Consider the following 139,683-nt stretch of genomic DNA (forward strand, 5'->3'; position numbering starts at 1 on the left):
GCATCAGGCGCGCCGGACGTGCCAGGGCCCCGGGCCCGGCTGCGGAAGAGCGGAGGGGAGTTAGGGCGCCCCCGTCCCCCTCCCTTAGCGGGGTCGGCCGGCGCCGGGGAGGGGCCTGGGCGTACGCCGAACCTCGGCGCCTTCCGCAGCTGGTTTCCATCAGCAGTTCTGGCCCGGGCAGCCCCCGAGGAGGAAACGCAGCTTAGAGCGGGGAAAGACAGGGTGACAACTCAGTCTCCCCTCCCTCCCTCCGACAGCAGCCAGAGGCTGGGGGCGGGGGAGACGGACAGGGGGACACTAACTGAACGGAGCGTAACCTCCACTTCTCTTCCCAGTTGCGGACCTTTCCACCCTACGCATAACCTTAGTTTCCAGATGTGCAATCCTGCCCTGTGTTGCCCAGGAATGTCCCAGCCTCATGACAATGGTATTACTGGCCCCATTTTCTGGAGGGAGAAACTGAGACCCTGGATTCGGATTCAGTTCTGACTTTAATTTTTCAAGAAACATGCAGTGGGACTTCCCTGGCCGTCCAGTGGTTAAGACCCAGCGCTTCCAGCGCAGGGGGCACGGGTTCGATCCCTGGTCGGGGAACTAGGATCCCCCACGCTGCCTGGCACTGCCAAAACAATATATTAAAAAAAAAAGAAAAGAAAAGAAAGAAACGTGCAGTGAACACCAACACTAATTCTAGTGTCAAATACCCAATCCCTATTGAACACTGTCACCCAGATGTCTAGAGTATCTCAAATTCAGTGGTCCAAAACTGAGCTCCTAATTCCACCCGCCAAACTCCTACCACAGTCTTACCCATCTCAGTTGATAGTAAATCTTTGGGGTCAATCTTGACTCCCCTCCTCTTCTCACACCCCACAACTGATCTAGCAACAGATCCAATTAACTCCATCTTCAAAGTCTGTCCACAATCCAGTCACTTCTCACCTCCTCTGCTGCCCCCACTCTGGTCCAGGCATCATGCCCTCCAGCTTGGACTATTATAGTCGCTGCTCACTGGGTTTCCAGCTTCTAACTCTGTCTCCCTCAGCCTGTTCCTCACAGAGCAGCCAGAGGGACTCTAACAAAGTCCCCAGGTAATAATAGCAAGGGTTAGTGAGAATGGCGAAACTGGAACCCTCATACGTTGCTGGTGGGAATGTAAAATGAAGCTGCTATTTTAGAAAACAGTCTGGCAGTTCCTCAAAAGATTACAGAGTTACCAGATGACCCAGCAATTCCATTCTTAGGTATCTACCTAAGAGAAATGAAAGCATATGTTCACACACAAACTTGTACATGAATGTTCATAGCAGCATTATTCACAATAGCCCCAAAGTGGAAACAACCCAAATATGCATCAACTGATGAATGGATAAACTAAATGTGGTACATCCAAACAGTGGACTATCATTTGACAATAAAAAGAAATGAAGTACTGACACATGCTACAACATGCATGAACTTTGAAAACATTATGCTAAGTGAAAGACGCAGTTACAAAAGACTGCATATTGCAGGATTCCATTTCTATGTCCAGAACAGGCAACTCTACAGAGACAAAAGTAGATTAGTGGTTGCCAGGGGCTGGGGAGACTGGAGGTTGACAAGTAAGGGAGACAGAGTTTCTACTTGGGATGATGGAAATTTTCTGAAATTTACTGTGGTGATAGTATAGTCACAGCACAACTCTGTGACTAGAATAAAAGCCATTGATAAGACATTGATAAAAGACATTGAAGAAGACATAAATAAATGGAAAGACATCCCGTGTTCATGGATTGGAAGAATTAATATTGTTAAAATGTCCATACTACCCAAAGCAATCTACAGATTCGATGCAATCTCTATCAAATTTCCAATGGCATTTTTCACAGAAATAGAACAAACAATTCTAAAATGTGTATGAAATCACAAAAGACCCTGAATAGCCAAAGCAATCTTGAGAAAGAAATACAAAGCTGGAGGCATCATGTACCCTAGTTTCAAACTATATTACAAAGGTATAGTAATTAAAACAATATGGACCCAGCAAGCCCACTGCTGGGCATATATCCAGAGAAAACCATAATTCAAAAAGACTCATGCGCCCCAATGTTCATTGCAGCACTATTTACAATAGACAGGACACGGAAACAACCTAAGTGTTCATCAACAGAGGCATGGATAAAGAAGACATGGTACATATATACAATGGAATATTACTCAGCCATAAAAAGGAACGAAATTGGGTCATTTGTAGAGACATGGATGGACCTAGAGACTGTCATATAGAGTGAAGTAAGTCAGAAAGAGAAAAACAAATACCGTATATTAACGCATATATGTGGAATCTGTAAAAATATTGGTATAGACGATCTTATTTACAAAGCAGAAACAGAGACACAGATGTAGAGAACAAATGTATGGATACCAAGGGGGAAAAGGGGGGATGGGATGAATTGGGAGATTGGAATTGACATATATACACTATGGATACCATGTATAAAATAGATAATTAATGAGAACCTACTGTGTAGCACAGGGAACTCTACTCGATACTCTGTGGTGACCTAAATGGGAAGGAAATCCAAAAAAGAGGGGATATATGTATATGTATAGCTGATTCACTTTGTTGTACAGTAGAAACTAACACAACATTGTAAAGCAACTATACGCCAATAAAATTTTTTTTTAAAAACCCCAATATGGTACTGGTACAAAAACAGAAACATAGATCAATAGACCAGAATAGAGAGCCCAGAAATAAACCCATGCATACATGGGCAATTAATTTACAACAAAGGAGCCAAGAATATACAATAGAGAAAAGATAGTCTCTTCAGTAAATGGTGTTCTGAAAACTGAACAGCTACATGCAGAAGAATCACAAAAAGTAACTCAAATGGATTAAATACTTGAAACTAAGACCTGAAACCACAAAAGTCCTAGAAGAAAACATAGGCGGTAAGCTCCTTGACATCAGTCTTGGAGATGATTTTTTGGATTTGACACGAAAAGCAAAGGCAACAAAAGCAAAAATAAACAAGTGGGACTACATCAAATTAAAAGCTTCTGCACAGCAAAGGAAGTCATCAACAAAATGAAAGGGCAACCTACAGAAAGGGAGAAAATATTTGCAAACCATGCACAGGATAACGGATTAATATCCAAAATATATAAAGAACTCATACAACTCAATAGAAAAAAAAATCTGATTTAAAAATGGGCAGAGGATCTGAATAGACATTTTTCCAAAGGAGACATACAGATGGCCAACAGGTACATGAAAAGGTACTCAACATCACTAATCACCAGGGAAATGCAAATCAAAGCCACAATGAGATATCACCTCACCCCTATCAGAACGCCATCATCAAAAAGACAAGCCATAACCAATGTTTTCGAGGATGCGGAGAAAAAGGAACCCTCCTGCATTATTGTTAGGAATGTAAATTGGTGCAGCCACTATGGAAATCAGTATGGAGTTTCCTCAAAAAATTAAAAATAGAACTACTGTATGATCCAGCAATTCCACTCTGAGTATTTATCTGAAGAAAATGAAAACACTAATTTGAAAGGATATATGCACCCCTGTGTTCATTGCAGCATTTCTTACAATAGCCAAGATTATAGAAGCGACCTAAGCGTTCATCGATAGGTGCCTGAATAAAGAAAATTTGAATATAATGCAATATTATTCAGCCATAAAAAAGAAGGAAATCATGCCACTTGCGACAACATGGATGGACAAGTGACATAAGTCAGACAGAGAAAGACAAATATCACATGGTCTCCTTATATATGGAATCTAAAAAAAACAGGCACAACATTGTAAATCAACTATACTTCAATAAAAACTAAAATTAAAAATAATTAAATAAAATACAGTCCTTCAGCAAAATAAATAAATAAATAAAAACAAAACCAAGTTCATAGGTACAGAGAACAGACTGAGAGTTGTCAGAGGGGTGGGGGGGATGGGCAAAATGGGCGAAGGGGATCAAAAGCAAATTTCCAGTTATAAAATAAATGTCATGGGATGTAATGTACAACATGGTGACTATAGTTGATAATCCTGTACTGAACATTTGAAAGTTGCTAAGAGTCAATCTTAAAGGCTCTCATCACAAGGAAAGGAAAATAAAGAAACAAAAGCCATTGAGCTCTATATTTTACATGGGTGAATTTTATGGTAGTGAATTATGTTTCCATAGAACTGTTAACCCCTCTTCCCCTCCAAACACCTAAGTCCCTCTTCTGCTCTGAGTTCTCCCATGGCTCCCATCTCCGGAGGAGTAAAAACCAAGTTCCTCACCATGGCCCACGAGGCCCCACGGGATGCAGTGGTCCCAATCATTCTTTGCCCTCGCCTCCCCCTCTTCTCCCCCTCACTCACCGCTCCAGACACGCTGGATTCCTGGTTATTTTGCCAACATACTAGGCACTGTTTTGGCTTCAGCAGTGGCTGACCCCTCTGCCTGGGAGGCTCTTCCCCAAGAGATCCACAAGCCTAACTCCCCCACTTCCTTCAGGTCTCTGTTCAAATGCCACCCTCTCAATTAGACACCTCTGATCACTCTACTTAAAATTACAAACTCCTCTCTTCCCCCATCCCTCCCAATTCCATCATATCTCTGCTCAGTTTCCCCCCACAGTCCTTAACACCTTTAAAAATTATAGAAGTTATATATTTATTATGTCAACATCCCCTCCTGCCCCCCCCCAGCCCCTATCCCTGTGAGCAGTTCCTTGTGTATCCATCTAGAGATGATCCATATAGAAATAGGCTTATAGGGCAATGGCTAACAGCATGGACTCTTAGGCAGTCTGAACTTAAATTCTGGCTTTGCTACTTATTGATTTCAGGTAAGTTACTCAAGAGATCTGTGCCTCGGTTTCTCCATCTGTAAAACGGGCATAATAATCATATCTACCTCCATGAAATTGTGAGGATTAAATGAGTCAGAGAATGGAGTCTGGCATATAAAATAAGTGCTCATTGAGTGTCAGCTGTTACTTTTTATGATTAAGCACTAAAATTTTAAAAAGGAAGAAAGGTCAGCCATCTGTACTTCAACCATGTTGACCACTGTGTGGCCTGTGTATCCTTAGACAAGTCCCTTCCCCTTTTGGCTTTAGTTGCCCCTTTTATGAAACAGAGATGGGGCAAATACTCCCAAGGGCTTGAGAAGCAATGACTTTTCCCGCAAACTTTAAAAAATAACTTTGGGAGTTCCTTGGCAGTCCAGTGGTTAGGACACAGCACTTTCACTGCAGTGGCCCCTGTTCAATCCCCGGTCGGGGAACTAAGATTCTGCAAACCGCGACTAAGAGGCCGTATGCTGCAACTAAGAAGCCCCCATGTCGCAGCTAAGAAGCCTGCATGCCTCAACTAAGAAGCCCGCGGGCCACAACTAAGTCCACATGCTACAACTGAGACACAGCACAGCCCAAATAAATGAATAAATAAATATAAAAAAAAGAAAGTAGGGAGACATGCTAATTAAAACAGAACACCATTCCGCCCCCCCCCCAAGATTGGCAAAATGAAAATGATTAATAGCATCTCTTGTTTGGTGAAGGAGTGGAAAAATGGGCATCTCAGGGGTTGCTGTTGGAAATGTCAACTGAGGGCAGTCTCAGTGGAAGGAAGTGTGACCAAGTCAATTAAAAATTTTTAAATGATGGTATTGTAATGACCAAGCCAGTCTATTTCTAGGAGTGGATCCTACAGAAATATATATATGTAAAAAAGAGGCATGTACAAGGACATAACTGCAGTAAGGTCCAAAATAGCAAAGGAACTGAGGAGCTGACAACAGGGTTAGATTATGGGTATCCCCGACCCCATGGAATCGTATGCAGCTACTACAGTGATAGGAAAATACGTCATCTAAATTTAGATGAAATGAACAAATCCCTAGAATACAACTTAGTAAAACTGACATAAGAAGAAATAGAAAAGCATAAACAAATAAAATAAAATAGAAAAGCTAAACAGTACTAAACCCTCAGAGATTCAATTAATTAAAATCCTTCCCATATAGAAATCTCCAGGCACAGATAACAAAAAAAATTGATAAACAATGCATACATATGGCTCAATTTATGTAAGTATATAGTTTTACCTATATAGAGTATAACTATATGTATATGCATATATATAGTTACATATATTTATATAGCTACAAGATTCATATATGTATGCAAACACATAAAGGAAAACATACAAGGATGCACATCAAACTGATTATGATGACTTCTGAGAGAAGGCGTTTGGGGCTGTCCCTTTACCTACATTATTTCCATTTAAAAAATTTTTGTTTTTTATTTCTTTATTATTTCCATTTTTATGAAACCATATTTATGACCAAACAAAACTCAACCAAAGGTCAGAGTCATTGAAGTAAAATATTCAATGGTAAGAAAATGCTATTGAGACCTACCCTGGGATCTGCCATCTGGTTCTGGACACTACATACCCAGAGCAAACCGTAGTTGCTCAATAAATATTAGTCCAAAGGAAAAGCCCATTTAGCCACAGAAGGAGAGTCCACCACCACGTATGTAACACTGTGCATTTATTTACAAAGAGGTTAGAGAAACACACAGATTCTGGCCCCCCTGTGCACTGGGGAGTCACCATCGTCATAATAAATACAGTAAGTTTAAAAAAAGAAAAAAAATACTGGATCGGAACAACGGAGGGTCATCCTGGACTCCCCCCACTCCCTCTCACAGAGGGTGCCACGAGATAGAAGCCATCTTCCTTCCCCTCTTCTACCCTCCAATCCTCCATATCTGTCCGGGGAGGGAGGTGAAAGAGTCTTTCTTTCTAGGTGTTACCAACTCCTACTTGACCCTCAAAACCCCAAAGTCAGTGCTCCTTCCCTTCCCAGGGCACTCTGCAGGCACCGTCTGGGTCAGACACAGAGTCTCTGACCAGGGTGCTAAGGGGGTATCCTAAGGGTCCAGGGACATGGAGGGGGGCACTTTGTGAATGAGGGGGGCCATATCTGGGCATGGAAAGGAGGAATAAGAAGGCTCAGTGAGAGAAATGAAGGGGAACAAACGGACTAAGTGTCTAAACTAAAATGGGGAAATTCAAACTGAATTACCCCTGCTGCATACCATAGTACACCCATAGTACAGATGAAGAAAGTGAGGCCCACAGAAAGGGAACTTTCTTGCCCAAGGGCTGCAGAGCCAGCAGCTGAACTGGGTCAAACAGGGCTCCTCCCCCATTCCTCCCTGTGGTGGAGGGGGAGCCTTTTCAACCAAGACTGCAGTGGATGGGGCAGTGAGGAAGGGTCTTTGGAAGCAGAGAAAATGGTGGTCTTTGGAAGGGAGGTGTAGAAGGGTCAGTGATTGGGGGTGTGATGGTGCAGAGGCCATGAAGGGGGAGCCCAAGCAAACCTCTAAACTCACACTGTAGTCATGACCTTGAGAGAACCCGAACGGAAACGCAATATCTTCTTCTTGAGCGCGTGGGAAGCCTTGATCTTCACAAAGACTTTGGCGGGGCCCGCGGGCGCCCCTACACCTGCACCAGCCCCTGGCCCGGAGGCCGCGGTGGCTGCCACCAACTGCTGCGGCCACACGAGGCCACCGCTGCCATCGGAGTCGCTGGATGCGGAGCTGAAGGCAGGCGACTCTCCCTCGCTGACGCTAGATTCACTCTCCCCGTAGCCGACGCCGACGCCGCCTGTCGGGCCCCGGCGTCCGAGGGGCCCCAGGCGCCCGGCCGAGCACTCCGAGTCGCTGCCCGCGCAGCCATAGAGCAAACGGCGCTGAGGAGCTGACGGGGATGGGCCAGGACCCGGGCCTCGGGCGGCGGGACCGCGGGGCCGGCCTCGGCGCCCATCGGCAGCGTCGATCTCGGCCGTGGAGCGCCAGCGGCGGCAGGACCCCGCGGCCTGAGCCGCGAGAGTGGGCGCTGGACCACGGCGGGGCCGTGGCGGCCGAGGCTCTTCTCTTTCGGCTGTAGGGTACTTGGGGGGGCCCGGAGGAACCGCGGCGGCGCGGCCCAAAAGGCTGGTCTCGGACTGGGAGCGAGCGGCCTTGCGAGCCCTGGGCGAGCCCCGGCGGCCCGAAGCCTCGGTCATGCGTCCGCGGCGGCCCGCGGCCCGGGGACGCTCCCGGGGTGGGGACTGCTCCACGCTGCGGCCGCGGGTTAGTGGGGGCGCTTTGCGGCGCGCCGCGCGGCCGGGGAGGCCGCGGGTGGCGGCCTGCGCGCCTGGGATGTACTGTGCCTTCACCAGGCGGCCCTCGGCCGGGCTGTCGGGGGGCGAGGGGGCAGCGGGCGGTGCGGCGGGCTCGGGGGCCGCCTCCGACTCCCATGGCGAAGCCCAGCCGCGGCCCAAGGGGGCCGGGCTGGCGGGACGGCCCACCGCGCGCTCCACCGGGGGCTCCGGCGCGGATCGCGCGCCTCCGGGGGGCGGGGACGCGTCGGGCGGCCGCTGGCGCACGCTGTTCTGGCGCCGCGGGCCCCCGTCCGCGCCCCCGGGACTGGTCCGGGGCTGGCCCGCCCCCCGGCGGCGGCGCCTGCGCAAGAGCGCCGAGATGTAGCCGTCCAGGGGCCGCCCGGAGCCCGCGGCGTCTGGCGAGTCCGGGGGAGGACGGCTGCACGGCCGCGGGCTGCGCAGCGCCACGGCGTGCAGGGGGCTGGGCGTCAGGAAGGGCCCCGCGCGGGCTCGTCGCTCCGCGGAGGAGCAGGCCTCCGGGACCGCAGCCGTCGGGTAGGGCGCCGAGAAGGACCGGGGCACGGCTGCCCGGGCGCCCACCGCCTCGTGTGCACTGGGACTGGCGTCTCCTAGGGGAGGGCGGCAAAAAAGGAAGAGAGGCTCTCAAAGCCCTTTCCCAATGAGCCTAGGAGGGGCAAATTGCCCACCGCCTCTCCTACTCTCCCACTCCCATTAAAAACAAAACACACACACACACACAACCTGCTCTCACCCCTTCTCGCACACTAGGTTGATAACAAAATCTTCACAGTGGCCTATAAGACCTTGAATGGTCCGTCCTGCATCTGTGTCTCTGACCTCCAACTCCTCTACATTTATAGGTTTTCAGCTACACTGGCCTGGATGAAGGGGCCAGTCACGCTCCAGCCTCAGGGCCTTTGTACTTGCTGTTCCTGCTGCCTGAACTACTCCTCCCTCAGGGTATCTGCTTGGCCCACTCCCTCACTTACTTTAGGGCGCCACTCAAATGTCACAGTCTCAGTGACCTCCTCTCCGGCCATATTTTCTAAAATTGGAGTTCCCTCCCCAACTCCAAGGGACACGCTGTCGTCCCCTTCCCTAATTTTCTTTTCATGGTACATGTCAATATCTAATATCCCAGATATTTTTCTTATTTAGCTTGTATATTATCTATTTCTCCCACTAGAATGTCAGCTTCATGAAGACAGTGGTTTTACTGCTGTATCCCTCACCCCTAGGATATGTGCTAGGAATGCACATAGTAGGGACTCAGAAACTTACTTGAATAAATGAACAGCAATTTTTGTTTACCTAATGGCTACCATGTGCCAAGTTCAATGTCTTAGGGCAGAGGCTCACTGAATAGTCAAAACTTCCCTATGAAGTAGGTGCTGTCATTAATCCCATTTTAACAGATGGAGAAACAGAGGGCCAGAAAGAAGCAACATGCTCAAAATCACACAAAAAGGGACTGTCACAGCCAGAATTCGAATCCAGGTTGGTCTGACTCAGACGCTTGTGTTTAAAAGCATCCTCTTATTGTCCATTCCCTGGCTCTCGGGGGCCCAACCCCACCCACCTTACCTAGGGACTTGGGCCTCTCGCTGGCATAGATGCCCCGGGGTTCAGAGGGACCCAGGCGTCCATAGGAGCCAGATCCAGAGAAGCCACTGTCCCCACAAAAGGTCGAGGGTGGTGAGTCCGGACCTCCTGTGGAGCTGGGGTCTTCATAGAAGCCTGGATTCCAAAAAGAAGGGGAGAGACAATCAGGGGGGCCTGAAAGGGGAAACCAGGGGTGGGGAGGAAAGGAGGAGATCAAGAGGCATAGAGTGGGGAGCCTGAGAAACAGGAGACAGTGGGGTGGGGTGTCCCAGGCAGACCCCACTACCTCTAGCCATGCTTACCCGAGCTGCGCCCACTCTCCTGTTCCAGGCCCCCAGACTCCAGGCTCAGGTCTCCCAGCTGCTGGCCCAGGTCCCAGATGAGCCCGGGCAAGGCTTCCTGAGGAGGTGGGAAAAGCAAGATGGTCAGAAGTACCCCCGAGCCCTCTGCCAACTGGTCCCCTATTCTAGGAGCTCATGGGCAGGGTTTCACTTTGACAGGGAGGCTGTGATTTCAAAAAGGTAAAAGAGTACCCAAGTTCCAGGATCCCCCTCAAGATCTCTGTCCCTTCATCCCATTAGAAAGTCCTCTGGCTGTCTAACTCTAGTCCCTCATGCTGCAGTCACCTCGTTCCCTCTTAAGTGTGAGTGATAAGTCTTCAGAAGTCCCCATCCCTTGTCCCCTCCCTATCAGCTCTTCCCTCTATCTGGTGCTCATGGTCCCTTAACCTTATTAGAATGTTCCTCTTTGAGTGTAACTTCAGGTCTTCTTGCTGTAAGGGCAGTTCGCTGCTAAAAGTTGGTGTTGAGGACCTAGCACATCTCTTAGCCATCCATTCGTCTGCCTTCTCCCAGACTTTGACTCTCCTTTCTCAGATGCTCCTATCTTCCCCCACTGCTCCTTATAACCAATGGAAGGTCCTTCTGCAAGTCTTCCTTAAGTCCTTCCTGCTGCAGATTTTTAAAAAAATAAATTTATTTATTTTTGGCTGAGTTGGGTCTTTGTTGCTGTGCGCGGGCTTTCTCTAGTTGTGGCGAGTGGGGTCTTCTCATTGCAGAGCATAGGGTCTAGGCGCACAGGCTTCAGCAGTTGTGGCACGTAAGCTCTAGAGCATAGGCTCAGTAGTTGTGGCTCAAGGGCTTAGTTGCTCCGCAGCTTGTGGGATCTTCCTGGACCAGGGCTCAAACACCGTGTCCCCTGCATTGGCAGGCGGATTCTTAACCACTGCACCACCAGGGAAGTCCCCTGCTGCAGACTGACTCTTTCCCTCATTTGGATGACATAGGCTGACCATGACTCATAAAACTTTGCTTCTCCTCTCAGAAAGAATCCCCCCCATGCCTACTGGAAAGTCCTTCTGTGAATCTAGCCTTAGTGGTATTGTACTACAGCGGTGAACCCCAGCGGGTTCCTTTGTCCCCAGCAGGGACCACATCCTCCTCCTGCCCTTGCTCCATTCCCACCCAGAAGCCCCCATTGTCTGCTGCAGCTCCACATCCCCATGGGAAATTTCGATGGAGTCTACCCTGGATCCTTGCTGCAGGAAAAGACCATTTCCTATCAGATGTGGATAAATGAAGGTGAAAACCCTTTAAAAGGGGAGTGACTATGACGCGGTGGGGGTAGGGGCTGAAGCAACACAGATGGGGTCTCCAAGACACTAGGACTTAACCCTATTTTGGAAAACAGGGCCAGAGCCAGGAAGAGTCTCACGCGGATCTGGGTGAGGCCAGAGGTGGTGGCAGCCTCAGGCAGACGGTTGACCCTCAGACAAAAGCGGCTTGTCTGGACGGCAGGCGGCAGGAGGGAGGGAAGGAGGGAGGAGGGGCTGAGAGGGCAGACGCCCAGCCTTGCCTATTTAGGGCAGAAAGACTGGCCGGCTCCCCCGCAGACAACGCCCCCCCCCCACCCCCGCCCCGCAGCTTCCTACTCCTTCGGCTGCTCTCCTGGGCCCCAGTCCCCACCCCTCCCCCCTAGAACAGAAGCCCCCATCTGGGCTTGTTTATGGGAGGAAAGTCAACAAATCGTTCCACTTTGGGCTCCTGCCCTGCGTGTAAAGAGATGCTCGGGGTGGTGTCATCTTTGAGCAGAAGCCAGGAATGCAGCCGAATTGTGCAGCCTCAGGGGTGGCTAAAAAACATCAAGGACCTCCCCTATACCCCATAACCTGTCCCCCACTAATCATGCCCTTGCTCACGCTGCTGGAGCCACACTGGCCTCCTCGCTGTTCCCTGAACATATCACACATGCTCCTACCTCGGTGGGATGTGTTTCCCCAGCATACCCTCCTGGCTCTCTCCCTTGCTTCATTGAGATTGTTACATGCTCCCTTCTCTGACCACTCTTTCCAAAATAGCTCCTGATCATTCTGCACCTGGGTTGCCCTGCCTTTTTTCCACCATAGCAGTAATGACCTCCTGACTTAAAGTGACATATCAGGCTATTTGTTTATTGTCCTTCTCCCTAGATTGTCAGCCCCAGCCCCAGGAGGGCAGAGATTTTTGTCTGTTTTGTATACTGCTGTGCCTTCCCCCACCTCCACACGCACCCCCCCAACCCGCCCCAGTGTCTAGAACAGCTCCTGGCACAAAGTAGGTGCAGGAAATATTTGGGGAAGGAATGAATGAATACCACAGAATACTATACAGCTGTTAAAATGGAATGAGGCAATTTCTACATAGAACCATCTCCAAGACCTATCATGGAGTGGAAAAAGAAAAATGCAGAATGTATAGTATAAGGGTGAGTCAGAACTACCGGGGAGTCGTGTTAAAACCTAAATTACTGGGTCTGACCTACAGAGCTTCTGATTCCAGGCAGAAGCCTGAGAATTTGCATTTTGAACAAGTTCCCCAGTGACGCTGCTAGTGGTCCAGCGGGCCACACTTTGAGAACCACTGTCCATAGTGTCTGACACCTCACCCAAGAAACTGGAATTTGAAAAAAAGCAAAGCGAACTCTACGTATCTTGGTATGTAAGCTGTTTCTGCGCATAGATGCAGAACTCACGCCAGGGTGACAGTGGTGGTGATCACAGGGGAGAGGGTGCATTTACGGGGTCAAGGGAGGGATGAGGGGACTGGATGGTAGGATGAAGTGTTTATGGAGGCATGGCTGGGAGCCAGATTGCCAGGGTTCAAATTCAGCTCTGCCACTTCCCAGCTGTGTGACCTTAAGCAGGTTACTTCACCTCTCTGGGCCTTAGTTTCCTCATCTGTAACATGGGCATCATTCGACTCCCTCTCCTATGAGGTTGTTGTGAGGATTAAATGAGTTTAAACAGCAGTTCCTTTTAGGCACTTAATAAATGCTGGATTTTATTATTACATGAAAGCTATGAATTTATAACAAGGAAAATATAAAATCACGTTTTACTTGTGTAGTTAGAAATAAGAGAAAAAAGATTTTTTTTTTTCGGTAAGTTCTGCAGGTCTAATTTCAGTTCTCCCACTGCAGGGAAGAGTAGGAGTTTGGAAGATAAACAGCAGAGGCCTCCTCTTCCCCTGTGCCTGGACCCCCCAGCACCCCCGTAGTCTACACACCCCACCCCATTTGTAAGTCTGACCTCATTTCTTCCAGCTGCAAAGGGACAAATCTTTAAAAGACCAGAAGGTCCTTGGCCTGAATCTGGCTCCCTGCCTACCCACAATGCCCCTCACCCTTTTTTTGCAAGCCCTTCAGCAAGTGGGCCTGAGGCTCTCCAGCTCAGGCAGGTTTAACATGAATGTGGTTCGGACCCCTGGAGACCCCTTTGCCCAAACTTTCCCAGACCTTGGCTGCCCCCACTCACATGCCCCCAATCTGTGTCCAATTCCCTTTATCTCTGTTAGGAAGTCCTTCTGCAAGTCTAACTTTAATCCTTCTTGCTGGAAGGGGACCACTTTCCTTGGTGGGAGAGAACAGAACTCCTGCCCCCATTCAGGATTCTTGCCTCTTTTCTCTGAGATACCCCTAATCTTTCCCTTCATTCTCATCATTCCTATTAGAAACGAACCAACTCTGGCTTCCATCTTTCTTGCTTCAAAGGGAGTGTACTCCTGGGAGGGGGGTGGAGGAGTGGGAGGGGTAAGCTTCATAAAACAGAGACTCAGGGACCAGAGGAGGCTCCCACCCCCTCTTTGGAAGGACCCAGGAACCCCCAACACCAGAGGAGTTTATATTTAGCGCTTCTCTGCTCCTCCCTCAGTGGCGCTGTCTCCTTCCCGTTGCCTGCCACCGCCTCCTCCCTGACGCTGGGACGGAGCTTTGCCTGGAGATTGTGGGGGGAAGAGGCCCCTCCACTACCACTTCGTGGGGGAGATACTGAGGGCTGGGGGGTAGACAGAGGGGCAGAGAAGGGGGAGACTGAGGCAGAGAGAGGCAGAGGATGAGGGACAGGGAGGCAGGACACAGCTGGCCCATCCGCATGCCTTCTCCCTTTCCTTGGAGGGGTGGGAGGTACCTTCCCAAGCCCAGCCAGCTCAGGGTGGGGTGAGCTGCTGAAGGCCCCTACAACGCGTCTCTAACTTTGGGAGGGGGTGAGGCCTCCCACAGCTGTTTCTGTTTCCAGAGAAGAATGTGCAGGGTCCCTCTCCCCACCGGGGGTGGGGGGGGCTGGGGGGGGAGGGACTGGGCTTGCAGCCCCAGAGTCTGGCTTCAGTATTCCTCCCCATTCTCCATCTGGGGAGGGGGCAGTCGAGGTCAGTAGCAGGGAGAGCCCCCTCCCCCCACTACCTCGGCTCAGGTTTCCCCAAACGGGAAGCTCTGACCACACACAGGCTTGGGGATGGGATCAGCAAGTGAAGCCCGGGTCTGGGGCCTGGCGGGCTGGGGGGAGGGGAAGAGAGAGAGGGACAAGGATGTGGGGCAGGAAGAGAGAGAGGTGCAGAAATGCGAGAAGGGAAGGCCAGGGAGACAGAGATAGAGAGACAGAGGATTGAGAAAGACGGAGAAAGAGACACAAAGTCACAGAGATGGGGCAGTTGGGAAAAGAGTGCAAGAAACACAGGAAGAGGTCAGGAGAATTAAGAAATGGCATAGAGACGGAAAGAGGGGTGATGCTCCTTAAGTAATTCTGGAGAACTCTGGCTCATCTTCCACTATCAGAGCACCCAGCGAATCTAGAAGTCAGACACCCACGCTGCCTCAATCTACCGCCTCTTGGCTTAACCAGGGCTGTGGCCAGGTAGGAAAGGAGGGAAAGTGTCACAGAGGGTCAAGATCACCGTGGGATCCTAAGGGACTGTGAACTTCCTCTCAGCAGCAATCCCTCCCTCAGGAGGCCCGAGGATCCCCTCCCCCCCTCCCCGCCCCCTCCGGAGATCTCCAAGCACACCAGGACTTAGGGAAGTCGGGGCCCGGTATGGAGGCCGGGAGAGAGGCATGTTTGGATCCTGCCGTGTGACCTTGGGTGAGTCGTTTGCCTTCTCTGAGACTCAGGGTTTTTTTCTCTGTGAAGTGGGAACTATCACCCCCTGCCCCCCAAGCTGCAAGAAGACAACGCTCGCCAAATACTCAGCCTGGGCTTGACACATACTTGGTGCCCAGATGGATTTTCTTTGGGGAAGGGGTGTAGGGAATGGGCCTGAGGGTCCGGCGGAGGCAATGCAGCCCCCTTCCCCAGTTTGGGGGCGGGGAGGCCTGATCCCGCCCGCCGCCCCGACCCTCCAGCCCCACCCCCCTCTCCTTTCCCCCTCCTCCCTCCCCCACCCGGACGGGTGTCTGAGCATCCAGCCGAGACAGGCGGACAGACAGACACAGACGGGGGCAGAGGGACGGACGGACAGGCGGCCCCTCACCAGCTGCTCTTCCAGGGCCGCTGCGGCCCGGCGCGCCGCCGCCGCATCTTCGTCCTCGTCGGCGTCCTCCTCGTCCTCGGCCTCGGCGCCCCCCATTCCGGGCTGGGCCAGCCGCAGCGCCTGCTGCACGCGGTACTCCTGCCTCTCCCGGAGCCAGTGTAACTCGCAGAGCCCGGCCAGGCTGCCCTCCAGCCAGCCCCGCAGCCGACCCCTCTCGGGGCTCACCGGGAAGGAGAAGGCCCGGATCATGGCTGCGGCCCCCCGCCCCAGCCCGGCCGGGCCCCGCGGCCACCCCTCTCCCTGTCCCACCTCCCCGCCCCAAGAGCCCGCCTGCCCGCCCGCCCGCTGGCCCGGCTGTCACCGTCTCATCTGCATAGGCGCCCGCCCATTGGGCCGCCCACCCGCGCCTTATCTGCATGGCCACGCCCCCGGCGACAGAGCAACCATCGCTTATTGGCTGGTACCCTTCCTTACGAAGATGCTCTGCTGTGCACCCGCGCCCCCCAACGCGACGCATGCTCGCAGCTGCCTACTCGCTCTGCTTACTGGCCTCTTCGCCACGCCCCCCTTCTCGCCTCCCTTTGGGCCGTGGCCATGCCCCCACGCGTCACAATGAAACAAGTCTGCCCCTTGCCCCGATGTCATTGGTCCTTGTCTCCCCTACAGCTGGTTCCGCCCCCTTGCAGGAGAGGTCTGGCTACCATTGGACTGTCCCGCGAGAGGGGCAGGGGTGATCTATAAATAGAGAATCTGTCCCCGTGACATTTTGGCAGCTGCTTCTCTCCCCCCACCCCTCGTAACCTTCAGCTTCTGAGGCTAAGCGGGGGGTCGGAAAGGGTTTGAGAGTCGAGTGCTGATTTTGCCTGCTCTTCCAGGAAGCCTTCCCAGACATTCAGCTGTAAAAGTAAAGGGCCAAACCACTAAAAATTGGTAATCCTCCCATAAAATTGTGCTTCTGAGCGAGACCGGCTTCACGGGCATACAACCGGCTTAGAAGGGCCCCGAGCTTGGTTTAATATTCTGCTGTTACTGTCTTGAAATTCTTATTTTTTTGAAAACGGGCCTAGCATTTTCATTTTGCACTGAGCCTTTCAAATTCGGTAGCCAGTCTTACGTCTAAGAGTTTAAGATCGGTCATGTCCCAAATTCTGGACTTATAAGACCCTGGCTGTAAGATTCTATGATTCCACCCTAACAGAATCTAAGCGTCTTTTGTCTCCCAGATGCTGTGAGGCTTTGCGCTCACCATTCTACGATTCCAGGGGCCTTTGTTCTACGTTCTAAGAGGCTTTGTTCTCAGCCTTCTAAGATGCTCTGTTCTCAACGTTCTGTGGTTCATAAGTCTGAGCCTGACGTTCGTTTCCAAGGTTCCCTCCTCCCTCCCCTGGCTCCGCGAGCGGGGCTGGCGCCCCCTCAGGCGGCCAGCCAGTGTCACTACACCGAGTGTGCGTCCCTACAACCTTCAAGATTTAGCTTCAAAATTCATACCCATTTCTCAGACAGACCTTCACGCCCTAAAAGCCAGGGCCCAGAAGATCATGTAAGACCCTCCCTCTTTTATGATCCCAGGTTACCTTCTGGTCCTGAACTGGAGAGACAATGTTGGTGACTGAGAGCAAAGACTCCAGAACCAGACTGCCTAGGGTGAGCCCTAGCTCTGCCACTTTCTAGCTGTGTGACCTTGGGAAACATGCTTAACCTCTCTGTGCCTCAATTTCCTTAGCTGTATAATCGGAGTTGTAACACTGTCTACCTCATAGAGTTGTTATGAGGATTAAGGGAGATGTTTGTCAAGTGCTTGGAGTAGTGCCTTCCATGTATAAAGAGCCACAGAAGGGCCTGATAAATAAGTTAAAAATAATCTAGTGAGTCCCAAGGAGAAAAAATGAGTCTGGGTTTTAGTAGAGATAAACTTTATTTAATCCCCCTCTTGTTTTATTATTATTATTATTTACTTACTTATTTTGGCTGTGCTGGGTCTTAGTTGCCGCACGCGGGATCTTAGTCGTGGCATGCATGCGGGATCTAGTTCCTTGGCCAGGGATCGAACCCGGGCCCCCTGCATCAGGAGCATGGAGTCTTACCCACTGGACCACCAGGGAAGTCCCCCCTGCCTCTTGTTTAAGACAGATGTAGACTGTCCTTACATTACCTAAATTTACCAACAATGGGGAGATGATCAGGCTGATGAAAGGGGATATGGAAAACTCTCTCTCAAACAAGATTTTCTTAGTAGTAAGGATCTGGGGTGATGTCAGGATTGGTCTTCATCTCTGCTGTTTGTGCAAGACCAGTTGAACCATTTGCTGTGTAAAATGTTGGATCTGGAGCTGACTTAGGGGTTCTGGCCATTTGAAGATGGGTATTCCTAGGAAGACAAATAAAAAGAGAATTATTCATGGTTGAATAAGGGAGTAAAACCAAGATTTGAGACCAGAGGGCAGCCATTTAAGAGGGTTCCAAGAAGGAGGTGAAGAGAGATCCTTGGTTGGTGGAGTCAGAACAGCGGTAGCAATTTTGTGGATTTCCTTGTTGGCCTTTTCATGTTGATGACGATGATGTCTGCAGAGTTCCTGGGGATGAACCTGGAACTTCCTGGTTCCAGGAAGTTCCTGGGGTTACTTCCAACCGCAGCACACAAGTCCCTGCCCTGGAAACCCCTGAAGAGTTGTCCAAACATGGTCAGAGGCCAGATGAAATCCTTGGAGTTTACTCCCAAGCATTTGGTTTCTTATCCCAAGGTTTCTTTGGGTCCTGATGAAAAAGGAGATTACAGACATCCTGGATCTGCATGATTTCAGCCTCCACAGGATTTGGCGGATCTCTCACGTTTGTGAGGAGTTGGGTGTTTGACAGGAGAAAGAATGAATTCTGAGGTATTGACAGAATGAAGGGAAATTGAAACGCTGATAAGGGCTGCGAAGTCGCCACGAGTAAATTATGAATCACTGGGGGGCAATCCAAGACTCGTGGAAATAATTGCCTTATTTATTTGAGTGGTCAGAAAACAAATGTCGATTAAAGGTGGAAAACCAAGGAGAAGGTGCAGGGACAGGACTGGGACCATGAGATGAGTCACAAGAGGCGCGATGCCACTGACACCAAGAGACATTGTCAGTGACATCAGTTGACTCGGGATTAGTAATATTGTGATAGCTGGAAAACCCAGGTGAGTTCAATGAGGAGGTGGTTCCTGCCATTATGGTTTTATGGCATCATTTAAAGTTCAGTGATTACAGAAACTGAGTCCCGTGAAGGGGCCATTAGGGAAGTTGTATTGAATAAAAGGAGGACATGAATCCTGATTCATAGATGGTGCAGGCAGGGAGAACTTCCTGTAACAATCGAGCACTGAGTTGGGAGGGGTCTTGGAAGGGAGTATGTGGGACAATGCTCAATCCATCTGCAACGATCCTATTTTCCAAATCAGGTCACATTCTCAGATACTGGGGGATAAGGCTTTCACATATATTTGGGGGGACACAATTCAACCCGTAACAGACCCAGAAACCACTGGAGTTGCATTTTCAGTCTTGGGTGAAGATGAAATTAATGATGGGATAAATGCGTTCTGTGGATAAGGTCTTACCTTCAGGTGCAAGGACATGTACTAAATAGTATACTTGTGGCTTACATAGTTGTAATTTGTCCCCAGATATCTTGCGTCCCTATGGGCAAGGGCACGGGGTAGATATTGAGTGGCAGTGAGTGAGCTGTTGAAATGAACAGAACAGACGAGAAGATGATCCACGTTTTGGATTAGAGAGGAACTGCAAGGGAAAACCAAATCCTTCAAATTTATACTCAGCGTCTGAGAAAAGTAAGTAGGAACTTCAGTGAGTCCTTGAGACCTACCTGTCCGTGTATATTGTTGATGTTCCCAGGTGAAAACAAAGAGAGACTGTGAATTGGGGGGTGTTGGAAGGAATAGAGGCTGGCCAGGAAGGTGTATGGATCAGGAGCTCTCGGGAACCAAGCTTTGACTATTTTATTTATAGCCTAGAGGTCTTGGACTAGCCAGTATCCCAGTGGAAACACTGGGGTTCTTCTTGGTTCCCTGACCAGGGATTGAACCCAGGCCCTCGGCAGTAAAAACGCAGAGTCCTAACCACTGGACCGCGAGGGAATTTCCAACATTGGGGTTCTTGACAGTCAAGATGGGAGTGTTGCAGGGGCTGGAGGTGGGTATGAGGAGGCCTTGAATGATGGGTTGAGTGTGTCAGAGCATGTGAAGGTGGTTTCAGGAGGGACATGAAAAAGATCTATTTCCACTTTAACAGGCTCAGCCTCTGAGATGCATCCTATGTTTGCTGAGTTGGAGGCCCAAAGAGAATCACGGGTTGGGGTCAGCATATCTTGACTCTGTGGGCCTCAGGGAGAGGTTGATGGGTTTTTTTCTGGGGGGTGAGGGAGATTAGTGATCTAAGATGGACAGTGGCAGTCAGGGACTGGGAAAAATAGGCTCTCTTGTGAACATGAAATGTTAATGTTCCCAAATGATAAAATATCCCTTCCTGAAAGACTTATTGGAATAATCTGAGTAAGAAACTGTGCTGGGTAGTAAGGGGCCTAACAAGACGGACGGAGAGTGGCTTAGACACGGTGTGGCAAATTGTGGCATCTCATGGCAATCATTGCTGGGCAGGGGGCTTCTCTGGTGGCGCAGTGGTTAAGCATCTGCCTGCCAATGCAGGGAACACGGGTTCGAGCCCTGGTCTGGGAAGATCCCACATGCTGCGAAGCAGTTAAGCCCATGCGCCACAACTACTGAAGCCCACGCGCCTAGCGCCCGTGCTCCGCAACAAGAGAAGCCACTGCAGTGAGAAGCCCGTGCACCGCAACGGAGAGTAGCCCGCAAGAAGCAAGCCACTAAGAAGCAACGAAGACCCAACGCAGCCATGAATAAATAAATCAAATAAATCAATTTAAAAATCATTGCTGGGCACCAAGGGAGGGTAAGGGGTTGGGGGGACTGTGAGATACTTAAGGGGGTGGGGTGGCCCCTGTATCTACAAAGCCGGGGCTAGCACGTCCATTAATGAGAACGGTCATTTCCCTCTGTGGGTTGAAGGGTGTTTATGGACACAGAGGAAAAAATCTGCTGGGAGTCCCTGAGGAGACTGAATCCAATTCCGTTTTGTATTTTAAAGCTGGACAGTCTCAAATCCAACGTCCCTTTTCTTTACAGTACCTATAGCTGTCTCTGTCAAGATTTGGTTTAGTGTTTTGTGATGGCCCTGATAGGATGGACCTTTTTTTTCTTTTCCTCTCCCGTTGTTTAAGTAGCAGGTCTTAAACTGGATTGTGTGAATTTTTTTTTTCCTGCATCCTCTTGTTGGGCTCTCTTGGAGTTCTGGAATCAAGGCATTTCTCCAGCTAACATGGTGTTTTTCATCATGTCTCTAATTTTTGGTCTCAGAATGTTGACAAAACTCGTGGCCACGATAGAAGCGGTGTGACTGTCAAGGACCAGGCCTTTCCATACATTTCCTGGACTGGCTGTATCATTGCAGATGGATTTGGGTCTCTGTTGTCTACACTCCTGGATTTTAGACCAGTCAGTTTTAGGAGAAGCATTCAGGATGGAGTCTAAGAGACATTTATTCCCCCATAGTATTGGCTTGGATTCTGCCTCGGAGGTGTTCTGGCTCATTTGGAGATCCTCATTGACTGAAGTTCATTTAGCTTTTTCAAACTAAAGAGGTGCAACTCCGGAACCGACCAGCAGATGGACTAATGGATATAAATTGGAAAGACTTGGAGCGTAAGCTCTGGGTACTAGCCTAAATTGGCTGCTAAATACCGCCCTGTTTTTATGGGGCTCGGGAAAATCTCTAACTATGGCGTGTAACTCCAAGCGTGACCAAGGTGTAAAGAGAACTTGTCTAAGTGCATGCTCTGATTGCTTGCCTTCAGCTGTAGGGCCAACAATCTGAGTGAACAACGGGGAGCTAGGGAGCTGAAGGGCAGGGGTCAAAGGAAGAGAGAGGTTCCCTCTGCCTACAACCTCAGGGCCAAGGTGAACCTTAAGAAGTCAGCTCAGGGACTTCGCTGGTGGCCCAGTGGTTAAGACTCCACGCTCCCCATGCAGGGGGCACAGGTTCGATCCTTGGTCAGGGAACTAGATCCCGCATGCCGCAACTAAAGATCGGCATACCGCAATGAAGATCGCGCATAACGCAACTAACACCTGGTGCAGCCAAATATTAAAAAAAAAAAAAAAAGTCAGCTCAGAAGAGCTGCCCCACAGACCCCCAGGCTCCCTCTAGGCTGCCCCGCCCTCTTGGGCTCTCCCATTCCAGCCCTCCCCACTCTGGGTCATCACTCACAGGGAACAGGTCTGTCTCCCCCACGGGATGGTGAACCCCCCGAAGGCAGGACCTGGGCTCAGTTACCACCGTGTCCCCAGCATCATCCAGCACGGTGTGAGAAATGGATGAACCAACGAATGAGCACATTCAGTGTGTAGACAAGTCATCGCATCAATTTAAAAGAAAATACCAGCTATTGTGTATCAGCTTTCTACCGTGGACCAGACTTGTGCTAACTGCATTGTTATTAATAGTTGTGATTAGTAGCAATAAGACCAAATAAAAAATTAAACCGTTAAGCCATGAGATTACTTGCTTTTCTATAAATCCTTCCCCCCTCCGATCACATTCCTTCCATCTCTCCTCCATTACTCTTCCCTCTCCTATGCTCCTCCACACTGTTCCCCTCTAGTCCTCCCTCCTGGCAGTGCTCCCTCTGTATATATATATATATTTTTTTTTAATTAATTAATTAATTTTTGCCTGCGTTGGGTCTTTGTTGCTGTGTGCAGGCTTTCTCTAGTTGCGGCGAGCCGGGACTACTCTTCGTTGAGGCACGCGGGCTTCTCATTGCAGTGGCTTCTCTTGTTGCGGATCATGGGCTCTAGGCGCGCGGGCTTCAGTAGTTGTAGCCCGTGGGCTCAGTAGTTGTGGCTCGCGCGGGCTCTAGAGCGCAGGCTCAGTAGTTGTGGTGCACGGGCTTAGTTGCTCTGCAGCCTGTGGGATCTTCCCGGACCGGGGCTGGAACCCCTGACCCCTGCATTGGCAGGCGGAGTCTCAACCACTGCGCCACCAGGGAAGCCCCCTCTGTATATTTTTTACCCCAGTTAGTTCTCCTTCCAAAACTTCTCTCCCTTCAGTGCTCCTCCCCCATCCCTCCTCCATCCCATCTTCTTTCCAGGTGAACTCCATCTGGGTGAACAACAAACTAATGATAGGAGAGTGCGGTGTGGCCAAAAGATCAAGGCCATTGGGCCAGGGATGAGTCCGTTTTAATTGCTGGGGAATTAGCTTTGTAAATAACCCCGGCCCCTGTCCCCAGCCCCGCCATGCCCCTCCCCCGGGGCGTGTCCAGTTTGGGCTGGAAGCTGCTTTCCCTAGAACAGTTCATCGCTGGGAAGGCGTGGAGGGCCCCTCTCCGAAGACAGGAGGAGAGCATCACGAGGCAGCCAGGGCGGGAGCACGAGGCCTCAGAGGACACTGATGCGCTCGGCCAGCCCCTGCATCTCGTGGTCCCGGGGTGGGAGGCTCCCGCCGAGCTCTCCGTCGGCTGGCAGCCCCGACCCGGGCAGCGGGTGCTCTGCCACGAACTGCTCCCAGCGCGCATCATCACTCTCGTGCGTAATGTACCGTTCGCCCATCTTCCCCTCCAGCTCTCGGAGGTCCAGCCACGTCTGGTACTCCTGGGCGGAGGAGAACAGGGGTTAGTTTGGGCGCTGCACCAAGGGCAGGCAATAGCGGCCAGAGCTTCGCCCCCATATGATCTGCCCTGCCAGTGAGAAGCCGGGTACGAGGGAAGGTGAAGGCACACCCTTCACAACCTGCCCAGCCAATTAGCTCCATCCCCTTCTACAGCCCAGCCAATGGGAGGCTCAGCCACGTTCCACGTCCATGAAAAATGTACCTACCTCCTTCACTACCTTAGCAGCCAGTAAGATATGGCTCCACCCCTTCCTCTAACCCGGCCAATGGGCCAGCCCCTCCCACTTCGCTCTCAGCCCCGCCCCTGCATCACCTGTAACCAGGGGTGGCTGAGAGACTTGTCCACGCTGTAGCGCTTGCGCATCTTCACCTGCAGTAGGTTGTTGATGAGGTCGATGGCTGCACCGGAAGGAGAGAGACGGCTCAAGCCCTGCGGGGTGTGGGGCCGTCCCTCCTCCAACAGGAATCCCAGCCTACTAGCCTGCCATCCAGGCCTTCCTTCTTCACTGGCATGAAAGCGTCACCTGCACTAATCACTCACCCACCCATTTCCTCATTAAATTACACATTTACCCCCACCCCTCACGAGGCACACACACTAGATCCTCCATCTCTTCTCCAAGTCTCTACCTCAGTTTCCCCATTCCTATGTCACCTTCATAAGTTTTGTCATACACAAGTACATACAGGATCTTGGCTTGCAGGATCTCAGTTCCCCGACCAGGGATAGAGCCTGGGCCACAGCAGTGAAAGCGCGGAGTCCTAACCTCTAGACCAGCAGGGAGCTCCCAAATGATTGTCTTAACTAACCTCCCTCCCACACTTCCTGTCCTCCTGAGCTTCTGGCTTCAGGACCTGCCCCTTGTTCTAACTTATCTAAGGCTTCTTGATGCACCCCAGTATCTTAGCCCTGCCCTTAGCTCACCCTCATACTTGGCTTTGCCCCAGAGCCACGGCCTCAGGACTTAATTTTCCCAGGCCCATCTTGAAGTCGGCAAGGCGCATCACACTACCAGGTCACAACGCCACAGCCCCTATATGCAGAGATCCCAAGATCTGCCTCCATCCTGGCCCCCAACCCCTGCCACCATATGCTTCTCTGACCTCCACCTGCTCCCAGGTTCCAGGTGTGACTTTGGTCTCAGGGCCGGTCAGTCCTTCTCCTGGACAGCTTCAGAAATCCTCCATGGCCCTGCCCCTCCTCTAGCCATGCCCCTAAACCAGCTCCCTCCATCACTGGATCCAACACCATGGCCCCAGGCCCATCTCCATCCCAGTCACAGACCCAATACCCGGCAAATTAGCCAAGCCCGTGTTTCTTAACCTTGCCCCATGGTCCCACCGCTTCTGCAGGACTAACCCTTTTGGGGTCATAACCCCAAAGACTCCAGGCCCCAGCCAGTGCCTTGGGAGGATCTGTTCCCTCTCTTGGCCACCCCAGCCCATTGGCTTTCTCAGGTCTAGTCCCTCTCCTGGTCCCACCCTAGACAAGCCAAGTCTTAGCCCCCAAGGCGGCAAGGGTCTGTCTTAGCGCTGCTAGGACACTTCCTTTCCAAATCACATGACCTAGTCTAGGCCTGAGTCTAGGGACCCTGGTTCCATACACCCTCTTGAGTCCCTAGCCCAACGTCCCAGGTCCTGGTGCCTCCCTGTTTAAAAGACGGCCCTCCCCATGCCCTTGCCCCATCACTAGGCTCCACCCTCATGACACCAGGCTGTTTTTTAGGGCCCAACCCTCCTGCGGCCCCGCCCATTCTTCCCACCATGCCCCCACCAGGGGGCCTCGGCCCTCGCCTCGGCCCAGGGGTCAGGTGAGTCCCACACCTCCCGCGGAGATGCAGCTCCAAGGGCAGGCTGGGTACATGAAGGCAGCGTTCTGAATCTGGTCTTTGATGTCCTCGTCCTCGTTGAAGGGAAACGTGCCACTGAGGCTGACGTACATGATCACGCCCACTGACCACATGTCCAGCGAGCGGTTGTAGCCCTGGTTGAGCAGCACCTCGGGCGCCAGGTAGGCCGGCGTGCCCACCACCGAGCGCCGGAACGACTTCTCGCCGATGATACGCGCGAAGCCGAAGTCACACAGCTTCACCTGCGGAGGCGAAGGGTAGAGGGTCTGAGGGTGTGTGGAGGTCGTGCTTCCCGCCCCTCCGCAAGTGTACCCCACCGCGGTATTCCAGACAAACTCGAACGCTGTTTCGAATCCAGCTTCCTCTGTTCACTAGCTGGGTGACCCTGGGCAAGTGACTTCCTCTCTCTGTGCCTCAGTTTCCTCATCTGTACGAGGAGGAGGAGGAGGACGAGGGGGAGCGTACCAACGCCTGTATCAGACGGCGGCCGTGAGGATTCCCTGAGTTGATCCATCTAAAACTCACAGGACAATAAATGCCCGGCGTGCAGTGAGGGGTCCATAAAGGCTCCCTGCCACTTGACCTCTGTCACATCGAGCAGGTCTCAACCTCCTCGTGCCTCTGCTTCCTCTTTTGCACAGTGGAGATGCTAACAGTTCCTACTTAAAGGGTAGGGTGTATGAACTGAAATATATGGAAGATGTTAGGAGCAGCGGCAGGCATAGAGCGAGCCTCGGTGACCTCAGCGGAGGGACCTAACTTCTCCCAGCACGGGTTTTGTCTTCTGGATTGGGAACGTTAACAGCAGCTGCTGCTCAGGCTTCCCTGGGGATTAAATGGGACCGAACATGTAAATCGCTGACGATGGTATCCAGACGGTAACAGGTGAGAACTTACCTTGCCCTTGTTGGGGGCAGTCTAGGGTCATGGACAGGCTTTAGAGCCAGCAATATCTGGGTTCAAGGTCCTGTCTGCTGCTTACCAGTCCATGGGCAGCTGCTACCTCTATTCACATACTGTTCCTCCCCTACACAAAACCCTTCTCTGGCTGACTATTGCCCTGAGCCTCTGTTGCCTTCAAAAACAGCCACACCCCAACCCCTGACCCAAATCTCAGTGTGACAACCAAACCACCCTTTCCGAAGATCCTTCGCCCTTTTGACAGACCTTATAATCTTTTCCTTTTCTAAGATCCACGCTTTTCTACCTATCTTACAATGGAATATTATATGGCCATAAAAAGAAGTGAGGTGCTGACACATGCTACAACCTAAAGGAACCCTGAAAACATTGACTAAGTGAAAGAAGCCAGTCACAAGGACCACATATTATATTATTGTATATTCCATACATTTAATTCCATGTATATGCAATGCTCAGAACACACAAATCCATGGAAAGCAGATCGGTGGTTGTGGGTTGGGGGCATGATGGGACTGGAGGATGTTGGCTAAGAGGTATGAGGTTTCTTTTGTGGTGGTGAAAATATTCCAAAATTGATCGTGGTGATGGTTGCACAACTCTGAATACATTAAAAGCCACTGAATTGTATACTTGAAATCGGTGAATTGTATAGTATATGCATTATATCTCAATAAAGCTGTTAAAAAAACAAAAGTACAGATCTTTCCACCACAGGGCCTTTGCACAGGCTGTTCCAGCTGCCTAGAACACTTGTCCCCCCAGAAAACTACTCCTTCTTCAGATAGGTTTTCTCTGACTCTCCACTGGGCTATACAGTTACGTGAGCTCATAGAACTGTGTCACGGAACTCATCACAGATATAATTACATTTTGGGGACAATTTGATCAACATTTGCTCTTCCCTCTATGATCTTTGCTGTCCAATATGGTGGCCACTGGCCACATGTGGCTGCTGAGCACATGAATGTGGCAAGTACAACTGAGGAACTACTTTCTATTTAATTTTAATTAATTTATATTTAAAAAGGGATCCTAGGGACTTCCCTGGCAGTCCAGTGGTTAAGAATCCGCACTTCCACTGCAGGGGGCATGGGTCTGATCCCTGGCTGGGGAACTAGGATCCCACGTGCCGTGCGGTACGGTCAAAAATAAAAAATAAAATAAAAATAAAAAGGGATTCTAGATTTTGTTATTGGAAAACTTTTAAATACGCTTGGAACAACTTGGGTGTGTCAATCTACTTTCCCAACGGTTAATTTTATGAAATCTAAGTACAAAACCGAGTATTTCTGATAGAAATTTAATATCTGAATTGAGATGTGCTGTAAGTGTAAAATACACACCGGATTTGGAACACAGTATGAAAAGAAAGAATATTTCATTAATAATGTTTATGCTGGGACTTCCCTGGTGGTCCAGTGGCTAAGACTCCATGCACCCAGTGCAGGGGGCATAGGTTCGATCCCTGGTCAGGGAACTAGATCCCACATGCTGCAGCTGAGAGTTCACATGCTGCAACTAAAGATACTGCATGTTGCAACTAAGATCCGGCGCAGCCAAACAAACCAATAAATAAATATACTTTTTTTAATTAAAAAAAACTCAATAATGTTTATGCTGATTGCATGTTGAAATTGTCATATTTAGATATACTAAATAATTATTAAAGTTAATTTCACCAGTTTCTTTTCACTGTTTAAAATGTGCCTACTAGAAAATGTAAAATTACACATATGGTTCACATTATATTTCTAGTAGATATTACTGCTCGAAGTTAGAGTTTCTCATTCACTGCACTATTGACATTAGGGAAAGATAATCCTTTGTTATGGGGCTGTCCTGTGCACTGTAGGGTGTTTAGATGCCCGTAGCAACTGCCCCCCCCCAAACAGTTGTGACAACCAAAAATGTCTCCAACATTGTCAAATGTCCCCCGGGGGGCAAAATCACCCCCCCACCCCCGCTGTAAACCAGTGGGCATAGAGATGGGGATGTCTCTACTTACCACAGTTCCTAATGCCCCAGCATGGAGCCTGGCACAAAGCAGGCACACAGTAATTTTTAGTTGGTGACCAAAATGAACTTTTAAAATGAAACGAAATAATCACAAAACAGATAATAAAGCAAAAACTTCACAGGGATGTGGAAGGGCTAAATGAGAACCTGTAACTAAAGGCCCGTGAACACAGTAGGCACACAATCAACTGTAGCTGTTATAATCATCACTCTTGCTTAATCTGGTTCTGCCCCAAGGGGGTTCTCATCGACTAGTCAGAGGCTCATCAAAACTGTTTTCCTAAGAGACCCACAGAAGAAATTACCAGTGGCCCCCCTCTGTTATCTGTTCTCTGCTTCTCCCCTTCATAAAAATCCTGAATTTTTAATAAGCCACATGGTCACCCAGAATGAAAACTACATTTCCCAGTTCCCTTTGCAGCCAGCCATGACCACGTGATAAAGTTCCAGTCAATGGGATGTGAGAAGTGCCCCATGCAACTTCAAAGTATTGCCTTAGGGAAGGTAAGGGGTGTATCCATTTCTTCTACCCCGTTTCTTTCCTCCCTTCCTCCCACCCCCATTATCTTTTCACAGTTGGGGGCGCGGCAGCAGCACATCATGGACCATGAAGACCAGGCAACACCATAGAGAGGCCAGCACAAGACAGCAGGAGCTGTGGTCCCAACACCATGGAACTGATTTTTCACCCTCAAAATGCTTATGCTGGACCCTACACGAGTGAGAGACAAGCCTCTATCTCATTTAGGCCATTATCTTGGGTCTCTGTGTCTGATTAATTATCTTGATTAATACAATCCCCACCCACCACCAGTACTGGATGGACTTCCCCAAATCAGGAGGAGACATGTCTGACCTGAGGAAATGGGTCGGCTGACGCCAGCAACACATTTTCCGGTTTCAAGTCACAGTGGACGATATTCTTGAAGTGAAGGTGTCTCAAAGCCACCAGGATCTGAGGGGAGGCAATGGAGCCAGTAAGAAAGTTAGAAAGGTCCCTGCCCCAAGATTCTGCCCTCAGCAGCCAGCCCTCCACACCCCATCCATGCCCCACTCTGTACCCCTAAAGATGCCCCCCAGCACTAGGGGAGGCACTGGAGCACCAACGAAGAATTTCAAAACCCCAGAACCATTTCCATCAGAGATAGGAGTTGGACATACAATTCTAGGAAGGCTGAACTGGAGCAGAGATTTGGGAAGCTCCTGAGACAACTTGGCATGTGGATCATGATGAAAAAATGCTATGAATAAAGCAGTGGCTTTCAAGGAGGTACTATTGTGTGATTCCATTTTTTAAAAAATATTTTTCAGCCATTAAAAAAATGGAAACAATACAAACAATACCAACATGACATGTCATAAATTAAATGTAACACCTTTAAGAGGTGGGGGGATTGTAGAGCCAGCCTACTAAGGTAGCAAACCTGGCTCCACACTTACTAGCCTGTTGCCTAGGGCAAGTCTCTTAACCTCTCCAGGTCTCAGTTTTCTCACCTGTAAAATGGGGGTAATAGCAGTACCCATCCTCATGGGTTGCTGTGAGCTTTAAGTGAGTTGAGGCATATAGAGTGCTTAGGGCAGTGTCTGGCACAGAGCAAGCACTCCATGTGAGCTATTATTATTGTTGCTGTTTTTAGTTATTATTCTTGTGGTGGTCTGTTAGCAGACATATTCTTGTGAGTGTTTCAAATAAAACTTTTCCTGCTGTATCTATTAATTTAAGAGTATTCTATGATGGCAAGGTGAGCTGACTTAAAAAAAAACAAAAACAAAAAACTGTTACCATCTGTTACCACTAATCTACGGGAGCCATGATTTTCCTTGATTCTAGGTAACCCAAACAAAATGCCAAATACACCGGAAGTACAGAGTGATATAAGCATGAAGTTGTAATCTATATGTTAGAACTGAAGTATTTGTACTTTCTCATTGTTTTTGCTGGATGATTTTCGAGTACGGAAATGCTATTTGAAAGCTACTGCTGAGGTCCAAGCTCCTCATTCTACAGACAGGGAGACTGAGATCCAAAGACGTATATGGACATCCTCTTCTACAGATCTTCAGTTTTTTTATTTTTCCAACCCCTAGTAAATGTGGTGAACAGAAAGGGCAGATTGGAAGCTAGACAGACCCAGGTTCAAACCTTGGCCAGACAGCTACCTAGCGATGTGACCTTGTAGCTGTGTGACCCTGGGCAAGACCTAGGAACCTCCCTCCACCTCAGTTTCCTCATCTGTAAGATGTGGATTATAGTAATACCTACCTCAAAGGTGGTTGTGAAGCCTATAAGTTCATGAGGTATAGGGCTTAGCACAGGACTTGGGGTGGGGCAGGCAAGAGGCAAAAAGCAGAAATCTGCAAAGGGAAAGAGAAAGAGAGAGAAGAGCACAGGCAAAAAGAGAGGAAGAGATGAAAGACCAGAAAGAGAAACTGCCTCAGTTGCTGAAGGCAGGCAGTTTCCTCTCCCCACCTGAAGTCTGGATGAGCCTGCCTCAGTGGGTTTCTAACCCCACCCTGCAAGTCAGCCTGACAAAGGCACACAGCTTGGGAGAGCAAGGGTGCTGGGCCTGGAGAAAGGAAGCCAGCACAGGGGACTTTGCAACCAACAGAGAACATGTCCCAGAATCAGGTGTGGAACCAGCCAGGTGGGAAGATCTTTCTAGGAAGGCTGTGAAACCCAGAAAATGAAAGTAAACCATGAACAAAATAAAGAGGAAAAGAAATACTGGGATTAGAGATGGGTACAACACAAGCAGCAAAGATCCAGGGTCCTTCATATACAAAGAGCTCTTATAATTCAATAAGAATAATCCAATTGAAAAATGGGCAAAGAGTGCATAAAGCACAGGCCAATAAACATGTGAAAATATGCTCAACTTCACCCATAATTTTTAAACCAGCAAATGAAGCCACATGTAGTATTATTTTTCCACCTTTAAAACTGGTGATTGGGCTTCCCTGGTGGCACAGTGGTTATGAGTCTGCCTGCCAATGCAGGGGACATGGGTTCGAGCCCTGATCCAGGAAGATCCCACATGCCGCAGAGCAACTAAGCCAGTGCACCACAACTACTGGGCCTGCACTCTAGAGCCCACGAGCCACAACTACTGAGCTCACGTGCCACAACAACTGACGCCTGCATACCTAGAGCCCGTGCTCAGCAACAAGAGAAGCTACTGCAATGATAAGCCCACGTACCACCAGGAAGAGTAGCCCCCACTCGCCACAACTAGAGAAAGCCCACCCGCGGCAATGAAGTCCCAATGCAGCCAAAAATAAATAAATAACATTAAAAAAAAAAAAAGACTGGTGATTATATTGGGAATTCCCTGGCTGTCCAGTGGTTAGGACTAGGTGTTTTTACTGCTGTGCCCTGGGTTCAATCCCTGGTTGGGGAACTAAGATCCTGCAAGCCATGCAGCATGGCAAACAAACAAACAAAAAGCCTGGTGATTATATTATCCAGAGTTAGTCAGGAGTGAGAAAATAGACACCCTCAAACTTTGTTGGTGAGAACAAAGATTGAAGGAGGTTTTAGAGGACTTCCCTGGTGGCACAGTTGTTAAGAATCTGCCTGCCAATGCAGGGGACGTGGGTTCGATCCCTGGTCCAGGAAGATCCTACATGCCACGGTGCAACTAAGCCCATTTGCCACAACTACTGAAGCCCGTGCGCCTAGAGCCAGAGCTCCGCAGCAGGAGAAGCCACCGCAATGAGAAGCCTGCGGGCAGCAATGAAGACCCAACGCAGCCAAAAATAAATAAATTTATTAAAAAAAAAGAAAGAGGTTTTAGAGAATAACCGGGCAACATCTTTTTTAAAAATTTAAAGCACATTTCCCTGGGCTCGGGAGTCTACTCTTCGAAATGTATTCTATTGAAATTCTGCCACCAGAACCTGTCGATGTTTGTAGACAAATGTTCACAGGATGCTGTTTGCAGTAGTGGAATAGTGAAACCAACTACATGCTCAGCAACTGGGGAATTTGGTGATATCCGTCATGGGGCGCAATTAAGAAAAAGAGACAGTCCTGCTAACTACACACTGAAATAGAACAGTCTTCCAGAAGCACTGTTAAAGTGAAAGTAAGAAGCAGAACAACGTAGCGTTATATACGTGAAATCAATTAAAATGCATGCACTTGTGCACGTGCACACACACACACACACAAATAACACAAATTAGTTTGACTTTACTCAGTAAAAGCACAGCTCCCAGGTTTAAATCCCACCAGCTGTGTGACCCTGGGCAAGTTACTTATAAGGTCCCTGAGCCTCAGTAAAATAGGAGTAATAATAACCACTACCACATAGGTTGCTATGAAGATTAAATGAACTAAAACAGTGCCTGGCATAGAGTAAGTGCTCAATAAAGTTTAGTGACCACATTATTTATCATCCTCATTATCAGCATCCCCCGTCCCAGCCCCGCCCACTCTGGGGGATCACTGTCCAGGGCTGGGGCTATTTTGGTCACCGCTGTGTCCTCACACTGCCCAGTATGGCCAGGCACAGTGGTTCAGGCAGTGTTTGTTGAACCATTAAATAAATGAATGAATGAATGAGCTCCTCAGAGAAAGGCCTCTCTCCCCTTCCTTGTTTCTTCATGAATAAAGTCAGGCCCAGTGAACTTGACTCATTATATAAAGTAATAAAAAATATAAAATGATAATCATTTATTATTTTTCTATAATAAGTTATTATTACTACTCTATTATTTTCTACTTATTATCCTATTATGTTTCTATTGTTATTACTCTATTATTATTCTATTAACTGTTCTATTATAATCTATTATAATTTAAAAAGTATCACTCTATTACTTTTTCTATGATTGTTATTATTACTCTATTATACGTTTTCTATTACTCGCTATTATGACTCCCACCCAAGGTCTGCCTGCCCTTCGGGGGCACACGGCACATGCGCGTCTTGCAGGGCAGGTGGGGAGCCTGGGCGGGGAGGCTGGCGTTGGGCGGGGCAGTGGGCGGGGCAGGCGCACCTGGGTGATGAGGAACTTGGTGAGGCGCTCAGGCAGCCGGCCCTTCTCGCTGGAGAGGATCATCTCCAGCATGTCCCCGTGCAGCTTCTCCATCACCACAAATACCTTCTCCGGGGTCTCGAACATACACTCCAGGTTGACAATCCCCGGGTGCCGCAGACTCTGGGGTGGGTGGGGTGGGAGGGGGGGCAGGGGTCAGAACCCAGGTCACCCGCAAACTTGAGACCCTAGAGGGCAAGCCATAGGAGCAGGCAGACGACAAACAAGATAGATATCCCCGGAGGGTCGGCTGTTCTTTCCCTGGGGGTGCCATTGGGGGAGGGGAAAGGGCTTCCACAGCCCCAGACAGAACCACCCCTCCAGCGCCACCAAGTGTCCGGAAGGATCTTTACATCATGAAATTCTGGTGAAGGTCCAGGGTTGTGGGAACAAGAGAAGGGGAGCGTGGAGAAATGGGAAGGAGCTTTGTACATCTGTATCTTTTAAATCCCTGCCCTCCTTCCCTTCCCCAGCCCTTGCCTAGCTGAACCCCATCTCTCCCACCCAGGTCCCCACCCAGCCTCCTCCCTGGGGTCCAGGTTCCAGCCCCACACCTTTTCCCCCTACCCTCCAATAGCAGCCAGAGGGATCTTTCGAAAGTTCACATCTGACCCCGTCCCTTCCTTGCTCAAAATCCTTCCATGGCTCCCCAGCACCCTCAGGAGAAAGCCCATAGGGTGTGACCCCCAGCCTCCCCCCTAGCCTCACCACCCACCACCTTTCTTCACATAAACCATCTAGTAACCTTGAACTCCTTCTAGTTCCTAGAAGACTTCGTGTTCCCTCTCACCTCTGGACCTTTGCACGGGTTGGTCCCTCTGCTCAGAGTACCTTCTCTACCCCTTCAGTCTCAACATGCATGGTGCCTCCGCTAGGAAGCCTTCCCTGACTATCCCCAGACTGGAGGAAGTGGCAAGGGGGCAAAGGAGGAAGTGGGAAGGGAAGGCCCTTCCTGGGTGGGGAGGGGGGCAGAGTTGGACCACAGATCTCAGGGGTCACCTGCAGGATGGCTACTTCGTTCCGGAGTTGGCTCTCCTGCTTGGTGGGGAAACGCAGTTTGTCGATGACCTTTACTGCCACGTCCCGGCCTGTCTTCCGGTGCTTTCCTGGGCAGGGGGTAGGGGAGATGGGGGATGAGGGGAGCAGGACCTTCCAGTCCTGGCAAGAGGAAGGCCCCACCAGTGGGACACAGCCGGAATTGGGCAGAGGTGGATGAAAGGCCATCATGGGGGCTCTGAGGGGTCCCCAGGAGAGATGCGAGGGGTGGGGGGCCCTGGGAATAAGGGTGGAAAGTAAAGACAGAGCTCCGAGGAGGGGAATCTATAACATGGGAAACTAGATATATAACCAATCAGAATCTAGCATCTAGCTCTGTGGCCAATCAGCATAGAATTTACCTTCCCTGTTAATAACGGGAGAAAAGTCATTGGCCTTTCCCAGTGAGAAAAGGCGAGCCTGCAACCATCTGCCCCCAGGATCTAGCTTTCTAATCAGCTAGAAAAAGTGGTGAGCATGCAGGCAATCACAGGGAAGGTCTGGGCTCAAGACCCCTTTCTGGGTCAGCTCTTGAAGCATCCTTACCGCCATAGACCACTCCAAACTGGCCCGAGCCCAGCACCTCATCCGGGAAGATCTGGTAGACAGTGGCAATGTCCTGCAGGGTGGGGACAGGGAGGGTCAGGGGTGCAAATGGAGATGGGGAGGTCAAGGAGACTAGGAGGGTGGGAGAGCTTGGAGGCTGTTTGGGAGCGGGAGGGGGAACACATCCTCGGGGCTGTGGGATGCGGGCAGGGTCTCACCACATTCTCTTGGATCTGGCTGTTAGACACAGAGATGCTCAGAGAAGCTTGTCCTGGGGAGAGGGGGAGGCGGAGGTGAGGGGACCCCAGGCTCAAGGTCACGTTCACCCATAACTCCACCCTCTGGAGCCAATAGTCAGGCTACTGACTGACTTGTCCACTAAGAACCTCAGTTTCCTCCTCTGGAAGAATGGAAACCATAAAAAGACCTCTCTCCTAGGGCCAGTGAGAGGAGGAAATGAGACAGGAGCTCAAAAAGTGAGGCCATGAATGAGTTCACGGAGCATTTCACTCTGTGATCTCAGCACCAAGCGATGATCCCATTTTACAGAGGAGGAAACTGAGGCTCAGCGGGAAACTCCAAACTGACTCCGGCCTCTTCCCCTGCATTTGCCCCACTACTAATCCAACCAAGGTCCGACATTTCCAAAGTCTTGATCCTTCTGCCATTTGAACATCTGTCCCCTCCCTGAGGAACATCCGGCCCTCGCCCCTCAGCCTCCTCCCTGGTCTCCCTGCCCCGTTCCGCCCTCTCCTATTCGCCCTCCATAAGGAAGCCAGAGGGATCTTGCTGAAGCACAAACCTGACTCCATCCTTCCCCTGCTCAAAACCCTGCCATGGCCGCCCAGTGCCCTGAGGAGGAAGGCCGAGGCCCTTAAACAAGCAGAGTTTGTGTGTATTCCCGACATGCTGGCCTCCTTGCTGGGCCTCCGATACAGCAAGTTCTCTCCTATCTCTGGGCCTTTGCATTTGCTGTTTCCTCTGCCAGGAATGCTCTTTCCCTCATTGTGGACTTAGTTAAACCCTCCTCATCTCTCAGTCTCAGCTCAAATGTTACTCCTGGGGCCATGTCAGATTCCTTTAGCACATGTTCTACGTCACACTTGTCTTTCATCCAGGATGACCTGATGAATGTCTGTTACTCACCCTCGACTATGAGCTCCATAAGGCGGGAACCTGGGACTCCCTGATCATCCTTTGCCTCTGCGTGAAAGGATTTCCCACTTCCTTTCCCTTCATTTCACCCCTCTTCAACTTCCAGGTCTTAGCTCAGATGTTGCCTCCTTCAGGAAGCCCTCCGGGACACCCAGGCTGGGTTAGTCACCCCCTCTGAGCTCCCACAGCCCTCTGGCTCCCCTATCCCAGCCCTGCCCACTCTGAGTCATCACTGTCTGGGACCAGGTCTGTCTTCCCTACTGGACCAGGAAGGCAGGTCCTGAGCTGTCTTGGTCATAGCGGTGGCCCCAGCATTACCCAGCACAGGTCAGGCACAAAGGAGCACGAATCAAAAAGTCTGAACTCACAGTTTGGCGGAGTTGGCACCCCTGGGAAAAGACTCAGAAAGGGAAAGTAACATGCCCAAGACTGTACGTTAGGTCTAGGGCTTAATGATTTAGACCCAGGCCTGCTGAGTCCAGAAGCCACATTCTCCACTCTGACATTCCCTGGCTCTTCCCTTCTCCAGGATCCCACCCAAGCCCTCCAAGACCCATCCTCCCAGGGACCCAGGGTGGGGGACTTACTGTGGGGCGCATGGCCTGGGGCACTGGGTGCATCCTGGAGGATGACAGGCATCAGGGCCTGGCGGATGGCTGTTTCCCAGCCCCGGGCAGTCTCGGCCCCCTGCCCGCTGGGCCCCCCTGGGGCCCCGCCAGGGGTTTCGCCCACAAAGTAGGTGGTGTTGGCAGTGACAATCTCGAAGCAGTGTGGGTTGGTGCCTGGTGGCACAAGGCTGAAGTTCTGGGCAGGCTCCACGGCGAGGATTTCAGACAGTGGAATTTCCTGGCAGGACACAGAGCCAGCACCCGTGAGGGCTCCAGGCTGACCCTGGGGCTCTCCACTTACTCAGATGAGCACACAGAACCCAGTGTCATTGCAGAAGGGGCTGGTTTGCATGGAGGGGTCAGGAAAGGCCTCCTGGTGGAAGTTACATTGAAGCAGAGATCGGAAAGGTAAGAAGAGGCCAGCTGGTGGAGGAGTGGGTGGAGCATGTGCAAAGGCCCTGAGGTAGAAAAGGCTTGTGTTCAAGGAACATGTCGTATCCCCATTACATGGATAGTGCCTGGCACACAGTAGGCATGCCATGTTTGATGAACTAATAAAGGATAAAAATAAAATAAATTAATTAATGAAATCAGGCTAGGCCCAGGCCTCATGGGCCTCATGGGCCACAGGGAGGAGCCTGAGCTTTGTCTCCAGGGCCTTGGGGAGCCACAGAAGGGTTTAGTGCAAGGTGGGGAGTAGTTCTCTCTGGCTGTGTGTGGAGGGTGGATGGGAGAGGATGGGACTGACATAGGAGACCAGGAAGGAGGCAGAGGGGACCCTGGGAGGAGAGAGGGTGCGGTGTCTATGGGGAGGAAAAAGAGTGTGCTTTGAAAAGTGTTGAAAGACAAAGGAAGGGAGGAAGAAAAGAAGGAAAGAGTGAGAAAGAGAGACAGACTTATGTAGCCAGTAAAACCAGGAGACAGAGACGTTGTGGTGGGGATGGTATTTTAGATAAAGTGGCTTGAGGAAGACGGGAAGGATAAGAAGGAAGCAGCCATGGGAAAGGTAAGGAAGATGCTCCAGGGCAGGTAAACAGCGAGGTGTCTGGGTTTTATTCCAAGGGCAGTGGGAGCCACTGGAAGCTTGTGATGGTTTTAATGGACTCCTCTGGCTGCTGCGTGGGAAAAGGCTGAGGACAAGGGCAGAAGAAGGACCGTGGAGGAGACTGGCTGGAATGCAGCACTGGCATGGGAGGCGGTGATGAATGAATACAAAGAAAGAATTCAATAAATTAATTATAAAGTCATAATGATAACACGCTTATAGTTACTGGGAGTTTAACGGAGCTTAACATACGCCTGGCCCTAAACTAATTGCTCCACGTAGATTCTCTCTTTGAATTCTGGCATCAGCCCTGAGGCGAGGACTATTCTTTGAGGCCTTTTACAGGTGAGACACGTAGGGTGCAGAGAGGTGAGGTAACTTGCTTGGATCCCCCGGCTGGAAAGTGATGGAGCTGAGATCAAACACGGGGAAGGGCATCCAGGTGGGCGACACTTGCTGATGGGATGGAAGCGGGCAAGCGGAGGTGGGCAGAGAGTGTGATTCGCAGGTGTTTGCCTGAAGCAACTGGGAGAGGAGGGGAGAAGATAGTGGACAGAGAGGAGAGGTCTGGGGGATCTGGGAGCCAGAAGGCCCACCTTGTAGTATCTGTTGGTTGTGTTGTTCTGGAAGAGCGTGATGCACTTGCAATCCAGGCGCCAGTAGTGCCGCTTCCTCTGTTGGGAGAGGTGCTTGAGAGACTGAGGTTGTCTGCCCCACATGCTGCTAGGGCTCTGACTCTAATCCCAGCCAACCCCCGCCCCTAATTCTAGCCCCGCCCCGCCCCTGACCTTGCCTTAGTCCCGCCCCTCCCCTAAATCCTGTCCCTCCCCCTTCATCCCTATAGCCACCCCTCTAATTCTACCTCAGCCTTCAGCATGACCCCGCCCACTCCAAACCCCAACCGGCTCCGCCCCCTCAAACTCCGGTCTCCCCAACTCTAGCCCCACCCACCTGACCGCGCCCCACCCACTCACCAGCGTGTCCTTGTTGCTGTAATGAACCACCCAACCCTCACGTAACGTCGTGCTGGATTTCCGTGTTGTGTGTCGCACTGACTGCACCACCCTCATTAGGGGGATGTACCCCAGGGAGCTGAGGGTTGGGGAGAGGAAGGGGTGAGAGGTTACAAGCAGAAAATAGCAGTAGTGCCTGGGGCCGCGGCGGGTGGTGGTAGAGGCCTGTTCGGGGCCGGGGGTGGGGGGGTGGATCTCTGGGCAGCCAGGGATTTTTATGGCCACACTTTTTTCCTTTGTGGTTTCCAGATTTCCCATAATGAGGAAGGGGACTCTTGAGAGGCCCACATTAAGAAGCTGCGTTCCGAAGCCAGGCTGCCTGGCAAATTACCTAACCACTTCGTGCCTCAGTTTCTCCACCCAAAGGGGTTGCTGTGAGAAGTGAAGCCTTTCTTAGGAGTTTAGCATAGTACTTGGCACACAGTGGGCCTCCAATAAGTGCTAATTAGTACTGAGCCCATTGATTGTGGAGCCAGCTGTGTGACGTTGGGCAAGGGACTCAACCTCTCTGTGCCTCATTTCTCTCATCTGTGCACGTGCTATTATGACAGTGAGGAAATGAAGGCTGAGAGAAATTAAGTGACTTGCCCAACTTCAGAACCAACATCCTCTTGATCCCTGCGCTAGACCTGGACTTGAGAGGCCTTGGCCACTTCTCTTTGCCTCTCTGAGACTCGGTTTCCTCATCTGTGAAACAGGCTGCCTCTCCCAACAGCCCTCCCCTCCCAAGTCCTTCAAGGTCCAACTCTGATAGCCTATGATTCTGTTACTAAACACTCCCAGGAAAGACCTGGGAGAAAGGGATTCTGAGGTTCCAGGTGGCTAGGGCCGGGTGGCACGAGTAAGAAACTCTCAGTGATCACTGTGACCTGAATACCCGTCCCCCCTCTGGCCTCACTTCCCCTCCTCTTCCCATCACTCTCCCTGCTTCAGCCATCCCAGGTTCCTTGATACTCCTGCAACATTCTTGATTCTACCTCAGGGCCTTTGCACTTGCTATTCCCACTGCTTGGTAGCCTCTTCCCCCAGATATCTTCCACACCACTCCTTCCCTCCCCTCCCTCAGATCTCTTTAAAGCTACAACATTTCCTCACAGAGGGCTCCTTTAACGACCCTAAGTAAGATAGCATGTCCCCATTTTCTATCCCCTCTCATTTCCTTTTTAATTTTATTTTTGATAGCAGTTATCAGTATCTTATAATAACCTATAACGGAAAAGAATCTGAAAAAGACTACATATATTATTCTCTCTCTCTCTCTCTCTCTCTCCCTCTATATATATATATATATATATACTGAATCACTTTGCTGTACACTTGAAACTAACACAACACTGTAAATCAACCATACTTCAATTAAAATTTGTTTTTTCTAAAACATATGAAAAAAAGTGAAAAGGTTCAAAGGATGAGATTAAACATAGAGAAATGGAAATGCAAATATTTTCTTCTCATACCTCCAAATGGATCATCTCTCACCCTTCCCACTTTAGAGATTCAAGATTCAAATACTAGGGAGAACTCCTTTTCCATTTTCTGAGCACTTATAACCTGGCAAGCACTTTCCCTGCATGATCAAATAGAATTTGCACAATCTGTAAGGCACGTCCCCAGTCCCCAGGAGGAAACTGAGGCAGGCAGAGAAAGGACCAGCAGTTTAAGTGATGGAGCTGAGATCCATCTCTCAGCCTCCAGTGCCCTGTGCTTTTAGCCCTGCTGCTTTCCTGCCACCTCAATAAACAGTCATCCATGGAGGAAGCCAGGCCTTGTCCTAGGCACTTGGGAGGCAGATAAATATCCTTGCCCTCGAGCACTTGAACTCACATTCTAGTGAAGCTGAAGATTAATTCCATTTCTAATTTAAAATGTGTAATTAAGTAAAAGTTATTATTTTTCAGAGCTTCCATGCCAGAAGAAAGCCACTGCCTGTCAGTTCGTTGGGGATATTTTCCTTTCCCCATTTTACAGATGGGAAGACTGAGGCACCAAAAGGAGAAGGGACTTGTTTAAGGCCATACACATCAATCCAAGGCCAAAATGGTTGAAAGAAAATGGATAGTTTCCCTTCCTTTTTAAGATTTAGGGCTCTGGGATAAGAGTTAAACTAACACTTACTGTATACCAGGTACTGTTTTACATACTTGATTCCCATTAATTCATTTCATTCTCGCAACAACCCTATACGGTAGGTACTACTTTATCCCCATTTTACTGATGAGAAAACTGAGGCCCAGAGAGGTTAATCTCTTGCCTAAGGCCATACAGCAGTCCGGTTCCAGAGTCCATATTCTCACTCACTCTTTGTACTGTCACTTTGCCATATGGACTGTTTCTGGAAGGACCCACCAGAACCTAATCCCAGTGGCATCCTCTGGGCAGAGGGGCTGGGCAGCTGAGAGGCAGGGAAGTGGGAGGGGTTGACTATATATGTTTTGAGTGACTGTATTACCAGTTCCAGTAAAAGAAAAACAATTTAAGTTAAAATAGGCTTCCATTAAAACTTGTTAAAAATATAAATCAGGAAAAAAGGTTAGGTTAAAAAAATAAAGTTCGGATGCTTGAAAAAGTTCGCCTCAGGAACCTGAGAAATTTGTAAGAATGGGGTGATGTCAACCCATTGTAGGGACGGAGAATGGCCTTTGCTGGAGAGGGCCCTGGGTACCTCTGGGCCTTGCCTCCCTCGCCTTCCTCCTCCTCGCTGGCATGGAGAGCATTTTCTGAGTGGGAGCCCGGGACGAAACCCGAGTCATCTGACTCATCCATGAGGGAGCTCTTGTCAGCCTCGCTGAAGTCAGTGGCCTCCTCCATCGGCACATCTGGGAGGACAGGGGCATCAGAGGGGCCTCCACACAGTCCTGCTGCCCTTTCCCGCTCAGCCCCCAGCCTCTTACCTCCGTTGATGAGTGCCTCCCCCAAACAGTCATTAGGGACTCGGGTGGCGCAGCGTTTGTGACAGTTGAACTTGCAATCTGGTAGGAGGACAGGGAACATGGAGTCGGGTGGGAGGGGGAAGAGAGGTCACCTCTAAGGGTTGACCCTTGACCCCTAGCCCCCAGTTTCAAAAGAGTTTGCTATTGCTTTTTGGGGCAGGAAAGCTAAATGACCCTTCCCTGGTCATCCCTCCTTTAAGCCACAGTCCCCAATTATAGAGAGGCTTGATTAAATAGAGGAGGGCCAGATGAAGTGTCCGTGGCTTGATAGCCCTAGCACTCTAAGGGTCTAAAGTTCTAACAGTGTAGATATCCGTCACCCTAGATTTCTACAATTATAGAGTGTAATCGCATGTAACATTCTATGATTCTAGACTTCAGGCTTTTGAGGGCGGGGTTTCTCAACCTTTGGCACTATGAACATTTTGGGCTGGAAGATTCCTTGTTGTGGCGGGTTGTTCTGAACATCATAGGATTTTTAGCAGCATCCCTGATCTCTACCCATCTGATGCCAGTAGCACCAGCCCCATATGACAAACAAAAATGTTTCCAGACATTGCCAAACATCCCCCCTTGGGCAAAACTGTCCTTGGTTGAGAACCATTGTTTGGTTGAGAAGTTTGAAGACTCCGAGGTTCTGGGCTGCTATACATCAAAGATCCTGGAATTCTATGAAAACTTATTTTGCTAAGGTCCTTATGATTCTAGATTTCTAAGACTGCAGAGTCTGATGTCCAAGTTTCCAGAACTCTACACATCTATGCTTCTACAGTTCTACAGTTCTAGACTGCTAAGATTCTTTGATGTCTGAGGTTTTAAGGTTTTATGTATCTAAACTCTAGAATTCGGTGACCCTACAGTTCTATGATTCTAGACTTCTAAGCCTGTAGAATCTGATAGTTCCAAAGTTCTTGGGTTCTGTACACCCAGGAATCTAGAACTTAATGTTTCTATGGTTCTTTAACTGTAGACATCTAAGATTCTAGAATTTGATTGTTCTGATGAATTCTAGAATTGGATGGCTCTAACCTTTTTATGGATCTAGACTTCTGGTATTTCAGAATTTGATCATTCAAAGTTCTGGGATCTTAGATTTCTAGGACTCCAGAATTTGATGGTTTCAAGGCTATATGATTCTAGACTTCTAAGACTCAAATGTTTTGCTTCTAGGTTTCTATTCTTCTCAATTCCTATGGTTTTAAAGTTCTAACATTCTGAGAATCTATAATTTGATAGTTCTAATATTTATGAGTCTAAAGTTCTATGATTCTTTTTGCTGAATCCTATGATCTAGAATTCTTGAAACTTATGTTTCTAAGGTTCTCTGATTCAAGAATTCTCAAGTTCTAAGGTTTTAGAATTCCATGCTAAGTATCATATGAATCTGGATTTCTTAGGTGCTAGGATTCCAAGTTTCTAATGACCGAGGTTCTAGGATTCCAGAATTCCAAAGGTTCTAGAACTTCAGGATTCAGGGCACTCCCTTTCCAAGGCCCTGTGCTTCTAAGGATCAGAACAGAGATTTTTGTTTCCTGCCACAAGCCCAGCTGAGATCCTAAGCCTCAGTGTGTCTGTGTGATGGGGGGTGTTCTGACTCTGTCCCTCGCCACCCCCCAACGTGGGGGGCCCCGCTGACCTTTGCACTGCAGGCCCTGGCGAAAGAGGCCCTTGAGCAGTTTCTTGCAAGCCTGGCAGACGGTGGGCCGCGTGTAGCTGTGGATGAGGAAGGTGTGTGGCACCTTGACCTTGGACAGCAGCATCTTGTCCAGCTCGATCGGGCGACCGGTGTAGGATGAGACAGAAGATGAGGAGGACGAGGAGGGGGGGCGGCGAGGGATGAGCTCGGTGGTGCTACGGCTCTATCAGATGGCAAGGTGGAAAGGGACACCTCAGCGCATCGTCCCTGCGCCTGGACCTCATCAACCCCCAACCACCCCTCCCCACCCCTCCCCACTCCCCCAGCTGCTCACCAGCTCATCAGTCATGCTGAGCAGGGACTCAGAGGTGCCAAGGCGCACCGAATGGCCACTGGCCAGAGACGTGGACGATAGGCGTCGCTTGCGGGCCCCACTGCAGTTGTTGGGGATGCTGAAGGCGCAGCGTTTGTGGTAGTTCAGTCCGCAGCCTGTGTGGGGCGCCCGAGGTCAGAGACATAGCCTCCACCTGACCTGGGCACTGAAGCTCAGCTCCCCCCACCACGCGCCCCTCCCCCCCTTCGCCACCTTCTCCTTTTCTGAGGATCTGGAACACAGCACGTCCCTCAGGATGCCTCTTCCTAGTGTAATTAACGTCAGCGGAAAACTACAAAACCCAATTCAGGCAGAACTGCTAATGGCTGAGAGCCTTCAGGAATAAAGGTTTGGGGAACTCCCTGACGGTCCAGTGGTTAGGACTCCGCGCTTTCACTGCCTAGGGCGCGGGTTCAATAATCTCTGGTCGGGGAATTGAGATCCCACAAGCCACTCGGTGAGGCCAAAAAAAAAAAAAAAAAACAGGAATAAAGTTTTGGGCCACCCCAACAGACAAAATACCATGAGCAGGTGAGGTGCTGGCTGAGGGCAAAGGGAATATGGACCAGGCAGTGGAGAAGGCAGAGAAGGAAGCCACAGCCACGTGCCCAGTTGCAGCCGTGAGGACAGTCATAGTATCTCTTCCTTACTTTGTTATGAATATGTGCATACACCAAATATTTTTGTTTTCTTCCCTCTTCTACCCCCTTATCATCTAACATAAGATATTAATAATAATTAACTTCATACCGTGATATTTGTTACGGGATATCAAAGGAGAAGACGGAATATCACACAAGGACATCGTCTTATGGGGAAAGAGAGCATTTTTCAGTTGTACTCGGGATGGTTGTATCATATCATGTGGAAGTGTGACTTTGTTCTTTCTTTTCTTTTCTATTTTTAATCCTTGACCACAAAAGAGTCAGGCTCAGCTTGTCATTTCCTACTGGACTTCCTGAATGCTTCTCCATACATCTCTGGTGATTCCAAATGATTCCAGGATCTCTTTCTGGAGTAAAGAATGTTCCTCCAGCCTTTGGAAGCTTCCTTCGGACATTTTATGAAGATTGTCTTCTGGCAGCCGGCCTCTTATAGACTTTCCTGTGCAGTAATTCCTCATCATAGGCACTGTCTCAAATGCACAATGTCATGCTGCAGAGGCAAGCTTGGGGATTGCTGTTGGTGCTACGAGGAGAGTTTCAGGATGGCAAATTGCACACAGGAACCATGTCCCAGTTTTGGCCTTTAATCACTCACATGCTTCACAGAATTTCAGAATCTCATCTATGGTTCCTGTTATGAGTATCAAGGTAGAATCAAACTCCCGTAGGAAGGCGTCAATGGCATAAAGTACAGGCATAAAGTATTGGAACCCTATGAACTTGGAACATCATCTGTGATGCTGGGCCGATGAAGTCCATTCGGAGAATGGCCATTAGAACTTGGTGATACCAGGGTTGCTCCACGACAACAGTTACATAAACCAAGACTTCAAGAGTTGGATATGGCATGTGGACGATGGCAATATCGATAGCAGCTTTGAATGCAGTAAATTGGTGTTTTGCAGGCCTGACACAGCTATTATCCCTAGAGTCCTTAAATAATGCCACAAGTATATTTAACTTTTTTTTTTTCCGCGCCGTGCGGCATGTGGGGATCTTAGTTCCCTGACCAGGGATTGAACCCGCACCCCCTGCAGTGGAAGCACAAAGTCTTAACCACTGGACCACCAGGGAAGTCCTCCACAAGTATATTTAGGGCTGCATGATAACAATCCTAGTCGATGCTGTGGGTCATCTGGAACACAAGGTATCAGGGACTCCGGATTTCTACAGGAGCATGATAGCCACAAAGCTGGAGATCCTTAGGCAATGGAACATCTGAGAATACGCCTCTAATAGTGGAGCACACTGAACAACAATGGAGATGCAGGTCGTCATCATATAATGGATGGTCTTCATCTGCTGTGTGTAGAGCAGAGCCAAGGTGGGTGTGCGGCCTTCCTCTGCAGGGGAGGCGTGATCTCAGCATTCCCCCTCAGAAGCATCAAAGACGGGAACAGTGAACCTGCGGATCCTGACACTTGGGCTTAACCTTGAGACATCTTGTCTCAAAGGAACACACTGTGTTCCTTTATTTTTTTTAAGTATGATTTAGGGAGACGTGTATGGGTGCCTGATATAGACTGAACGTTTGTGTTCTCCCCAAATTCATATGTTGAAGCCCTAATCTTCAGTGTGACTGTATTTGGAGATGGGGCCTTTAAGGAGGTAATTAAGGTTAAATGAGGCCTAAGGATGGGGCCCTGATCAGTGGGATTGGGGTCCTTATAAACGGAAGAGACATGAAAAATCGCTCTCTCTCCACGTGCTATGTGAGCACAGGAGGAGATGGTGGCCATCTGCAAGCTAGGAAGAGAGCCCTCACCAGGAATCATATCTTGTCAGAACCCAGATCTTGTTTACGCCACCCAGCCCGTGATCTTTTGTTAGGACAGCCCTAACAGACGGAAGTGCCAAGTTGCCAACAGGTGGACTCTGATAGTCAGGTTTATGTGTCACATCCCCAGTTATTCAAACGATAATCTGCATGTTGCTGCGAAGGTATCTGGAGATGTGATTCAAGTCCACAATCAGTTGACTTTAAGTGACGGAGATCATCCTAGTTAATCTGGGTGGGCCTGTTTCAGTCAGTTGAAAGGCTTAAAGAGCCGAGCTGAGATTTCCGAGCTGGAGAGCAGCTTCATCTCCTGCCTGTTCTCCCTGACGACCCGCCCTGCGGATTTCAGAGTGGCCAGCGCCCACAATCCTGTAAGCCAATTCCTTCCAAAAATCCCTTAACATATGCCTCCCTACAGGCTCCGTTTCTCCTGTTGATCCCTGACTGGTATAGGCTCCGCCCTCTTCCCCATCACCCCTGTTCTCCCCCAAAGCTCTGCCCCTTACCACTCCCTCGGAGCTCCACCTCCCAGTCCCCACCCCCAAATGGAGCCCCACCCAGACCCCGCCCTCCACCCAAGCTCCGCCTCCTGTTCCCACCTCCAGTTCCTTCCCCAAGCCCTGCCTCTGGGCGCTCACCTCTCCCTCCGAACCCCACCTCTTAGGCCCCACCTCCTGGCCCTGAGCTCCATCCCGGCCCCGCCCTCACGCCCACACCCTACCTCCTGGCCCCGCCTCCAGCCCCTCAGCCTCTCACCTTCACACTTGAGGCCCTGGCGCACTAGGCCGAAGAGCATCTCTCCGCAGTGATCGCAGAAGGCAGGCGCTCGGTAGGAGTGCACCGTAAGGGCGTGCGGGCGGATCTGGAAGTCCTCGAAGGTGGCCGAAGCTGCAGGCAGCAGGGAGGGGCGGATGGTTGAGTCGGGACCAGCGGTGGCCATTTCACCCTCCGCATTCCCAGGTTTCACACAGCCCTCTCAACTGCAATGTTTGATCTTTCCTTCAATCATTTACTCGCATCCTACATTTCATTCGACCTGGGTTCAAATCCCAGCTCCACCATTGGCCAAAACACCTATGTGCCTATGCCAGGGACCGGGGAGGGGGAATGGGGAATTGTTTAATGGGCACAGATTTCCAGTTTTGCAAGATGAAAACAGTTCTGGAGGTTGGTTACACAACATTGTGAATGTAATTAACACTACTGAACACTAGACTTTGAATATGGTTAAGATGGTAATTTTATGTTGCATATATTTTATCACAATTAAAAAATTTTAATTAAAAAACACAGATGGGGCTTCTCTGGTGGCACAGTGGTTAAGAATCCGCCTGCCAAAAAAAAAAAAAGACAAAACACCTGGAAAAGGTAAGGGTCTGGACCATGCAGGTGTCTAGGGAAGAACATGCCCAGTAACATAATAGTATCGCCTTATAGTTCTTTTTTTTAAATTTATTTTGATGAATGTTCCGCTTACACTTTTTTATTTCTATTTTTGAAAACTAATTAATTTATTATAATTTTTGGCTGAGTTGGGTCTTCATTGCTGCACGCGGGCTTTCTCTAGTTGCGGCAAGCGGGGGCTACTCTTCGTTGCAGTGCGCGGGCTTCTCATTGCAGTGACTTCTCTTTTTGCGGAGGACGGGCTTTAGGCCCGCGGGCTCAATAGTTGTGGCTCGAGGGCTCAGTTGCTCTACAGCATGTGGGATCTTCCCGGACCAGGGCTCGAACCCGTGTCCCCTGCTTTGGCAGGCGGATTCTTAACCACTGCACCATCAGGGAAGTCCCTATGGTTCTTTTTTATGGGTTAAATGAATATATGGAAAGCTTTTTTTGGCCACGCGACGCGGCTTATGGGATTTTAGTTCCCCGACCAGGGATTGAAACGGGGCCCTCAGCAGTGAGAGCACGGAGTCTTAACCACTGAACCGTCAGGGCATTCCCGGAAAGCTCTTAAAACAGTACCTGGCTCAGAGAAAATGCTCAATAAATGTTAGCTATTATTTTAAAGTTTCATTTTTGGACTAAATCTTGTTCCTCTCCCCACCCCCATCCCCCCCAATTTCTGTCTAATATTAAGCTATTTTCCTTAGTATTATGCAATGGAGAGGGGACTCTGTTCTATGTGCCAAGCACTGTTTACACAGGCAGGATAAAGCTCTGAACAAGAGAGTTTCTCCACTCTCAGAGATCTGACATTCTTTTGAGGAGAGGGAAAAGATACATAAAACAAACAAACAAACAAACAAACAAGGGTATTTCTGACAATGAGGAAATGGCATTTAAGCTGAGATCCAAATAACAAGAAGGTGCTAGCTATGAGAAGACAGGACAGGGTCGGGGGTGGGGGAGAAGGACAGCAAGTGCAAAGGCCCTGAGGTGGGAGGGAGCTTGATTTCTTCAAGGGACAGAGGGCAGACAAGATGGTTGGAACAAAGAAAGTAAGAAGGACAGTGTTAAGAGATGAATTTGGGGAATTGGCAGGGCCCAGGTCATGGAGAGCCTTGAGGCCACGTTGAGGAGTTTGCATTTTGTTCCGAGGGTAATGCAGAGTAAGGGGAGGATTCTGAGCAGTGGAGTGTCATGAGCTGACTTAGGTGCTACTGCAATAGTCTGGGCAGGAGGTGATGGCGGCTTGGATCAGTGGAGGGAGGAAAGAAATAGATTCAGGATGAGTGAGACCAGTAGGTTTGAGGATGGACCAAGTGAAGGGGTGAGAGAAAAAGAGGAGCCAGGGATGGCCCAAAGTTTGGGGCATGAGCACCTGGGTGAATGGTGATACCCTTCACCAAGCTGGAGAATACTGTGGGAAGAGCAGGTTTAGAAGGGTGAAAACAAGATTTCTGTCTTGGACAGGCTGTATCTGAGAGGCCTGGAGCTGCCGAGTAAAAGCCTCAGGGAGACAGCTGCATGAACAAGACTTGGGTTTGGGGAGAGACCAGGATGAAGATAAAAATCCAAGGGTGGCAAGCCTATATGAGGGACGTAAATCCAAACTTCTTTTTTTAATGATTTATGCTCTTTATTTATTTATTTATAATTTATTTTTTGGCTGCGTTGGGCCTTCGTTGCTGCGCGTGGGCTTCCTCTAGTTGAGGCGAGAGGGGGCTACTCTTTGTTGCGGTGCGCGGGCTTCTCATTGCGGTGGCTTCCTTGTTGTGGAGCACGGGCTCTAGGCTCCCAGGTTTCAGTAGTTGCGGCACGTGGGCTCAGCAGTTATGGCTCGCGGGCTCTAGAGCGCAGGCTCAGTAGTTGTGATGCACGGGCTTAGTTGCTCTGCAGCATGTGGGATCTTCCCGGACCAGGGATCGAACCGGTGTCCCCTGCATTGGCAGGAGGATTCTTAACCACTGCACCACCAGGGAAGTCCCGTTAATCCAAACTTCTAATTGTCATCCATCCATCCATCCAACAAATTTTACGGAGCATTGCAGTACTCCGGGTGGGGGTGGGGGGCAGGGGAGGACATACAGCCATGAGTAAGGTACCTCCTACCCCCCTACCCTACCCTCCTGAAGGAACCAAGGGCTAAAGAGTCCTCTAAGTGCTGAGAGCTTGCCCACCCATCAAATGGGAATGGCCAGTGGGTGGACTAGATTTTGGCTGAAAATACAGGTACCCGGGTTTCATCTCATGCTGCAGAGTCTGATTTAATTTAGCATTTCATTGGGAGGAGGCACAGGCAGCAAAACATTTTTAACTTTACATCAAAGTGTAACGTAGGTCTAGGAAAGGACATATCAGAAATGCACAGCTTAATGAATTGTCAAACTGTACACGCCCATGTCACCAGCATTCTGATGGATAAATGGAAGTTTAAACCATTGTGCCCCCCCACCCAACTCCAGCTGCCAAAAAGGTACCCACTCTCTTGGCTTCTAACAAAATAGGGTAATTGTCTTTGTGCTTCGTAAATGGAATGATACAATATGTAGTCTGATGTCTAGCTTCTGTCCCTCAGCATTAGGTGTGAGATTCATCCGCGTTGCCGTGGATGGTTTATGTTCAGTGCGGTGCGAATTCCACAATGTGCAGGCACCACACCTACCCATTCCGTAACGGTGGTTTGTAAAAAGCTCCCGCGGTGATTCTAATTTGCAGCCAAGGCTTAGAACCGCTGGTCCCTAACTTTAAGAACTAAGTTTCTGGGCCCACCTCCCCTCCCCCTCCTCCCGATGCCCCGCCCCCGCCCGAGGCTCCGCCCCTAGGCCCGCCTCGGCCTCTCACCCGACAGTACCACCTCCACCAGGTCGCCCTCCTGGATGTCTCCGGCAGAGCGCACCAACTGCAGGAGGTTGGCCGACGTGGGGTCATGTTTGAAGAGCAGGATCTTGTCGTAAAGGCCATAGAAGCCACACTCGGGGAACTGAGGAGCGGGAGAAGGAGGTGGTGACGGAAAAGCTCAAAGCAGCGGTCTGGAACCCTCCCAGGGCAGGGCCGGCTGTTTCCCCCGGAAACTCAGAGACCCCGCAGCCCCTCGCTTCCTGCCCGCTCCCTCCCAAGCCCAGCTCGAGCTGAGCCGGGCAGGGTGCCAGGGCCCCAGGTGTGCTGGGAGCGAGCGCTGGCCAGAGTTTGAGAGAGTGGCTCTGGGAGCGTGGGCACCTAGAATCTTCTGGAGATGGACGGGGGTAGGGCTGAGTGAGCATCCCTTCCCTTATCTCCCCACCACCTCCCGCTCCCCCTCACCCCCAGCTTCCTTCCTGGAACTGTTGTTGTCCCTGTTACCTGGCTCCAGGCCCAGCACTGGGGCTGGGCGATCTGGAAGGAGGGGATTTAGGACTCCTAGTTTGGGGGGGAGGGGGGTGTGGAAAGGCTAGGGCTCAAGGGAGCTGGAAACTGGCACGGTGTCCCCCACCCAATGCCTCAAGGACCCAGGTGTCCCGGTCCCTAGCTTGGGGAGGCGGGGCAGGAAATGAAACCTGGTAGAACAGAAAGTGAAACCGCCCAGGTGGAGCCACTGGAAGGAAGGAAAGGGGCCCTACCACACCTGGACGGGGTGGGGAGGGGGGCAGAAAATAAAACTGCGGTGAGGCCTGAGGCGGTAGGCTGAGGACTTGTGCATCGGATAAAGAACTTCACCCAGGGGACAATCATGCCCTCTCCCCAGCCTGTTTTCCCAAGGAGCAGGCTAAGTGTGCGAGCTGGGCCTGCTAGTTTTGGGGTTTGGGGTAGGTGGCAAAGGAAGCTCTATCTGTTCTTGTTGCTGGGAGAGGGTCCACAGGTGGCCAGGACTGCCAGGGTCCTGACTGCCTTGGAGGTCTTTCTCTAAGCTTCAGTTTCCTTGTCTGTAAAATGGGGGAGTTGGCCCAGTTCCTAATGTTTTGTCTGCAGCCCAAAGAATTCTTTCCCAGGAATCTAAGAAGATCCTACAATTTGGGTATTTTGGGATTCCAGCATGCTCACATTATAGGATTATACATTCTAGATTCCAACAAATTATCATGATAAGTTTTAGGATTTTAATAACCTAGATTAGTAGTAGTCTAATATTTTAAAGTTCTAGGAATCTGCTAAACTAGGGTTCTAATATTTGAATATCTTAGCATGAAAGGATTTCAGCGACCCAGCATTCCAGAATTCTAACATTTTTACACTCTAGGAGTCTAACAACGATGGAATCAAATATTCCAACATTTTAATGTTTTAGTATTTCAACAACCTCGGGTTCTAATGTTTGAACACTTTAATATCAGAGGAGTTCAGTTACCTAGCAGTTGCATATTCCAACAATTTAGAATTCTAACATTTTAACACTTTTACAGTCCAAAATTCCAACAGCAGAGTAGCCCACTATTCCAATTCTTTTTTTAATTCTAACTTTTAACATTCTAGAATCCAAGCATTGTGTCCCACCTGATTTCCCCTTGCCGTGCTCCCCCAGGCCCCAACCCCAGTGACCCTCGTGTCCAAAGCGAAGAGTGGGGTGGGACTGGGGAAGGTTCGTTTTCACAGACTAGCATTAGAGCCGGGGGGTGGGGGGACACTGATCAGGAGAGGGGACAGACACCTCAGAGCCTCTGGACTGTGAAGAGGCGCACCTGCCCCTCCACACACGCTCAAGCCTGGGGGAGGGCAGAGATTGGACTCTGAGACCTCACTTGCCCCTGGCAGCTACTGCAGGCACCCACACCCACACATGTCACTTGATCGTCACGGCCAGCCTGGCTTCAGTTTCTACTGTTTCCACCAAATGGGAGGCCGGGGATAGGCCTGGACAGGGAGGTCCCCCGACATCTGCTGCTCCCACCTGCCCCTTCCTCTCGGCTCCTACACCTCACCCGTCCCTCCCTTCCTCCATGCTGTCTGCAGCAAACAACAACATCCAGGGACATGCAATTTGGGGAGGCCTCAGGGGTACCCCACCCCTGACCAGGCCTCTCTCAAAGGAGTGGCGGGGTGAGGAGGCAACTGGGGGCCAATGCCCCACCCCCACCCCTCAGTCGCCCAAGGCTTATCCCCCTTCTCTCCCTCTTCCTTATATACTGGGCTGGAGATCGCCTCTGCCAGCACCTCCCCACTCTTCCAGACCTCTCCTCAAGCTAGATGAGGGGAACCCTGTGCCCTCACCTTCTGGTCAACGATGGAGCAAGCCAGCTGCTTCACGTGGGCCAGCTCGGAGGCGGTGGGCAACAGCACGAACTCGCGGGTCAGCCCGATCTGGATGTGGAAGGACACCCCCGAGCCCGGCGCCGGGACATGGGACAGCAGCGGTGGCGGAGCCTGCAGTTCCAAGCTGCCAGAGGGCGGAGGAGACCCCGGCCCGGGAGAGCCCGGGAGCCCGGCGGGATGGGAGGGTGCGGCGGCCATAGGGCGAGGCCCGGGACCCGCCGCCCGGCGACCACCCGGGATCAGGCTGCAGGAGCCTGAGCAGGGAGGCTCAGGTCCCTGGATCCGAGGTATCTTGTTAGCTGGTGGTAGGAGCGCGGGGATCCCGGGGATCCGAGAAGAGAATCCTGGCAGGTTGAGGGAACTCGAGGAGGTGGGACCCTGGGAAGTTAGAGAAAAGGAATCTCGTGGATCAGACGCCCGCCCGGAGATTAAGGGATCACAGACGATCAGAAAGGAGAAATCTAATGGTTTGGGCGGCCCAGCGATTGGGAGATTCCAAGAAATCAAAAAAGAAAATCTAGTAGGCCGGGGTCACAGGGATCAGAAGAGCCCAGGATCCAAAGGCTCGCTGGAGAAAGAAGGGATTGGAAAAGGAGCAGGTGGGGCCAAGAATCCAGTGGCTGTAAGAAGAGGATCCATATAAGAAGGGAGCTCGAGGGATTCACCAGATCTTGGGGTGGAGAGCAGGAGTCTCTGAGTCGGGGATCGAATGGATCCCAGGGATCCGACGGCGGGCCTGGGAATGGGCAGAGGGATTCCGAGGGCTGGGGTGCTAAGGCGGGAATCTCACGGGTCTCGGCAGTTGGAGAAAAATTCGGTCGGGGGCCGCGGAGAAGGGGGTGTTACCGGCGGCAGTGGGGTGGCGGGGGGTGGGAGGGAAGGGAGGGTCGTCCGGCGCCGGGCGCCGGTGGCTCTTTTTCCCACTCCAAAGTTTAATTCGGCGGCTGCGGCCCAGGAGGAAGTGTCCGGAGTGACAGTTCAGTCGGCCAATCGGTGCCGGCCTCGGTGACGTCAAGAGGGCGGAGCCTGACGAGGGCCTGCGGGCGGAAGAGGAGGGCGGGCTTAGCGCCTCCGAGTTGGGGCGGCACCTCCCGCTCCCGGGTCTGGGGACTCGGGGGTGGGAGATGCGGGGAAGGGAGGCGAGACTGATTCCTTCCCACCTCACACCCAAGTCTGGAAAACTGACTTTTCCCTGAGCTGGAGAGGGAGGGGCAAGCCACCCTCACCCCCACCACAGGTCGCGAGGCTGGGGCTGAGGAGGCGTCTGGCCCTTTAAGGAAGGGGGCCGTCTCGCCTGGCCTGCATCCGGCGCCCACCGCTGGGGAAAGGGTGGGAGGCGGTGTCAGGTCTGGCCCGCTCTCCGGGCCGGGCCTGCCTCTTCCCAGGGCGTCAGCACGCCCGCCCCCTCCCCCCACTCCCGAGCCCATTACACAGGTGGGAAGACCGAGAGACCTCCAGATGGGCAGAGGTCCTTGCCTCAGGTCTGTCTCCAGCGACCTTGGCCAAAGTGCCAGGAGCAAACTGCAGAGGCCAGGGCTGGGTTACCCGCGCGCGGAGAGAGTCAGGCACAGGGCAGCTGGAGAAGGGGTGTAGTTTCCTTCCATCAGCTCCCCACTCCACCCCAGTGTTTAGGAGGGTGAAGAGCCAAAGAAAAGCCTCGGGGTGCCTGGAAGGACCATAGCGACCAGGGAGGACCACACATCCACACCACTTCATAGATGGAGAGCACATAGTTCTCCTGGGGAAGTGTGCACATGTCTGTCTCTGTGTGACTTTAGGTTGGTGACCTACCCCCTCTGAGCCTGTTTCTCTTTTAGATGGGACAATAATAGGACTGACCCCAGAGGGTCTTTGTAGGGATTAATGAGATGGTTTAAGGGTGCCTACAACACAGCAGAAGCTCAGTAATGGTGACTGGCTATAATGCGCTGAGATAAAGGGGTGGGCATCTCAGGCACTCAGGTGTTTGTGGGTGGGTTTGTTCATTTAGTCTTTCAGCAAGTATGGATTGAGACCCTAATATGTGCCAGGCCTGTCATAAAACACCTCTTCCAGGACCAATTCCAACTTGGTTTCTCCTCCCTAGCTAATAATGAGTGGCTACCATTTAGTTTACATACAGGAAGCTGAACCCTCAGAGAGGCAAAATGACTTGTCCAAGATTGCCAAGCGAGTAGCTACCACCCACTGGCTTCACTGAGGGGCCTAGGACTGGCTGAGCCCCAGAGGCATCCCAATAGAGATGGGCCACCGCCGCCTAGACTCCCGACCAGCAGGGCTGGGTAGCGGGGATGAGGAACTCACGATGAGCCCACATTCCTGGTAAAGGGCTGTTGGGGGTAGCTGAGGTCGGCACAGTAGCGAATCTGTCACCACATCCGGGGGCTGGCTGGGGCTGGGGAAGGAAGTCTGAGGCTGGAGCGAAACCCTAAACCACCACCTGGGGAAGCTGCACAGAGCCCAGAGGGATGAGGGGGCAATGAGGCCACATGGTGCCCATAGCTGGGCTCCTGTCAGCATCACCTGATGGCCATCTGCCCACCTGTGCCCTTTGTCCAGACCAGCAGACGACCACCATGGTGAAATCCTAACGTGAGTGTGCACTTCTCAGGCCTTCCTCCTTCCTCAAGTGTTCATGGGGCCCTGACAGGAGCCAGGCCCTGTTCTGGGCACTGGGGTGCAGCCTTTGATAAGCCAGGAGGTGGGCATTACTGAAAGGCTCACTTTACAGGGGAGGCTGAGGCCCAAGGAGGTGCCAGGACTTGCCCAAGGACCCCTGGCTGGTAGGCAAAGAGGCCTCATAGCAAGCAGAGGGAGTCACAAGGGACTGGATACCAATTCTGATTTGTATCCTGCTGGGCCCCGAGCAAGCTCCTCGAGCCCCCGCCTCCATCTCTCGTCCTTTGTAACGTGTGCATGATGCTGCGCTCCCCTTCTTGAGGTTGTGGGGACCTAGTGAAATGGCACGTGAGGAGCTCTGAGGGCACAGCCGACTACTGTGATTCAGCCACCGCAGAGAAGGGAGGAGGGAATGGCATGGCCCAGGGTCTCGCTTCCCTCCCACTCCATGTAGGCCCAGGCGTGGGGCCGGGAGAGAAGGGGGGCGTTCAGTACTCTGGATTAGCACTTTGGCCTCACTACCAACCATCACACAGGGGGCGGGGGGGAGGAGGAGCTGAACCGTCACATTGTTTCATCTGCTAGTCAGGGCTCTGCTGCAGCCCCTGGGGAGGGAGCGCTTAGGGACAGAAAGGAGGGGCACAGGGAGATTCGGTCCTTGCCCCCACTTCCGTCCCGCCACCCACACCCCACCCAAGATCTGGGCCCCTCTCTGCACCCCCGCCCTACCACGAAACCCCAACCCATCACATCCCGTCGCCAAGCTCCACCCACCCCTGGCAGAGCCAGTTACTCCTCCCCGCGAGTCCCTGGTCCCCTCAGTAGTCAGCACCGCCGCCCATCTTACTCCAAAGGGTTTATTGAGACAAGGTTCACAGGCAAGACCAGGGCAGAGGGGATGGGGCTTATAAACAGGAACCTGGAAGGGGGCCTGAGGGCACAGGGTGACCCGAAAACGAGAGTGAAATAAATAGAGGAAGAGAGTGGAGGGTCAGGAGAGGAGACAGACAGACTATCACACAGTGATAACAACATGGGTGGGGGTGGGGCTCCATTAAAATCCCATTTATTTATACAGATATACAGGGAGTTACGGGGGACCCGAGGGACCCCACTCCACCCTCCATGCGCCACAGAGGGGCAAGAGAAGGCCACCTCTCCCCATGGGTGACCCCACGGGGGTTTGGGGGGCTGCCCTTGGAGGAGTGTTGGGGGGAGGTAGGGGCGGGCACCTCCCCCGAGGGCATCACCAGCTCCCCAGGCAGTTACTGGCCCTGGCGGCGTTGGGTAGTGTCTGGAAAGCTGTGCTGAGGAACTGGAGGGGAGGGGGTTTACTGGGCGCGCTCCGGGGCGGGCCAGGCCCGCACCTCCACAGAGGACAGCCCAGCCTGCAGCTGGCTCCAGGGCCCCGGCAGACCCAGAGCAGGGGCATCGGGGGCTCCTCCCGGCACAGCTCCCACCCGGATCCAGGGAGGTGGAAAGGAGGGGTCAGGGGTTCAAAGAGAGAACCTGGCACCTTCTGGCGTCTTGGAAAAGCTAATCCCTAAGGACACCCAGCCCTGGCTGTACAGCCCCTGAGAAGGCAGCTCAGAGACCTGGAGTGGGTGTCAGGGTGAAGAGAAAATTCCCAGAGACCATCCTGGAGGGCCATTCCTGAAGGAGGCCACGCCCCGGCCGGATGCCCGGGGGAAGGACGGGCCGAGGGGAGGGCCTCCTGGGGAAAGGGCCAGTTAGCACCACCAGGCTCCAAGGCAGGCAGGAAGAAGCCAGGCCTTGGGGCCTACAGACCAAGGCTGGAGTCACCTATGGGGGGCAGAAGGGAGGGGAGACTGGACCACGACCTCCAGGGTGCAAGAGGCCAGGCAGCTCCAGCCCCTCTAGGCCCCAGCCCCTCCTCTGAATGCCCAGGGGCTACCTTGGCAATTCTCACAGAGCATCCCGACTAGGATTTCGGGTCTTGGCACCCTCTGGAAATGCCAGGCGAAGGGGTGTTTGTGAGGGCCCCATCGGGAGTGAGGATGCAGGGGGCTTCTGCCCTCCCAAGCCAAGCCTCCCTCCCATCTGGCCCCTCACCTCAGTCCCACCTGCCCAGCCCCGCTCCCCAGCCAGCGTGGCGGCCTGGGCGGGGCCAGGTGGGCATCATACGAAGACCTTGGCCAGGGCGTCGGCGCCCGCGCTGGCGATGAGGGCCTTGCTGGGGTGGCAGGCGACAGCATGGATGGCCTCCTCGTGCTTCTTGCGGTGGGCCGTGATCTCCTGAACGCATGTCTTATTGTCCAGGCTCCACAGACGCAGGGAGCAGTCATGGCCTGTGCAGATGTGGGAGCAGTCGTGGCCATCACCCAGCAGCTCCGGGTCCCCCTGCCTCCTTGCCCAGACCTGCTCCCCGAACCTGGCCTCATCCGAAGGCCTGGGAGTTGGGTGGGGCTCGCTCCTCTGCCCAGTTGCCTCCAGATGCCCAGCGTGAAGGACTGCCCTTCTGACCAGCCTATCATCCAGCCATCTAGGCACCGAGTGTTCACTGAGCACCTACTGTGTCCTGCACTTGGGGGCGTGGTGAACAAAACAGGCAAATCTCCCTGCCTCTGTGGTGCTGCGTCCCAGTGTGTGAGACAGTAAACAAGAGAACAGGATAAACGAGGCCAGGTGGTCACAAGTGCTGTGAGCACAAGTCAGTCAGTGTGAGGACCGTGTGGCCCAGGGGGTAGGGCAGGGGGAAGAACCTTCCAGGCAGCGGGGACAGCCAGGGGCAGGTCCTGAAGACTGACAGCCTGAGCAGGCAGGCGGGGGGTGGGGGGAAGTAGACTGCGCCAGGCCTTGGGGCCATGAGCCACTGCGGGGAGACCGCCGGACTTAGGCGTTACCAGGATCTGGTGGGCTGCAGTGGGGGGACCTGGGCCCTGTACTGAATTTTTGCCTGGGCCTGATCTCACTGACTGTTCCCTCAACCGGCGTCCTCCCTGGACACAGCTGTAGCACCGTCCTGGGCCACCCCCGCCCTCCACTGCCACTGCTCACGCCTGTGTGTGCACTCGCTTGCTGACACCCCGGGGCAGGCTCGGTCTGGTCAGGCCTCTGTAACCGCCAGCGCACACCCTTCACCCCCTGGGGAGCTTCAGCCCCCTTCTCCATCCACCCAAGTCCCAGCCCATCCCGTTGAGGTGCAGCTCCACACTCACTGGGGCTCAGTGCCTTTATCCACAGACAGCAGGTGCACCAAATGCTAAAATTTCTCGTGGGGACCGAGAGTCAGATAAACCTGAACTTCAATTCCTGCAACCCTGTGGGCTGTGACCAAGTGAAATGACTTCTCTAGCCCCAGTCACCACATCCGTGGAGTGGGAATAACGGTACCAACCTCATTCAAATCCAATGAGATGACGTGGGAGAGGGCCTACAGTGGGCTCCGGTGCACAGTGCTTTGCTGTCCCCATTCCAGCCACAGAGGGGCTCCAGGCCCCTGCTCGGACAGCACTCCCACCAGCTCCCCACCCTCAGGGAGCCCCCGGAGTACTCCCTCGGGACCAGAGCCTGGGTCTCTTCCTCTTCCTCTTCCTCTCCCCAGCCTGCCAGGAAAAGCACACGCCCTCACTCCTTAGGAGCCAGGAGGCTCCCGACTTACTTCCTGACATCAGGAATACGCCATTGGGGTCCACGGCTAGGCAGGTGACTGCATCCAGGTGGGCAACCATGGAGTGCACGGATCTCCCTGAAGGGAGAGAGGTGGGCAGCAGGTTACTTTCCACTCTGCGCCTTGCCTGGGAAGGTGAAGGGGCTAGAAGGGACACAGCCTTCAACGTGGACACCAGGAGGTCTGCCATCTGAGCCTGGTCGACCCCTGCTCCCCCTGAGCACACGTGAAGCGGGGCCAGGAAGGTTGGGCCTCACCTGTCCGGTTGTCCAGGAAGCGGATGCCTCTGTCGTCATGGGCGGTGATGGTGAGGGGCTGGCTTGGATGGCTCACCACCTGGTTGATCTGGGTTGGGCCTGACAGGAAAAACGAGGGAGAGGGGAAGAGGTCAAGGGTGGGAGGCAATCAGGGAGACCGGGACAAAGATAAGAGGAGAACCACCATCCCATGCCCATCCTCTGCTTAGACAGCGAGCAGGGCCGGGCACTCCGGCTGCTCCCTCCTGGGCCCCGTGCTTCATCTGTGCAATGGACACTGCATGGCCTCGGGGCGAGCAGGAGGGATGACAAACACGAAGACGGTCCTTCTGCTCCACCAAGTGGCCCATGGGCGAGTCCCTCGTGATGTCTCTCCAGTCAGCCCTCCTGAGCACACTGTGCCGTCCATAATGGCAGTGACCGGGACCTGATCTCCGTCCCTCTCAGAACCCCCAAGGGGGCAGGGTAGCCACTTTCCACTGACTGGGCAGCAGGTCACCAAAGCCACAGGAGAAACTGGGGCCCTGGAGGCATTCCTGGGGCCTCCCTTACCGCTGTTTCCCCGGGAGTCCAGTGTGAGGAGGGCACTGCCAGCCTCCAGGTCATACAGGACGGTGTCGCCAGAGCGGAAGGAGGCCACAATGTGGGCAGGCTCGGTGCTGGTGAAGGCCACTGAGGTGGGGGTCCCATGATCTGAAGGCGGAGGGGGAGAGAAGGCTGCCTAACGGCCCCGCTCTTCCCTGGGCACGGGGGGCACAGGAGGCGACCCTCCTCTGGGGGCCTCCGTCTGTACGGCTCCTGTGCCACCTGTCAGGGTCCCGCATGCCCCCATGTCCCCCCCACTCACCGCTCGCTGTGGGGAAGGTACAGAGGCAGGTTGGGCTGCTGCTGCTGGGGTCCCAGATGCGGACGGTGCCGTCGGCAGAGCAGGAGGCCAGGCGCTGGGAGGCGGGACTGAAGGCCAGGCCCCACACTGCATCCCTGTGGCCCTCCAGGACGTGGCTCAACACGCTCGGGTCTGGACCCGCCAGAGGGAGAGAAGGGCTGCGTCAGGGCCGCCGGCCCCGGCCCCAGCCCCAGCCGCGACAGCCCTGGAGCACCAGTTCTGCCGAGACGCAGGCACTGAGCTCGAGCTGCCCTTTCGTCTGGCTTCGTCTCCAAATCCTCACGCCTGCTCTGACCGCTAGCTGTTCTGTGAAGCTTTCAGGGCCCTGAAGGCGCCGCAGAGTGGAAGCTCCAGAAGGTGGGGATTTCCTTGTTCCCTGCTGTCCCCGCAGGCCCGCGATAGTGCCTGGCACAAAGCCGCTGCTCGAGATACCTTTTAGGACTTAGTTAAGGGGATGAGGGACAAGGGTGGCTCTGTGGTCCTGGGACCCTTTGCAGCCTGGCCCCTGTGGGTCAGCCCCACCCTCGGTCCCTGCGGTGTTTTCTGCCCAAGAGCACGGCCTTGTCCGGTCTCTCCAAAGCCCTCTGGTCGTTCCCACCATTGCCTCCCTGGTCACTCGAGTCCACACAGGGTGCTCTGGCTGGGTCCTACTGACAGCCGACGTGTGACAACTTGCTTAGCCTAGAGCAGATACTGCCTGGGACTGACCCTTGACCTCTGAAAGGGTGAGACCATTCTTCAGAAAACAGTATACATTCTCTGAGAGGAGACACAGACCTCTAAACTGTGCCATGACAGCCTGTTGTACGGAGCCACGTGTGCGATCAAAAGGGTTATCAGAAGAGGCGTCAGAGGGCAGGGACACGGAACAGATGTTGACAGTCTGGTCACTTCTCCACTTAATCTTAAAGGTGGCCCAAGGATACAGCCAAACTCCCTACAGCCTGGCCCAGCTAGAGTCTCCGTCTCACCTGCTCTACCTGCTCGTCGCTGGCTCCCTCCGCTTGACCACGCAGACGTGGGCAGAGCTGAGCGCAGAGAGCTGCCAAGGCCCACCACGCCTTCGCCCGGGCTGGTCCCCGGCCCCAAAGCTCAACCCCAATCAGCTCCTCTGCGAAACGCTCCCCCACCGCCCCCGCTGCTGCCTCTTCTTGTCCCACCCTCGGGCACGTGCTGAATCGCCCTGGCCCGTGCTTCACCAGACCGGGAGCCCTTGGCAATGCCGACCCCCAGTACCCAGTGTGAAGCCTGGCGGCTGCGGGAACCAAGAGGCCCCGGTGGCAGGTGGGTGGGGGAAAGGAAGGCAGGGGAGGGAGCTGTCCTCACCGTAACCGTCGTACGGGTCCATGTTGAGGTCTGGAATCTTCCAGCTATGGATGCGGGCATCTGCCCCACCGCTGTAACAGTATTCACTGTGGCTGCCCATGGCTACTGCCAACACGGGGCCCCTGGAGGATACCAAGTTGGGTGAAGCGGGGAGATGAAAAACTCCAGGCTCCCCCTCCCCCACGGGACCCTGAAGTGCTCCACTAGCATTTTTCAAGGCTGGCAAAAAGGAATCCAGCATCTGGACCTCTGGTGGTACCATCCAGGCAAGGTGCCTGTCCCAGTCCCCGTGTCTGTTTCCTCCTCCGAAGGCTGTGCTGAGAAGCAGCTACGGGGGCACTGAAAGTCTGCAGAGCGCCAGGAACAAGGTGGGGCGTGTGCAGAGGGTCACGGGACTCCGAGCCCTCCTGCCACCCTGCCTCAGCCCCCAGGACAGCAGTGGGCGGGCCAAGGGCCAGGCTGCCTTTGGGGGCACTTCCCTACCTGTGAGCCCGGAAGGCATGGATAGGTTCCACGTCTAGCGCAGCATTCCTGGGGGGAGACAGAGGAGCTGGATGTCGCTGGGAGCCCCTCATCACCCTGTCCCGGCGCCCAGGTGCCCTCCCCACCCCCCCACCCTGGGGCTGCTGCTCTCACTTCTTGGCCGTGACCGCCTTCTGCAGGTTCCAGAGCTTGAGCGTGCCGTCCTCGGAAGCAGTGAGCAAAGCCGACTGGCTGTGATGGAAAGCCAGGGAGCGGATGCCGTCGTAGTGGGAGCGGAGGGTGAATTTGGGGTTCCAGGTCTTCTTAAAGGCATCCTTGCTGTCAGACAGCTGGGGTGGGGGAGCTGCCTCAGTGTCTGCTCGTCCATCTCAGCTGTCCCGCAGACACCAACCCCCAGCCCCACACGGGGCACCTCACAGACTGGCCTCCAGCCTGGCCCTCTCCCACTTCCTCCTTGCCCGCAGTGTCCCCTCACTCACTCAGCAAGTGCCTGCAGTGTGCAGGGCCTGGGCTGGCTTCTGGGGAGGTAAAGGGGAGCCCAAACCCTGGGGATCTCACCATGAAGAGGGAGCCTGGGGGAGACAATCAGATCGTCTCCACAGCGCAGAGGATTATGAACTGCGAGCAGTGCCACGAATTACAAATGCACTGAGAGGAGGTATGGGGGGCAGCCTGTCCTCCTCTGTGGGGGGTCAGTAAGGCTTTCCTGAGGAACTGACAAGCCATCAGGATGTAGCCAGATAAGGGGAGGGGACAGAGGATGGAAACTGCATGTGCAAAGTCCCTGAGGCAGAGGCAGCAAGGGCGGATCCTGAGCCTGAGAGGAGGGCTGGGATGCAGAAAGCAAGGGAGAGAGCGGCAGGAGATGAGGCCAGGAGGGCTGGCCAGAGCCACAATAGTGGCCCACACTCAGGAATGTGCAGCTCATCCCAAGCAACAGGGGAGCCACAGAAGGGTTTAGAGCAAGGAAATGACACAGCTTCTTCCGGCCACCCCGTGGGGGGGCTCGACTCGGGAAGACAAGAGTGCCTGTAGAGAGAGAGGTGAAGAGGTCCTGAGGGAAGTCTCCCAGGGAGACGTGAGGCAGACCAGACGCTGCGGAGTGGAGATGGGGACAAGCACACAGTGGGGAGAGACTGGGAAGCCGAATCAATAGGCCTCTGAGGGAGAGTCCCAGAGACACCCCACAGGTCCTGGCGGACGATGGTGTCGCTCTCCAGGTGGGGTACCTGGGGAGGGCCACTCGGGAAAGGAGACGAGCAGATTGTCAGTCAAGCCTCAGTGCCCTGCCCCAAGATGAGGTGTACCCCTGATGAACCCCTTCATCTGGGCTCTGTCCCCCAAGGTCACCACTTCTGCCACAGAGGTTTAGGCCTGAGGGTCTACCCCCTCCCATGCACGCTGCCCCGTGGGGATGGGTCTCACCTCGGGGAGAGCAGAGGAGCCCTGCAGCGTGCTCCCTGCTCAAACCCTCCGCTCCAGTCTCGCTTCCCAACACCCCACAGCAGTGTCCTACCCTTGCTGGGATCACTTGAAATCTTGCTAGAAGCTGTGGTAAATGTCCTGCTACAGGAACTTGCTCACACACGCCCGTTTCAGAGATGCCCAGATAGCCAGAGGCCCGGCCACAGATCTCAGGACACTGGCCCTAAGGTCTCCCTTCATTCCAGCCCAACATACCAGATCGGCCTGATTTTTTGTTTTGTGGCTTAAAGTCACCTTCCCTTCCAAAGTCAGCTCAATTCTCACCTCCTGTGCAGACTTTCTTACCCGAATTGCCGCCAGCCCAAAGCCCCCTTCCTCTAATGCTGTATTTTGACTCAGCACCCCCTTCACCCTTGCCTCCTGTCTGCGATGGGTCCTGGACTTGAGGTGCACGGAAGCCCAGGGTGCGAGGGAGCAGCGCCGGGAGAAGGAGCCTGGCAGCATGATTGAAACATAGGCGCCAGAGCCTTTTAGGCCAGAAACCTCGGTGACCCCAGTCAAGTCCCACCGCCTGTCTGTGTCGGCACCTCTGTGAAACAGGGAGCTGGCGAATGAGCTCACATCGTCCTCGTGTGTGAGGGGCTGGGCACAGGTTGGGCACACGGTCAGAACTCAGCCAGTCCCGGCACTGCGTTGACCGACGCCCCGTGGGGGCCTGTGGGGGGTGGGCACCCTGAAAACTTACATCACAGCTGAGGTCGTTGTCGTTGGTGACGGTGAGATCTGCCAAGTCCCCCAGGCTCACCTCCCCGCCCCCGATAGTGTCCATGATGAAAACGTCTGAGGAGAAGCCAAAGGAACCTGGTAGGGGGAGGGGAGGGAGGGTGCAGAGAGGGGCAAGGAGAAAGAGAGAAAGACAGAGAGTGGCAGAGAGAGAGATAAGGAGTGAGAAAGAGAGACAGGGAGAGGACAAGATCAAGAATCACAGCTGGAAAGAAAGAGACAGGGAGAGACAGACAGACAGGGCAGGACAGACAAAAAGAGGGAGACAGAGACAGACAGACGAACTTTTGGGACAGGGAGGCTGCAGACTAGAGGCTGGGCCTCGACCCTGAGGACACAGAAGCCCTGGGCTTAGCTCTGCAGCCTCCCTCTGCCGTGGGCCCTCAGGACTAGGCCAGGGTGGAGGGGCCTCTTACCTTCGTGGGGCCGGGGCTGGGGTGTGCCGGGAGGTGGGCCGGTCACTTTGGGTGGCAGCCCATCCACATCCCGAAGGTCGGCCAAAATTCCCTGGAGTTTGACCCGCCGGGTTTCTGCAGGGACAAGGCACAGGGCAGGAGTTACTGACTGGTTCACTCAGCCACGTGCAGGCGATGCCTTCCCCACCACCGAGAGCTCTCCTGCAGCTGTGGGGAGGCCGGAAAGCCCTGGGCTCCGGGTGGGGATGGCGGACAGGCAGAGGAGACAGACTGAGATGGGACCCTCAATGGGCTACCCTTGCTGGGGCCTCAGTCCCCAGCCATCCTACATGACCCCCGAGGGCCGCGCAGCCGGGAGTCACAGGACAGGAAGCAGCAGCTGCACTGCCCCGTCTGCCTTCTCCACTCCGGGTCTGCATCCTGTCCACCCCGCCCCCTCCGAGGTCCGCCAACAACTGGCTGCTCGAGTGGAGGACTGGAGGCCCTGCTGCAGGAAGAGCCGGGCCTGCCTGTGTCCCCACAGGGGTTTTCCAGGGAAGGAGTGAAGGCCTGGCCATCGTGGTGCAGGCCTCCCGCTCTCCTTGGCCACCCTCCTCTCAGGAAGTGTATCCGTCCGGTGGAGACCCTGGGGCAGGAAGCAGCTGCAGGTGGCTGTGTGTGCCCGCAGTGAGGAAGGTGGGCCAGAAAACCCCCAACTCACCCAGTTCATGGTGGGTCCCCTCTCCGGGGCATCGCCGGGGGTCTGGAGAGCCCTCTCCATCCTCTCCTGAGCCCAGGAAATCAAATTCGTTGATGGCATCCTCTGAGTCATCTTCCTCATCTTCGTCCTCCATTTCAGGAACCAGGGCCTTGGATGGCAGCTGGGACATGGAGACAACCAGGGGTCAGGGGCTCCTGCATGGGCCCAAGCCCACCCAGTCTCCAGGAACAGAGAAACCAAGGCTCCTGGCCTCGGCCCACAGGGTCCGCCCCAGCCCCACACTTTGATGCCGTGCTCCCCCTGCTGGGAGCATTCAGGGCTGCTCCTCACTGGAGGAGCTGCTCCCCCAGCCTGGCTCTGGAGACCCCTTCCGCTCCTGCTGCCTCCAGCAGTGATCCCCGCACAGGGCCCCCCTCCTGGCCTTCACTCAGGCTGTTCCTGCTCCCCCATGCCCCGCCCCCCAGCACAGTACTTCTCATGAAAAAACGTCGGATAATATGACAGCCTGTTTCGGGGGCGAGGGAAGATATATGTGTTTCTATGGGTGTGAGTGGAAGGAGGCACTCAATCAAAGTGAGAACAGATCCACAGGTACAATAGTAGTAATAATGAACACTTACTGGGCCAGCCTCTCTGGGTTACTCAGTGCACTGAATAAGCTTCACATACATGATTTCACAGCCCCATGAATAATTACTATTGTAATTACTATCCCCATATTACAGATAAGGAAAACTGAGACCGAGCAGAGTGAGGCCCCTTGCCCAGGTCACCAGCTCCAAGCCATTCCTTATACACTAAGACGGCTCTGGGGTGCGAGGTTACCTGAGGTTCTCCAAGTCTTCCTTATAATTCTCTACACTGGCTGAATTTTTGTTTTCTTACATAACAAGCAGGAGCTACTTTTAGAATGAGAGAAAACACCCCAATTCCTCCATTTTGAGAAACAGAATGCTGGGCGAGTGAACACTGAGTTTGCTATTTCCCACAGTCGGTCTTAACCAGGAGTGAGAACCAAATCATCCTGTTCTCCTCAATTCACAAGCTTGGACCAAACCCCAGGCTTGTGAACTTAGGAGCAGCACCACACCTGTCTCCCCACACGGACAACTCCGAGATGCAGCCTCACGAAGTGGCATCTTGCGTATGATTCTTTACCCTCTTGTGGCGTAAGCATCACCGTGTTTCACATAAGGTGCCAGCCGGGAGCTGTGTACTTGGCACTTCAAAGGCTGCACTTAAATGGCTTAAGGGAGTTTCAGAATTTTCAAATACAGTTTTGAATCCGAGTTCTGCTTTAAGTGCTTCGGAGACCACTGGTTCCGAACACCACCTCTTCCAGGAAGGCTTCTCCCTCCTAAGTGTTCCCTGCCTGGGCCCAGCCTCAGTCAGACTGTGAATTCCTCGAGGGCAAGGCTGATGCCCCTCCTCGCAGAGGCTCAGCATCCTGAGCTGGGTCTGGAGGGTATGAATTTGGAGCAGCTATGCTCAGGCTCAGGCATCGTGGAGGGCCAGCCTCTGGCCTGTGTGGGAGGAGGGGGATGGGACGTGAGTGCCTTCCTCTTCCGTCCTGGGAGAAGACCCAGGGTCAAGGTTCAGACAGCCTGCCCAGAGAGATAATGGCAGGGGTCAGTCCACGAGAAGGGCCCTATGCAGTTACATCCTGCCATCACTGCCTGGGACTGTTAGTGCCAGGCCCCTGCCAAGCACTGCTAATACTGCTGCCGCCGAGCACCTGGCCTGGCAGCCACCATGCAGCCAAGGGCTTTGTACGCATGAACTCATTTTAACTAATTCCACAAACCAGAGAGAGGTACTAATTTTTTTTTTTTTTTTTTTTTTTTGCCGTACGCGGGCCTCTCACTGTTGTGGCCTCTCCCGTTGCGGAGCACAGGCTCCGGACGCGCAGGCTCAGCGGCCATGGCTCACGGGCACAGCCACTCCACGGCATGTGGGATCTTCCCGGACCGGGACACGAACCCGTGTCCCCTGCATCGGCAGGCGGACTCTCAACCACTGCGCCACCAGGGAAGCCCGACAGGGACTATTAGTCCCTGAGACTGAAGCCAAGACAAAGAGAATCATGTGCCCACAGTTACAGAGCCAGGCCACGGCCACTCTGGGAGTCACGGACAGGTCTTCTGAATCAGGGTCTGGTCACTGAAGGTCTGCTGTGTGGAGACAGAGGGCTTGGGGAAGCATGAGACCCCTACATAATGAGCCACCTGACAGGGCATGTGGGACAGATGCGGTGACTGACGCAAAGGCTGAAGGGAATACGCGATCATTTCTGATGGGAGGAGCGGAGAGGAGTGGGAAGGTTTCCCAGAGGAGGCTGAGGCGAGACCTGCAAAAGGAGTGAAAATCCCAACAGGGGGCAGGAGGGACCAGGCGTTCTGGACCAGGGGAGAAGCTTAGAGACCCCGGACTCAGTGACACCCTGCTTCTCCTGCAACCCCAGTACCAGTGTGCCGGCTCTGTGCATTCCATTCCCCTCAGTGCGTTCACTGAGTGCCTGACCTGCGCGGGACCCTGCGCTGAGCCACGCCGGGGACACTGGACATAGAGCTGAGGCCAGAACAGACCTGACACCAGACAGGGAGGACCCAGAATGGTCCCGGTCAGGATGGGGGAGCCCACAAGAGCCTCCTGACCCTGTGGGGGGAAGGGGAGCAAGGGCGAGTCAGACAAGGATTCCTGGAGGAGGGGGGTGTCTGAGGTGAGTCTGAGGAGGGAGGGCTAGAGCTCGGGTGGGAAGGCCGGATCAAGGCAAGCCCCTGAGGCCGTCTCCCACAGGCTCCCCTTCCTGGCATGTGTCCCTGCATCCACTGTGGCACGTCCCTCTGCCTGTGACTACCTAGAAGCCCGCACTGGCCCCAAGCTCCTCCACGCCGGGACTGGACCTCGGCGTCTCCATGTTCTCACGGCCAGCACAGAGCTTGGACCGTGGAGGCCCACATGGATGTCTACTGGACAGATGAGAGCCGGCCCCGTGTAAGGACGGCCCCGTCAGGATGGCGGGAGCATGGGGCTCTGGCAGTTCAGGAGTGGGGGGAAATGCGGTGGGAGCTGTATCTCCAGGCCAAGCTGAGACGTGGACTCTACCTTGCGGGCAGTGTCCCTGGGCCTCGGTCCTGCCACCAACAGCAGACTGGACACTCACATCCTGTGAAGTCCCCCCTGGAGTCCCCCGACCTGGCTCCAGGCTGAGCCCTGGGCCCGGCCACATTCCCTCAGGGTGCTGGGGAGGGAACAGTAAAAGACTCGCACAGTCCCTGCCTTGTGGAGCGCACAATCTACTGCAGGAGACAGAGGCAGAGTCACACCAAAACATTTCTAAGTCCGACTGTGGCCAGGCTGGCCAGAAGGAGAGCACAGAAGAGAGGGCGTCTCAGAGCTGGCCTAACCTGGAGATTCAGGAAAGGCCTCTCGGGAACATCTGAGCCCAAGGAAGGAGGATGGAGAGAATGACGGGAGTGCAGGTGGAGAAGGGGCCGGCCCTGATAGAACAGACCTAGGCACCTCCCAAGGTACCTGAGGCAATGGCACGGCGGGACAGGAGATGGGGACCCAGGGAAGCGACATGATCAGGACACAGACCAGTCCTCAGAGGCAGCCCCAGAGCACTCACAGAGGCGCTCTGCTCTGCACACACAGCAAGGGCCCCCTTGCAGAAAGGGGGAGGGGCACCCCTTGAGCTCCCGTGCTCACCTTCACGCGCTGCTTCTTGTGCTGCACGCTGTCCAGCTCATCGTCCTCATCGCTGTCCTCATCCTCGCAGCTCTGCAGGAAGGGAATCTGCTCCAGCACTGAGCCACCCAAGCGCTCTTTGCCGTCTTTGCCGGCCGCATTCCTGCCCACGACAGGGGGGGCAGAGGGGGCATTAGTCTTGCCAGGCGACAAAGCTCAGATGGGAGAGCGCCGAGGCTCGGGGGCCAGAGCCTGGACCCAGCTCTCAGGAGTGCCAAGCCCACCCTGACCCCAGAGGAACCTTGACTCGGATCACACGCAGGGCTTCAAGCCCAGCCTCTGCCTGACACACCCCAGCTGGAACCCTCACTGGGACCACAGACCAGGCCCAACCCCGCACTGAGCTCTGACCCTCCCTGAGTCCCAGACTAGCCCCCAACCCTGACGGCACGGCCCTGGCATATGCTGAGTCAGAAGGAGAGCTGGACAACCAAGCGCCACTGACTCAGCAGCTCCCGTTCCCACGGCCGCTCCAACGGCGAGCACAGAGCAGGTGAGTGGCGGGGACAGACCCAGCAAGAAAAAGGAACCGGCCACTCCACGGCCACTCGGGCCCCTCACAGCCTGCACTCTCCCCACTGACAGATGGCGCTCCCCTGTCCACCCCGGCCCGCTGTTTAACGGCTCCGTCGGGATGACAAGTTTTAGTGAAGGAGGTTATTTTCCAAACCTGACTCCAGGGCAGAAAGGAGGGTAGAATTTGAAGTTCAGATAAATGCCAACAGCCTCCTTTTCTGCCACTGGACTGATGCCCCAGAGAGTTCTTGTCAACTGCCCGGGAGGATGGCTGCCACTCCGCCGGGACGCTGCACCCAGGCTCTCCTCCCGCTCACTAGCTGCCTCGGCCTGGCCTCCTCTGCTGGACCGCCCCCAGGGCTCGGTCCTCGGACCTCCTCTCGGCACCATCGACACCCTCTGCCTCAGTGACCGCCGAGTCCCGTGGCTTCCAAACCCACCCGTGTGCTGGTGAACTGGAGGTACGTTTAGGAGTCAAGCGCCCCCACCCCTCGTGCTGGGGGTCAAACAGGCACCTCAAACTCCACTCGTCCTGAACGGCCCCCTTGAAGCCCTCCCACCCTTTGTCTCCTCCATCTGGGTCAGCACTGCTCCCAGCTCTCAGACCACACCCTTCAGTCACCCCTAATTTCTTTTCCTCTCCCCCCACAGGCAGTCCTTTAAATAGTGTCGGCTCAGCCTAAAAACCCACCGAGAAGCGGACCCCTTCTCACCCCTCCACTACTGATGTCCATCATTTCTTACCTGGACATCTGCAGGAATCTCCTACCCGGCCTGCCGGCTCCCAGCCCGACCCTCCGTCAGCCTCTCCGTCTCCAAGCAGACCAAGTATATCAGATGATGTCACACCCCTGCTCGAAACCACTGGCTTCCCACAACCCCAGCCTCCAAGCTCCTTCTGATCTGACTCCTGAGATCTCAGCGCGCCGCAGACCACAGCCCCCACGTGCTCACGCCACTGCAGCCACACCAGCCTCTGCGGCTGCTCCCGAACATTCCAGGCCCTTCCCATCCCGGCACCTTTACACTTGCTGTTCCCTCTGCCTAGAACATTCTCATTCCAGCTGCTTGGGTGGCTTAGCCTCCACTCCATGCAGTTCTCTTCCCAAATGTCACCCCATCCGAAGCAGTACTACTTCTCCCATCACTCTTTCTCACTGCCTTTTACATAGCACCTCACGTCACCACCCATTAAGTTATTTATTTTGACAAATTACAATTACTGATGAGAGAATGAACGAATGAGAGCTCCCTGGGGGCGGAGACCGCATGTTGTGCCCCCCTCACCCCCCGGTCCTGGCATGTGGCCCAGGGGCTGCCTTCAGCAGGGGCTCGGTGTTTCCTGGGGAGCACTCAGGCCTGAGCCTCGGGGGGGCCGGGCCAGCGGGAGCTGTGATGCACAACAGCAGCAAGGCAACGCCAGGGGAGGGGAACCCAGGGGAACCCAAGACAGAGCCTGGACACCGCACAAGGAAGGGACAGAGGAGCCCACGATACACTCCAGGAAGGAAGCGGCCCCCAGAGCATGGCGGACTTCCTCAGGATGCAGAAGGCACACAGGGATGCACCCGCCAGACCCAAGGGCTCACCTCTTGATCTGCTCCTCGATCTGTTTCACCAGCAGCGACTCGCCGCCGCTGAGTCCCCCGGGGCCCGGCGTGGCCCTGGGGCCCCCTTCGCTGGGCTCCATGGCCCCGTTGAGCTCCAACGAGCGGCCCAGTAAAGAGCGCACGCGCTTGGACCGCATGTCCAGGATGGTGTCAGTGTAGCCCACCTCTTCCAGATACCTGCGGGCAGGCAGAACCAGGGCGGGTCAGGCGCCTTGTGGCTTCTTCATACGCTGCGGGGGGCCGATGCAAATTAGGCCAGGCTTTTTGGAGGAGCAACTTCAGACTATACGTCAAAATTTCAAAGAAGCATACCCCTGACCTTACCATTTCCCCTTTGAGACTATTTCCAGTGGAAGCCTTTCTACACGGGCACTGTGCTGTCACAGATGCTCGCGGAGACACTGCACATATGGGTGAACCAAAACGCAGGGGCCAAACTACACGTCCGCTGCTGAGGACTGTGGGAGCAAATGACTGCTGGGACACTATGCACAAGATAAACAGAGCAGAGTGCCAAGGAAAGAGGCCATGATAAACAGTGCAACAAAAGCTGTAAGTTAGGTGTTCCTTACAATTCAAGTGTTTGTGGGAAAAAAAGAATGTGCATATAAGTATAGACCACACACAAACACACATTTTATCACGCCCCTCGCTAGGCCTAGAGAGAAACACACTAAACTTAAGAGCAGTGACCTCTGGAGAGCGAGATTGGGGATATTAATAGGAACTTCTGGCATTTACTCTACTCACTTCTATGAATGAGCATTTATTACTTCTGCAATTACGAGAACTGAAGCCAGCTGGGACTGGTCTAAAAGCTGAAAATATCTGTGGCTTCAAAAGACTGGAGACAAAGAGTCCCATGCTGGTCCTCAGGAGGCGCCTCCAGAGCCTCTTCTGTTGAGCCTGACCCTGTCCCTTTGGGAACATCAGACAGTGCCTGCCTCAGCCTGCTGTCTGGCCTGCTATCTCATCTCGGGTGCCTGTGTGTGTCCAACGCTTCCCCTCCCCACCAGTGGAGGGGCAGGAAAGTGTGGTGCGGAAGGAGTTGGGCTCTGGGGACAGGCTGCCCGAGATCACACTCAGACCCCCCGCTGATTAGCTGCGGCCTTCCATAAACAGACACCCTCTCTGCCCCTTGGTTTTTTCCTCTGTGAAAATGAGGGGGATGCTAGCAGTTGCACTACACGGGGGTTTATGTGAGGAATCCTTGGGTGCAAAGCGTTTAGCGCGGTGTCAGGCTCATAACAGGTCCCTGGCAAGCGTCGCCTGTGATGATCTTTCTGTTGTCACTGTTTGCACACCCTTTAAGCTAGCAATTGCACTCCCAGATATTCAGCTTAAGGAAATCAAGGATATGGACAAATAACTTCCTGGTGTTTGTCACACTGTCTACTGAAAAAAACACCTTCAACGAAATACACAAGAAGAGACTGGCCATAGGAAGTCATGATTATCCACGTGACAGACTACTATGCAGGCCTTGAAATGATGCAACATAAGTAATTTAGTGGGAAGATGTTCACAACGCTTAGCAAAAGCAATGCATTATGAAACACTGCGAAGGGGGAGCCCCGGCTTTTATAAAACACACACACACACACACACACACACACACAGGCACAAATACATATCCACGGAAGAGAAAACATATGTGCCAAAATGTTTACAGGGGCATGAAATTCCTTGGGTGGTGGAATTATGAGTGATTTTTATCCTTTTCTTTCTGTTTCCCTATGTTTCCCTAGTTTTCTAAAACACACACATCTCTTTAATAAAAAACAATTTAACATTACCCAAGGCACAGAGGCACTTGGGGTCGCTTTCCACACGTGCCTCCTGCAGGGAGTCTTCCCTTGCTCTCCCCAACGGGGTGACAGCTGTGGCCAGCAGGGATCCTGACAGCTCAGGGTCCCCAGGGGGACAGGAAGGACTGTGGAGTCTTCGGGCTTATCTCCCAAGCCAAACATGTGTTCTCGCCCCCCAGCCTCCACCCTGCCCTCCACACACTCACTGTCGGAGAAGCTGCCGCCCCTCTTTCCACACCAGCGGGCTGTTCTCCAGGGTGACCGACTCCACCGGGCCATTGGAGACTGGAGGGTGGAGAGAAGGGAGGTGGGCTGTCTTGGTCAGGGCACCACCACACACCCATCACCTCCTCCATCGTCCTTGGAGCCCCTTCCTGAGAGCGTCTGAAGCCTCCCTCTGCCCCTGTGCTCCTCCTCTCTAGTCTCTGGGTCACTTCCCCAACCATTCCCAGACTATCCTCAGACTCTGCTTATGTTATTTTCCCACACGGGAAATGGGCTCAGTTCTGAGTGAACGGGCAGACTCGACCGCGTCCCAGCCTGGCTCTGCCGCTTCCCGGCTGTGTGGCCTTGAGCAGGTTAGTTTACCTGAGCCTCAGTTTCCTCTTCTGAGAAACGAAGTTAATAATCTCAGCACCTACCTCTTGGGATTGTTGTGAGGATTAAGTGAGACAATGTTTGTTTTATTCATCAAATATTTATCGGGCATCTACTATGTGCCCGGCTAGGTGCCTGGACTACATCAGTCGACAAAAACCCCTGCCCTGGTGGAACTCACACTCTGGTCGGAGGAGTCTGACATGAAGAACAATGATCACTGTCAGCCTGGCCTCGAAGGCCCCGACCCCGTGAACACACCACTCTTTCAGGTCTCCGTGCTCCACTACACTCCTCCCTCTACCTGGAGTGCCTTCCCTACTTCCCTGACGATGAACTGATGCCTCCTTCCAGGAGCGCAGATGGTCGGGCCTTGTGTGTCTGTCTACCTCACACAGGGACAGCAGGCAAGACTCCCAGCCTTCTTCACCCCCGTCCCCACTCCCCCGAGCGCCCAGCACAGGACCTGGCAGAGCAGCCTACGGGGGAGGGACACTGAGACCCAACCCCTCCCCACCCCGGCCGAGCCTGCTTTCTGTGGAGCACGGTAAGAGAGACATGGCCCATCTCAGCTTTCCTCTGTCACATTCGGTTTTGTTGGGAGGGGGCAAGAGGGGAGGATCGGGGGTGGGTACCTTGTTCCGACAGTTCTGGTTTCTTCTCCCCCTGGTTCAGGTCTGTCCCGAATTTCAATTTATGATATTTGGCCCTAAAAGATCAAGTGAATAACCAGTGAGAGACGCGGAAGAGTAGACAGGGCCAGCCCCCACCTCAGGAATCCCAGATCCCAGATCCTCTCTAATCAGCTCTCCTCCCTCTGAAGCTGAGCTGCCCGATTATGAAGCAGCCCGGGCGGAGGAGGCATCACGGATGGCACTGTGAAGAGCCCACTCTTTGGAGTCAGGCAAACTGGGTTGCTATCCCAGCTCCAGAGTCCTTGAAGAAGTCCTCACCCTCCGGAAGCCTCACCTGTACCCATTAGGCCACTGGAAGGGATAAATGAGACAATGAATATATGGTGTTTGGCATGCAGCGGGCCGCCACCACCATTATGAATACTGTTATCAGTTGTTTACCCCGAATCCCACCCACTATTTCCTGTTCTGTCGCCCTCTCCTGGAACCATGCAGGACTGGGTGATGGGGAAGAGAACGCTTGACCCCAAAGGCTTGATCCCTGAAGGCAGGACGGGGGACAGCTGGGCTCACCTTTCCTGCTTCAGTGCATATTCTAACATCTTGATCCGCCGCACCAGGTCTGTCTTGAGATTCTCTTGCCCCTTCCTTTCTCCCTGGAGGAAGGCCACCTGAGCCTGCGGTGGGGAGAGAGGGAGACAGGAAGGCAGCAGGGCTCAGGCTCACTGACATGTGTCACTCACTCAGGGACAATCAGCTCCAGCCCTGCCCCCACAGCAACACACAGCAGCCACTTCTTCAGGCGTGAAGACCCTGAGCCAGGGTTCCATGGAGCAGTGAAAGGGCGGCTGGATCTGTCTCCATGTCACCCGCAATGAAACAACTGAAGAGAAGCCCTTGACCCCTGAAATTAAATAGGGACAGCCTGGGCCTAACTTGGTCCCCACCTCTGGGGAAGAGGTGGGCCAGGGAGGTATTAACAGCCCTGGGCGCCTCCTCTCCCCACTCAGGCAGGTGCTGTCCCTAAGGTTGCTGGTGGAGGTGGTGTGCCACTACTCCTACCAGAGCATCTGTCTCTGGGAGGCGTGGGAAGCTACTTCTGGCGTTTAGGGACAAGAGTGGGCGGCTCGGCTCAGCTCCCGCTGCAGCGCGAAAGCTTCCCCACCCGACCCCCACGGTGGGGACCAACCTTTCCACTGGAGTCTGCCCAGGGTGAGGGAGACGTGCCACAGCCACGACCCAGGGCCCCTGCCAACCACTTCACACTGGCTGCTGGCATGGGCTGCCCCAGTCTGCTCTGGTCTGTCAACAGGTCTTTTGGAGACACTGGGTCAACGGCCTTCGAGGCGGGATCTTGGCCCCTGACCAGGTTCCGGAAGCCCAGTGCCAAAGCCCTGAGCGCAGGGCTCCTCCCTGGCTTCTCCCCAAGGCTCCTCTGTTCCAGGCTAGGACCGCCTGAGCTCCAGGCTTGGCTCGGCCACTTACTCGCTGCATGATCTTAGGCAGGTCACTGGCCCTCTCTGAGGCTCTGTTTCCCCTCACGTGTTAAGTTCTTCTCAGTCCAAAGCCTGGCACAGAAGAAAGGCTAACAAATGCCAGCCCCTACCTCTTATTATTTTTATTCTCCCTGCCTGTTCTTCTGGAGTCTTGAAATGGGCCCAGTTCTTTGAGAGAGCTAGGATCCCTCTGAGACCTAAGGCCCATCGGGCAGAGCTGGCTGTGGCTTACAGGCCTCCTGCCCCACAGGCAGCTGCATCTTCCTGAAGCCAATCCTCACGCATCAAATGCTTATTGAAGAACTTCAGCAGCTCCCCCAGAAGCCCCCAGTCGCCCCAGACACCTTTTCCAGGCGGTGAACGTTCCCAAAGCCTCGCGTTCAAGGACTGTCCATTGTTGGCGGCCTCTCAGACGCCCATGAACACGCCTCTTCCTCGCCTTGGGGCTCAAAGGACCCTGACCTATCTGCCCCCAGCACTTGGAGCACAGCACAGCCCTGTGCCCACAGGCCTCCTATCACCCGTCCTGCTCCAGGGACCAGGTCTCTCCCACAGGTTAGTAGAGAACCAAATGTGCGCCGGCGGCCAGGGAAACAGGCACACTCAGACACCACTGGTGGCGCCATGAACTGACAAACCCTTCCGGGCGGGCAATCTGGCTATATCCACAAACGTGTTAAATGCACATGCCTTTCGTCCTAGCAGTTCCACTTCTAAGGAATTTACCCCACAGGCATAACTGCAATGGTAGACTGCCTTTTGAAGAAATAAACAGGCATATATGTATACTAGTGTATGACAAAAGTATCATTCATTCATTTACTCACTCCACAAATGTTTATTGAGTCCCAACTACGTATCAGATACAGTTGTGGACAGAGGATACAGCACTGAACAATGTGAGGTTTATATTTTAGAGGATGTGGGAAAAACAACGAACAAATAAATACACGTCACAGGTACGCTATGGAAAAGAAACCTCACCTGTCCATTGAGAGAAAGGGACTCCCCCCAATACTTTTTTTCTTTCTACACTTTAAATCAACATATATGTACATAAACACCTAAGGCCAGACAGGCGGACTCATACGTGATCAATGTCTTGGAAGGTTGAATTTCTGTCCTTTGTATACCTTCTCAGTCACCCTGAGGTCTACTCTGTCCATGAGTTGTTAGAAGGTGGGGGAGCGGTAGAGAAGAAAAGGTCGATCACCAAATACAAGTCCGGGGTCACGGCCTCCCTGTACCCTCACCCTTCTGGGCTTCCGTCCATGAGCTTCTGTTTCCCAGTGCCTGTGCGGCCTGCTGAGCCCACACGCATTCAGTATCTGACACTGGTGACCGCCTGTGATGGGCCAGGTTCTATGTGAGGTGCTGGAGAAGGAACGGAGAAGACGAGTGCCTCCTGTCCCCACAGAGCCCTCAGTCTGGCTCAGGCGACAGACAAGAGCAGCCACAACTAACACAGGATATGACTAGGACCCCAGGGAGGGAGCAGAGGCGGTTATGGGAGGGACACCCAACCCACTTCTGGAGTGAAGAAGTGACAGTTCAGCTAAGACCTGAAGGCTGATTAGCAGTCGGCCAGGGGCTGGAGCATCTAGCTGGCCGAGGCCAGAGATAAGGGTGGCAACGTGGGCTTAAGGAACTCTACAAAGGCCAGTATGCCTGCATCCGAATGTGTAAAAGGGTTAGTGAGGAAAATCAGAGAAGCCTGCAGGCCTGACAAAGGATCGCAGACCATGTGAGCAAGTCTGAAATTCATCCTAAGAGCACAGGGGAAGCTACGGAAGGGTTTTTTAAGCAGAGAAGAGATATAATCAGATTTACATCTTACAAAGGTAATTCCGCAAGCTAGAATGTGGAGAAATGATAGCTGCAGGGGGCGAGGGGAGGGCAAAGCTAAAGGCCGAGAGACCAGTCACAGAAGGAAGCAATCCCAGGAATCCCAGGGAGAAATGACAGGGGCCCAGACTAGGATCAGGCAGGGGGGCAACGAGTGGATTTAAGTTAACAAGGAGGTGGCCCTCACCTGCGGGGGAAGAAAGTGGAGTCGAGGGGCAGAAAGCAGGGTCAGACCTCACACCGGCTCAGCCTCCCGCACCCCCCTTGCCCCATAGCAAGCCCTGATTTCCCTTCTCCTAATGATGATGCAAGAATCTCACTCTGGGGGACTTCCCTGGCTGTCCAGTGATTAGGACTCTGTGCTTCCACTGCATGGGACACGTGTTTGATCCCTGACCGATCAGGGAACTAAGATCCTGCATGCCATGTGCCGCGGTCAAAAATAATCTCACTTTGCTCTGTGGGCCTCTTCCCAGTTCCTCTGGCAAAGAAGGTAAAAAAGAGAACCAGAAACATGTGGCTGAAGTGTCCCGAGTTGGTGGAATACCACGGAGAGGGAAGTGCTGGTGGCCAGTCCCTCCCACCCCGCAAACACCAGCAGCCGCGGCTGTCTGATCTGTTGGCAGGTAAGGCTGGGATCTGGAAGTTTTCTACCCACCACATCCACCCACTGCCACTCTGAGACAGGGCCGCCGCCTCTCCTCCGGCTGTTCCCTTTCCACCCAGGCGGCATGGAAAAAGCTTCCGGAGGGGCCTGAGCATCTCAGTCCTCCGAGGGGCCGCTGATGACTCTCTGTACCCCAACCTTTCTGTCCCAGCCCGCTCCCCGTCCCAGCTCAGTCCCATCTGGCCCTGCATCTCCTGCACTCCACTCGTCCTCCCCAGGGTCTGGGGGCCCCTGGCAGGGTTGAGTCCCCATGGATCCACCAGAGCCCTTTGTGAGGCTGGCAGTAGAGACGGGCCAGCTCCATACCTTCTCCACCAGCTGCTCCTATATGAATGTCCAGTTCAGGCCCCGCCCCCAAGGTTCCTCTCTTCCTCAAAGAGCTTGCTCCCCTTTGCAGAAGTACCAGAGATCGTGGGCAGAGCCACGCAATCAAAGACTCAACTGCGTCAGTGTGTACAGTTCTCTGTAACCTCCTGCACAAACCAGCCTTCTCTATTAGCCTGGAAGTTTCTGAAGGGCAGAAACCACACCACCTCCTTCTGGGAATTCCCCTACCTGGCAAAGTCCTGCTTACTATCAGACCACGTCGATGCCACCTCCTTGCTCTCATCTTCGGGCGCCTCCTGGCAGGACCTCACGAGAGGCTGCCTTTTCTGCCGCTCCCCACATGCTGACTGCACGTGGGTGCTGTGCCAGGAGCAGCTGCACGCAGCTACTTGGAGAAAAGGTATTCAGAGTTTATCAGAAAAATCTGACGCAGTACAGGCCTTAAAGGATCTCACAGGAGAAGTCACACCTCCCTAAGTGATAAGGGCTCGAGCAGAAGTGTATAAAAAGGGGTGCTGCTGCTGGGAGTGTAAATGTGGGGCGACTTGGCACAACTAATCACCCCTTTATAAACACATCTATTCTACCATTCCACCCATCTATTCTGCTGTATACTCACAGGGGAACACAGGGACATTCACTGCAGCCATTTCCCACAGGCAGAAACGGGAAGCAACCTAAAAGTTCAGCAAAAGGGCTCAAACTAAATGAGCTACGGTACAGACACCGGTGGAATGGAGTTTTCAAAAATAATAAGACCTCTCTCTGCTGATATGAAAGGAACACAAAGACACATGAATATGTGGGATAAAAAAGTCACCGAATGATACATGTAGTATGATCTCATATATTACACACAGAGGTGAATTACTTTCATAGCAATAACAGTTGGGGGGGACTTTCCCTTTTCACTTGCGCGCGCACGCGCGTATTCACGTCTATACACTCTGACGCTTCTGAGATCTTTGCATTTTTACTAATGTAACAGAACAAAAGAAAATAAAGGTACAAAGTAAGAAATGCTGGAGCCTAGACAAAGGAGAGCCTAACTGGGTGCTATCCACAACTTCCTCTCAAACGCCAAGAAGGACCACCAAATGCGGGAACAGACACATCTTTTGTTTGTCTCAAAGATGAGGAAGCGGGGTGGTGAGTGCTGTAGGGTACACTGGTCTGTTACAAGCGCCGGATGATCCTGGGGAGGCCACTGGGTTTCCTTGGAACAGGCTTCTCATCTGTCCTGGGCGTCAGAGAGGTATAATACATGGGCTTGAAAGCCCACAGACCACCCCTGCCACCCACAGGCTGTGACCCTAGATAAATCACTGACCTTCTCAATGCCTCCATTTCCTCTTCTGATTATTAAAAAAAAAAGGGGGGGTGGTGGAGGAGGAATAATATCACTTACCCTCCCAGAATGTTGCAAGGATTAAATGATACCATGTATCTGAAGTGCCTAATACAGTGCCTGGCACATAATATGTGCTCAACAAACAGCAGCTGCTATCATGATTGCTAAGTGAGGGCAATGCCATTGGCTCTGCCTCCATAACGGGATACTGAGAAGATCTAATAAGATGTACCCTGGGGAAGAGTTCTGTAAGTAGAGATGGGACACCATGGGACACCAAAGCAAGGGGTACTTACATAAGGATTTCTCTCCCACCCCAACCCCAAGCCTCTGCCGCCACACAGCTAAGATCCCTATTGGGGTGGGAGAATTGCAGGATGCTCTCTTTATTCATCCTAAGGACAAAATTCTAAGCCGGTATTTACTTGGGTCCCCACCTCAACTAGATAGGAAATAGCAAATCGGAAGGGGAAAGACGAGCTGCTAGAAGCAGGTACTGACTTCTGCTAATAACGCCCCAGCCCAGGGACCCTTCAAATCCTCACAACTCTTGATACCCAGGCTCATGACACTCTGCCAATCGACCCACACTTCTCAAGGTCACAAAACCCAGTCCAGCCTCAGCCTCTTCCAATCATCATCCGAGGGCACATCCCTCCCCCAAGCTACTCGACAAACCATAGGGTCCTTTCCCAGAAACTTCCACAAACACCTTCCCCCAGGATCCTTCTGAGATGCTTCCTCTGGCTGCCTTCCTGCTCTACAAAATGCGCCCCCTGCCATCCCTCAGGTCCCCCGGATTCCTCCTCACATTCTCCATCCCGCCTCCCATCTCCACAGCTGGACATGTTTGACCTTCCCCCACTCCAGTTCGGGGTTCTCCATCCGACTTCCTACACACTTCCCATCTCAGGGCGGGGGTCCCCACTCCTCCACACCCCCAAAGAGTTTCGGCTCTCAGGCTCTTCCAACACAGGTTCTTGGGGCACGTCCTGGCCCCGTCCGTGCTTCCGACCCAGGGACCCCCTCCCGTGCCCTCCGAAGCCACGCCTGCCAGGGCTCCCCAAAGTTTCCTCCTCAGAGGGGAGGGCACACATCTTCATCAGGGACGCCCCCCCGACACCTTGCTCTCATCCCCCGAGTCCTCAACACAGCCGTCTTTCAGTCCCTCCTGTCCAAACGCTCCGAAACACACCCGTCCCGAGCTCCCTGACTTCCTCTTCCGACTCACCCGGGTTACCCGCCCCGACCCGCTCTCGCCCCCAACGGATCCCAAGTTCCCCCGACTCCCCCTCTCTCCCACCCGGGGCCCAGCGGGCTCCACCTCCAACGCGCACCTGGTCGGGGACGGAGTGGGAGTCCCTCGGCACCCTTGGAGCTTTTTGCTCACTCGCATACAAGACTCCTCCATCCTCTCTCATCACCCTTTGCTGAGTTCTCTTGGGGTCCCCTCGGGGCCCCGAGGCCACTCTCTCAGGAACCCTTCTGCCGGTCCGTTCACTCCCACTCCCACTTACAGCCAGTTCTGCTCCCCTGCGCCCCTTCTCTCGGCGGCCGCGGTCGGGCCCTCCCGGCCCTGGGCCCCCCTCCCGCCTCCACCTGCCCGGGTGCCCTTAGGATCCCCCTCGGACGGCCCCTCACTCCGTCTCGGGGCCGGTCGCGGTCCCCTACCCGCCCCCCCGGCCGTCCCGGCGGCCATTGCTCCAAGATGGCGGCGGCGGCGGCGGCGGCGGGTGAGGCCGGGCCGGGCCGGGCCGGGCGGGGGGTCGGGGGTCCCGGGGCGGTACTCACCTGCAACTCGGCGCGCTCGGCCTCCCAGCGGGCCTTCTCCGCTTCGAAGCGCGCCCACTCGTGCTGGATAAAGTGTAGGATCCCGGGCAGGCTCAGGGGCTCCGGTCCCGCCGTGGGGCCGGGACTCCCTCCACCGCCGCCTCCCTTAGCAGCCGGGCCGGGACCGGGGGCGGGGGCAGAAACCGGGGCCGCCCCCGTCGGGCCGGGGCCCGCGCCGGAGCCGAGCGGGCGGCAGGAGGAGGCGGCGGCGGCGGCGACCGCGGCGGCCGCTCGCTCCTCCATCATGGAGGCCCCGGGGCCGGCCCGCGCGCCCGCTGTGCCTCGCGCGCCTGCGCGGCCGCGCCAACAGTCTCGCGCGCGCGCTTGGTGGGGGCCGCGGGGGCCGGTGACGGGAACGAAGTCGGACGCGCGCCTCGCCCACCCGGGTCGACCCCGAAGGCGCGCGCGTGGGGGGGAAGGGGCGGGGCGGGGCGGGGCGGGGCGGGGCGGGGCGCGCGCCCGAAGGAGGGCAAATGCGACCCAGGCCCGGCGCGAGGGTTGCCTTTGGGAAGCGCGGGACTTAAGGAGGGGCCGCTTTCTGCCCCCCTCCTCATGCTTCACCCCAAAGAAAGACTCTAGTCCTCTCCATACCCAAACACCATTCTCCTCGACAATCACTGTCACTCTTTCAGAGACAGAGCGACCACCAACGGTGGTTTCAGCAATGGCCCCATCCTGATTCCTGGCCCAGGTCGGTTGTCATGGTAACTCTTCCCAGTCGGGAACACCCTTAGCCTCCCCTCCCCTCCACCTTTGTGGTTATGGAGCTCCAAACCTGTCCTGGCCCTGCACCAGGAAGAGGTTGCTAAGGTAACCCAAGTCCCTGGTGGTCCTCATACCCCTACCCTCATTGGTTACTATGGCAACCTCACCTAGCACTCAGGTAGAAAGGACCCCAGCCCCAAGGACACTGCTGAGGGAAACATCTCTTTCCCAATCCCTCCGCCCAGCCACCCAATTGGCATTACCATGGTAACCATCCATCTCCCCCTTTCCCATCAGTGAGAGGTCTGTGGACCAAACCAACCAGGTGTTTTTATTTAGAGGAGATGCTCTGCTGAGGAGTAGTTGCTATGGTTACAAGGCCCGGACCATCCCCAGGGAGGTAAGAAAAAAGCAAAGCCAAGTCCTGGTTACTATGGTAATGGGGGCAGTCCCCCTTCCAGTGACCCTAGGAACCAGGCCCACCAAGGTACAGGACATTTTAGGATTGTCTCTCAGGATGGAGTGTGTCTAGGAAAGGGGTTGTCATGGTAACACCTTCTGTCACTTCTAACCTTACCTTTCTGGACACATTTATGAAAGAAGGGATGGTTATAGGTTGCTATGACATCCTTCCCTTCACTCCTTTCCTTCACAGATGCTTCAGGTGGTCCCTGAGCTTATGAGATTTCAAGAGAAACGATTCCTTGACCTTCTCGTTGCCACTTTTTTAGGTAAAATGAAATTGTGCTCTATTGTGTGAAATTGGCTGATTTGGGGTTTTCTGGTTTCTCCTTCCCTCAGCAGTGCAGCTGAGCTGGGCTGGAACTGCCCGCCTGGAGCTCCCTCAGCCTGCAACCTAGGAGGTAAGAAGCCCCTCAGTGTCACCTGCACTCACGTGGGAACTGCCCTTGTCCCCAAAGGTTTTTCCACACATCACTCATTTTCTCTATCCATCACATTCCCATTCTACAGATGCAGCAACTGAGGCTCAGGCCAGGTGAAGTCTAGCCTGAAGTGAATGTGGATCCACTTACCTTGTTTTGTGGGCAATGGAGAGACAAAGTCTCAGCTTAACTGTCCTCTCCTCCCCTGACCACCTTTTCTCTCTCACGCTCCCTGATGGTTTCCTGCTCTATCTGTAAGTTGTTTGCAGGGATTTTGTCTGTCTTCCTACCTCTGGAGGGCCTGCCCAACCACTGCCTGGTTCACCCCGTGTCCCCAGAACACAGAGGGCACTCAATAAATATGTTTGTTGAGTTAATGAGTTGAATTAATTAATTAATGTTCATATTCAGCTTTGAAAGCACCTGTCAAGTGAGGGCAAGGGAAAGGGGTTATCTCACTGAAGATGGGTTGAAAGTTGGACTGTCTTTGTGGACCCAAAAGAGACAGCAGAGTTTATTGGCTAAAATCACAACACTGGAGCCAGCTTCCCGGTCAAATCCCAGGTCCACCACTTCCCAACTGTGTGACCTTGGGCAAGTGACTGCACCTGTCTGTGCCTCAGTTTCCTCATCTTTAAATGTGATCATAATGTGAAGATTAAACAAGTTAAGATCGGTAAAAAGCTTAGAACAGGAACTGGCACATCAAGAGCAGCTAGAATTGTTGATATTATTATGATCCTTCAAAACCATCGTTTCATCCACTTTGCCCCAGTGAAGGAGTTTTGAGTCCTTACAGCTGGGGAAGCCAAGACTGACCTTGTCAGGGTACTAGGTGATTCCTCTCTCTCTCTACTCTGGTTCCCTCACCTCCTCAGCTGGCTGTCATACCTGCTGGTCTCTGAGAAACTGGCTTCTGTCCTCTGTCCTTTTGGGCACCTCCTGGCCCAGAGTCAGCCAGATAGCGCGTGCTGAGAACCAGGTTCCGGGGGCGGAGACCTGGGTTCCGCTCCCTTGGCCTTCCTCTCTCTGCGCCGCAGGTTCCCCGTCTGAATAACAGGAGTCAGTCATTCATTCCGCACACATTTATTGAGCACCTGCTGTGTGCCAGGTACCGAGCCATGTTCTGGGTGTACAGCAGGGAACAAAACAGACAAAACAAGAGACAAGATAAGTAAAATCTACATGAGAACTACTAGGGGAGGAAAGTAGCCCAGGGATGGGACATAGGAAGTATGTGGGTGATAGGGAGAGGCATTTTTAAGTAGGGTGGCCAAAGGAAGGGATCACTGGATAGGTGATATTTGAGCAAAGACCTGAAAGCCAGGGGAAAAGGCATGCAGCTGCTACCTGGGGGAGAGCATCCAGGCAGAGGGGACAGCCAGTGCCACAGCTGGGGTCTCCTGGGTGTATTTGGAGAATGGTGTTTGGTGGCCCGCGTGGCTGCAGCTGAGCGGACAAGTGGGAGAGGGTGGGGGGATCGTGTGGAGCCTTGTGGGTCCCAGCGAAGACTTTGGCTTTTCCTTTGAGTGAGTCTCGAGCCACAGAAGGCTTGAGCAGACGCAGGACAGAATCTAACTGAAGATTGAACAGGATCCTTCTGGGCTCTGAGTGGGGCACAGACCATAGGAGACAAGGCCGAAGCAGGAGGAAGGTCTCTTTAGAATTGTTAGAAGACTCTGAAACCATCTAAAGGTCTCTTCTCTGTTTCTGTGTACCTGAGTGCTAAAATTCTAAGATTTTTAAGACCCCGAAGATTCTGTGGTCCCCATGGTTCCTCCCCCCCACAGGAACGTGAATTGCCTAAGCTCAGTGGTATTGTCTTTCTCTGTGTGTTGTGTGTCCACGGCTGTTTCCCCGGGGCCTAGGACAGTGCGTGGTATGTTGTAGGAGTTCCACAACGTGGAACGATGGAAGGAAGGAGGGATTGATCGCAGGTCCAGAAGGCAGTTCCAAGGTTCTGAAGAATAACAAGTCACTCCGAAAGTGCAACTCAGACTCTTAAGTGCCATCTGAGTTGGGTCAGAGAAGGGCAAGCAGGCCTGGGATGGGTGAAGAGGGATGAGAGGGCATTTCTGGAGGGAGAGAGAGAGAGAGGAGACAGGGAGACCAGGGCAGGGCCCCAGGTGCATGGCCACAGTGCAGAATTTGGCCCTGGGGACCTGAGTGGGCTTTACAGACACACAAAACCCCTGCCCCCAGTCATCATCTTTTCACCAAGTGTATTTTCAGTGCCCAGTCGTGTGGGAGGAACACAGTGGTGATTGAGACAGTCCTGGCTCTACCCTCCTGGGCCTCACAGTCTAGTGGGGCAGACAGAGCCATCCCCAGACAGTGCCAAACCAGAACAGGCAGCCCAGGGGTTCCGGGAGCCCAGAGGGGACTTCTGACTCAGACTGTGGTTCAGGGAGGGCTTCCTGGAGGAGGGGCCATCTGAGCTAAAGCCTGAGCATAAGTGAGTTCTCCAGGAGAAAAGAGGCATGGGGAGAAGGGGTGATCGAGAGGAGACTCTTCTAGGCAGGAGGAACAGGATATACAAAGGTTTAGAAATAAGATCTGTTTGAAGAAAAGTCCAAGATGGCTTAGGCACAGAGTTCGAGGATGCATGGCAGGAGATGGGGCTGGAATGGTGGCAGGCAAGGGCCAGGTCATACGAGGCCTGGTGGGACTTTGTAAGAAACTTAGACTTTCTCCCCAGGGCACTAGGGAGCCATGGCAGATTCTGAGCGAGAGAGGGAGAGGTCAGATTTGTGCTTTATGCAGACCCCTCTGGCTGCCACGAGGAGGGGACTTAGGAGACCGTGGGAGGCTGGGTGGGGTTCTGGGTGAACCAGGGTTGAAGGGAGAGCTGTGGGAATGGGGAGGAGGGGGGTCAGAAGTATTTAGGAGGTAGGAAGATTAGCGGGGTCTCTGACGTCCCCCTCTCCGGGAGGGGCAGAACCTATGAAGATCCTTCATGGGGAAACTTTAGTATCTGCTCAGAAGAGAGAGTTAGTTATTCCTTCTGTGCTGGAGACCAGCCACATCTTCAAGTTGTGATGGGGACATGGAGACAGCGCCACCTGGGGGTTGCTTAGGAATGTGGCCCATGAATAGAGGTGGAGGTGCCCTATGGAGGGAGCACAGCCTCTGTGGATGCAGCCCACTGTACTTCAAAAAAAAAAAAAAAAAAAGATTTTTTACTTGTGATAAAATACACATAAAAAAATTTGTCATCTTAACAGTTTTCAAGTGTATAGTTCGGTAGTGTTAAGTATATTCATATTATTGTGCAAACAATCTCCAGAACTTTTTCATCTTGCAAAACTGGAACTCTATACCCATTAAACAACAACTCCCCGTTTCTGCCTCCTCACAGCCCCTGGCAACCACCATCTACTTCCTGTTTGTATGAGTTTGACCCATTCCATTAAAAAAAAATTAATTAGTGGCCAACATTACAAACTGGAATAATTCTATGATTTAAGAAAACATTTCTAGCTTTCCTTGCAAAACCAAAAACATCTGGCTGACCATCAGGAAAGAGATGGCCAGATGGCAGAGGATTTGAGGAAGTGAGAAGGAGGCAGCAGGGGAGGGGCTTGGTGGCCAAGGCTCTGACCCCGGGGCCGGGGGGGGGGGGGGGGGGGGCGGGGGGTGGTGCGGGGAAGGGAAGAAGAGATCAGGGGTGAGAGCAGGGAATGAATGGGGTCTGGGCATTTATAACTGAACCCGAATCTGAATGAGAAGTTGACAATGAATAAAAGGGTGAGACTGAACAAGGAAGAAGGTAAGGTGATTCATTGGTTAAAAACTTCCTGAGCATCTAATGTGTACCTGGCTCTGTGCTGAGTAGCCTTGGGGACCCACCAGTGACCAAGACAGGCTCAGGACCTGCCCTCACACAGACTGGGCCCTACTCACTAATGAATTAGAGTGGTAGGCTAGAGTCGGGGAACCCAGGGGTCTGAAGGAGCCCAGAGGGGTTTGCATGACCCAGCCTGGCATCAGGGAGGGCTTCCTGGAGGAGGAAATGTCGGAAGTGAAACCAAATAAGGAAAAGGCTGGGACAGGAAGACAAGGCTGAGGATGGGTGGGGGGGTTTCTGACAACCAGCTCCAGTCTCCCCTTTCATCCCCGCTCCCCAGGATACCCGGGAAGCCCAGCTAAGGGCCTGACTTCAGCCCCATGCGGCTCACCCGCTGCCAGGCTGCTCTGGCAGCCGCCATCACCCTCAACCTCTTGGTCCTGTTCTATGTCTCGTGGCTGCAGCACCAGCCCAGGTACTCCCCGGCCAGGGGCTCCCGCCGTGGATCTGCCTCCGGCCCCCGGGTCACCATCTTGGTGCGGGAGTTCGAGGCCTTTGACAACGCGGTGCCAGAGCTGGTGGACTCCTTCCTGCAGCAGGACCCAGCCCAGCCGGTGGTGGTGGCAGCCGACACGCTCCCCTACCCGCCTCTCGCCCTGCCCCGCATCCCCAGCGTTCGCCTGGCGCTGCTCCAGCCCGCCCTGGACCGGCCCGCTGCAGCCTCGCGCCCTGAGACCTACGTGGCCACCGAGTACGTGGCCCTGGTGCCTGACGGGGCGAGGGCCGAGGCACCGGGCCAGCTGAAGCGCATGGCTGAGGTGCTGCGAGCGGGAGGCGCACGCCTGGTGGCCGCTCCCGTTGCTTCGGCCAACCCTGCCCGGTGCCTGGCCCTGAACGTCAGCCTGCGGGAGTGGACGGCGCGCTACGGCCCGGCACCCTCCGCACCCCGCTGCGACGCCCTGGACGGGGACGCCGTGGTTCTCCTACGCGCCCGCGACCTCTTCAACCTCTCGGCGCCCCTGGCCCGGCCCGTGGGCACCAGCCTCTTCCTGCAGACCGCCCTCCGCGGCTGGACGGTGCAGCTGCTGGACCTGCCCTTCGCCAGGGCGCGCCAGCCCCCGCTGACCACGGCCCACGCGCGCTGGAAGGCGGAGCGCGAGGGGCGGGCGCGGCGGGCGGCGCTGCTGCGGGCGCTGGGCATCCGCCTGGTGAGCTGGGAGGGCGGGCGGCTCGAGTGGTTCGGATGCAACAAGGAGACCCCGCGCTGCTTCGGGACAGTGGTGGGCGACACGCCGGCCTACCTGTACGAGGAGCGCTGGACACCCCCGTGCTGCCTGCGTGCGCTGCGCGAGACGGCCCGCTACGTGGTGGGCGTGCTGGAGGCGGCCGGCGTGCGCTACTGGCTGGAGGGTGGCTCGCTGCTGGGGGCGGCCCGCCACGGGGACATTATCCCGTGGGACTACGACGTGGACCTGGGCATCTACCTGGAGGACGTGGGCAACTGCGAGCAGCTGCGGGGTGCCGAGGCGGGCTCGGTGGTGGATGAGCGCGGCTTCGTGTGGGAGAAGGCTGTGGAGGGCGACTTCTTCCGCGTGCAGTACAGCGAGAGCAACCACCTGCACGTGGACCTGTGGCCCTTCTACCCTCGAAACGGGGTCATGACGAAGGACACGTGGCTGGACCACCGGCAGGATGTCGAGTTCCCCGAACACTTCCTGCAGCCTCTCGTGCCCCTGCCCTTTGCCGGCTTCGTGGCGCAGGCACCTAACAACTACCGCCGCTTCCTGGAGCTCAAGTTCGGCCCCGGGGTCATCGAGAACCCCGAATACCCCAACCCAGCACTCCTGAGTTTGGCGGGAAGCAGCTGAAGCTCCAGCGCCTGATCTTGGAGTCAGGAGCACATTCAGGCACAGGGCATTCATTGTCCTTTGTCTTGGTGCTGCTGGCGTTTGGTGGGCAAGCCAGGGACGCCAAGCCACCTTGCTGGGCCCAGCACAGCCCGGGACCTCAAAGGCGTGCCCTGCCCCAAATTTCCAGAACCGGGGCTCCAGGGCTGGGGCAGAGTTTTGGAAAGAGAGGGAGAAAGAGTGTAGGTTCTGGGGCGAGACTGCTGTGTCCCAATTTCTCTGCGCCTCGGTTTCCTCCAGGATTCAGTGTGTGCCTTCAGGGTCTAGCACACAGAGCCCCAGGACACTTGGCCGTTGGAGTTGCTTCTGCCACTAGAGGGCGCCCTTTTCCTACCTTGGGGCCAAGGCGAATGTAAGCCCGGGACCTCTGTTCCACGGCGTTCACGTCTCTTGAGCCTTTGGTCTTCCCTCTAGCCTCCTGTGCCTGGCAGGACAGGATGACTAAATCCCCTTCTTTCTGAAAACGACCTCCTTCCCTCCTGGGAGAGCGCTGTGAGGTGCATGCTGCTCGTAACCCCATCTTGCAGAGAAGCAAACAGGCTCTGAGGTGTGGCTGTGGTTAAGAACCGGGTTCTGGATCCCGGCCCCCTCCATTTAACTGTTACCTCATTATTTTAGCTCTCTGCACCTGTTAGCCACTCGCAAGGTGGGGTAAACAATAATCATAGCTCACATTTACTGAGCACTTAGTGTGTGTCAGGCATCGTTCTCAGTATTTCACACGGAGTAACTGGCTTATCCCTCACCTTGCCCCTCTGAGGTGAGAGCTGCTGTTATTTTGATTTCACAGATGAGGAAACAGGCCAGAATGGTAAAGCCACTTGTCCGAAGTCAGACAGCTTGGGAAGTGTCAGTGAGGGGCCTTGAACCCAGGCTGTCCGGCTGTAGCCTGCATTGCCGTTGCCTGCTATGCCCCTCTCTGGTGATAGTACCCAAGGGGGGCTTTGGGAAGCCACACGGCTTAGCAGGTAAAGCGACAGCAGCCTTCCTCTTGTGATCGTGCACCTAAGAGGAAATACCATTTGGGCATGTACCTCCAATAGGTAGATTTATTTATAACTTATATCCAGGTACTACTAGCATTCTGTATATTAGTAATAAGGCTTAAATTATTCCATTTTAAAATTAAAAATAAATAGAGAGGGTTTTGATTACCAGCCTCATCCCAGTGACTTGTCCCGCACACCCCTTGGGTGTATGCACCTGGCTTTGAGACCACAGGCTCTGAAGTGGGAGAGGCCTGGGTTCAAATCCAAGTGCTTCAAATCCATATCCCACTGGAACTTGGGCCACCCGTGACTCTGACTCTCTTCACCTTGGCTTTGCACCTGGGAAACAGGGCTAATGGTGACCCTCGCCCCACAGGGGTGCTGTGAGGCACTTGGGTGGTAAAGGGGTCGGGAGTCAGGGCTGGGTGTGGCTCCTGGCTTGGCTACTTACTTTCTTTGTGACCTTAGGCAAGTCACTGCTCCATTGAATGGGTGGCGGGGATTGGTGATATTGCAGAAGCGTGAAGCCCTTGGAGGAGGGGGCTTCGCACACCAGCAAGAGAAGATAAATGCCGATTTGGCCCAGACCCCTGAGGCTCAGACATACGAAGCCTGACTTACAACGCAGCCTCTGTTTTTAACCACTGAACCTGCCAACGGCTCGCAGTCTGTTGGGTTCCCAGGGAGCATTCTGGAAACATATGGGGATGATTTGGGTTATTGCTGTGATCGGACCGTGCTCTTGGCTGTTGGAAGGCACGGCCCAGGGATGGAGATGTCTTATAATATATGCAGGGCACCTCCACACAATGAAGCAGGGTCCCTTGTCACGTACTATTTTAAAATGTCCCATTGGGCATTCATGAAAGGCGGTGATGTTCAAAATATTTTGCAACTGGCATGGTAATATAAATACATAAATCAATATCTGCATCACATCTTAAAATATTTTTTAATTCTCAAAATAATCAATATTAGCTATCTATATATACATATTTCTTTAAGGTGTTGCCAAGAACGTAAGTTGAAGCTCAAATCACTCATAAATTATTGTAATGGTTTTGTTTCCTTTAGAACTTGTTGGTGTGATTTCTTGATTGGCACAGCTGTATATACGTATATACATAAAATAACATGTCATATATGTACATATGTATATTTAAAATAACCTTGTCTTAGCTGTGGTTTGATAAGGGAACCGCATCAAATGCTTTTAGCAACTTCCCATTAAATTGAGAATCCTTAGGACTTGAGATCTCAATAGATAAAGCATTTCTCTTAGCAGCAACTGCAGTGTTTTGGTGTTTTTCTCCTCTCTTTGCTGTTCCTGAACTAACAGCAATTACGTCTGAAACTTTTCTAGCCCTTAAAATATTGTCTAATAGTTTTGTCTATTCAATATGTTTATTACCAACTAAGTAATGGGATGACAGAAAACCCATCACAACAACTAACTTGAACTAATTTATCGCAATATGTATTATTGAATTTTACACTTTCTCACTCACTCATACTATTCACCAGCCAGAAGTATTTCAATACTTTAACAACCAGCCCATCCATACTAGTGCAAACTAACGAAATTTTAGCCTTACTTGGAAAAACCTGGTTAAGAACGATCTGAGCCTAGAACCTAACTCTCCTTAGGCAAACACAAAGTCTTTTTAGATGATTTTCATAGGTTCTGACTTTTCCAGGAAGTGCAACTACCACGTAAGATGAGGGAAGCTTGTGTTTTGTTTGAAACCTGGCCAAGGATTGTCAACAATATCAGAAAACCATGTTCCACCTGGTTCTTGGTAATTCAACACCTAAACCGCATGTTTACAGCTGCGTTAGGAGCTGCCTATGTTTCCGGTGTAAATGTTTGTCTCCCTCCTCGGGTTCTAGGCAGGTGGCTCCGCACATTTGCATATTGAAATGTATATTTTAAATTCCTATCCTTTTATTTCTCCTTTTTCTTACAGTTGGGGCAATGGGATCATTTTGTGTGTGTGTGTGAAGTATTTGCTTTTATTTTATTTTTATTTATTTTTATTTTTTATTGAAATATGGTGGATTTGCAATGTTTTGTTAATTACTGCTGTACAGCAAAGTGATTCAGTTATATATATATATATACATTCTTTTCTTTTATATTCTTTTCCATTACAGTTTATCATAGGATATTGAATCTAGTTCTCTGTGCTGTACAGTAGGACCTTGTTGTTTATTGGAATCATTTTTAATATCACGTGCCCATGGGTTATATCATCTGTGAACTTAAACACAGAAGCATTAAATTGTGGGTTATGAATCCATTGGTAAATGGTCACTGCCAAGAGTCCCCTACTGTTACCCTCCTGGCTCTCCCTGGGGACCCCCTGGGTCTCCTCCTGACCCAGCAGCCCAGGGGTTAACACTAGGCACGGTGGGAGGAAAGGGGGTCCCAGGGACTGTGGGATGAGCCAACGCATTTACCAAGTAACAAATCTTCCGGGTATCGCCCCTGGACATTACAAAATATTTGCTCTGAACAGTGAATGGTACTCAAAGACATGTTTACAAACGTGCCTTTATGCACGTTAACTCAAACTGGAAACTACCCAATGTCCATGAACACATGAGACAAACTGTACAACCAGACAATGGAATACTCAGTGATTAAGACGGGTTGGGGGGGCCACGGGGGGGAGGAATGAACTACTGATATGTGTAAAAATATGACTAACCCTCAAAAGCATTATGCTGAGTCAAAGAAGCCAATGCAAAAAGGCATATACCATATGATTCCACCAATGTGAAATTCTAGAAGCGTCCAAACGAATCCTTAGGGACCAAAAGCAGATCAGCTGTGGCCTGGGCCTGGGAGGGGACGGAGGGAAAGACAACAAAGGAGCACGAGGAAGTTTGGGGGCAGGTAGGAATGCTGCGTGTTTTGATTGTAGTGGTGGATGTTCAAGCGTGTATGTATCTGTCAAAACCCATCCCGTTGTGTGCTTTGAGGGATGCAATTTATTGTGTGTAAATTGTACCTCAATAAGGTTGACCCCCAAAAAGCAGATGGCGGAGAGGGGCCAAATGGCCTAGAAACACTGATCTGTCACTAGAAGACAGAGCTGAGTCATGACACTGCCTGCCCGCCAGACCGTCACTCTGAGCTTGAACCCGGGCCCAAGCCCAATCCAAGGCCAGCCCGAGCCCTTCCTCCCACGCCAGCCTCTTGGGAAAAAGCAACAGGGGTGTCCCAATAATAGGAGTGGGTGGGGCAGGGGAGAGAGGGTGGGGAGATGGAGGCTGGGCTCCAGAGAGTGGCTCTCCAGGGCTTTTTCTTCTGCTCTTATGTAACCTTCATCAGCGGCCTTTGGGTGAGGCGTAACAGAGCCATCATCACCAGATGGTGACACCTGGCAGTGCTTGCCCAAAGTCACATAGCTGGTAGGTAGCAGAAGCGGGGTCTGCACCAGGGCAACAGCCTCTTGTAGCGAGGAGGCTCTGTAGCTGGAGCCCAATTCATTCCTTCTGCAAATATTGAGTACCTACTATGTGCCAGGACCTCTGCTGTGCTCTGGACATGCAGCCGCGAGCAGGACAAAGGTGGCTTCCTCCTGGAGTGCACGTCCTAGTGGGGACAGGGTCTGGGAGTCACCTGAGACCCTATCAATACCGAGGAGGCTTGACATGGCTCCAGTCTTTCTATATGACCTGGATCAGCATTTTAGGCAAACTAATGGCACGTGCTCAGCACTTTAAAAAATGGAATAGAGTGCTTGCTTTGACTGCACATACACTAACACTGGAATGATACAGAGATTAGCTTGGCCCCTGCACAGGGATGACACGCAAATTCGCGAAGTGTTCCATATCTTTCTAAAATATGACACAAATGAACCTATCTACGAAGCACACTCACAAACATAGAGAACAGACTTGTGGTTACCAAGGGGGCAGGGGGTGTGGGAGAGATGGGTGGGAGTTTGGGATTAGCGGATGCAAACTGGTATATACAGAATGGATAAACAAGGTCCTACTGTATAGCATGGGGAACTATGTTCAATATCCTGTGATAAACCATAATAGAAAAGAATATGAAAAAAATGTATATATATGTGTGTGTGTGTAACTGAATCACTCTGCTGTATATGAGAAATTAACACAACATTGTAAATCAACTATACTTCAATTTTTAAAAATGGAATAGAAAAAATTTGGTAAGTGGGAATTCCCTGGTGGTCCAGTGGTTGGGACTCTGCGCTTTCACTGCCATGGCCCGGGTTCAATCCCTGGTGGAGGAACTAAGATCCTGCAAGCCGCACAGTGTGGCCAAAATAAAAGAAAATTTTTTAATTAAAAAAATTTTTAAGGAAATTTAAAAATGGGTAAGTACTGTTTGGTGGAACATGGCCCAGTTTTATGTACATATATTTTCTACATAGATGGTACATGCAAAATATTACATGTGTAGGTGTGTATCTCTTTAAATAGGCATCCCTCATCATCTAAATTTCATCCATTCTCCCAAAAGCATGAAATAGAAAATTGGGCAGTAAACAGCTATTTCAAGTGAGGAAAATAATGCACTCCTAGCTCCATCCAAAAACCCCAACCGATTTCCCCAAATATCATTTAACACTCTTATTAAACACTTCTGTAACAACCCACTAAGGTTTCTGGCATAATAGAAATCATTGAAAACAATTACTTAATTTATTCAACACTTAATGAACTCATCAGTGGCTCCGTTTGTGTGCAATACACAATTTTGCACAGAATCAGATATGAATGATATTTCCCTGCCACACAGCAATGATCAGGAGAAGTAACTACATAAACCCAAAAAAGGTGCTAAAGCTGTAACATCTATAATTGGTGGTACCTCCAGGCACCTGGCAGAAGTCTACATAGGGACCTAGGAAGGGGGAGAGAATATCGGTCACGAGTAACATGCTTCAACAATGCACAAGACAGGATCCTGTTAGAACAGGTGAGTCTTAACTGGTGTCGTCCAGGACTCAGATAGAACTGAAAACAGTTGCAGAACAGGTTTTTGATTCAAACAGCAAATTGGGGGTTTAAAAAAAAAAAAAGCGCGAGTCATTATTGGGACTATTAGGATAGTGAGAGTTATCAAGGGGTAACTGCATTCCCATGGAGGTGGTTATAGTTGGAAATGAATTTACCACAGGTGGGACAAAATTTTTAACTGGAAGCTAACGTACCTAGGGTACATACTGCACACATCTTAAGTGTACTGGTTAGTTTATTTTTCCAAACGTTTACACCTGTGTAAGCATCCGTCCTATCAAGATATAGGACATTTGCTGTGTCATAGAAAGTTCCCTTGTGCCCTCTCCTGATCTATATATAGATCCTCGTAGGTCACCACTGTTCCGATTTCTCTCACCATAGACCAGTTTAGCCTGTTCTAGACCTTCATTTATAAATGGAATTATAAGGCATGTACTATTTCTGGTTCCTTTCACTCAAAATGTTAATCTGTGAGATGCATCGTGTTGAGTATATCAACACTTTTTTTGCCCAGCAGGCTTCCATCGAATGATGATTGTACCAGCTAATCCAATTGATGTGTTTCTAAATTTTGGCAATTACAGAGAGCAGCTATAACATTTGTGTACCAGCTTTAGTGTGAATAGCTTTCATTTCTCTTGGGTAAATCCCCAGGAGCAGGACTCATGAGCCCCATGGTAAGTAGATATTTTAAAATACACTTTGATATTAAAGTGCCCAGTTTTGGGGGGTTTTTTTTGCGGTATGCGGGCCTCTCACTGCTGTGGCCTCTCCCGCTGCGGAGTACAGGCTCCGGACGCGCAGGCTCAGCGGCCATGGCTCACGGGCCCGGCCGCTCCGCGGCATGTGGGATCTTCCCGGGCCGGGGCACGAACCCATGTCCCCTGCATCGGCAGGCGGACTCTTAACCACTGTGCCACCAGGGAAGCCCTAAAGTGCCCAGTGATTTTCCAAAGTGACTGGACCATTTTGCATTCCCACCAGCAATGCATAGGCTCTGTCCAGTTCCACATTCTCATCAGCACTTGGTATTGCTTTTGTTTGTTGTCATGCCAATAAGTGTGTGTAGTGGTATCTCACTGTGGTTTCCAACAGTGCTGTGTGTGTATATATATTTCTTTATTTTTTGGCTGCGTGTTTTTTGATGAACGGATATTTTATTTCAATGAAGTCCAATTTATCATTTTGTTGTTGTTTTCTGTGTGGCTAGCACTTTTAGTCAAACTCTTGAAAACATCTGATTAGATACACTTGACAATTTTATTGCTGAAAAGCATCCTCTGGAGTAACAGCAGTGTGTGTCCTCAGTCTCCCCTCAGGGTTCCCGGGAGTGTTTCTGTTACTGTGAAGGGAGCAGAGGGCCTGGGGACAGGGTGGGATTGTACCGTGGAGAGTCACAGAAAACACACACACACACACACACACACACACACACAGCTAGAGCTACAGCCACCAAAATAACCATCAAAGGAGCCAGCAACCTGTCAGAACATCCTTCTGCTCGAAGAGGGAAGAATTTCCCATGGTGCCCTGTGCCCTGAGACACGAGGCCATGCAGGCTCCCAGGATGGGGTGTGGAGGCCGCTATTTCTCCATCTTGCTGTTTCCTAGCCTTGGGTGAGGACAGGAGTTGACGACTGGGGAGATTTGGGGACAGACAGTCACACACACACAAGCAAACGCATATACCCCAGCAGTGAGGCCTCCCAGATCTCATGGCAGGGAGGGAAGCTGAGGCCTGTGGCTCCCCGAGTGTGTGGGTGGGACTCTCCAAGAGGCCCTGTTTGTCCGTTCATCCATGCCGCATGATTCCAATGTCCAAAGCACCCCACCCCCCGACTGGGGCAGGGAGGGTCCCTACTGGGATTTACATGACTGATTCCTTCTCACAGGTGTCAGCGTCCCCAGCAGGTCCTGGACAGCGTTTGAGGAGAGGGTTCCCTTCCTCGGTGTGGTCCGGCAGTGCAGCCAAGGGCGCCTCACTCTTCACATGGATCAGCTCAGGCACTGAACTGCGGGACTCTGTGCGATCCACGTAATTTTGGAGGAGTCCTGCCCCAAAGGCGTCACCTTCCACGTTGAGGACAGTACAGGACCGGTCGCTGAAGGGGGAACAGTGAGGGGGAAGTGAGTGGGAGGGGAAGGGTCAGGGCCCAACTCTCTCCCCTCTCCCTGCCTGTTACCTTCAAGTCCCCATCATGCCCTCCTTCACAGAACCCTGTTCTACTCCTCTTAGGAGCTCATCCCTCCATCCTCCCAGGATCCCAAATATCCCTTCCTCTAGAACCTTAAAGATCTTTTCCTCTAGAACCCCAGAAGCCTCCTACCCACCTTCCTTCCCCTACCATCCCAAGTGTCCCGTCAGGCTTTCTCTGCCTTAGGACCCCAAAGATCTCCTCCATCCTCCCTGGATCCCCAAAGATCCTTCTTCCAATCAAATACAAGATTTGTTCCTTCTGGAACCTCAAAAAATCATGCCTCCCTTTCCTTGGGGCCCCAGAGGACCCATCAATGCCTCTTTCTTCTTCTGAAATACTAAGTTCTCCCTCAGGTCCTTCTCCTCCCATTTAAAAGAACTGAGATACAATTCACATACCGTAAGATTCACCCTTTAAAAGAATACAACCCAGTGGTTTTTAGTTTATTCAGGGTAGTGCAACAATCATCACTATTTAATTCCAGAATGTTTTCATCACTCCAGAAAGAAACCCTCGTACCCATTAAGCAGTTATCCCCCCTCTCCTCCCATCCCCCAGCTCTAGGCAACCACTAATCTACTTTCTGTCTATAGATTTGCCTGTTCTGAACAGTTCATATCAATGGAATCATATACAATGTGGTCCTTTTTGTCTGACCTCTTTCACTGAGCATAATATTTTCAAGGGTCATATGTCGCAGCATGTACGTTTGTGTCACTGCTTCATTCCATTTTCTTGCTGAATAATATTCCATCGTGTGGACATATGACACTTTGTTTACCCATTCATCAATTGATAGGTATTTGGGTTGTTTCTACCTGTTCACTATTATGAATAGTGCTGCTATGAGGACTTCCCTGGTGGTCCAGTGGTTAAGACTCTGCCTTCCAATGCAGCGGACGCAGGTTCGATGCCTGGTCGGGGAACTAAGATCCCACATGCGTCGGGGCGACTAAGCCCATGTGCCGCAACTACTGAGCCTGTGCTCTAGAACCCATGCACCATTAGGGAGCCCGCCTGCCACAACGGAGACCTGACTCAGCCAAATAAGTAAATTAATTTTTTTAAAAAGGTGTTGAATTAAAAGAAAAAACAGTGCTGCTGTGAACATTCACGTACAAGTTTTTGTGGACATGTTTTCAATTCTCTTGGGTTTAAACCTAGGAGTGGTATTGCTAAGACACATGGTAACTCTCTAACTTTTGAAGCCAGACTGTCTTCTAATCTTTTACACTCTTAACAGCTTAATCATGATAGTTAACAATTACGTCGCATTTTCTACTTACTGTTCTAAGTAGTTCTAAGAAAGCTGCGTGTATTAAGTCATCTAATCCTCCAGGAGGAACTATTCTCTCCATTTTTTTTTTTTTTTATTCTCTCCATTTTACAGATGGAGAAACTGAGACACAGGGAGATTAAGTACTTGCCCAAGGTCATTAGAGCTAGCAACAGTGGCTCTGGGAGCCTGGTCTAAGAGTCTGCTCTATTAACCACTGGGACATGCTACCTTTCTGGGGTTCCTCTTGGAACCCCAAAGATCCCTTTCTTCCCTCTGATTAGAACACTCAAGGTAAGGTCCCCTCCCTTTCTTCTAGAACCCCTTCCTTCCTCTCTTCTGCTCAGAGGCTCTCAATGACCCTCTTGCTCATCCCCTTTCTCAGGAGTACCCCTGAGCCCCCCGAACCCTCGAACCACACTCACACTAGCCAGTCCACAGCCAAGATCAAGGAGATGTCGTGAACCGGCAGGCTGACCGCCTCGAGGATGATGGCCAAAGTGAGGACACCTCCGGCGGGGATGCCCGCGGCGCCCACACTGGATGCTGTGGCGGTGACCCTGGGGGAGGAGAGGAGAGGTCAGGGAGAGGCCGCTCGGTAATGGGAGAAGCTGTGGCGGTGGGGCTGCTCCTCCCAGCTCATGTCCATTCTCAAGGGAGGGGTCAGGTGCCTTGGGGGTCCTAGCCGCAGCCCCCCCGCACTCACAGGATAGTGATAATCTTCATGAAGTCCAAGGATCGCTGATTGAGCTGTGCAATAAACACTGCTGCCACACACTGGAAGAGCGCGGCACCGTCCATGTTGACAGTGGCACCGATGGGCAGAATGAAGCGGCTGATGTGCTTGGCCACGCCGTTCTTCTCCTCCACGCACTTCATCATCAGCGGCAGCGTGGCGGAGCTGCGAGGGGACCGCAGATCTGAGTTGGCGCGAGCTCACCTGGCCAGCCCGACCGGGCCCCGCCCACCGCTCAAGCCACGCCCCACCTACCTCCCCTGACCATCCCCTGGACCGGGCCCCACCCACACAGCACCTCATCTCAGGCGCAAGCTCTGCCCACCAGCCTAGACCTCTGCTTCCCGTGAACCCGGGGTCTCCACCCACACCCCTTAGCCCTCCCCGGCTCGCCATGCCCTTCTCTTCTCAGAGCCAGAAGGCACTAGGGATCCCACAGAATGCAAGCATTCCAAAAGATAGGGAATCTTGGACCCCTGGGAGATTACCAAGGGCTACTCCTTAAAATACACATAAAAATTCATAACTAAATTCTAGAATGTCTGAGCGCTCACTGACTCACACCCCTTCCCCATCTCTACCAATAACAGACCTCGACTAAGAATTACTGTACTCTGGGGGATGCTGCTATAGGGAGGGTTGGATCCTGAGGGGACAGGGCCCGCAGAGATGGACAAACTACTCAGGAGAGGCGGAAGGAGCTTTTAGAGATTGGATCCAGGGTAAAGACTAGAGTCCCCCAAGGCCAGGCCTTGGGATGGGGAGGGGTTCTCAGGAAGGAAGGAATAAATCTCCAAGGCAGTAGTTTCCTAATGGTGGCGGGGGGGGGTTTCCCTCTACCCAGATCCCATGTCCCTAGACAAAATTTCAGGGGTCTTTAGACATCTGATGCCTGCTCCAGGCCCCTTAAGCTTAAAAACCCTGCCCTGGTCTGCCCCAAGGTCACACCTGGAGGAGGTCCCAAAGGCAGTGGCCAGCGGCGTCATGATGCCCCACAGGAACCGGTAGGGGTTTTTGCGGGTGAAGAAGAAGTAGATGAACGGCAGCACCAGAAGCCCGTGGATGGCGTGGCCAAGCAGGCAGCACAGGATGTATTTGCCGAGACTGGCGAAGAGCATCCCCACATCCTCCATCTCCATGATCTTGCCGGCCACCAGGAACAAGATGCCCACAGGGGCATACCTAATTACCCAGGAGACAGATCACCACCTCTGACCATGTGCCCACCCAGGGCCAGGCATTGTGCTGGGCACATGGCCTGACCACACTTCTCAGCCTCCCTCCAAGTCAGGAAGCGCCCACAGCAATGTGGGCTGATGTTCGGGCACCTCCCCTGCCATCCTCCATTCTCTCCCCTTGAACATAGCGCCACTAGGAGATAAAAGAAGTTTGGGGGGGGTTCCATCAACCACTTGGAGTAGAGTCACCCACCAGATTTGGACTTAACACACGACCAGGAAAGAAACACCCACCGTGCATATCATTTACATATTCTGGGTTTGTTTGTTACAGCAGCTAATATGACATAAACCAATACACTCTCTCACCATGAAAAATAAAACCGTGGCTCATGTCTTAATGTCCCAGGTATGAAGCATTTATGATGTGCCGAGCCCTTGAACGGGATTGCGTCTTCACCACAACCCCACAAGGGAGCTCCTAGTTTGAATCTCTTGCCGCTATCATTGAATTAAAGTCAAATAGGTCTATAAAACAGGGGCCATAATGCTACCAACCTCATAGGAATCTTGGGAGGATGAAATGAGATGCCAGTGGAAATGAGCTGAAAGCTTTTTGTACACAATAAGTGAAGTCTATAGGCTTCCGCTGGAATTTATCATCACCCTCTCCTGGAGGGAAGATCCCAGGGGTTGCATGTGTCTCCCAGCCAGGAGGGCTCCCAACATCACTTCCCTGATTGCCTGATCGCTATGGCTACTTGTCTCCAAACCCCTTCTCCTCTTTAGTTACAGAAGAAAAGCACCATTTCCCAGCCACCTGTGCACCTAGGTTTGGCCAAATGCCCAGGTTCTAGCCAGTGAGATGTGCCCAGAAATTATACAAGTACTTGACAAATATTAACTAAGCTTGTTTACTGTAGGCACGCTATAGGTCAGGCACTGTCCCAAGAACTTTACACGTATTAACTCACTCGTGCCTGGTACTATCAACGCCGTTTTCCAGATGGGGAAACTGAGGCACGGCGGGATAAGTAACTTGTCGTAGGGCGCACAGCTGGGAAGTAGTAGCGCCGGGATAGGAACTCAGGCTGCCCAGCTGCAGAGCCTGCTCTTACCCACACACCAAGTGTTTCTATTAGTTCCACACAGCAGCTTCTTAGATGTCAGCTACCCTGGAATCAGGGCTGGGGTTGGGGGAGATTTGGTAAAAATGCAGCAGCCCTAACCCACCTCCTGATTTCTGACCTTCTGATCCAGGATGGGTCCTGAGAATCAGTGTGACACCATGTGGAGATGAGACAGGGGAGGTGGCAAGGGTGAAGCTGAAGGCCTCTGCACGTGTTTTTTTCCCTCATTATCTGAGGCCATTTAACAAAAGCTCATACATAATGGTGATGATCGTAGCTGACATTAACTGAATGCTCAGTAGGTGCTAGACATTTAAAACACTATCTAAGTGCTTTACTTACACCTCAGTCACTCATGTCATCTTAATTATAAACCTATAAAGCAGGCACTATTTTCCATTATTGATCCAAAGGCAAACATTTGATGACAGTGAAATCTCAGAAACAGATGCATTAGCCAGGCTGCGGCCGCAGCTCGGCGGTCTTTTTGTCACCTTCCAATAGGATCAAGAAGGTTCCAGGATCAGTATCAGCTCTCATGGCATAGAGTACTGTCCTCACCTTATAGATGAGGAAACTGAGGCACAGAGAGAGTAAGTCACTTGCCTGAAGTCACATAGCCAGGGAATAGTCGATGCTGGATTTGAATCTAGGCCGTCTGGTTCGAAGGAGCAGATAGAGGATTGCCCCACCCCGCCTCACCAGCCCCCTCTCCCACCACTTACCACATGATCCAGGAGACCAGCACCATGGTGGCATCGTTGAAGGAGTTGAAGAAGCGGATGAGCAGCTCTCCCTCAGGCCCCAGCTTCCGCAGGGCCACGCCAAAGATGATGGCAAACACCACCAGGCCCAGGATGTTCATACCCTCTACCTCACCCCCCATGGGCACCTTTGGGCAAGAACACATGGGGATGGGCGGGGCCGTTCAGTCAACCTGCACAGTGACTGAGGGCCTGTCCTGCGCACTGCTGGGACCCAGCAGAGACAAGACCATTCCCCAGGCCCCATCCTCCCAAGGCTCACAGTCCAGGTCCAGGGACCACCCAGAGTGGACAGGGCTGGGACGGGGGAACCCAGGGGAGTATGGGAACCAAGGAAGGTTGTGCTGCCAAGCTTGGAGGAGGGGAATCAGGGAGGGCTTCCTGGAGGAAGGGGCTAAGACCCGGAGACCGGGGGTGAACAAGGTAAAGGGAGGGGAGGGGTATTGTTCCCTCTTCTAGAAGGAGTTAACAATATGCAACAACCTTGAAATGACTCTAACTTAGGCATTCAAAGAACATTAAGAAATTCACTGTGGCTGGAGCAGAATGGGCCAGGCAGAGTCATAAGATGAGGCTGGGTGGGTGGATGGGCAGGGGCAGGACCTCACAGGGGCCCCGGGGACTACGGCGAGGAGCCTAGGCTTTCTTCTGAGGGCACTAGGGAATATGACAGGGCTTTAGGCAGGAAAGAGGCTGGGTCAGGTTTGTGCTTTGGAAAGAATTCTCCAGCTGCCAGGCTGAAGGTGGGCGGGAGGGGAAAAGAGGAGCCTGGACCTCAGTGTGGCTGTGGGGAGGGAGAAGAGAGGACAAAATGGAGATTCCAGACAGGCAGAAAAGACAGAAATTGGGGTGGGGCTTCAGAGAGTTTAAAACAGATTGTGCCCAAATGTTAGAGGACCCAGGGGACTTCCCTGGTGACGCAGTGGTTCAGAATCGCCTGCCAATGCAGGGGACACGGGTTCGAGCCCTGGTCCGGGAAGATCCCATGTGCTGCAGAGTAACTAAGTCCGTGCGCCACAACTACTGAGGCTGTGCTCTAGAGCCCGCGAGCCACAACTACTGAGCCCGCGTGCCACAACTACCGAAGTCCACGCACCTAGAGCCCGTGCTCCGCAAGAAGAGAAGCCACCACAATGAGAAGCCCGCGCACCGCAACAAAGAGTAGCCCCCGTTCGCCACAACTAGAGAGTGCAGCAACGAAGACCCAACACAGCCAAAAATAAAAATAATAAATAAAAAAGAAGACCCAGAAGGCAGACGAGGCCAGGGTAAGAACAAAATGGAAAAACCAAGGTGCAGGGCCCCCCACCGCCTTCCCAGCTCTTACCTTCACCTGGGTTCCGTTGAACAATCTCTCCTTATAGGAGGTAGCATACTGCAGGTGGGGTTGGGAAGAGTCAGCATCAATTGTCATCGAGGCTCCCCCACCCCATTCTGGCACTGACAATGCTCAAAGCCCGCCCTAAGCTTCCCTTAAACGTGATCTCATTCCATCCCACCAGCAACCCTGCTGCAGTAGGACTATTCATACCCCCATTTTCCAGAGGCGGAAACTGAGGCTCAGAGAGGTAAAGGCACTTGCTTAGGGTCACACAGCTAGAATTAGAACCCAGAGGGGACTCAGAACCCATATTCTCATGAGGGGCGTGGATGGGTTTCATTCATAAATCACCCAGGAGCCCTGCAATATGGCCTGTCAATATGTGGGCACGTGCGTTTTTCCAGGCACCAAGGGGCTGGAACTGGCTGTCTCCCTCCCTGCCCACCCCCCAACCCTGAGGGACACCCCAGAGGACTCACTGAGCGGAAGGCTGCGGACACCAGGTTGGAGGGGAAGATATTTCTGCAGAGATAAACATGGTGGGGGGGGGTATTAGATACCACAGGAGGAGGTCAGGGGAACTGGGTTGGCCTCTTGGGGTGAGGGGAACCTTGGAGGCCCCATCTGTACCCAAATGCGGTCCTCACCCATGCCTCAGCCAGGTTCAGACAGGTAGAGATGGACCTGGGCCTGCACATCTTTCCAGGGTGTGCAGAGTCTCAGCTGGAATCCTGGGGCCCCGGAGGCTGGTGTTCTAGCCCAGAGGGAATGTGGATTGAGGGTGAGGAATGCCCGCTTCCCAAGGCAGGCTGGGGCAGGGTTACGGGGCCTGGCTCCATCCCACACTCGGCACCCTCAATACTCTGGACACCTTGCATCAGCCACTTCCTCCTGGAGGCCTGGGAGGGCTGAGGAAAGGGCTGGCCCTGGGGGCTGCCTGGGGGGTTGCAGGCTGTGGGGAAGATCTGGGTGTGTTAGGGAAGAGGTGGTGAGAAAGCGACAAGGATTGACTATGTTGTTGTGAATGCGCCTTTGTGTTTACGCAGCCACTCTCCTGTGAGGGTGTCTGGGTGTGATTAAGCGTGCAGCAGCGTGCATTAAACCCCACTGAGCATGTGAGGGAGTCGGACAGTGGCCCCGTGTACCTCAGGGCAAGACAAAACTAACAGCCAAGGTGACTACCGGCGCTGTACTAAGTGCTTTCTATAAATCAACTCATTTAATTCTCCTGACAACCCTCAGGGCCCTGCACTATTATCCCCATTTCACAGAAAGGGAAGCCGAGGCACTGACAGGTGAAGAAACTTGCCGTTAGGAAGTGGCAAAACCGGGATTTGAAACCAGCCAGCTGGTGCCACAGTCCGAGCCACTCGGCAACCTCGGATCTTCCCTCTCACCAAAGACGTGGGTGCGCAGCTGCTGGTGGTGGTTGGTTAGTTTATCAGGTGTTGGTATCCGGTTGGGGGGGCGCAGGTTAGTGTTCAGATATGTGTGGCCCTGTAGGCACGTATGTGAGTGTGCATGTGCTCCTGAGCTGTGTTTAGGCAGTGTTCCACATGTTGGTGTGGTCCGTGGCATCGGTGAGCGTCTGCGTGCCCGTGTCCAGTTGTGTGTCAGTGGCTCATAAAATTGGGTGGCTCTGAGATGTTCCAGCTAAGTCGCCGAGTGGCTGGCCAAATGAGTTACGTGGATTTGGGCACAACGGGGACGCTTGCACACATAAACAAACTTCAAGTGGGTGTGCCCGTCTGCAGGTCGGCCCGTACCCACCCAGGCCAGCCAGGGCTGGGTTCAGGACACAGCTAATCTCCCCCAGCCAGGAGGTGCCCACCCACTGTAATTTCTGGACACCAAGCCTCCCCCCAATATCGGCCTGCACTGATGCCCCAAGAGACTGGGGGGAACCCTGTTCCGTGACTCGTCATTTCCTTCCCCCACTTCCAGGAAGTCCCCAAACAACCTGGCAACACTGAATCATCAGGCCTCAAAGGCAAGGCCGTGTGGATCCAGCAGTCTGCCCTCCTTAAAAGGGGGGAAAGAGCCATTCTGGAGGGGAGGGGAGCAGAGGCCCAAAAGAAAAGAATCTGCCCCCTTTCTGGGCAGCCTAGTGCGAGGGGAGGGCGGCCGGGTACCAGACAGCAGGAAATGGGATGGAAAGTTTGTGGAGGTGGCAGGACTTACCTACCAGGAACATATAAAGGGGAAGCCAGGGTCCTGCCCAGCTGAACTGGGTGGAGAAAAGAGGCTGAAAAAAGGACCTGGCTTTGTCTGGGGGACACGTGGTGTGGGGAACCACGTGGGAAGAGGGCCTGGTTGGGGGTCATTCTGATCTCTTCAGGTCCTGCAGGGGTCCCTTACCCAGGGCTCCCAGAACTTTTATCCAGACACTGGACTTAAACCTTTATCCAGAAGTCCCATCCTGGGGCCCTTGGCCACCCAGAGATCCCCTTCCAAGTTCCCCTCAGGATCCTCCCCCCTCACAGCAGAGACCCTCTTATGTCCCCCTCAACCCCGCCAAGCATCACTTCTCCCTCTATAAGACTTCCACGCTCCTATCACCCTCCTGTGGGGTCCCGCTTATGTACGCAGGCCCCCATATTTAGAAATCTCCTCCAGGAGTCTGTTCTCACCCTCTGTACCCTGACCCTCAAGGGGCCAGAGCTCCCCCCAACTATCCCATCCTGTTTTCCTGAGGCCCTGGGGATGTCCCGGACACGGAGGACCCAAAACCCCCCTTCCGTCCACGTGGCGACTCCAGCCAACCCTAACACGCGTCCCCTCCCCACAAGGCTGAAGCACCCACCCCCTTCCCCCAACCCCTCCACCGGGCGGGCGGGGTCTGACCTCACAAGATCCAGGAACGAATCGAGCACCTCCTTGCTGGGGGCCTCTTCCACGGAGCCCGTGGCCTCGACGGAGCTGTTGATGGCGGCGAAGGCGGCGCCCGGCTGCAGTGCGAGCGCCAAGCCCACGCCGAGCGCCGACGCTAGCAGTGTAGTAACCAGGAAAAAGAGCAGCGCCCAGGCGCCCAGGCGGCCGAGCGCGCTCGGGTCCAGGCTGGCCGCGCCGCCGATCAGGCTGCACACCACCAGCGGCAAGATAATCATCTTCAGCAGGCGCAGCAGCAGCTCGCCCGGGAAGGCAAAGGCCACCAGGCGCGCTGGGCCCAGCGCTAGCGCGCCGCCGGCCCCTGAGACCCCCAGCCCCAGAGCCACGCCCGCCACCACTGCCACCACTGTCAGCAGCACCAGCAGGTTGGCGCGAAGGCAGCGGCGCACCTGGTCCCCGGAGCCGCAACAGCCGCCTTTTGCCGAGCCGAGGTCCTCTAGGGGGACCAACGCCGAGACACCGTTGGCGGTGGGCTCCGCCGCCGCGTACTCCTTGGGGTCTCCCTTAGGCGGATCGGCTACCATGATGAACGCCCCGGGGTTCCTCAGAGCCTGGAAGCTGGGAGCGCTTGGGGCTCCTTCCCAGGACGCTCTCGTTCCTTGAAACTTTGTTAAGTTAACAGAGCCTGGAGGCTGGAACTTTGGAGGGTTCCCTGGAGTTGTGAGTTCACAGCGCTTAAGTTCCTTGTCTCTTGGAAGCTGGAGTGTTTGAGATTCCCTAGGCTGGGCGCTGGGGCTCCTCTGCTCTTCGTTTGCGCCCGGCGGTGAAAGCTGGGAGGTGGGAGCACCTGGGGTTCTTTACCCTGGGGGTTAGGAATACGGGCGTTTCTCAAGCTGGGACCTGGGGTCCTTGGCTCCGGAAGGCTGAAGGCGCCCAGGCGGCAGAGGTCTTCAAGAGGCTAGGTCCTGGTGGCGCAGATCCGGGAGGCGGGGACCTGGGGTGCCTGGGTCCTGGAAACGGAGAGCTGGGGAGCCTGAGTCTGGGGGCCGGAAGACAGAGCTCCGGGAAGAGGGGGGCCAGGCTCTTGGGTCCAGGAGGGAAGATCCGGTCCCCTGAGTGCCGAAGACGGCGGCCCGGGATCCCGGGAAGAATCAGCTGTTAGCCGAGACCGGACCTCCCGGGTTCGCCGCGTGGCTCTGAGACTATTTGGCGGAAGCTGCCCGGATTAAGCACCCAGGGCGAGGCTTGAGAGAACGTGGACAAACCCACCGGTGCCGATTGGCTCGGTCGGGTTCAGGGCCCTCCAGGGCGGGGCTTTGGCTGGAGTAGGGCCAAGTCACCCATACAGAAGGCAGAAAAACAATGGTTACATTCAGGGGCGGGGTCCGGGTGGGGTGGGGGTGGAGGGTCCGAAGGGGGCGGGGCGTTGGGAGGAGGGTATTGGATTGGGGGCCTTTAAGCCACAAAAGTGCCTGGCGCGAGGGTCTCTAGAAAGTGCCAGGTGATCCGCGGGTCTGCAAATCAATTTAGCCTGAAACTCCTCTTCCGCCCTAAATTCCGGTCTTTTGTCCCTTCTCGTCAATTCCTCGAATGTAAAATACAGATCCCTTACGTGATCGGTGTAAGAGTTAAATGAGATGGAGTGATTTATTTAATAATGTCAATAATTTTCAAAATAAAAGTTTTCAGTTCAGAGCCCCACACGTATCAATTAATGACAGTTATTATATTAGGACTGTAATCCACTTCCCCCAGGTACGCAATTTGCAATTCATCCATTAAAAATTATAATTCAGCTTAATGACTGTGCTAATGCTTTTGCTTTCACCAGATATTTTCCCCTTTTTTAATTATTAAAAATTAATTAAAATTTTCAAACCTACAAAAAAGTTTAAAGGATTTTAGAGTGAACACCCATATACCCACCACCTAGCGTCTACAATTATTTCACGGTACTTCTATATAAAATTTCTAACCATTCATCTACCTCTCTAGCCATCCACCCATTTACCTCCTTTTGATGCATGTCAAAGTTGCAGATACCAGCGCACTTTGCCTATAAACACTTCAGTATGTATGCATTTATTAATCACAGTTCAATATTTCTACGTGGTCTTCTTAGTTCCCTGACCAGGGATTGAACCCGCGCCCTGGGCAGTGAAAGCACGGACTCCTAACCACTGGACCGCCAGGGAATTCCCTGTCTACAGTCCTCTTTTTCACAAAGTGCACAAACCGTAAGTGACATCTACTGATTTTTGACAAATGCATATGCCTGATTTCACTGGAATCTTCATAACTGCTTGGTGAGGTTGGGCCCACTATTCTACCCATTCTCCAGATGGGCAAAACTGGGGCTTATGGCAAGAGGAAGTCACTCGCCTTGAGGCCACACCTGGGGAGGCTGGGAGTTGCAAGCCTGCCTCTCAAGGCCCTAACCTTAAAGGGAATCAGCTGTGATTGGCTACGCCTCCTGGCAATATTGAAATCCTAATTCCTTCCCCACCTGGCCTGTTCTCTGATAACATATCAGGTGTTCACACTTGCTCAAAGAAGATCGATAGTGATCATCAGAGGCTTCCTTCTGAAGCAGCTGTGGGGCCTTAGGCAAGTCACCGCCTCTATGAGCCTGTTTCCACATCTGTAAAATGGGAAGAATAATAGTAGCTCAGACCTCCTTGGGTGCCGAAGAGCAAATGAGATCCTATGTTCAAAGCATTTAGACAGGGTATAGGTTAGCCCTTAATAAAGTTAACTACTACTACTACTGTTGTTGTTATTGTCGTTATTATTGAAGAACATGGTTTGGGCCCCAACCAGCCCCAGACAGTGCTGGGCATTGGTCACTTGGTCACTGCCAGCCCTAGCCCTAGCCCTGCTTGGGAAGGAGCTTTGAGAGCTTGTGATAACATCCTGCAGGATCTGAGGGGCCAAGCCAAGCTGAGAATTTGCACAGGATCTGATGGACCTACCACCCAGGCACCAGTGGCCTTGCAGACCTCCTTCCTGTGTCTCCTGGACGCTCTCCCCTCCCAAATTCTCCTAGCTTCCACGCCACCTACTTCAGAAAGCCCCCATTCCCCATTCCACCCTCCAAGTCTGAAGTCATATTCATTCAACAAACTCACGTTAAACTCCCACGTGCTCGGCTCTGTGCTAGACACCGGGAACGTGGGCACTAAAGCCACACAGACATGGGTTCGAATCCTTGCGCCACCACTTACCAGCTAAGCATAAGGTTCTTTATTTGTCCTAGAGTCAGTGTGAGCGTAAATTTGATGGTGCACACGGTGACCCTCGATCAAAACACGAGGGGACAATCCTGAGCACTCTATTCACTCCACAAATATTCCTCGGGCCCTTACTAAGGGCCAACTGCTGTTTAAGCTTCTAGGGATTCCACAGTGAGAAAAAAATTAAAAATAAAAACCCAGGAACTATAGTCATTATCTGTTAATTTTTGGCCATGCTGCCGTGGCTTGCAGGATCTTAGTTCCCCGACCAGGGATTGAACCCGGGCCCTGGCAGTGAAAGCGCCAAGTCCTAACCACTGGACCACCAGGGAATTCCCTCAATATCTTATAATAACCTATAATGGAAAAGAATATGAAAAAGAATGTGTGTGTATATATATATATATATATATCTGAATCACTTTGCTGTACACCGGAAACAAACACGACATTGTTAAGTCAACTATACTTCAATACAAAAATTTTTTTAATAAAATAAAAAAATGAAAGCTCAGACAAAACTCCTTGCCAGCATTCTAGTGAAGAGAGACAAGGAAATGAACTTGGGCTGTCAGGTGGAATAAGAGCTGGAGAAAAGGAAACCGTTGCACAGAAGAGACAGAGGGAGCAGTCAGGATAGACCACTCTGAGGAGGTGACATTTGCGATGAGACCAGAATGGCAAGAAGGAGCCCCCTGGGACAATCTGGGAAGAACTTTCTAGTCGAAGGGAAGATCAGGTGCAAAGCTCTAAGGCAGGAGAGGCTTCCGACCCCGTCTGAATTAATGTCAAAAGTTATCATATCTGGGCTTCCCTGGTGGCGCAGTGGTTGAGAGTCCGCCTGCCGATGCAGGGGACACAGGTTCGTGCCCCGGTCCGGGAAGATCCCACATGCCGCGGAGCGGCTGGGCCCGTGAGCCATGGCCGCTGAGTCTGCGCGTCCCGAGCCTGCGCTCTGCAACGGCAGAGGCCACAACAGTGAGAGGCCCGCTCGTAACGCAAAAAAAAAAAAAAAAAGTTATCATATCTTCACTAATCTTTGCGATCAATCCTGTTTTAGTGACTTGGAAGCAGACGGGGTAATGAGGTTTGTTGCGGCCTAACCCCAACCTGGGCAGGGATTTGACCTCAGGTGTCTCTGCGTCCTCAACTCTTATCTGACACGCCAGCTACCCTGCAATTGGCTCCTCCCCAAGCAGGGACATTTCCTTCAAGGGACCATCATTTATTCTGATCAGTGTTGGGCCCTATGTTGGGAGGTGCCAGGGACCCAGCAACGATCAAGACAGTCCTGGCCCTATCCTCTAGGGAAGCACAGTCCAGAGTGGGTGACAGACCCATCCTCAGACAGTGACAACACAGAGTGAGCGGGGCTGGGATGAAGGAGCCCGGAAGGGATGCTTGACCAGGACTGGGAGGGCTTCCTGGAAGAGGAGGAATCCCAGTTGGGATAGGGAGGGTTTGGACCGAGCCCAGGGAAAGAGTATTATTCCAGGTAAAGGGACAAGTACATGCACAGCCTCAGAGTTGAGAAGGGCCTGGAATGTTTGAAAGCACAGGTCTAATCTAGTAACCCCAGTGACTTCCCCGGGGATAAAGTCCAAACTCTTTAGCCAGGCAACTGTCTATTCAGTACTACATTCCTTCGATCATTCAACAAACCACGTCTAGTGAACGGAATGCTGAGAGGCATCAAATAGAATGAGACAGATGGGGAAATGGGTGGAGAGCAGGTTTCAGTACCAAATCAGGTGGTCAAGAAATATTGCTAAGGGACTTCCCTGGTAGCGCAGTGGTTAAGAATCCACCTGCCAATGTAAGGGACATGGGTTTGAGCCCTGGTCTGGGAGGGTCCCACAAGCTGCGGAACAACTGAGCCCGTGTGCCACAACTACTGACAACTACTGGGCCTGTGCTCTAGAGCCTAAGAGCCACAACTGCTGAAGCCCGCGCGCCTAGAGCCCGTGCTCTGCAATGGGAGAGGCTACTGCAATGGGAAGCCAGCGCACCGCAGTGAAGAGTGGCCCCAGCTCGCCGCAACTGGAGAAAGCCTGAGTGCAACAACGAAGACCCAATGCAGCCAAAAAGTAATTAATTAATTAAGAAATATTGCTAAGGAGGTAAAGGCAGGATACGGGGTTGGGGGGAATATAGGACAGGGCACCCTATCCCCTGTGGGAAAACAAATAAACAATATTAAAATATATATATATATATATATAACAACCTCTGTTTCAAATGCATTGATTATCTCTGCAAGAATTCACAGAAACTGCTCAGAATGGGAGCTTTCAGGAAGGAAATCTGTGGCTTTGCAGCTCAGCACTGGCACCCTGAAACTGTCTTCTTGCCTCACGGCTTAGCAGCTGAATGACCTCAGGCAAGTCACTCAATCCTCCAGCCTCAGTTTGCTTGACTGTGAAATAGGGATAAAGGGTAGCATCTGCCTCTGGGGTCATGGAGGGTGAACAAAGTTCACGTGTATAAAACGCTTTGGTTGGTGTCTGGCAAATCACAGCCTCATGGTATTTTAAGCTGTGATGACCTTTCTGAGATCAACATTATACCTAAGGGTGAAAGTAAAAAAGGCCTCTTCCTTGAGTTCCCACAGACTCACAGGCTGGTTCTCCTCCGCAGGAATGTTCAGGCCCCAGGGACCACTGAGCAAAGGAGCCTGAGAGGCCCCAGTTGGGACCCGGAAGCTGGTGGCCAGGCCGGGGGCCAGCAAGCTCCTGGCGCCCCTCCTGGTAATCAGGGCCCCCGGGGATGGAGAAGTGACCCATGTTCCTAGTTGAGCGACAGGGGTGTGGGCCAGGCTTAGTCTAGTCACTGCCCACCTACAGGGGTGCCAGACAGGGAGGAGAGGGAGGGAGAAGCCTCCAGGACTCAGGGGACCCTAGAATTCCAGAACCTTCAGGAAGTGCGGGGTGGGTCCGGACCAAGAGGGCAAGGTTTGAGGGTTTGGTTCAGGATTGGCCATGCGTGTCCCACCCCCTGCCCTCCTCAGGCTTGGAGAGAGAAATAGACCAACTTGTCTCAGCCAGTTTTCTCCCCAATCAGCCAAACCTCCTACCCAGATTCAGATTTCATCATCAGAAAAAAAAAAAAAAAAAGACTCCAGGAAGGAGGTAAGAGGGTCCAGGAGGAGGCTGGGCTGAACGGTGGGAATCTGAACCCCACAGATCAAGAAGGCCCTTCCTGGCCTCAGTTTGCCGCCTGTGGAAAGGGTATTGTTGTGAACGTTGTCCTCCCTGAGAGGACCAGTGTCTGACAGCAGGAGGGATTGAGTAAACTCCAGGGTTTCAGCCTTCTCCATCAGACCTGTAGACAAGCCTCTCCTCTCAAATTTGCATTCATGCATTCACCAAACCTTTTCTGAGTACCTACTGTGTGCCCAGCCCTGTGCTGAGTGGTACTGGGGACCCAGCAGTGGCTGAGACAAGCCTTGCTCCCACCTTCCCAGGTTCATAGGTCAGCAGGACAGACAGGCAGTGATGATGCAGAGTGAGTAGGGCTAGAATGGAGGAGCTCCAAGGGGAAACGCAACTTGGGAAGTGGGGTCAGGGAAGGTTCCCTGGAGGAGGGGACAATCTGAGCTGAATTTGGAAGGATGTCAGAGGCAGCCAGTGAAGGGAGGAGGAAAAGGGAAGGTATGGGCAGAGGACACAGCAAGGGCAAAGACCTGCAGGTGAGAAATTTACGAAACGAAGAATAGTTCCATTTGGTCACCGTGGAAATTGGGGAAAACTGCTGTGAAATGAAGTTGGAACGGTGAGCTAGATCAGGTAGCCAGAAATAAAAAGACTGGAGTTAAAATCCTTCATTTAGGGACTTCCCTGGAGGCCCAGTGGTTAAGACTCCACGCTCCCAAAGCAGGGGGCCCAGGTTTGATACCCGGTCGGGGAATTAAGATCCCATATACCCGCAATTAAGCCCGCGCGCCGCAACTAGAGAAGCCCGCGCGCCGCAACTAGAGAAGCCGCGCGCCGCAACGAAGACCCGGCACAGCCAAAATAAATATATAAATAATAAATAAAAATTTAAAAAATCATTCATTTAACACATCTTACCTAAGTGCCCGGCTCTGTGCTGCGTCCTGCCGGGGTCTCTGCGGTGGCCAAGGCGGGTTCTGCCCTGTCCTCATGGAGTTTATCACCTATGTCACTGTTTCTTAAATTTCCCAAGTCTCACAGCTCCCATTATCTGTTAAAATGCAGATTCCTGGGCCCCAAGGCTACCTTCCAAAGGGAGGCAAGTACAATCCCACCAGGTGCCCAGAAGGAGAGGAGGATGGGAGTATCAGTGAATAGCCCCAAAGACATCACACCTGCTGATTCTAGAATTCTGCTCCTTTGATTGGAGTCCAAGCAACCTTAGCACAGCCTGGACATCTATATTTTCCAACCTCAGGTGTCAACCGATTAGTAGGGCATGAAATAAAGTAGTGAGTCCCAAGCAGTTAATTTTTAAAAATGTCAAATAGAGCGTATTGTACAAGTAATTCTTATATCGCGACATTTTAATTTACATGTGTGTGTGCAGACCTGTTCATACACATACTGTGTTGCAAGCAAAATATACATTCTATTGTGTATCAACCGTCTCAAATTCAAAACAGTTTGAAAAACAGTGGTCTGTGGACCCCTGTGTGATCTGCCCCCTCCTCAAATTTTTAGTCCTCTTTTTCTCATATGCATTTCTCCTCACTTAACCAAGATCTTCAGATTTCCACTCAGGAATCCCCTGAGTTTTCAAGACCCTGAGGCTGGCTCAGGTGTCCCTCAAGGCTCCTCCAGCCCCTTGGACGCCCCCATCCCAGCCCTGCCCACTCTGGGTGGTCACTATCTGGGGATGGGTCTGTGCCCTCCCTTGGGCCAGGGATGGGAACCGTCACAACCACTGCTGAGTCCCCCCAGCATTGCCCTGCATGGGGCTAGGCACACAGCAGGGACTCTGGGAATGTGGGTTGAGTCTTTTAGAAACAGGAAAGAAAGGAAGAAGCGGAACCCTTGGGTCCATCAGGGCCAAGAATCATGTGAACTTCATGCATTCTGGTCTGGCTGGGAAGCTGCAGCCTGGGGGACTGGAGACTGGCCCAGACCTTCCCTTCCTACATTTCTAATTATTTATTTAAAAGTTGGCTTGTCTGGGCTGCTCTGCCCCGCCTCCCCCAGCTGCAGGCTGTCCAGCCCCTGTGGCTTGTGGTACAACGTGTAACTCGGGTTTCTTGAGGCCCAGCGTGGGTGTGTCTGGCGCTCTCCTCCACACCTCCCCCCAGATCCAGCCAAGGCCATAAGAGCTGTTTTCCAAGGCAGTTGCCCCTGCCACCACTCCAGGCCCTGCCCTGGGACCCCAGAGGTGTCCAGGGGCTCGGGTGACCTGGAGAGAAAGACATCTGTTGCTTCCAGGGAGACAGGCTAGGATAATGGGCAAGGGCGTGGGGGAAGGGCCAGAGAGATGAGCCCTCCCACTTCTTAGCTGACCTTGGACAAAGGATTCCACCTCTGAGCCTCAGGTCCTGGTGTCTGAAAGAGGATGAAGGTAGTTTCTACCCCAGAGGTGGCAGGAGAATGAAACGAAACCACATGACAAAAGCCCTTAGCATGGGTCCGGACAATGTAATAAGAGCCGGTATATTGGGGAGGCTTTTATTCCTGTAATCATTAGCATTTCCCTTTAGAGAGCCCTGGTCAGGGGCAAGCCAGGCCCCGTACAAGGGGGAGGCTGAGGGGACGCAGGCCTGCCCTGGGGGTGTGAAGGACGAGGCCCTGGCAGGAGCCAGCTCTGAGGACAGATAGTCACACAGTGTGTTCCTGGGACTGCGTGGGCACCACCTCTGAGGGCGGCTGGCCTGAAGGACTAGGACATTGTGAGTCTGCAGACAATTCCCACCTCTGACTGCCTGGGGCTAGAGACCTGGAGGTCACTCGCCTCACTGTGTGCAGCCGGCTGGATCCCAGGAGAAAAGTCCAAAGAGCCCCTGCCTCACTTTCTGAGGGGAGTGAGGGGCCGGCGGCCTGACTTTGAGAGGTGTTAAGAGTCTGCAGCCCAAGATGAGGGCGGCGGTCTGAAGTCCGTTTAACAGTCCCTGGGCAAAGTCCTGCCAGAGCTGGGGGAGAGAGTTAGCACTTGGGGGTGGAAAAGGTAGGGTGAAGGGGGTTACCACCTTGGGCTCAAGTAAGGCCCATGAAATCTGAGGACATGTTAGAAACCTGTGGGTCCAGGGAATTCCCTGGCGGTCCAGTGGTTAGGACTCAGCGCTTCCACTGCCGTGGCCCAGGGTTCAATCCCTGACTGGGGAACTGAGATCCCCCGCAAGCTTGGCGGCGTGGCCAAAAGAAACAAACAAACAAAAACAGAGAAAAAAGCAAAGAAACCAGTGGGTCCAATGCCCTCTTGGTACAGACAAGGAAACTGAGTTCAAAGACCCACAGGGGCTTCCCTGGTGGCGCAGTGGTTGGGAGTCCGCCTGCCGATGCAGGGGACACGGGTTCGTGCCCCGGTCTGGGAAGATCCCACATGCTGCGGAGCGACTGGGCCCGTGAGCCATGGCCGCTGAGCCTGCGCGTCCGGAGCCTGTGCTCCGCAACGGGAGAGGCCACAACAGTGAGAGGCCCACGTACCGCAAAAAAAAAAAAAAAAAGACCCACAGCAAATTATTGCAAGAGCCAGGGGAGGAGCCGTGAGCCATGCCAGCTAAGGCCCCTGGTGGGGGTTGGGTACCAGGCCTGGGAGAGAGAAGGGCCCGAACCATCCAGGATAACAAAGTTTCAAGGTCTCACAGCCTGAGAAGGACATCAGGCTACATTCCATCCAATTTTCTTTTTTCAAAGTACCCATGAAGGGCTTCCCTGGTGGCGCAGTGGTTAAGAATCCACCTGCCAATGCAGGGGACACGGGTTTGAGCCCTGGTCCAGGAAGATCCCACATGCCACGGAGCAACTAAGCCTGTGTGCCACAGCCTGCGAGCCTGCGCTCTAGATCCTGCGAGCCACAACAACTGAGCGTGCATGCCACAACTACTGAAGCCCGCATGCCTAGAGCCCGTGCTCCGCAACAAGAGAAGCCACCGCAATGAGAAGCCCGCGCACCACAAAGAAGAGTAGCCCTGCTCGCCGCAACTAGAGAAAGCTCGCGTGCAGCAACGAACACCCAACACAGCCAAAAATTAATTGATTTATTTATTAATTTAAAAAACAAAGTACCAATGTAAAAGAATTTTTGCGTTGAAATTCACACAAAAATTAACAATATTAACGTGTTATGACTCAGTGGCATTTAGTACGTTCACAACATTGTGCAATCATCACCTCTGCGTAGTTCCAAATCATTCTCATCATTTTCCCAAAGGAAACCCCGCACCCATTCAGCAGTCACTCCCCATCCCCTCCCCACAGATCCTGGCGACCATTCATCTGATTTCTGTCTCTACGGGTTTGCCTATTCTGGACATTTATACACATGGAATCATACAATATGGGATTTTGATAGTCTGAGTGTTTGTGTCCTCCGCCCCAATTCGTACGTTGAAACCTACATTGCAGCACTATTTACAATAGCCAAGACATGGAAGCAACCTAAATGTCCATCAACAGATGAATGGATAAAGAAGAATGAGATATTACTCAGCCATAAAAAAGAATGAACTAACACCACTTGCAGCAACATGGATGGACTTAGGGATTATCATTCTAAGTGAAGTGAGCCAGACGGAGAAAGACAAATATCATATGATATTGTTTATATGTGGAATCTTAAAAAAAAATGATACAAGTGAACTTACATACAAAAAAGAAATGAACCCGCAGACATAGAAAACAAACATGGTTACCAAAGGGAAAGGGGGTAGGGGTAAATTAGGAGTTTGGGATTAACATATACACACCACTATATACAAAATAGATAATCAACAAGGACCTACTGTATAGCAGAGGGAACTATACTCAATATTTTGTAATAACCTATAAGGGAAAAGAATCTGAAAAAAAAATAGATATATATGTACGTAAAAAAAAAAAAAAGCAAAAATCCTAACTCCCCAGGGTGATGGTATTAGGAAGTGGGGCCTTTGGAAGGTGGTTAGGTCATGAGGGTGGAGCCCTCAAGATTGGGATTAGTGCCCTTATAAAAGGGGCTCCCGAGACATCCCTTGTCCCTTCTGCCCATGTGAGGATACAATGAGAAGTCTACAACCCAGAAGAGCCCCTCACCCAACCATTTACCCTGATCTTGGACTTCCAGCCTCCAGAACTGTGAGAAATACATTTGTGTTATTCATAAGCCACTCCATCTGTGGTATTTTGTTATAGTAGCAGCCCGAACAAGCTAAGGCAGCCACCTTTTGCATCTGGCTTATTTCACTGGGCAATCCACCCAATATTTTGATTTAACAATAATAACTAACATTTATTGAACACTTAACTATATCCCAGGTACTACCCCAAGGACTATGCATGTATTAACCTACCTGAGCCTCTCAATAAGCAGGCATGTGGGGTTCTTTTATTGTCCTCATTTTATAGCCCAACAAACAGAGGTACAGAGAAGTCACACAGCTGGTAAGTGGTAGAGTCAGGCTTTTCTCTCTCCTTTTTATTTTTATTATTATTTTTTAGCACCACCAGCCAGTTTTTGTTTGTTTGTTTGTTTTGGCCGAGTCTCACAGCATGTGGGATCTTAGTTCCCCGACCAGGGATTGAACCCGTGCCCCTTGCAGTGGAAACACGGAGTCTTAACCACTGGACCACCAGGGAAGTCCCAGCCTCATTATTTTCGTACTGACGTAAAATATAAATATCATGTTGCTGACACTTTTAAACATTTTGAAGTATACAGTTCAGTGGCCTAGAGCACATTCACAGTGTTAGTTCTGAAATTTTTCATCACCCCAGGATTTGAACCCAGGTTTTTTCTACCTCCAGGGCCCAAGCAGCTATTCCTACCCTGCCTCTGAGTTGAAGAATTTAGCATGGGGGCGAGAACGTGTCTTCCCCTTGGAGTTCAGCCTGCAGGAGGCTATGTGGCTATCAGGTTGTCCACTATGCCCAGCCAGGATCTGGGTTTACTAGCACCAGTTCTGGACTGTTTTCTCTGCCTGGAACCTTCCCTTCCACCTCCCAGCTCTTTGCCTCCTGTGACCATGAGGGGGATTTCTAAAGGCAGGAGCTGCCAAAAGATCCTAATGTGGAAGAGAATAGAACTGACAGGCCAAGACTGGCTTCATGGGATCGTCCGAGCTCCTGAAACCAGCTATGCCTGAAGCCAGGCAACTCGACGATTTTTTCACTCAAATGAGCCAATCAATTCCTGATTTTGCCGAAGACAGTTACGCTGGGGTTTTCAGCCTCTTGAAACAGAAAGGGACATAAGTGGGACTTCTTTGGCAGTCCAGTGGTTAGGACTTCGAGCTTCCACTGCAGGGGGCATGGGTTCAACCTCTGGGCGGGGAACTAAGATTCCATGCCATGTGGCACCGACCAAAAAAAAAAAAAGGGACAGAACCAGTGGAGTGGGAGCTAGCCTGGTGATTAAGGTGCTGGGCAGTAAGTTCTCAGAGAAGGGACAGGCATGAACAAACAAGAGTGGGTGGGGACATGGCCCATTTCAGGGGACAGACAACAGATTATCAAGGTGGCTGCAATGTGGAATTTACGAGGGGTCACAGTGGGGTCATGGTGCAACCTTCCACTTGCAAACAGAAAGGGGCAAGCCCTGACGATGAGGGGCCTAGGCCTTGGGAGAACCTCAAGGCTTCGTCCTAGGAGCAGCAGGTCATCAGAGGGTTTAAGCAGCAGAGTGATACAATCAAATTTGCATCCTTATTAGAAGCCTGTGCACTCTGACCCATTTGCTGGTGGCTGTGGAAATTGGTACAGCCTCCATGGAAAGGCATTAGGCAACAGGCATTCACGTTAGAAGGTCCCATGCCCTCTGACACAGCGGTTCTTCTTCAAGGGATTGGTTCTACAGTTATAGTCGCACACGTGGGAAATGAGCGCTGTTTGTGTTGGCAAGAGACCGGATGCCAGCCAAGCACCCATCAGGAAGGGACCAGCAAAATGCATTATGACCCATCCACGCAGTTGGAATACTATGCAGCTTTACAAGAGTAAGTCAGATCTATACGCATTTCGGTGGTGTGCTGGGAAATGTTTAACCGTCGGCTCTTTGGGGGAGAAAACAGTCCTGATCTGTAGCGTTTGTCAACGTCTGTGGTGTAAAATACTCCCATCACGGCTGATTTTAAGCTTACCAACGTGACCTCGCTGAATGCAGAGTTGGAAGATATCCTCAATACCTCACCATGATGTGGGATTTTCGTAACCTCTAGAACAGAGATAGCATTAAAATGTAGCAGAATAATTAGGAAGTGATAAATTGACTACTTCTCATCGTTCTGTGTAATAGAATGTATTCAGTTGTAAGTTTGTAGAATTTAAGTTTTAGTAAAAGCTATGTTTAACAACAGGCTTGCAAAATTCCCGGAAGTTTAGCAATCAGCCCTCACAAACTGTTACAAGCCAGCCCCCGCACACCACTGAGACAGTTGCAAGATGAGACAGCACAGCCAAATTATGGACAAGGATCTACAGGACTGTATCTCCCCCCACACACAAACTCTCCGCCTTACTTACTCCTCTCCAGCCTGGATCTGGGACACTTCAGGCTCACACCCACCTCAGGGCCTTTGCACTTGCTGTTCCACTCTTCCCTTCACATAACCACATGACTCGCTTCCTTACCTCCTCCAGCCCTTTGCTCAAACGTCACCTTTATCAAGGCTTTCTCTGAGCATCCTGTAAAAAAATAGAAACCCTGCTGCCGCCTCAACACTCCAGCTTCTTTGACTGCTCTCTGTTTTATCAGCAGCACTGACTGTGCCATCTGACCTACTATGTAATGTTAAAATGTACTTGTCATTTTATTTATCGACTGTCTGTCTCCCCCACTAGAATGTCAGCTCCACGAAGGCAGGGAGTTTTGACTGTTTTCTTCTCTGCTGTATCCCCAGTGCCTAGAAGAGTGCCTGGCATATAGTAGGTGCTCAATAAATATTTGTTGACTAAACTTAAGGAAAAAAAATAAAGCACAGACTATTTACAATGGCCAAGACGGGGAAGCAACCTAAGTGTCCATCAACAGATGAATGGATGAAGAAAATGTGGTATATATACACAATGGAGTACTACTCAGCTATAAACAAGAATGAAACAATGCCATTTGCCGCAACGTGGATGGACCTAGAGATTATCATACTTAGTGAAGTAAGTCAGACAGAGAAAGACAAATATCACATGATATCATTTATATGTAGAATCCCTCCTGGCCCAGTGGTTAGGACTCAGCGCTTTCACTGCTGGCGCCTGGGTTCGATGCCTGGTTGTGGAACTACAATCCCACAAGCCACATGGTGCTGCAAAAAAAAAAAAAAAAGATACAAATGAACTTATTTACAAAACAGAAACAGACTCACACATGGAAAGCAAATTTATGGTTACCAAAGGGGAATGGGGGTGGGGTGAGGGATCAATCAGGAGTTTGGGATTAACAGATACATAAACAACAAGGATCTACTGTATAGCATAGGGAACTCTATTCAATATCTTGTAATAATCTATAATGGAAAAGAATCTGAAAAGATATATATATATATATATATATACACACACATACATATATATACATATATATGTATATATATATATCTGAATCACTTTGTTGTGCACCAGAAACTAACACAACATTGTAAATCAACTATACTTCAATTTAAAAAACAAATAAGTAAACTAAAATAAATAAGGTGCCGAATCATGTAAATAACCTGAATAATATTCCCGTATCTGTATTTACAAATGATAGACTATCTCTGGGAGAAAATCCAAGTGCCCCCCGGGAAGGGCCCCAGCGGGGAAGGGAGAAGAGAGAGTTTTCACTGTATCCTCTCGTGTACCTTTAAAAATCTGTGCCATGTGCCTTTAATTACCTATTAATATTTTTTTCGAGTGTTCTATTAAAAGCACCGCCTCAGGCTGGCGTAGGGAGCTGGGCCCTGGAAGAGGGCGAGCCTGGGCCAGGAGGCCAGGGCAGTGACCCGGGATCGGGGACCGGATGGGGCTGCCAACACTTCACGGCCTGTTCCAGAAGGTCCAGCTGTGGAATGTTCTACACGAAGCCCTTAGAAGGCTCTGAGCGGGGAGGCCTGTCCCTCAGGCCTGGCTTTTGCCAGCCAGACAGGCGGGTCTCCCAAAAAGGCACCTTGGCCACCCTCTCCGCCGCTACATAAAAAGATCCCAATAAGATGCCACCTTCTGCAACCGGCCAGTGGATAAAAGCTCCTCTCTCTTCCCCTCCCTCCTCCTTCCGGCTCATCTCCTGACCCTTTCCCCTCCCCTCGCCCTCCCCTTCCCTCCTCTCCCTTCCCCTCCCCTTCCCTCCTCTCCCTTCCCCTCCCCTCCCCTTGCCCTCCCTCCTCTCTCCACCTCCTCCTCCATCCTCCTTCTCCCCCTCCCTCCGCTGGCTCCTCCCTCCAGCCACGCACCACCTCCCCCAGAGCCTCTGAAACACCAGGGCTCTCTCTGCTCCACGCCTTTGCCCATGCCGTTGCCTCTGCCTGGAACTCCTTTCCCCTACCTCTTCACCGGCCCCTGCTTTATCCCAGAGATCTTAGCTTCCTTCCTTCACGTCACAAAGATTTACCAGGCATCGACAGTTGGTCGGGCGCCCTGCCAGGTGTGAGGGAGCAGGCGCTGAGGAGAGGTCACATCCTAACTGGGAAGGGCAGGGAGTAGAGTAGTCAGCAGAAACTAGAAACAAGGGAATTCTTAAAAAACAGCTAAATGCTGCAAGGATGAGTTGTCTGCAGTCTGAAAGAGGAGAAGGAGCCCGCCTGCTGAGGGACTGGGGAGAATCAGGAGGAGGGAACAGCAAGTGCAATGGCTGTTGAGGATGGGAATGAGCTTGGAGAGTTCAGGAATCAAAAAGGCCAGTGTGGCTAGATTCGAGGGAGTGAGGGAAAGTGTCATCAGATGCGCCAAAAAGGTAGGTTTCCATGAGGGATGTCAGAGACTCTGAGGAGCTTGGCGTCTCCTCCTCCAGGAAGCCCTCCTTGACTGCGTCAGGCACACTCACCCTAACCCTGTTCACTCTAAGTTGTAGCTGTCTGGTCACAGGCCTGTCTGCCCTACTGCCCTCTGAGGGCAGAGCCAGTCACCACTGTGTTCCCAGCACTGCACAGCACATGCCTGGGTACACAGCAGGTGCTCAGAAAATGCCCTGGTCATCCCCAGGAAGGCTTGCCTTCTCTACCTCCTTGCTTCCGCTCTGCCTATGCCTCTTCCTGACCCAGCCCAGCCTCTTTCATCCCATCCTCAAAGGCTCATCAGGGGAGGATGCCCATCCTCTTTCATCTTATCCTCAAAGGCCCATCTGGGGAGGATTCCCAGCCCCAGCCACCTCTGATGGGCTGCAGGCCCAAGGTGAAGGCTCTGAAGTGGTCAGATCAAACACCTCTAGAGCTGGCTTTGGGCTGGGCCAGAGTCAGGGAGGCTCCGAGAAGACTCAGCTTCCCAGATTTGAGTGTTCCAGCATGGAGAATGGAAGGGGGGCTGGGCAGCTTGTGGAAACAGCCAAGGCACAGAGTTGTTTCCCCATCATCATAATCACATCACTTCCAGTTTCTGACTCATTTCGTGCCAGGCGCTGGGCTAATTTTTAAAAATAATGTCATTTATTAATTTAAATGGATAAGATCCGGTCAGGGTGCAAAATTCAGAAGCCTCTAAAAGCCTGTGGGAGAAAGTATCTCTATTTCACAATTTTAAAAGTTTGGAAAAAAGCACTCCTCACGTTAAGTGGGGGAAGCTCAATTATTTTTTTTTTTTTTTTTTTGGCGTCGAATCAAATTTTTAAACAATGTGGATCTGCTGTCCACCCAGTTACCCTTCCTGGAGGCAACTATCATTACCAGTTTCACCCAAAATGTTTATTCAAAAAATATTTATTGAACACCTACTACATGCCAGGCACTATTCTATGGGCTGAAGATATAATGGTGAACGAAAGAGGCTAAAGTCCCAGTGCTCATGGAGCTGATATTCTAAATGGAAGAGACAGATGCTAGACACACAGATAAGGAGACTATGGAGTGTGTCAAAAGGTGAGACATTCTGTGGAGAAAAATAAAGAACAGGTGGGAGACAGGTACTGGGAAATCAATTTTTTTGTTTTCTTTTATAGAAAGGTGAGAGAAGATCAAATTGCAGTTTGATGGGGATGATCTAGATTCCTAGTTCGAGAGGAGAAGCAGAGGAAAGAGGGGAGAACGGCTGGAGTGTGGTCCTTGAATTGGCAAGAGGGGAAGGGTCCCTGGGCTCCAGAGTAGTTCGTCATTAGTAGGGAATGTCTGTTTCCCAGAGGTGGCCATGACAATCTCTCCTGTCCCACATGCTCTTACAGGGTGACCTCAACATTCCTCCTATTGTGTGTGTTTTGTGTGGATTATGTTTTCTCCCGTTGAACCTGGGCAGAAATTTGTGACTGCCTTGACCTATAAAGTACGGTGGAGGTGAGGCTTCCAAGGCTACCTCATCAAATGCCAGGCACTTCCCACTTGCTGTTAGGGCGCTCATTCTTGGAACCCATCTGCCATGCTGTGAGGAAGCTCAGCTAGCCCACGCAGAGAGACCACATGGAGAGGTCCCATGAAGATGCTCTAGCTGACAGCTCAGCCGAGGTCCCAGCCAGCGACTGCCAGCAGCATCTGCCCAGACATGAGTGAAGACTCCTCCATCTGATTCTACACCCCCAGTCCGCAAGCCTCACCAGCTGAGGCTCCAGACATCAAGGAGGAAAGACAAGCTGTCCTTGCTGTGCCTTGTTCCAATTCCTGACCTATAGAATCCATGACTACAATACAAGGATTGTTTCACACCACTAGATACTGGGGCTGTTTGTTATGCAGCAGCAGGTAACTGGTACCCCAGATAATAGAAGAAAAGGTGGGTAGATGAGTAGAGGAGTTGGGGAAGTTTTCTTCTGATGGGTTGTCCTTTCTCAGTGAAGTAGGAAGCAAAGTCCCCACTGAAAGTGGGCAGGAAGGGAGAAGGTGCAGGAGTTTGAGGAGAGAGGAGAAGTTATTAAAAAGTCTAGGAAGGGCTTCCCTGGTGGCGCAGTGGTTGAGGGTCTGCCTGCCGATGCAGGGGACACGGGTTCGTGCCCCGGTCCGGGAAGATCCCACATGCCGCGGAGCGGCTGGGCCCGTGAGCCATGGCCGCTGAGCCTGCGCGTCCGGAGCCTGTGCTCCGCAACGGGAGAGGCCACAACAATGAGAGGCCCGCGTACCGCAAAAAAAAAAAAAAAAAGTGTCTTCCATAGAGTACAGACCTGTGGTTGCTAAGGAGGAGGGGGATGGGGGGAGGGATGGATTGGGAGTTTGGGATTAGCAGATGCAAACTCATATATAGGATGGATAAACAACAAGGTCCTACTGTAGAGCACAGGGAACTATATTCAATATCCTGTGATAAACCATAATGGAAAAGAATATGAAAAAGAATATATATACATGTATAACTGAGTCACTTTGCTGCACAGCAGAAATTAACACAACATTGTAAATCAACTATACTTCAATTAAAAAAATTTTTTTAGAAATATGTCTTCGGGGTGCTTCCCTGGCGGTCCAGTGGTTAGGACTCCGCGCTTCCACTGCAGGGGTCGTGGGTTCGATCCCTGGTCAGGGAACTAAGATCCCACATGCCGCATGGTGTGGCCAAAAAATTAAAAAAAAAAAAAAAAAAAAAGTGTCTTCTACTGAGCCACTAAGTTTGTGGTAATTTGTTACAGCAGCAGTAAGAAATGAATATACACATACATCCATATTATTATTTCAACGTGTAATCAATATAAAAATGATGGATTTATTTTGCATTCTCTTTTTTCATATTATTACGTCTTCAAACCCCAGTATGTATTTTGCACTTATCGCAGATTTAAGTTTGGATTTGCCACACTTCAATTATTTAATAGTCACACATGGCTGGTGGCTGCCGTATCTGACAGCACAACTCTGGAATGAGAGATGGTGATAAACAGGGAGGAGGTTAGGAAGTGCTGGTGTTAGGTAGGAAGGGGAATAATTTGGAGCTTTAAATAAAACATTTAGGGGAGATGGCATTTAAGCAGAAGTTAAAAGGAAAGATAGACATATTTGCCCACATTAAAAAGAAAAACACGGGACTTCCCTGGTGGTCCAGTGGCTAAGGCTCCGTGTTCCCAATGCAGGGGGCCCTGGTTCGATGCCTGGTCAAGGAACTAGATCCCACATGCTGCAACTAAAGATCCCACATGCCGCAACTAAGACCCGCACAGCCAAATAAATAAATATTTTTTAAAAAAGAAAGAGAAAAACACTTGTGTGGCAAAAAAACAAACCAAAAACCCTAAACAAAGCCTATAGGCAAATGAGAAATGGGGAGAAAATACTGGCAATGCAGATGGCACGTAAAAGTTTTACATGTATAATGAGCTTTTGTAAATCAATTAAGACAAACACCCCAAAGGAAACGTGGACTAAGGATTTGAATAGGTAATTTTCTAAGCAGAAAAGTGAACCAGCTAATACATATATGAAAACTTAGCCTCTCTGCGGGAGACAGGGTGAAGCATATTCAAATAACGTGGAGGTTTCCTTGTACACCCGCCAAATGGCACACATGTGGAAAAGGGCAGGCTCGTACATCACTGATGGCAATGAGAATTGGTACAGCCTTTTTTGGAAAGGGAATCTTGGCAGCATCTACTACAATCAGAAATGCATTTTACCCTTGATTCAACAACCCCACTGCTGGGAAAGCATCTCATAGAAATCAAACCTCCGGAATGAGGTAAGGGCTTATAGGCAAGAGTGCTCACTGCAGGACTAGAGGAGCAAAAAGCTGGGAATTGAAGACGAAAACCTATCTTTGGGTTGAAAAATGATGGTCCACTCACTCTGTGAACTCTTATGCAACCATTCCAAAGAATCTATTCTGACGGGCTTGGTTCAGTGGTCCACAGCCTCAGTCGCGTATTAACATCACCTTGGGCAGGATGTTTAAAAATCATGATCTTCAGGCCAAACCCAAAAACAGCCAAATCAGAGTCCCTGGGGGCCAGGGCATCAGTATTTTGTGAAAGCTCCCCCAAGTGATAGCCAGAGCGAAAACTGCTGACTTAGAGGGATTTCCTGTGGCATAAAGTAGGAAAAGGAAGCTGCAGAGATGTGAGTACAGAAGAAAAAGTTCCCTGTGTATTGGTTTATCAAGCTATGTGCCAGGCACTCCTCTAAGGGTTTAATCCTCATAACAGCTATATGATGTGGGACTGCTATTATCCCCATTTTACAGATGGGAAAACTGAGTCTCAGAATGGTTCAGGCACTTGCCCAAAGCCATGGGCTATTAAGTGGTGGAGTTGGATTTGAAATGAGGTCATCTGGCACCTAAAACTGTTCTGGGCTCTTAATTGCTAAACTTTATATACATATATATGTATTCAAATATATATTCACATATATTCACATTTTTAGATATGTAATATTCCTAGATATGTAATATTCCTATGTGTATATTTCTATAACTCTAATCTTTCTATATACATAATACTCCTACATATGTTTCTATATGTAGTTATTATATGTAATACTCACATATATTTTTACATATAATAGTAAATATATGATATTTGTGCATATTACTATAACATAGTTTTCCTGTATATAATATTCCTATGTATATTCTTATAGGTGTAAGATGCCTATGTATTCTTATATAAAGTAATGGTATATAAAATATTCTTAAATATAATATTTATATTTGTTTATATATGATATTCCCATATACCGTTCATAAATATAATATATTCATTTATATTCCTTCATATGTCTCTCTATATAATGTTCCTGTATAAATATTTCCATATATATTTCTATATATAGTACTTTTCTATATATATTCATATATATCAATACATAGTATTCTTATATAGAATAATCCCATATATATAGTATGTTTTTGTATTCCTATATACTATACTTCTACTTAAGTAATATTTATATATATTATGTATATAATCCCTTCCAAGGCTCCCCACCCTGGGCCTGCTCCCCTCTTTGGACTAGAAAGCTTCCAGGCCTTCCCCTCTTACTTTCTCATTCTTTTTTTTTTTTTTTTGCGGTACGTGGGCCTCTCACTGTTGTGGCCTCTCCCGTCGCGGAGCACAGGCTCCGGACGCGCAGGCTCAGAGGCCATGGCTCACGGGCCCAGCCGCTCCGCGGCATGTAGGATCTTCCCGGACCGGGTCACGAACCTGCGTCCCCTGCATCGGCAGGCGGACTCTCAACCACTGCACCACCAGGGAAGCCCTTATTTATTTATTTATTTTTGGTTGTGTTGGGTCTTTGTTGCTGCGCGCGGGCTTTTCTCTAGTTGCGGCGAGCGGGGGCTACTCTTCGTTGTGGTGCTTGGGCTTCTCGTTGTGGTTGCTTCTCTTGTTGCAGAGCACAGGCCCTAGGCACGCGGGCTTCAGTAGTTGTGGCACACGGGCTCAGTAGTTGTGGCTCGCGGGCTCAGTAGTTGTGGCTCGCGGGCTTTAGAGCACAGGCTAAGTAGTTGTGGCGTATGGGCTTAGTTGCTCCTTGGCATGTGGGATCTTCCCGGACCAGGGCTCAAACCCGTGTCCCCTGCATTGGCAGGCGGATTCTTAACCACTCTGCCACCAGGGAAGTCCTTACTTGCTCATTCTTTTATAGGGTGTCCTACAAATTCAGCTCAATTCTGACACTAACTACCTGGAGATAATCTCAGATCCCACAGGTTAAGGGCTCAGTCCCACGAGACCATCCCCAATCACAAAACCAGGTGGTCACCAGTGCTTCTGACCAACTCACTATAAATCAACCCCTTCCTCTGTTGGATCATTTGTTAAAACGACTCACAAAGCTCAGGGAAACACTTACTTGCGTTCACCAGGTTATTATAAAGAATATTATAAAGAATATAGATGAAGGGCCAGGTGAAGAGATGCACAGGGCGAGGTCCAGAAGGGTCCCAAGCATAGGAGCTTCTGTCCCCATAGAACTGGAATATGTCACCTCCAGGCATGTGGATGCGTTCACCAACCCAGAAGCTCATCAGATCTTGTCGTTCCAGAGTTTTTATAGAAGAGAGGATTGATTTGAGATGAAGAAAATAGAACGTCTCAGAGGAGCTTTAGGGTAAGATGTCATCACGTCCCTGAAGTGAATAATCTGCTACGGTTAGTAAATGTTTGTGACAGAAAAGCCATAAATCGCCGTACACTGGGGTACGCATCTTTCACTGTTCAACAAAATTTTGTTTTCACAAGCAAAAATCCATGCTGAGACTTTCAGAATCTAAACTCAAGATGCCATCACATGGTTCTTGTAGAAAGAACATTGCGCAATAAAGGGAATGGCAACAATTTTTCTGCTCAGGAAAGAGAAATCCCCTGACATGAAGTTAACAATTATAATAAAATTAACCTTCAAGTACAGTCTTTGGTCATGATGTGAACAAAGTAAAATCTTGCAGAAGGTACATCTGCAGATACATATAGAATAGTTAAAATTGAACCAAATAAATGAAATCACAGGGAACTTCATTACTGTTTTAAACTCCATATTATGCCCCACTGATATTGAAACTACTCATTTCTCCTAGACAGTGAAAGTGAAGATAGATTCACAGTGTGAGCCAGGAGATGACTGTTGCTTTTTTTCCCCCAAATCCTCAATATAAAACTTTAAATTATACTATTTGTGATTAAAAAGGAAAAAAATAAATGAACTGATGGAAAATTCACTTAAATTAAAATGGAAAGTAAACTGGTGTGGGGGGCTGCAGTTTTTATAAAGTTTTCATCTCCAGTCCCCTCTCCCCCAACTCCCCGGAGGTGGGTGAGTGAAGCTGAAAGTTCCAAGCCCCTGATCACTTGAATTTTCTGGTGACCAGCTCCATCCTGAGGCTATGAGGTGACTCCATGCTAAGTCACCTCATTAGCATAAACTCACGGATGATCAAAGGGGCTCCTAATGGATAATAAAAGACACTTCTATCACTCAGGAAATTCCAAGGGTTTTGGGAGCTCTGTGCCAGAACCAGGGACAAGGATGAAATACATGTCTTATTATAGCACAGTATTCTCCCTTCAAGTCAAGTAGCTGAATCCCCCTCTCTTTGAGTGAGAGCTGAGGTTAGTAACTCAATTTGCAATGAATAGAATATAGCAAAAACAAAGGTATGTCACTTCCTGGATCGGGTTATAAAAAGATTGCGGTTTCCATATTGCGCCCTCTGTCTCTCATCACCTGCCCTGGAGGAATCCAGCTGCCATGTGTTAAGAGGAAAAACTGAGGCATATAAAAATTTTTAACAGTTGAATCGAGCAAAAACCAATCCCAATCAGGCAATACCAAACTAGAAGTGGTTAGGAGCACTCCACCGACGGGAGCTGGGGCAAGACTTTTGTAGAGAAGACCCGGAAACAAAGCAAGGAAATTATTTGATTGGCTGTAGCTTAAGCATTTGCCTTATTTGGGAAAGGCTCATTGGCTGTGATTGGTTGCCCTTGGATTTTGATTCTTACTTCGGACAAAAAATGTTGCCTGCCACTTTAGTAACCAAAGAATGTTGGGACTTCCCTGGTGGTGCAGTGGTTAAGAATCTACCTGCCAATGCACGGGACACTGGTTCTAGCCCTGGTCCAGGAATATCCCACACGCCGCGGAGCAACTAAGCCCGTGCGCCACAACTACTGAGGCTGCGCTCTAGAGCCCACAAGCCACAACTACTGAAGCCCATGTACCTAGAGCCCGTGCTCCGCAACAAGAGAAGCCACCGCAATGAGAAGCCCGCGTACCGCAACGAAGAGTAGCCCCCACTCGCCACAACTAGAGAAAGCCCATGGCAGCAGCGAAGACCCAACGGAGCCATAAATAAATTAATTAATTAACTAAAATAAAAAAAAAAAACAAAGAATGTTGCCTGCCATTCCAGTAAACATTGAATATTGCCCATCATCAACGCATCAGCCACTGCAGCCACCCCCATGGTGAGCCCTGAGGGGAATTCAGGATGGAGAAAAACAAGATACTGGCCCTAGAGAGTTAAGATGCATATCTAAGGAATAATTTCAATGAGACCAGACTCTTGCATCTTCCCATACTTAGAAAAGCACTAACATCACTAACTTGAAATGTCTGGTTTTTTGTCATTAGCGGTAATCATTTCATGCTTGACTACATGTTGGTCTTTTTTTTTCAGCAAAAATTCCTATATATGCTAGCTCCTCCCTTACCTCTTTGGAGAAGTTCCTCAGAGCTATCTGAGAGGCTGTCTCCTGGGCTACAGTTTTCAGTAAGGCCCCCGAATAAAACATAACTCGCAACATTTATGTTGTGTTTTTCTTCAGTCGACATTACTTTGAGGCATTTATAGACTTATATTTGGGTTTGCTTATGTAGGCTGCTGATGTATTTGAGCTACCCCTGTCTAATGGCTTCCTTGTTTAATTAATTTAACACATGTCATAAGGACTCTCAGGAGAGGCTCAAGGGTCCAGACACAGCCACTGAGGAACTGAGGTTTCCTGCCATTAGTCACCTGAGTGACCTTGAGAGCCAATCTCCAGCCCCACTTGGGTCTTCGAATGATGGTGGTCCCAGCAAACAACATGACCACAGTCTCTTAAGGGACCCTAAGCCACGACTGCCCAGCTCAGTTGCTCCTGGATTCCTTACACCCAGAAACTGTGTGAGATAATAAACATTTGTTGCTTCAAGTTGCTAAATATAGGGGTAATTTGTTATGCAGCAACAGATAACTAATACATACCTCGATAAAAGTTTATTCCAGGAATTCCCTGGTGGTCCAGTGGTTAGGACTCTGCACTTTCACTGCTGTGGACCTGGGTTCAATCCCTGGTTGGGGAACTAAGATCCAGCAAGCTGCAATGCACAGCCAAAAAAAAAAGCTTCCATGGCTCCCCAGTACCCTTGAGTCAAAGCTCAAACTGCCTACCATGGCCTATGACTCCACCTCTCCCCTCATTCACCACTTTAGCCCCCCTCTCCCCATGCCTTTTGCACTTTCTAAAGTACAACATAAAAGGCCAGACTCAAAGTCAGATGGCCTGCAAGTGATTCCTAGGTCAGCTGCTTACCAGTGCTATGACCTTGGTGGGATCACTTACCCTTCCCTGTGCCTCTGTTGTTTCATCTATAAATTTGGCCCTCCTCATATGGTGATGGCGAGGGATGAATGAGCTAGCTCGTGCAAAGTGCTTAGAACAAGGTCTGGAAACTAGTAGGTGCTTTTTAAGTCTTTGCTATTATTATTCTCATAATACTGCAGCCAAAAAGAAACACAGTCATTTCCCCCAGATTATGCCACATGCCTTTTTCCTCCTGGTCTTTGCACATTTGCACCCCTCTCCTGGAACTCCTTCCTTACCCTTCTTCCCTTTGGCTTGTGTTTATTCATCCTTGATAGTGCAGCTCAAATGCTCCCTCCTCCAGGAAGCCCTCTCTGATTTCTCCTTCCAACCTGGATGCGATACCCACTCTGGGATCCCTCAGTGGATCCTGGGCTCCCCTCTTCCAGTCCTGTCCGGGATGGTCTGTTTCCACCACTGAACTATGAGCCCCATGAAGGCAGGACTGGGAATATTTTGGTCAACTCTGGGTCCCCAGCAGTGCCCAGCATAGGGTGGGCACACCTGAAGTACTCAGGGAGTGTTTGTTGAGAAGATAGATAAATCTCCAAAATCAGGGTATGTGTGTATGTGTGTGGTGTAGTGATTACAAAAGCTGTTTTCAGTACTCCAGGCTAGCATGCTTTTATTATTTTTTTTTTTCAGCCATGCTACACTGCATGTGGGATCTTAGTTCCCCGACCAGGGATCAACCCTCACCCCCTGCAGTGGGAAGCACAGAATCTTAACCACTGGATCACCAGGGAAGTCCCATAGCATGCTATTTTCAATCACCAAAATACTGGTATTTTGTGCTTCAGTATTTCTTGGTAATCAGACATTTGCATAATTGACCTTGAGCTGCACCCAGAGAGTTGCAGACTACCTCATAATTTAGAGGAACCGGGCTCACTCATTCAGAAAGCTTTCTGACCTCATGCCTCTCTGCTAAAAACCTTACAAGTATCTTACTGGTGAAGGGTCACTTTTCCTGGCTCACCAGAGAGGCCAAGCATTGCTTCCTTTTTTTTTTTTTTAATTGGAGTATAGTTTCAGTTATCTGTTTTATACATATTAGTGTATATATGTCAATCTCAATCTCCCAATTCATCCCACCCCCACCCCCCGTCTTTTTTTTTTAATTGAACTTTTTCTTCTGAGATAATTGTAAATTCACATGCACTTTGAAGCAAAAATACAAAGAGATCTTGTGTGCCTTTTACCCGGTTTCTCCCTGATGGGAACGTCTTATAAAAACTACAGTTGATTCTCCTTACTGGAGGCAGCAGTGTTCTATAAAGTTACAGCAAACGCTGAATTCGCGAATACTGAACCACCGCTCCTAGGGGAATACGGAGTTAGGTTCCCGCGAAATTCTGGTGACATTTTCTGAACCCGTCAATATATAACTTTGTTTTATGTGTTTTTCTGTTTAAAGATACTTTCTGTAATGTACATGGTTGATTCGCTCACACTGAACTCAGGCGAACAACACTACACTCGCGCCCGAAGGAAGCTTATATAACATATAAAAATCTTATGCATTTTCTCCGCAAGGCACCCCGCAGCCTTCTGGCTCTTCGGAACACTGATTAGCACTTCAGCACTAGGGCTTGGGAGCCATTTTAAACGGCAAAATCACTAAGAAAAAGCACAAAAATGTGAAAAACGTGGCACCAAATAGACCGTGAAAGGGACGTTTGTTTACAGTGTGGGAGCTGAACTGAGCGGGCAGAGCCTCGCCTCGGTCGACCTCAGCTGGGAATGCGTGTGTCGAGTGACTCAACTTCTTTGGCCGCTCTGCGCATGTCGGAAATGACCTCGAAATTGCCGCCAGTACTGATCTTAGGATTTCTCTGTATTTGCTTTCACAAATAGGAAATCCGCGAACAATGAGAACTGGCTGTTCAGTACCACATCCAGGATATTGACACTGAAGTGGTCAAGACACAGACGTTTCCATCCCAAGGATCCTGCCTGGTGCCCTTTTACAGCCAAGCCCACTTTCTCTACTCCCACCCCCGTCCTTAACCCCTGGGGACCGCTAATCTCTTCTCCATTTCCAGAATTTTGTCATGTTAAGAATGTTATATAAATGGACTCACATAGCATATATCTTTGGGGGAATCCTTTTAAAAGTGTACAATTCAATGGTTTTTAATATACTCACAGAGTTGTGCAATCATCACCAGAATCCATTTTAGAACATTTTCTTTACCCCCCAAAGAAACCTCACACCCCTTAGCCATCACTTCCCTCCGTCTCCATCCTTCCCAGCCCTTGGCAACCACCAATCTATTTTCTGTCTCTATGGATTTGCCTGCACTGGAGATGTCATATAAATGGAATCATAGAGTATTCCCTGGAGGTCCAGTGGTTAGGACTCTGCGCTTTCACTGCCGAGGGCACGGGTTCAATCCCTGGGCGCGGGAAATATGATCCTGCAAACCGCAAGGTGCCGCCAAAAAAAAAGGAATCATAGGCTATGTGCCAGGTGGTCTTTGTGTCTGGCTTCACTTGGCATAACCTTTGCAAGGTTCATCCATGTTGTAGCGTGGATCAGAACTTCATTCCTTTTCAAGGCTGAATAATATTGCATTGTACGGATCCACCACATTTTGTTTATCCATTCATCAGTTGATGGATCGGGCTTGACTCTTTTTTTTTTTTTTTTGCGGTACGCGGGCCTCTCACTGTTGTGGCCTCTCCCGTTGCGGAGCACAGGCTCCAGACGCTCAGGCTCAGCGGCCATGGCTCACGGGCCCAGCCGCTCCGCGGCATTTGGGATCTTCCCGGACTGGGGTACGAACCCGTGTCCCCTGCATCGGCAGGCGGACTCTCAACCACTGCGCCACCAGGGAAGCCCCGGGCTTGACTCTTACGGTCTGAAACAGAGTGGAGAAGATGGAGCTCAAACACCATCTTTTTTTTTTCAAACTAAAATATTTGTGCTACTAATAGCATTTTGGCATTTTTCAAAATATGTACCAAAATACTGGTTTAGTCATCTTCACTGATCGTGCCACAGGAAATTGTGCTCTGGTGTTTGTTTTAGATGACTGCTGGGAGTTTTATAGCTCAAGGATTTGAAATCTCAAAGACAAATATTTGCTCTCACTAAGTGCCGGTTCTGTTCTAAGTGCTTGGTTCATATTCGTTCATTTAACCCCTCGCAATAGCCCTGTGTAGTGGGGACTGCTATCATTGCCCCCATTTGACAGATGAGAAAACTGAGGCTTGCTCCCGAGGCTGTGCAGCCAGCCAGTGAGTGGGGAAGCTGGCTTTGAACCCAGGCCACCTGGCTTTGGTGACTTCACTGTTGGTCACAACTCTAATCAATTCCACAAAGTCAACCAGCATCGTGGAGATCACGGCATCACTTCCAGAGGCTGAACGATCTGTCATTTCGTGATTCTCGTGTTTGAAGAGTCAGCACTTCTAAGGCTGCCTGGACACCAAGGAATGTGCACACGAATGATATGACTCCTGGGATTTGCTTCAAAAATAAATGCAGGGGTGGGCACTGGATGGGGTAGAGAGGGCCCAGGGTGAGCCAATGAGTTGATAACGAAAAACAAACAAACAAACAAAAACACTCAAAACGACAACACGTGACAAGAGGATGCTCGATCTTTCGATGAAGGCTTTGGCACGGAGACTCCTCAGCCAGTAAAGGCGAGAGGATAACCCTGGCTGCAGACGGACCTCCTTCAATCCCGGAACTTCCTGGCTGTGTGGCTCCAGCTAAGTGACTTCACATCTCTGATCCTCGGGCCCTTCACTTGCCAGGTCGGGGAGACAATCCTGACCTCCTTCGAGAGCCTGCATGTCCAGGGCTGACCTGACATAAGAACTCAACAAGTGGGAAGGTCTTGGGTGGGCGACTTCACCCTCAGTCTCCCATCAGCAAAATGGGATAGTCATAGTACCTACCTTTTAGGGCTATTTGTTCATTCATTTACTTACTATTTATTGAGTATCTATTAAGCGTGATTATTGAATATCTACCCTTTTCAGCATGAAAGAGAGCAGTGAACAAGATAGCTGTGCTTGTCCTGTGGAGCTGACACTCTAGTGATGACACTGTCTATCTATCTATCTATCACATCTAGTGGTAATAAATGTAGTGGGAAGAAATCAAGAAATGAAATAGGTTCTGAGATAAATGGTGATATGATGTATGAAGACAAGGATAACTATTTTCTTTGGTGAGGTCAGGAAGGCCCAACTGAGGAGGTGACGTTTGAGCAGAGACCTGAAGGAGGTGAGCAAATGAGCCACACAAAAATCCGGGGGAAGGGAGTCCCAGGCAGAGGAACAGAAAGTGCAAAGGCCCTGAGGCAGGACTGTGCACGGTAAGGTCAAAGCAGAGCAATGAGGCCAGTGTGCCTGGAATAGAATGAGAGAAGGGGAGGGGGAGAGAGGAGGTTAGAGAGGGGACAGGCACCTCATGGGTCGTGCTGACTGAGGCGGAAGCCACAGGAGGAATTTGAGGAGGGAAGTGACATCATTCACTTCCCATAGAAGGATTCTGCTAGCAGGCAGGGGACTTTCTGTTGCAGGCAAGGGCAGAAGCAGCAAGGAGGCGACTGCCATAGTCTAGGTGGGAGATGCTGGCAGCTGGACCAGGGTGGTAGTTTGGGAGTCAGACTTTGGATACATGTTGAAGGTCAAGCCAACGGGATTTCCTGCTGGCTGGGACGTGGGGTGTGAGAAGCAGAGAAGACGCATGGATCCCTTCAAAGTTTCCAGCCTAACCACCTGGAAGGATGGTGGTTTCCGTGCCACTGAAGAAAATAGGGTACTCAAAGCACTCAGCTCCCAGCCACACATGAGAAAGTGCCCGACCTGTATGTACTATGTCAGTTAAAGAGGATGTTGTCATGAATGCTGGAGAGGGTGTGGAGAAAAGGGAACCCTCCTGCACTGTTGGCGGGCATGTAAATTAATAAAAGCCACTACAGAGGACAGTATGGAGGTTCCTTAAAAAACTAAAAATAGAACTACCATACGACCCAGCAATCCCATTACAGGGCATATACCCTGAGAAAACCATAATTCAAAAAGAGTCATGCACCACAACGTTCAGTGCAGCACTATTTACAATAGCTAGACATTGGAAGCAACCTAAGTGTCCACTGACAGAAGAATGGATAAAGAAGATGTGGTGCATATATACAATGGAATATTACTCAGCCATAGAAAAAGGAACGAAATTGAATTATTTGTAATGAGGTGGATGGACCTACAGTCTGTCATACAGAGTGAAGTAAGTCAGCAAGAGAAAAACAAACACTGTATGCTAACACATATATATGGAATCTAAAAAAACAGTACTGATGAACCTAGTGGCAGGGCAGGAATAAAGACACAGATGTAGAAAACAGACTTGAGGACATGTCGGGGGTGGGAGGGGAAGCTGGGACAAAATGAGAGAGTGGCATGGACATATATACACTACCAAATGTAAAATCGATAGCTAGTGGGAAGCTGCTGCATAGCACAGGGAGATCAGCTCAGTGCTTTGTGACGACCTAGAGGGGTGGAATAGGGAGGGTGGGAGGGAGGCTCAAGAGGAAGGGGATATGGGGATATATGTATACATAGAGCTGATTCACTTTGTTGTACAGCAGAAACTAACCAACATTGTAAAGCCATTATACTCCAATAAAGATATCAAAAAAAAAATAAATAAAGAGGATGTTGTCAGACAAGGGCAGGATTGCATCACAGGGAAGGAAAGGCAAGGCTGACCCAACCTCAACAAGACTCAGGCAGGTGTCAGGCATGGAGCCAGTCTTTCACCTAACATTTTCCCTCTGGGCTGAGCCGGCCTTTCCCTTCCCCAGGCCAGAAAGAAATAATCTCTCCCATCTCCACCTTGAATTCACTCTCAGCCGTGTTACTGAGGCTCCCACACTCTTCTGCCAGGCCCTCCTTCACTCAGGTCACTGATAACTACTACTGATGGGCCACATCTCAGCTATTTTGAGTGTGTGGCTTGAGGTAGAGATCCAATCTCGCACCCCATGTGCATAACCTGCCCCCTTTCCCCATCTGCCAGGACTTCTGAAGCTGTTTTCCCCTCCCTCTTTTGCATATTTTCCCATTCTGCTCTTTGTCTTTTTCTTACTGATTTGTAGGAGTTCTTTATATATTGTGGATATGAATCCCTCTGTCAGTTACATGTGTTGTAAATATCTTCTCACAACTTGTGGCTCATCTTTTCATTTTGTTTTTGGGATCTTTTGATGCCCAGAGGTTTTACTTTTAATGCAGTCTTTTATTTTAGTACAAATATTATTTGTAATAAATATTCCTTTTGTACTATTTTAGTACAAAAAGTTAGTACTTTTTGTATCCTAAGAAATCGTTCTCTACCACACACACTGCTAAAGGAATAACAAAGTTCTTTACCTACTCCTTTGGAATCATCTCCAAGGTGAAGAAATTGTGTGATCAATATACCATCGTTTGCATTAAAAGAGTGGGGGAAAGGGCTTCCCTGGTGGCGCAGTGGTTGAGAGTCCGCCTGCCGATGCAGGGGACACGGGTTCGTGTCCCGGTCCGGGAAGATCCCACATGCCACGGAGCGGCTAGGCCTGTGAGCCATGGCCACTGAGCCTGCATGTCCAGAGCCTGGACTCCTTAGTTGTGGCATGCAAACTCTTAGTTGTGGCATGCATGTGGGATCTAGTTCCCTGACCCGATATCAAACTGTGGGCCCTCTGCATCGGGAGCATGGAGTCTTAACCACTGCGCCACCAGGGAAATCTCTCTCACAGGATATTGAATATAGTTCCCTGAGCTACACAGTAGGACCCTGTTGCCCCTCCATCTCATTGTAATAGTTTGCATCCACTAACCCCAAACTCCCAATCCTTCCCTCCCCCACCCCCTCCCCCTTGGCAACTACAAGTCTGTTCTCTATGTCTGTGAGTCAGCTTTTGCTTTGTAGATATGTTCATTTGCGTCATATTTTAGATTCCACATATAAGCGATATCATATACTTGTCTTTCCCTGTCTGACTTACTTCGCTTAGTGTGATAATCTCTAGGTCCATCCGTGTTGCCGCAAATGGCATTATTTCATTCTTTGTAATGGCTGAGTAGTATTCCATTCCACCACATAAAATTCACCTTTTTTTTTAACTGGGGATCGAAGCCGGGCCCCTGCAGTGAAAGTGCTGAGTCCTAACCATTGGACCACCAGGAAATGCCCCAAATTCACCTTTTTTTAAAAAAAATTTGATTGATTGATTGATTGATTGATTTTTGGCTGCGTTGGGTCTTCATTGCTGTGCGCAGGCTTTCTCTAGTTGCAGAGAGCAGGGGCTACACCTCGTTGCGGTCCATGGGCTTCTTATTGCTGTGGCTTCTCTTGTTGCGGAGCATGGGCTCTAGGCATGTGGGCTTCAGTAGTTGCAGCACATGGGCTCAGTAGTTGTGGCTCACGGCTCTAGAGCGCAGGCTCAGTACTTGTGGCGCACGGGCTTAGTTGCTCCATGGCGTGTGGGATCTTCCCGAACCAGGGATCGAACCCATGTCCCCTGCATTGGCAGGCAGATTCTTAACCACTGCACCGCCAGGGAAGTCCCCCAAATTCACCTTTTTAAAGTGAGTGATTCAGTCGTTTTTCATATAGTTACTAGATTGTGCAACCATCATCAGTATCCAGCTCCAGAACATTTTCATCGCCCGAAAAAGGAAACCCTGTGTGTGTTAAACAGTGACTCCCCATTCCTCCCCCAACAACCCAGCCCCTGACAACCACTAATGCACTTTCTGTATCTAAGGAGTTGCCTATTCTAAATATTTTCTATACTACATGCAATCATACATTCTGTGGCCTCTTGTATCTGGCTTCTGTCACTTGACATAATATTTTTAAGGTTCATCCATGTCGTAGAATGCATCAGAACTTCATTCCTTCCCTTTTTCTTTCTTTCTTTCTTTTTTTCTTTTTTCTAACGTGCTGGCGTGTGGGATCTTAGTTCCTGGACCAGGGATTGAACCAGT

At 51.6% G+C, this 139,683-nt stretch overlaps 5 protein-coding genes, 2 long non-coding RNA genes and 1 other non-coding gene across 23 annotated transcripts; 4 read left to right on the forward strand and 4 right to left on the reverse strand.

Moving 5' to 3' along the window:
• Positions 1-6,540: 6,540 nt before the first annotated feature.
• Positions 6,541-15,931, reverse strand: DACT3 (dishevelled binding antagonist of beta catenin 3). The gene is made up of 4 exons (XM_004271134.3): positions 15,560-15,931; positions 10,085-10,181; positions 9,765-9,917; positions 6,541-8,788 (listed from the first exon to the last, which is right to left on the reverse strand). The coding sequence occupies exons 1-4, from the start codon at positions 15,806-15,808 to the stop codon at positions 7,401-7,403; spliced, it is 1,887 nt and encodes a 628-aa protein (XP_004271182.1). The 5' UTR covers positions 15,809-15,931; the 3' UTR covers positions 6,541-7,400.
• Positions 15,932-16,293: 362 nt separating this feature from the next.
• On the forward strand, positions 16,294-20,627 carry LOC125962656 (uncharacterized). Its single transcript, XR_007474093.1, has 3 exons — positions 16,294-16,489; positions 19,215-19,379; positions 20,253-20,627. It is a non-coding gene; the product is annotated as an uncharacterized LOC125962656 (long non-coding RNA).
• A 2,193-nt stretch (positions 20,628-22,820) lies between these two features.
• PRKD2 (protein kinase D2) lies at positions 22,821-53,462 on the reverse strand. 2 transcript variants are annotated; one of them, XM_049702875.1, is made up of 19 exons: positions 53,361-53,462; positions 52,473-52,892; positions 50,133-50,271; positions 46,662-46,793; positions 43,425-43,579; positions 43,091-43,313; positions 41,416-41,493; positions 41,187-41,340; positions 38,486-38,603; positions 38,108-38,185; positions 36,446-36,704; positions 34,922-34,974; positions 34,704-34,776; positions 34,122-34,228; positions 33,084-33,245; positions 28,939-29,037; positions 25,117-25,384; positions 23,606-23,691; positions 22,821-23,273 (listed from the first exon to the last, which is right to left on the reverse strand). In XM_049702875.1, exons 2-19 carry the CDS (start codon positions 52,710-52,712, stop codon positions 23,061-23,063), a joined length of 2,637 nt encoding a protein of 878 aa, XP_049558832.1. In that variant the 5' UTR covers positions 52,713-52,892; positions 53,361-53,462; the 3' UTR covers positions 22,821-23,060. The 2 variants fall into 2 exon arrangements, with proteins under 2 accessions (XP_049558832.1, XP_049558833.1); XM_049702876.1 differs by lacking the exon at positions 53,361-53,462 and adding an exon at positions 53,180-53,354.
• LOC125962655 (uncharacterized) lies at positions 35,250-37,030 on the forward strand. The gene is made up of 3 exons (XR_007474092.1): positions 35,250-35,336; positions 35,965-36,018; positions 36,772-37,030. It is a non-coding gene; the product is annotated as an uncharacterized LOC125962655 (long non-coding RNA).
• Positions 48,946-81,790, reverse strand: STRN4 (striatin 4). Of its 6 annotated transcripts, XR_004483893.2 has the most exons (21): positions 81,434-81,790; positions 74,530-74,633; positions 73,957-74,030; positions 72,931-73,009; positions 70,896-71,093; positions 68,752-68,893; positions 65,041-65,200; positions 64,341-64,454; positions 63,887-64,002; positions 61,870-62,045; positions 61,717-61,764; positions 61,234-61,355; positions 59,869-60,039; positions 59,574-59,714; positions 59,022-59,120; positions 58,756-58,842; positions 57,207-57,442; positions 53,361-53,551; positions 52,473-52,562; positions 50,133-50,271; positions 48,946-49,228 (listed from the first exon to the last, which is right to left on the reverse strand). XR_004483893.2 is itself a non-coding variant. In XM_004271131.4 (17 exons), exons 1-17 carry the CDS (start codon positions 81,716-81,718, stop codon positions 57,273-57,275), a joined length of 2,286 nt encoding a protein of 761 aa, XP_004271179.1. In that variant the 5' UTR covers positions 81,719-81,790; the 3' UTR covers positions 56,172-57,272. The 6 variants fall into 6 exon arrangements, 1 of the variants encoding a protein (XP_004271179.1); XR_001119798.3 differs by lacking the exons at positions 48,946-49,228; positions 50,133-50,271; positions 52,473-52,562; positions 53,361-53,551 and adding an exon at positions 56,172-56,936 and having other exon boundaries at positions 63,887-63,981; XR_001119797.3 differs by lacking the exons at positions 48,946-49,228; positions 50,133-50,271; positions 52,473-52,562; positions 53,361-53,551 and adding an exon at positions 56,172-56,936.
• On the forward strand, positions 81,357-96,203 carry FKRP (fukutin related protein). 10 transcript variants are annotated; one of them, XM_049702878.1, is made up of 4 exons: positions 81,838-82,163; positions 82,475-82,577; positions 82,979-83,040; positions 87,189-91,032. In XM_049702878.1, the coding sequence occupies exon 4, from the start codon at positions 87,229-87,231 to the stop codon at positions 88,714-88,716; it is 1,488 nt and encodes a 495-aa protein (XP_049558835.1). In that variant the 5' UTR covers positions 81,838-82,163; positions 82,475-82,577; positions 82,979-83,040; positions 87,189-87,228; the 3' UTR covers positions 88,717-91,032. The 10 variants fall into 10 exon arrangements, 7 of the variants coding, with proteins under 7 accessions (XP_049558836.1, XP_049558835.1, XP_033286550.1 ...); XM_033430659.2 differs by having other exon boundaries at positions 82,517-82,577; positions 82,833-83,040; XM_033430661.2 differs by having other exon boundaries at positions 82,517-82,577.
• LOC117201834 (U6 spliceosomal RNA) lies at positions 93,490-93,593 on the forward strand. Its single transcript, XR_004483963.1, has one exon. It is a non-coding gene; the product is annotated as a U6 spliceosomal RNA (small nuclear RNA).
• SLC1A5 (solute carrier family 1 member 5) lies at positions 95,993-107,392 on the reverse strand. Its single transcript, XM_004271129.4, has 8 exons — positions 106,199-107,392; positions 103,834-103,876; positions 103,361-103,408; positions 101,995-102,161; positions 99,910-100,143; positions 98,932-99,126; positions 98,651-98,785; positions 95,993-96,853 (listed from the first exon to the last, which is right to left on the reverse strand). Exons 1-8 carry the CDS (start codon positions 106,765-106,767, stop codon positions 96,619-96,621), a joined length of 1,626 nt encoding a protein of 541 aa, XP_004271177.1. The 5' UTR covers positions 106,768-107,392; the 3' UTR covers positions 95,993-96,618.
• Positions 107,393-139,683: the final 32,291 nt, after the last annotated feature.

This window comes from Orcinus orca, chromosome 20 (genome assembly GCF_937001465.1).
Source record: "Orcinus orca chromosome 20, mOrcOrc1.1, whole genome shotgun sequence".
In the NCBI taxonomy this organism is placed as follows: Eukaryota; Metazoa; Chordata; class Mammalia; order Artiodactyla; family Delphinidae; genus Orcinus; species Orcinus orca.

What these genes read in the sequence shown, in the direction of transcription:
- FKRP (XM_049702879.1), top strand. Translation starts at nt 87,229, where the DNA reads ATGCGGCTCACCCGCTGCCAGGCTGCTCTGGCAGCCGCCATCACCCTC.
- PRKD2 (XM_049702875.1), bottom strand. Translation starts at nt 52,712, where the DNA reads ATGGCCGCCGCACCCTCCCATCCCGCCGGGCTCCCGGGCTCTCCCGGG. An exon ending in GGAGGCACTCATCAACGGAG is followed by an intron (nt 41,341 to 41,415) that starts GTAAGAGGCTGG and finishes CTGTCCTCCCAG; the next exon opens with ATGTGCCGATGGAGGAGGCC. An exon ending in GTTTGGAGTGGTCTATGGCG is followed by an intron (nt 34,229 to 34,703) that starts GTAAGGATGCTT and finishes CCCCCTGCCCAG; the next exon opens with GAAAGCACCGGAAGACAGGC.
- SLC1A5 (XM_004271129.4), bottom strand. Translation starts at nt 106,767, where the DNA reads ATGGTAGCCGATCCGCCTAAGGGAGACCCCAAGGAGTACGCGGCGGCG. An exon ending in TCAACGGAACCCAGGTGAAG is followed by an intron (nt 102,162 to 103,360) that starts GTAAGAGCTGGG and finishes TCTTGCCCAAAG; the next exon opens with GTGCCCATGGGGGGTGAGGT. An exon ending in GCCTTTGGGACCTCCTCCAG is followed by an intron (nt 99,127 to 99,909) that starts GTGTGACCTTGG and finishes GTCCCCTCGCAG; the next exon opens with CTCCGCCACGCTGCCGCTGA.
- STRN4 (XM_004271131.4), bottom strand. Translation starts at nt 81,718, where the DNA reads ATGATGGAGGAGCGAGCGGCCGCCGCGGTCGCCGCCGCCGCCGCCTCC. An exon ending in ACCAGAACTGTCGGAACAAG is followed by an intron (nt 73,010 to 73,956) that starts GTACCCACCCCC and finishes TCCACCCTCCAG; the next exon opens with TCTCCAATGGCCCGGTGGAG. An exon ending in GGACTCCCGGGGAAACAGCG is followed by an intron (nt 59,121 to 59,573) that starts GTAAGGGAGGCC and finishes TTTTCCTGTCAG; the next exon opens with GCCCAACCCAGATCAACCAG.
- DACT3 (XM_004271134.3), bottom strand. Translation starts at nt 15,808, where the DNA reads ATGATCCGGGCCTTCTCCTTCCCGGTGAGCCCCGAGAGGGGTCGGCTG. An exon ending in CGGCCCTGGAAGAGCAGCTG is followed by an intron (nt 10,182 to 15,559) that starts GTGAGGGGCCGC and finishes CCACCTCCTCAG; the next exon opens with GAAGCCTTGCCCGGGCTCAT. An exon ending in GGAGAGTGGGCGCAGCTCGG is followed by an intron (nt 9,918 to 10,084) that starts GTAAGCATGGCT and finishes TTTGGAATCCAG; the next exon opens with GCTTCTATGAAGACCCCAGC.